Source organism: Mus musculus, chromosome X, assembly GCF_000001635.26.
Source record: "Mus musculus strain C57BL/6J chromosome X, GRCm38.p6 C57BL/6J".
Classification (NCBI taxonomy): Eukaryota; Metazoa; Chordata; class Mammalia; order Rodentia; family Muridae; genus Mus; species Mus musculus.
This window is the reverse complement of record NC_000086.7, coordinates 94305756-94449934: the sequence shown is the minus strand read 5'-3', so window position 1 is coordinate 94449934 and position 144179 is coordinate 94305756. Positions and strand designations below refer to the sequence as shown.

At 41.6% G+C, this 144179-nt stretch overlaps 2 protein-coding genes, 1 long non-coding RNA gene and 5 pseudogenes across 19 annotated transcripts; 4 read left to right on the top strand and 4 right to left on the bottom strand.

The window, feature by feature from the left end:
- Positions 1-2207: 2207 nt before the first annotated feature.
- Positions 2208-7203, bottom strand: Gm14827 (predicted gene 14827). Its single transcript, NR_045323.1, has 4 exons — positions 6802-7203; positions 6103-6181; positions 5350-5489; positions 2208-4675 (listed from the first exon to the last, which is right to left on the bottom strand). It is a non-coding gene; the product is annotated as a predicted gene 14827 (long non-coding RNA).
- Positions 6033-6781, top strand: Gm18919 (predicted gene, 18919; annotated as a pseudogene).
- Positions 26604-27779, top strand: Gm9003 (predicted pseudogene 9003; annotated as a pseudogene).
- Positions 32842-82925, bottom strand: Apoo (apolipoprotein O). Of its 8 annotated transcripts, none has more exons than NM_026673.4 (9): positions 82773-82825; positions 69902-70009; positions 67705-67824; positions 62216-62270; positions 59095-59190; positions 55655-55746; positions 51733-51813; positions 37410-37475; positions 32842-33093 (listed from the first exon to the last, which is right to left on the bottom strand). In NM_026673.4, the coding sequence occupies exons 1-8, from the start codon at positions 82779-82781 to the stop codon at positions 37440-37442; spliced, it is 597 nt and encodes a 198-aa protein (NP_080949.2). In that variant the 5' UTR covers positions 82782-82825; the 3' UTR covers positions 32842-33093; positions 37410-37439. The 8 variants fall into 8 exon arrangements, with proteins under 8 accessions (NP_080949.2, NP_001186266.1, NP_001186268.1 ...); NM_001199337.1 differs by having other exon boundaries at positions 82434-82781; NM_001199339.1 differs by having other exon boundaries at positions 82450-82781.
- Positions 82926-83025: 100 nt separating this feature from the next.
- Positions 83026-110032, top strand: Fam90a1b (family with sequence similarity 90, member A1B). Of its 10 annotated transcripts, NM_001362881.1 has the most exons (10): positions 83158-83304; positions 84192-84276; positions 85345-85480; positions 88190-88286; positions 90395-90489; positions 90845-90956; positions 101728-101859; positions 104984-105213; positions 108092-108248; positions 109865-110032. In NM_001362881.1, exons 3-10 carry the CDS (start codon positions 85365-85367, stop codon positions 110030-110032), a joined length of 1107 nt encoding a protein of 368 aa, NP_001349810.1. In that variant the 5' UTR covers positions 83158-83304; positions 84192-84276; positions 85345-85364. The 10 variants fall into 10 exon arrangements, with proteins under 10 accessions (XP_030107330.1, XP_030107327.1, XP_030107329.1 ...); XM_030251470.1 differs by lacking the exons at positions 85345-85480; positions 90395-90489; positions 101728-101859; ... (1 more) ...; positions 108092-108248; positions 109865-110032 and adding an exon at positions 92588-94887 and having other exon boundaries at positions 83026-83230; XM_030251467.1 differs by lacking the exons at positions 85345-85480; positions 90395-90489; positions 101728-101859; ... (1 more) ...; positions 108092-108248; positions 109865-110032 and adding an exon at positions 92588-94887 and having other exon boundaries at positions 83026-83230; positions 84079-84276.
- Positions 110033-118065: 8033 nt separating this feature from the next.
- Positions 118066-119013, bottom strand: Gm14825 (predicted gene 14825; annotated as a pseudogene).
- Gm14826 lies at positions 123267-132657 on the top strand (annotated as a pseudogene).
- Positions 132658-137147: 4490 nt separating this feature from the next.
- Positions 137148-138041, bottom strand: Gm5400 (annotated as a pseudogene).
- Positions 138042-144179: the final 6138 nt, after the last annotated feature.

The following is a 144179-nucleotide window of genomic DNA, read 5'->3' as shown; positions in this document are numbered from 1 at the left end:
GTCATATTGTTGGCGTTTCCGGTCATTTTCATGACAAAAACCTGTATGACAGCCTAGTTTCATCATTTTGCCCTGGGAGTCACGCTGCAATCCTCACCAGCAGAGAGTCATGAGGGACATGTGAGGTGTCTCTCCTCTCCTCTGTGACCTGGTCTCGAGACCCTATGCCCAAGCAAGGAGATAATCCTGTAAGGCTTTCACTTCCTGCCAACTCTTATCCTGTTGGGCTTTAAAGAAATGGACCCAGGGTAGGTTACTGCTAGATTTCCCCCTGTAGAAAGCACCACATTGGATTCAGTGTCCTCAGTCCTTATCGTCCTCACCTCAGGAAACAACTTTGACCTTTCTCTTCATGCTCCCTTTCAGAGACTGGTCAACATATGCGATGCTTGACAGCATGGTTTTGTCACAGGGCATAGCACAGAGAAGCTGGGCCAGGTCCCTGGTTTCTCTTCCCTTCCCTCCCATCACTCCCAGTGTGACTGGACATCCATTTATGCAGTTACATTGTCTTTCCCTGGTAGGCAACTGCTGACCACTTTGTTCTCCTGGCCTGGACAATCTTGCCTCCCAAAGCCCAAGAGACTCATCTTCATCCTAGTTGAGCCAGCTACATTCAAGGCTATGCCCTTCATGCAAGGGAACCAACCACACAAGGGTATGCCACCTTGCCGACCTCCGGGATCTCTGTGAGGCAACCCCATTCTGTATGTATAATGGATGTGTGTGTGTGTGTGTGTGTGTGTGTCCTTCATAGGCACTCCTGAGATTCCATGGGCCAGTGACTCTTTCATGTCTCATACCTACTGAGAGATTCCAGATCCAGGTTTCCTTGAGAGAAGATCCCATGGAGGCATGGCAGTTCAGGAGGGCAAAGCTTCCCTTGTCTGTGCTGCTCCTTAACCTCATGCCCTGACCCCAAACCTGTCTTAACACCGCCATACCCCCCCCCCCAAGAGTTCAAGCTACCTGTGTAACAGACCTCAGCAAAGAGTGGGAAGGGACCAGAGTGTTTCAAGTGTGCAACAGAAGCAGGAGGAAGCCATTGCTAAGGATTTATGTTCCCAGAGGCCAGGAACAAGCAGCAGTCCTCTGCTCACTGCAGGGAGTTTGGGCCTCTGGAGAGATTCCATTTTAAGTCATCCCAGGACCACAGCTTTCCTGCTGCTCCTTGAGAATTTCCATTTGCTCCCTCTGCTGAGGGGAAAAACGCCTCCAACATTTGACTCTATAGAAGAGGCCTCCTTTTTGTCTCTCTCAACAGGCCACCTACCCTCATCTTTGGCTAGCTCTGGGAAGGTGGACAGAGACAGAAACAGTGTGCATCCGGGACCAACATTATCCTCCAGTGAATAATGTCCTAATCTCAGTCGGCCAGTCTATGCCACCCTGATTAACCATTCTAGATCTCCTAGATTCAGACCTCGGTCCCTGCTGTCCATGCATCTCTGTCCTGGCTGAACTTTCATTGTAATGTGTCCTCACCCAGAAATGGGGCCTTTCAGCCTTTCTTTTCACGGCTGGATTTAAGGCACCAGCACACTTAGTTTCTCCACTCTCTTGACTCTAAAATTGTGATGTTTTCAAGCAAGCTGCTAACCTCGCTCCTTTAAATTCTCCTTCATGAGTGGCCCCTCCCATCAGTATGCAACTCTGCTTCACACCTTGTTTTAGGGAAGTCGCCCCTCTGCTGTCTGGTGTGTCTTAAATGTGCTGCCCTGTGTTACCAAGCTTCTCTGGTATGCTGAGCAGTTGTCACCGCTTCCTCCCCAGCACCGTTCACAGGTGTTGTCTTGCATCCCCTTCTGTGTTCCAAGCATCCTTCCCTTTATGGTCGAGAGGGCTTCCTTAAGTAGTACACCAAAACCCATCCTATGTCCTCTCATTAGCATCGAGCACACCAACCCCAGTGCTCTCGGGTCCCCCGAGTGCATCTTCTTCTGCTCTTGTTCCTCTGTGCTTCACAGGCACACACATCTAAGAAGTGGCTTTGTATTGTATTCTCACCTCCCCCTTTCTCACATTGTTCCTCTAGGAAATTTCTTTTCCCACCATGAATGTAAACAACCAGTACATCTACCACTGCCTGCATCAACTGGTCTGTTTAGTTACAAACCACTCAAGGGCAAGGGATTGTTCAGTTCCAACACCATCCTGTGCCAGGGAATATGTACTATTCAATTATTTTAGAAAACCAGTTGGGTATTACTGTTAAATGACGGACTCAGTTTTATTTTTGTGTGTATAACTCTTTGCCTGCCTGCCTGCATGCATGCATGTGCATTTCAAGAGTGCCTGTGGCATTGGCGGCCCGAAGAGGAAGTCAGATCCTTTGGAACTGGAGTTATAGATGGTTGTGAGCTGTGCTCACGTGGTACTGGGATCAGAACCTGGTCCAATGTCATAGAAGAGAGTGCTCTTAACCTCTGAGCCATGTCTCCAGCCCGATGCACCCACTTGTAAGCAGTCCACACAGGTTGCTAACGTCAGTGGGTCTGATGCACTTCACTTTCAAATACAAAGCAGACCTTACCCATTTCCAGGCCTCATGTACTCCCTTTGACTCTCACACAAATTCTCTCCCCCCCTACCTATTCCACCTCATCAGTCTCCCTCCTGTTTATGTGCACTCCATATCTTATGCCCCAGGAGAAATGTGTTTTGTTTACTCACGTCTGAGTCGTTTGGTTCTACTGTACTTGTCTGAATTATCTATATATTTCATTAAGTTTCTGTATGATGACTTGTGTAACAAGGTTTTTTGTTCACCCCTTTTGGATTTTGTCTCTTCACTCTGCCAATTTATTCCTGTTTATGGTGAAGGAAGTTGGTAATTCATGAGGACCCCACCTGACAAGTACGGAGACCATTTCCGGAGTTGTTGAACCTTTGAAGTGAAGGAAAATGAGATTTTGTAACGTGTGATTCATGTTAAAGAGTTGTCTATGAGCCCACGGCCTGGGGCGGAGAACAAAGCAGAACAGACAGGGCTGTTGTTAAGACGTTCCTAAGAACAGCTTGACTGTAAAAATGAAAAAATACAAGGACAAGCAGGGCTATCTTGTCTGGGTCAACCCCACCTGGCCGGAACCTCCCCTCTGTCTACTGCTCCTTGATGCCGGGTAAAGTCATACATCAACTGGTTGCTATGTGAACAAGATAAACCCCCAGCCCACAGGAACAAAGTCCCGATGCCCTTTTGCTGACATGTAATCTTTCTGTTAATGTTTGAATAAGCCAATAGTGTGTCTAGTGTGTTGCTATGCTGAATTCCACACCCCTAAGCTCCTCACCCCATAAAAACCCCTAGCTTTCAAGCCTTGTGATGGACATCCGTTATCTCCTGTGTGAGATGCATGTCGGTCCGGAGCTCAGTCTTTAAACTGCCTCATGTGATTACGGCAATGGATTCTCGTGTTTCTTTGGGTGCTCTCTCACTCCCGAGACTAGAGTGGGGGTCCCCGAAAGGGGGTCTTACAGAAGAAAACAAGAATCTTGTCTATCTGCTTCTCTTGAGAAATGATCCCTGCATTTTCCTGAGACCCTCAGCATTTCAGGTCTTACCTCCTTTTAGAACCAATTTTCTTCAGTCTAAAGTTAGGGGTCTGGTTTTAGCCTTCTGCATGTGTATATCCAGTTCTCCCCAGGACTATTTGTCAATGAGGATGGCTGCTCCTCTCCTATGTTCCTTTTTCTTATCTTGGTCAAACAGCCACAGAAGCCACCTATGTGCTCTCACATGTGGGCACCAGCTGCATAGTTCTACCTTTCTATGTTTGAATAGGAGTCAGTGTCTGTAGAAGTCATGGAGGGAGAAAGGAGCTTCCAGAGGAGGTCCAGAGGTGGGGGACTGTAAGACGCATGAGATGTGAACATGGACTTTCTAGGATACCGGGCATAGAAAGCCTTACAGAGGGATGGTGCTTGGGGTGATGGGGTTGTGGAAAGGGGTCAACCAAAACTCAGGACATAGCCAACAGCCATACAGAATCTTGCTAAATTCAGAGGGCAACTAAAAGATTTCTTTTCTTTTTTGTGATTATTACTACATCTGTTATCTAGTTCCTCTTCTACCCCAAAGACTCACATATACCCTTCCTTGCTCTCTTTCAAATAACCCCGTTCTTCATCAATTGTTATTTCCTCTACCAATGTATTCATGTACATGCATATAGATTTCTACATATAATCAGCTCAAGCTTCATGGTGTGACCTGGATGCGTGTTTCCAGGACTAGCCTCTGGTAGGAGATAAACAACTGTTGTGCTCCTTCCTGGGGAAGCCTATCTCTCTAGCTCTCAGCCCTCCTTAGTTTGCCCTTGTTCTTTGGAGATAAGGTTGAGGCCCTATGGGCTTTCCCTCTGCCCATATCTGGCATGTCTACTCTTCCTTGTCCAGCTCATGTTTGGGCAGTCGTGTTGCTGAGACTTTGCAGGTTGCTTCTGGCAGTCTTAGGAGACACAGCATTGCATCTCATTCCTTGATCCTCTAGTTCTTAGACTGCTTCTGACCCCTCTTCCAAAATATTCCCTGAGCCTTAGATGCAGCTGTGTTGGAGATCTCCATTGTGCCTGGGCTCGGCAACTCTGCAGTTCGAAGGCTTGTTGTTTTCTGGAATGATCTCTGTCTGTTGCCAAGAGAAAGAAAATCGATGAGGCAAGAGGATTACACTTATCTGTGGGCATAAGGACAGATATTTAGAGCATAGTTAGGTTACTGTGATGGTATAGTAAACTGGTCGTTGTACACTCTCCTCCAGGGTTTATGACCTCACTAGTCCTGGGCAGTCTGCTAGGGTTTCAGTACTACCCAGGATTTCTCTCCTGTTGAGCAGGTCTCAAGTCCAATTTGACAACAAAAATTTTGGATGGAGGCACGCTAAAGGAATGGATAATGCTGCCCCCCAAAGCCACAAGTTTTGAACCAAAAACCTCAGCACCAGTGGTAGGCCATCTCCTCTTGTGTTATTGGTTGGAGGCTCAGCAGACAAAGGATGATATTGCCACTGGCCTAGGACACTCTCTAGAACTAGATAGTAAGGTGCTGTTACTGAAGAAGCCACAGACTTGGGATTAGGCAAATAGATAAAGAAGATAGAAGTAAGCTGGGACCTTCCACTCTGCTGGCTGGTGCTCACATTGCTGGAAGGTGGCATGCAGGCAGGGAAAAGGCATCAGTGGTCCTCCCTAGCACTGGATTCTAAACACCTAAAAAACCACCCTAAAAGGCAAGATGCTTCCACTTGTGCAGTAAAGACATGATTGGTTTCGAAACAACCAATTATTTAGATGGGATTTATAGGATCCACTTAATGGATTTGAGGCTTGATCCATGGGAAGACTCACATACCTGGAATCTAGGGTCTGCACTCCTGTGATAAATCACCATGACCAAAGCTCTATCTTGTGGAAGAAAGGATTTACTTCTTTTTGGAGCTTGCAGGGAAGGTACCATCCAGGGAAGTCCGGGCAGGAAGCTGGAGACAGGAACTAAGTCAGAGGAAAGTCAAGAGTGCTGTTCACCTGTGTGCTCCTCATCGTCTGCCCTGCTTCTGTTCTTTTTTTTTTTTTCCACTAGCTACTGTCTTTTTAAGTCAGTTCATTGCTATTAATTTTCCTCTTTTTTTGTAACATTTTTTATTAGGTATTTTCCTCGTTTACGTTTCCAATGCTCCTCTTTTCTTTTATATTTGAGATTACTATATTTCTCCCTTCTCTTTCTCCCCTCCAAATCTTCCCATATACCTCAATTTGTTCTGTTTCAAATTTATGACCTGCTTTTTGTCAATGGCTCTTACTCAGACACACACACACAGACACACACACACTCACTCCCATCTGTATATAAAGTGCCCAAGGGGCCAACTATATAAAAGTATGTACTGTGGTAAACTTCTCTCACCATCCTCACCAAGACCACCATCATTGGCTTCTGATTCTATTCACCCAAACTGCATCTTACCACCTCAGAGCATGTGGTCTCTTCCTCTTAGCACTTTGACCAGTCATGCATCTCTTCACTGACTATTGACACTGAAAAAAATGCTGTCTTCTAGACATGCCATGGTGACCACATTCATGAACCGACAGAAGCTGTGTGTACCTTCCCAATACTGTGCAGACTCCGGGAAGGATGCTCCTCAGGGCCTGCCCCTTAAAGAAAAGCTACTGATAGCTGAGATCTGCAGGGAGAGGGAGAATCATTATTTTTTGTTTTGGATTTTTGTTTTTGTTGTTCTATTATCAAAAATAGATTTGTTTCATACAATATATTCTGGATTCTGCTTTCATCCCACCAACTCCCCCCAGGTCCTCCCCACCTCCCCTCCAGCAGCCACATTATGCTCGAGCTGTGACTGCTGGGACTTGAAGCAGAGGCAGAGCAATCTAATGTTTGTCCTCTTTTGCTAACCTAGATTAAACTACAAATTATTTCACCAATATTATTGCTTTCAGACTGGGAAACCTGTCAATATTTGGACTTGCTCATGTCCTGACACTTCTACCACATGCCCCGCCACCTTGACTGCCCCAGCCTCTCACTGATGTCTAGCACCTGGTTCTCACATTTCTCCCACCCTGCACTGTGTGACTAGCCGGGAGACTGCCACAGAACCCCATTGTCTGAATGGAGCAAGCGTGATTTAACCTGCATCCAAGGAAGAAGCTTCGAGACCACAAGCTGCCAATCTCGGTCAACGACATTCATAATCCAGTCTTTCAAGAATCAGGATAGCTGCCCCCAACAGGTTTTAGAGACATGAATATGCACAGGTACCAGGACCACCTTTCAGGGCTTTACCTTGGCTTGACTGATGCTCGTTAAATTGAAGCAAGATTGAAGAGTAAGTGACTTAGATGGTCTGCATGGCAGATTTCCATTAGACCCTCACTGCTATCTTTGAAATCAACAATTCTATGTGAAGAGATAATAAAATATATAAGCCAACCAGAGCAGTCAAAACACAATAGTCCTAAATAGATTCATAATCTCAGATAAATCTGAGGAAGATGCATACTAGTTTAAAATGGCAGTCTCTAGCATGCTAAACAGTGTGCCATCTCAGTAAACACACTGAGTACACTCCAGTCCTATACACTTTATGCCACTCTTCTCTGCAGCTGAGATTGATAAATATTCAATTTTTATAATTTCTTTGAATTCACTTTGCATACCGCTCACTGATCCTTCCCACAATCCTTCCCTCTCCCCTCCCCTCCCCTTCACCTCTGAGTGGGTGGGGGGGTCTCTGAGTATCCCCCCACCCTGGCACATCAAGTCTCTGCAGGGTTAGGCACTTCCTCTCCCACCAAGGCCAGACAAGGCAGCTCAGCTAAGACCATAGCCTACATACAGGCAACAGCTCTTGGGATAGTCCCTGCTCCAGTTGTTCAGGACCCACATGAAGACCAAGCTGCACATCTGCTACATATGTGTGGGGAGGCTTAGGTGCAGCCCGTGTATATTCTTCTCTGTGTATGGTTCAATCTCTGAGAGCCCTCAAAGGTCCAGGTTAGTTGACTCTGTTGGTCTTCCTGTGCAGTTCTTATCCCCTTCAGGTCCTCAGTCCTTCCTCCTATTCTTCATAAGAGTCCCCAAGCTCCATCCACTGTATGACTGTGGGTCTCTGCATCCCTATGAGTCAGCTGCTGGGTGGAGCTTCTCATAGGACAGCCATGCTTGACTCCTATCTGCAAGCATAACAGTATTATTAATAGTGTCAGAGATTGGTGCTTGTCTCAATCAGTTATTGAAGGGTCAGTTATTGGTTAGCCATTCCCTCAGTCTCTGTTCCATCCCCTGTCCCTGCATTTCTTGTAGACATGATAGATTTTGGGTTAAAAGTTTTGTTGGTGGGTTGGTGTCCCAATCACTCTGTAAGAGTTCCTGACTGGCTACAAAAGGCGGCTTCTTCAGGTTCCATATCCCCAATGCGGTGAGTTACACTAAGGTCACCATCATTGATACTTAGGGACCTCCTTATCCCAGGTCTCTGTTATGTCCTAGAGATGCCCCCTAGCTCCTCACCCCTGTCAGTTGCAGATTTCCATTCATTCTCATGGCCATTTCTCCTGTCCCTCCCCACACCTGATCCTGACCTCCCTGTTCCCCTCCCTATCCTCCTTCCTCCCAGTTCCCTCTCTCCATCTGCCTCTGATGACTATTTTATTACCCCTTTTAAGTGAGATTCAAGCTTCCTGGCTTGGGCCTTTCTTCATGTTTAGCGTCTTTACGTCTGTGGAATGCAGCACGGTACCTGTACTCTATGGTTTTGGGTCTGGCCTACCTCACTCAGGATGATATTCTCGAGTTCCATCCATTTGCCTGCAAAATTCATGATATCCTTGTTTTTAATATCTGAATAGTATTCCATTGTGTAGATCTACCACATTTTCTGTATCCATTCTTCAGTTGAGGGACATCTGGGTTGTTTCCAATTTCTGGCTATTATAAATAAAGTGGCTATAAATATAGTGGAGCATGTGTCCTTGTTATATGTTGGAGCATCTTTTGGGTATATGCCCAGGAGTGGTATAGCAAGGTCTTGAGTAGGTTTCCTATAGGGACCAATAATTGGACGAATAGAGTTACAAAAAAAGATATGAAGTTAGAAGCAGGCATGTTTGGGGGACAGGACTGAAGTTGGAGAGGGAAATTGGGGTTACATATAGTATGTATACTATGTACATACATTATATACACATATAAAATTCACATTAATTGTAAACACACTGATATATAAATGTATACACACACACACACACATAACACAGCACAAACTCCCTGGATGCTAAGGAACTATCTCTCAGTTTGATGCTATGTTACTCCAGGGTAGAACACATTAAAGGAATAAGGGCAGCTTCAGGTACAGAAGAAGACTTCTTTGACTTTGGTTTCATAATACCAAAAGAGTATCTGTTTGACACCACTGTATACCTGTTGCTAGACATTTAACTTTTCTTAATAACAGCACCAAAAGAAGTTAAACAGAAATGTTTATATTTCTGAATATATACAGACTATTACAGAAATGTATAATTTACTAATGAGTATCTTTAAGAATAACCTAAAATTGCTCTCACAAAGAATCTTCTAAAATGCTTTAGATTGTTATACCTCTATTGTTCCCGATTTGTCCCATGGAAGGTCAAATATTGCCTCTTTCTTCACCATTGCTGGTACAGCAGCAAAAGAAGTAGTGTGGAAAAGAAGGCTGAAAGCACATACAAAGTCATTCTCTTGTCCAAAGCTCATTTCAGCAATAATGTGGCACTTTCAACTGCCCGAAATTAGGTCATCAAAAGTATTTTTCTGGACACCTGCATCCCCACAGGGTCATGAATCAGCTCCCACATATGGGACAATTGCACAGCCCCACAAAGCCAAGCACTGACCTTGGCCTTCTTACCTGCCACATGCTGCTCACTGGCCAGTGACCATTTTATAATAAATCAAAGACACATCCTGGGTCACCTCAGACATATGGCCAGACTTCATTCAAGAACTATGACCCATCTCCAAATGACTAAGTCCATTCTGAAAAGGACAGCAGCAGTAAGCAGCTATTCACTGTAGCGCACAGCTACTTCCTGTAGGCACTATCTCCATTAGATATTCTAAGCCTTATACACATTGATGCGCATACCTTTCCTGTTTCCAACCTGCTCTTAAGAGACAGTCTAGATGCACACATGATCCCTGGGAAAGTGCAAAAGGATCTTGTCCAGGGCCGGCCAGTCCCTCCTAGGTACACGCTGGGATAGTCAGCATATGCAAACACTTCAGCAAACCTCTATGTTGCTGCCAGTGACTTGTTCTTAAGTACAAGGATTTGGCACAGAAGTATTCCATTGGCACAGAGATATTTTAGGTAAGAGGTTACAAATAAAGAAAACAGGTGAACAACCACACAGCTATTTGCACATCACTAAGGAAAAGTAAGGCAGCAAGAAATTGAGAATTGAAGAAAAGGTATGGATGGACAGAGGAAAAGAGAGGAGGGGAGGAGCCTGGAGGTATGGAAGGAAAGAAAAGAAGCAGTTTAATAATTGAAATTGCTTAAAATGTATTGTTCTGAATTCTGTTCCATTTTTCCTGCTTAGTTCCTTTTAAGTAAAGTTCAAGAGCATACAAAAAATTCATGTTTATAGATAACAATAACTATACAAGTATTAAAGGTATAGGCATATAAAGAAGGAACTATTTAACTCCAGGATAGAATTATCTCTGAAAGACCAAAAAGCAATGCAGGAGATGAGAGCCACGTCTATAATGCTTTTTTCTTTTCTATAATTTTTTTAAAGATCTAATATAATGACATAATTTCCTTCTCCTCATTCTAGACCTCTCATGTCTGCCCTAGCTCACTCTCTCTCAAATCCATGTCCTCTTTTTCTTTAATTATCATTCCTTAATATATAGACATATATGTATACACATATAAATATATAAAGACAATCTTCTGAATCTATTCAATGGTGTGTGTGTGCATGTGTGTGTGTGATTTTCCAGTGTTGATAACTTGTAGATAACCAATTTAAGGGCTCATCCCTGGGGGGAGATGAATTCTCCCTTTTCTAGCAGTTACTATCTGTAGTCATTACCTGTAGTTCTTTGTCTAGGGGTGGGGTCCCATGAGATTTCCTCCTTCAAAGTAAGCATGCCTATTGGTGTGACCACTATTCAAGTCCTTTTTGGCAAGCATATTTTTGAGGTTTAATGGTATAGCTTCCCTTTCACTTCTAGTAGACACAATCTTACAGTAAACTTACTGGTTCTCTGGCTCTTTAAATCTTTCCATCCTTCTATGATGTTCCATGAACTTGAGAGGTGGTTGGGCACCTTACATTCAGTTGTTCGCTGCATTTTGACTAGGTGCAGTTCTCTGAAATTGTCTGTTTTCTGCAAGAATACACTTCTTTGATGAGGAGTGAGAGCTATATTTATCTGTGGGTATAAGGACAAATATTTAGAAAGCAGTTAGGCTAATTACTGTTACAGGGACATGACATCAGTAGGTTCTCCTCACAAATCTGTGACCTCATTAGCCACATCAGCCATTGGCTGGGTTTATAGTGCAGGTATGCTTTCCCCACTGCTGAGCAGGCCTTAAGTCCAATTGGTTAGCACAGCAGTTGGTTAGCATCTTTACAGATATACCTTGCTAATGCTGGTCACTGTCTTGGTCATCAGCCTCACAGATTGGCAGGACTATTGATTGCTTCCCTCTTTTAGCCATCTGCACAGCACTCTCCATTACTACGAAAGCTAGTCCTCGGGGAAGAGGGTTTCAGGTCAGGTCCAGCTCAAACCCTCCAAGTCCTGGGTTTGAAGAGCAAGCGTCATCAACACTAGGAACTTATCTTCAACTTCTGGGGGCAAAGGCAAAAGCAATGGCCTATGTTGTCTCTGGCACATCTGACCAACAACAGAAAAGGAGGTTTCTCATGCTTGGTACTGGGGTTTTTGTTAGATAGTCTATGGCTCTTTGAGGAAGTGTACAACCTCATTGAAACTATACATATATATACAAAATACCTGCTAGAGAAGGTACTGCAGGTAGAATTCCAGAAACACTGCCCACTAGAATTTGGCCACAGTACCCTGTGCCACCCCTCAATGAGACTGATACCTCTAGATTCCGTTTCCTCTAAGCAGGAAGTAAGTAGAGCAGTCAGCACCTCCCTCCAACAGCAGTCAGTGTCTATCGCTGAGGCAGGTATGTCTTAGTCACTTTGCTCCAACTATATTGCTGTGAAGAGACAACATGACCAAGGCAACTCTTTTAAGAGAAAGCCTTTAATTAAGAATGTGTTTGTAGTTACAGAGGTTTAGTCTATTATCTCCATGGCAGCAAGCATGACAGCATTACAGGCAGGCACTGGAACAGTACCTGAGAGCTATATCCTGATATGTAGGCAGAAAGAGGAACACTGGGCCTGGTGTGGGTTTTTGAAACTTCAAAGCCCACCCCTAGTGACACATGGCCTACAATAAGGTTATATCTCCTAACTAATCCTTATAATCCTTTCAAATAGTGTCATTTGCTAGTGATTACACATTCAAATTTATGAGTCTATGGGGCCAGTCTTATTCAACCCATCACAGAGCATTAAGCATAGTTAGAGGGACATAGTTAAGGAAAGCAAAAGAAAGCTTTATGAAATGGCTGCTTTTTGTTCCCAGAAGACTCTGTGAAGAGAAATGGCAGGCAGGCACAGGGGCAGGTATATAGACAAAACAAGCATGGGAAAGAAGGAACCAACGGACCTATAAAGTATCCAAGTCCGCCTCTGTTTAATGGACTTTAAGCCTTAGGTTTTGCCCATCCTGACAGGATAAAGCTGTAAATTTTCCCTTATCTTCAAATTGGTCTTCTGTCTTTCCTAGTCACTCAATTCTTTGTTCATGCCAAGGAATAAATTAGCAATCTCCAAGACAGCTGCCAGACCTCCATTACAACAAAGATGCCAAAATCCCACAGAGGACAAAAGATAGCATCTTCAATGCTGGGAAAGCTAGATGTTGCCATATAGAATGAAATTAGAACTGTATATATCACCCTGGTCAAAGCCCTAAGTGAATCAAAGAACTCAATGTGAAATGCTGAAACCTATGGAAGAAATATTAGGGAGCATCCTACAAGAGATAGGAATAGGAAATGACTTTCAGAAAATCGTTTGTTTTGCCCAGAAATTAAGGCCAAAAATTGACAAGTGGAACCTCATAAAACTAAAGAGTTCCTATACGACTATGAAAACAACCAATTGGGTGAAGAAGAAACTCAAAGAGTAGGAGAGAATCTTGGTTAGCTATACAGTTGACAGAAGATTAATATCCAAAACATATGAAAAACTCAAAAATAGAGTCACGAAAACAACCAATTAAAAACAGAATTCTCAAAGTAGAAATTAAAAAAAAAGACTTTCAAATTTACAAACTGTTCATAATCGTAGCAATTAAGGAAATTCAAATTATAATAACTCTTAAGATTTCATCTTACAGCAGTCAGAGTGACTAAGATCAGCAGAACAACCAACAACAAATACTATCGAGGAAATTGAGAAAAGGGAACCCTCATTTACTGTTGGGAGGGGGCTGCAAAACTGGTGAAGCCACTCTAAAGATCAGTTTGAAGCATTCTCACAAGTCTAAAAATAAGTCTGCCACATTACACAAGTATAGCACTCCTTGGCATATGTCCAAAATTTTCAACATCCTATTCCACAAATGCTTGCTCAGCAATGCTCACCGCCATTCCATCCACAGTAGCTAGGAAACAGAGACATCCTCAATGTCCTTCAACTGATGAACAAATAATGAAAACATGGATACTATTCATTTCCGATTAAAAATTAAATTGTGGAATTTGCAGGTAAATGAAAGTATAAAATATTACACTCAGTAGTGTAACCCAAACCAGAAGGATACACACTGCATGTTCTCTGTCATCTGTGGTTCTTAGCTCCAAATCTTCAGATGTGAATATGTAACCTTGAGCAATTGCAGGAACCAAAAATGTTAAAAGGCACCAGGTGGTAGGGATGATTTCTAGAGGAAATGGAAAAAGAAGAAAATGGGAAAAACAAGGTGTGGAGTTTTGACTAGGAGGGAGGAGGAAGAACAGTATAGAATGAGGAGGGACAAATAACACCAAAGAATATTTGAAAAGGTAATAGTGAATCATGTTATATTTACCTAAATATACACACATATGATGGTTTCAATTGATACAGAAAAGATCTTTGACAAAAATCTAACACCAATCATGATAAAAACCCTGGAGAGACTAGGGTGGAGGGATCGTATCTCAACATAGTAAACTATTCACTGTGCTAAATGGATGAACACTGGAGCAATTCCCACTGAAATCAGGAACAAAACAGAGGTATCCATGAGCCCCACTCCAGTTCAACATAGTGCTTAAAGTACTAGCTAGAACATTAAGACAAGAGAAGTATAAACTGAGTTGAAAGATCTGTGGGTGGGTTGGTGTCTCTATTGCTCTACTGGGGTTCTTGCCCGGTTACAGGAGGTGGTCTTCATGTGGGTCCCGAAAAATTTGAGTGGGGGCTATGCCAAAAGCTGTTGCCTGTCCATGGGACATGTTCTTCTATCTTGGGCTGCCTTGTCTGGCCTCAGTGGGAGAGGATGCACCTAGCCCCACAGAGACTTGATGTGCCAGGGTAGGTGGGGGGATACACAGGGGGTCCCCACCTGCTCAGAGGAGAAGGGGAAAGAGGATGAGGGAAGGATTGTGTGGGAAGGTGACCAGGAGGGGGACAGTGAGCAGGATATAAAGTGAATAAGTAAAAACATAAAATTAAATTTTAAAAAAAGACAAGAAAAGGAAATGAAAATAAGTCAAAGTATCCCTATTTGCATATGATTTTTTTCTGTAAATGAAGGACCCTACAGACTCTGCCAGGACACTCTTAGAGCCGATAAATACTTTCAGCAAAGTGTCACATTACAACATCAACATACAAAATCAGTACCCTTGCTATATACCAAAGGTGAACACACTGACAAATAAATCAGGGACACACTCCCTTCATAATATCCTTAAACTTAAATAAATAAATAAATAAATAAATAATAAAATTCCATGAAATGAACCCAACCAACTGTGCTGATTTAAATGAGAAATATCCCTCATAGGCAGGCTTTGATATTTCAAATACTTGGTCCCCAGATGGTAATACTGTTTAGGGAGGTCGAAGAAGGAAGTATGTCCTTGTAGGAGGAAGTATATCACTGTGGGAAGGCATTGAAAATTTAAAGCCTTGCCCTATGTCCAATTTATTCTCTGTACTTATTGCTGATGGCTGAGGATGTGAGCTCTCAGCTTGCTGATCCAGCTGCTATGTCTGGTGCTGCTATGCCTGGTGCTGCTATGTCTGGTGCTGCTATGCCTGGTGCTGCTATGCCTGGTGCTGCTATGCCTGGTGCTGCTATGCCTGGTGCTGCTTGTTATGCCTCCCTGCCATGATGGACTTTTTAATCCCTTAGGAACCATAAATCTAAAATAAATTATTTCTTCCATAAAGTTCCTTTGGGCATAGTCTTTTATCACAGCCACAGAAAAATAACTAATATGCCAAGGAAATGAAAGACCTATAAAATAAAAACTTTAAAGCAGTGAAGAAATTAGACACCAGAAGATGAAGAGCCTGTGGATTAATGTGATTAATACTATAAAAAAAAGTCCATCCTATAGTGATCAAATAATTAGGCACATAGAGGTATATATCAAAGTATAAGTGTGGCAGCATTATGTTCAGGGTCATTTCAAAAACCATTAAGAATATCTACTCTTCTTGGTTTCTTCCATTTTCAAACATGCCAGAGGCTGGTCACTTCAGAGAACTATAGTACATATGAGTGTGGCCTGGCACGAGTGTGGTCCCTGAATCTCCAAGGGCTAACGAATGCTAAGTGGATGCTGCTAGAAATGCAATGCTTTCTAAGGCACAGTCCCTCTCTGTCTGAGTGTATCCACTTCAGAATTCCCACATACTCCTCTATCATCGGTCGGATGAAGCACTAGAGGCTTCCTAGTTACCATCTCCCCAACTCCAGCTTTAGGGATCTGAACCTGTTTCCCTTTCAATATGGCTAGGGAGAAGAAGGCATCTCCTGTCCCTCACTCAGGATTGGCTGACCTGTGATCAATTGCTGCTCACCTACTCTTCTATAACAGACTATGATTACAGCAAATACATGAATAAATACAAACAACTGTATGCTAAAAGACACATAAGCAGGCCATGGTGGTGTAGTACTCAGGAATTCAAGGCCAGCCTGGTCTACATAATGAGTTTCAGGCCAGCCAGAGATACATAATGTAACCATAAATTTAAAAAAGAACAGAAAAATATCTCATGTTAACAATCTCATTTAAAAATAAAGTTGAAATCACTATGCAATGTGAAATTCATTGTATTTAACATACACTTTTTTGAGACAGGGTTTCTCTGTGTAGCCCTGGCTGTCCTGGAACTCACTTTGTAGACCAGGCTGGCCTCGAACTCAGAAATCCGCCTGCCTCTGCCTCCCGAGTGCTGGGATTAAAGGCGTGCGCCACCACACCCGACTTTATGAACTTTTGTTTTCAAAGTATTTCAACCTTTTTACCCTAATGGAATAATAAATGGCATGAACTAAAGTTCTCAGAGAAAACGCCACATCTACTTTAAACATTCTATAAGGCTTTAGTCGGTTGGAATGCTGCAGGACCAAAGCCAAATTATCTTGGGCCATCATAACTCCTGAATATTCCCTAGCAGGGCCTCAGCAGTCTTGTGATTACTTGGTAAATCCCAAGGCTAGGAAGAGAGTCTGAGGCCTGGAGCAGAGCTCCCCCAGGCCTTCATTATAACCACTGTCAATGAAAGTAACAGTCTTACCTCAAAGTAATAAAAGATGGGATTTATTCTGGAGTCAAATATGAATTATCATGGCCCAGGAACACAGATTTAGAGCTCCCCAAAATACCATGTTTCAATGAGGCAAAAATTTCACAAATGTTTTATAGTGACAGAAAAAAAGAAGGCCATAAATCAAGACACTTCGAAATACGTCAGTGGGCACATCAGGCGGGCAGGTGAGAACCCTGCTGTAGGCCCTGGATGCCACCTGATGCTTTTAGTCCTTTGGTTGGTGGAAAACTTGAATTTTGTTAATGTATTTCCTAAATGTTTTATTTGTTAGTCAGGATGTTAAGTCTGACAGAGAGAGGGAAGAGAAAAAGCAATTTAATAGGCTAAAGGTCACCCAAGACAAACTGTAATTAGGCCCTCAAACTGCAACAGTCCAGTCGCTCCACATAATTGAAGCAAGCTGTTTGGCTTTTTGTTTGTTTGAGACAGGGTTTCTCTGTGTAGCCCTGGCTGTCCTAGAACTCACTCTGTAGACCAGGCTGTCCTCAAACTCACAGAGATCTGCCTGCTGCTGGGATTAAGGCAGGCACCACCACGCCCTACAAGGTTTTAAACAGTCAATAAGCCTTTGCAGACTCAACTTCTTTCCAAGAATTCTCACATCTGACCATCTAAGTGTACTTGAAAAGGGTCCTCAATTGTGGTTTTGCTACCATAAAAATTATGAAACTGTTACCACATTTAAACTTGGTGTTTTGGGTAACCTACATCTGTGTTCCAGAGCCAGCATCAGTCGTCTCCAAACTAAACTCTCTTCCCTTTGAGAGGAGAGTTATGTTTTTGTGGTGGTAGTAAACATCTCACTGAATATTACACAATGAATGGATGAACGAACAAAATATCACACAGTAAATATACTCAATATTAATTAAGTATACACCTCAAGAAAAAATAAATCGTGCCATTAAATGAAAGACTTGTTAGGAAATTTATAAGAGTCTATGGCTATGCTGGCTGGACACATTATCTGGATTCCAATGTTTCACAGTGATGTTAACTGACATCTATAAATCAAATAAAATATGGCCTCAATACTAAAGCATATATTTACATGCCAAGACAACTAAAGTAAGAGAACATTCAATAATGAGAAAATATTAGTTGGAGTTACCCAGAAACCACATACTGTGTTTTAGTAAAAGAACCCTGATAATATTACCCCATTGAAAATCCCATGGAATCTATAGCATTTGAGGAAGAAGAAAGAAAAAGAAAAATGAAAAACACCGACAAAAAGAAGAAAGAAGGGGGTGACAAAGCTGCGTCACATTTTTTTCCAAGTACAAAGGGCAGAGGAGAAACTGAGCAGCAGGCGAGAGAAAGGAGCAGCACTACCATCTACTGGTCAGAAAGCCTAAATTCAACCAGTGAACAAAAATTGATCTAGTTTTTTTTTCTGGCTCTTCACCAACCTAAAAAGGCAGGCCCTGGAAGTCAGGTGGGATAAAAAAGAGGGTTAGGGGGTGTCACATTATACAGAATTATATGCACTAAGTACATCAGCCCCAGAACCTGTCCGGCAAGACAGCCTTTAGTCCCACCCTCGGAGCCATAGCAACAGCAGCAGGAAGTCCAAAGCACATAGGAAATACATAAGGTAGTAAATCATTGGATTGGCAGGCTTTGAGCCTACACAATGATTCAAAATGAGGTTGCGAGCATTAGCCCTCACTCCAGGATCCTAACAACCTACCTCCTAGCATACTTAGATGAGCTGATGGCACGTTTCAGGAGCCCTCTGCTTTATCCATCCCAAAGTCTCCACACCTGTGAGGAGGCCCTGGGCAGCACAGAAGACAGCTTTCTTGTGCTGTCCAGTAGTGTCCAGTCGCCAGCATGTATCTGAGCAGGTCAGAACTTCTGCCCCTGACGAAGTTTTGCTTAGAAAAACAAGAGCTTACAATCCCCTGGCCTACACAATCTCTATGCTGTTCTCTGTGTTCAGTGCCCCAGAGAGCAAAGGACGATGGAAAACAGAAATCATGAAAATGAGTAAACTTAGCATTCCTTAGGCATACCAATCACCCCAAAATAACCTCTAAACTCCATTCTGTAGCCCTAACAAGCTCCAGCACCACCCTTTTTTACTTAACCAATGATTTGTAGAGAAACCCTTTAAAATTCTAATGTATTTTTGCTGGGTATAACACAACCTGGAACGCATGGAAGCAAGCATGGAGGTGCTTCATTGAAAACTAAGTTCCATAAACATTCTAGTTCTATTTCATGTTAGTAAGTTTTTAAATACATCTTTGCATGTGTTTATGTTTCATCGGTGTGTCTACACATAATATTTTTCCTATATGTAATTCCTACCTGTATGCTGCTTTGTTGCAGGACCCTTTGTACACATGTTTAAGGAAGATGGACTCTCCTGTTAAAATTAGGATTCCGAGGCTTGGAGGTAATCGTACCCATTACACCACTATCTGGCTAAGGATTGAATGTGTACTTCTGAAAACCAAAGCTTTGGGATGAAAGAAGACACCGGAGAGGAGTGAGGAGCAGGCCTTATATTGTGACCTGACAACGGTGCTCCTGAATGCTGTCTTTGTGTGATATTTTAAAGGTTAGTCAATCAATGCACACCAAGGAGGGATGAGGCCAGAGAACATCAGAGCTGAAGCAGGGTTAGAGTTCCCTTAGGAAGGAATAGAATAGGGCAAGCAACTGTGCTCATTTCCCAAGTTTTGAAACTGTGGTTGAAGATAATGGAAGGTTCTCACTGCCAGACTGGTCCTTTAAAATGTCTTTCTCTCATTACATTCCCTGGTGTGAGAGATTGCAAGGACTCTCACATATGATGCACATGTAACACCTTGAACCTATATCCCCAGTCACAAAGTACTCATTTTCAAAATCACAGTATCTTACATGAGACCTTACATATTTAAGCTAAACATACACACCTGTACTCCTGGCACTTCAGAGCTGGTGGCAGGAGGATTATGAATTCAAAATTATCCTCAGCTGTGTGGCTCAGCTGGCCTTAAACTCCCTGGAAAGTTCCTGATGTGGGGCGGGGAATCACTTTTGAAAGGCTGAATGGCTTGAACTTTATGATTATGGAGAGGTGAAATGTTATAAATCCATAGCCAAAATTATCTTAGTCCACTTAAACAGCATCTGTGCATCTGACCTAACATCCTTTCAACCAGCCTGGGCTACTTAGAAAGACAGCATACATGAGCATGAGCACACGTGCGCACACACACACATGCGTACACACGCACACGCACACGCACACACACACACACACATACATGTGCGCGCACAGACTTGAGTACTATACCTAGTACAAAAAAATCATGCTACACTCCCATCACCCATTTATGTACGTACCTTAATTTTTAAAATAAAATAAAATTATATCATTATATCATTCCCCTTTCCCTTCCCTCCCTCCAACCTCTCCCTAGCCCCTAGACCCCCCTTTCAGTTCATGGCCTTTCTTTCATTGTTGTTATTGTGTTTTGTGTTTGGGGATGATTATCCCATGGGCTTTTTAAGGTCTAAAGTGTCCACACAAAGCACAGTTCTCACCTCAAAGCAAATAAGAGATAATTTGCTCTTAAGCAAAATGTAAGCAACCATGGCCCAGGAAGACAGGACTCCGGGCACTCTGAATGCAACACTCTCCATAAACTTTTTCTAGTTACAGCACAAAACAAAGTTATAAATTGGAACATTTGTTAAATACTTTGGCAGAAACCACACATAGCAAAGCAGGGGAAGTCTTCACTGTATGTCTCTTAGCAGCTACTAGCAGCTGCCAGCATTTTGGAGGAAGCTCTGGCACAGAAGCACTCATGAGGAAGGAATGAGGGGCACTTTACAGAAACTTTAAAAGTGTTTCACAAGAGATTAAGTCACAGAGTCCAATGGATCCAGACAACAGTATTACAAGCATCATTATTTATCAACCTTTATCTAAATATTGTATTAGCTATAGATACTCATTTTAATAAGTGCTTTCAACCTGTACCTTTGCTGTTTTCAGCAAATGATTCACATGAATTACTCTGGGTTGGAAAAACTGCATATTTTAAGATTAGGGCTATACATTACTTAGGCTGTAAAAGCTGACTACATGGAAAACCCAAGGTGAGCAAGGCTGGTGGTTACACTGTTCCCTTAAAGGCAGGTTAAGCAAATGAGCAGAGTACACAGCAGGATAGCAGTCTTCTGTCTTAATGTGACCTCAGAGTTTATTCATTCTCTCTCTCTCTCTCTCTCTCTCTCTCTCTCTCACTCTCTCTCTCCCTCCCTCCCTCCTCCCCTCCCCCCTCTCCCCCTCCCACTCCCCCTCTCCCTCTCCAAAAGGAGAAAGTATTTGAAGATTAAACCCTCATATCTGGTATTCTAGCTGGCTTATGATTATTATTAATTTGCAAGTATTTGGAAAAATGAACTACAGATAGCCTAAACATTTACTACCTCCAAACTAATTTTATCTTGTGCACTTAATAAAGTCCTAGGTAATAAAATTTTCAAAAAACACAAACAGGCAGCCTGCTTTAGCAAAAATGGGAAACAATGTGTAAGAAATACTGATAGAAACCGGTAATTCATCGTAAAGAGCTTTTCAAAAACCTACATGAGTTAAATTAGGTGCTAAAATAAAAACTAAGATGTGTTTTATATCAAAATTAAGATAAACTCTAAAAGATCTCCCTACTCATCTCTTTCTCTGCCCCTGCTTCTTTATGTCATATATCTTAGAGGTCTTCTAGAGCAGCTTTTCCCCCTTTTAAGTCATGCTTACATTAAAGTGTCTTTATTATACAAACTAGTCCTAAAATTCCTGTCAACCTTAAAGCCAAAAATCTCTCTGAGTGGAGGTCCCTAGAGCTTAGGGGACCCCCTCAGGCTGTAAAAGATACACAAATGAAGCTAGTTTGTGTCCCCACCCCAAGATTCCTGGGGATTTATGCTGAGAGCCATCTTAATTGTTAGGGAGTTTTCTGTCTGTCATTTGCTGATGGGTCCTGCTAAACATGGGTTCTGTGTTCCTGGGCTTGTTTTTTTCTAACATGAAACTCAATAAATGTTTGAGTATCAAGAACATCAAAAAAAAAAAAAAAGAAAGAAAGAAAGACATTTCCTAGACCCATTCACAGTTTGCTAGATCCTATGTAGTAACACAGGGCTTTTCTGGGAAGTATCTTCATAAAACCTGATCCCCTGTTTAACTGGTCTAACAAAAATAAAGATATAAAGAGATATAATCTGGATATTAGGCTGTTGAAATATAGACCATAAAAATATGAAAACTTTCCCAGAAATCTCATGCTGGTTGAAGGACAGGGCACCAGCCAGAGAGGGAGCTTGTCTTAGGAAAGCCAATCAGTTCTAACAACTTGTCAGACCACCTTACGGGCTGAGACTAAAACCCAGGTAAGTGGGTGTGACCACACACTGCCCAGGACTGCTTAGATGTGCATATGCCTGAATCTATGTCTATTTAAACCTTGATATTACTTGAGGACCCTAAAGATAGACTTGAGTGATTTTCTGTGTCTTTGTCCCTCTTCCCTATCTGACTACATCGAATAAATCTCCCCTTTTTGTGTTCTACTTTTAGTTTGGCTCTTTTAATTGGCTTGAAGAAAAGTAACCAGGCCTGTCTTGGCACCAGTTGTGACCTCCAAATTCCATAACACCTCCACCTCCTAAGCCAATTTCTTTCCTCCGATAAAGCAGCCTGGTGCACAACTAAAAGAAGAAGAAAGAAAAAACAAAACAAAACAAAATGACAACAAAAACAACCCCAGCTAATTAGAGAAAAAGAAGAAAAGGAAGAGAGAAAATATTGCCAAGCTTTACTTATTAAATTTTTATTACTAAGCCTTTCTCATGTCATAAAGAAACAGAGATAAACTTTCTTTGTGGTGTCATATGTGTCTATAATAATTGCTTTTGTTGGGTTTTGGTTGTTTTCATGTGCTTCTCGTGTCAAACAAACTTAACAAACCATAGCCACTTCAGTTCTCTTTCAATTAATTTTTGTGGTGTGCTAAAAATATCTTTGGTGTCCCCAATTAAAATGCATATTCAGATTTACAAATTTAAATATTATGATCACATATTTAAAGTCGATAAATACATACTACCTTATAAATTTGGGTGGTAAAACATATTAAAATGATACCTTTGGCTATAGTAAATGTTTCATAAAACCTTAAAATGCTAATTGTTTATTTTAAACAACACTCATTAGAGAGCCATAAAGATTTTATGACGTTTATTAATGTTATATACATATATTTCGATAAGAACTTCCTTCAAAAACAGATTGTAAATATATAAATTTTTTCTGTTGTGTCGTGGGTAACATAAGAATCATGGTTTGTTTTCAAAAATCTTAACTACAAGGTGTTTTATTAAGGCTGAATTATATGTAAATTAATAAATATACATGTTTATTGAATATGTGTTATTTTCTTTTCACAATGGGGATTAAGAAATGTGATTTTGCCAGGCAGCACTTAGGAGGCAGAGGCAGGCATATTTCTGAGTTCGAGGCAAGCCAGGTCTACAGAGTGAGTTCCAGGACAGCCAGGGCTACACAAAGAAACACTGTCCCGAAAAAAAAAAAAAAAGCAAAAAAGGAAAAAAAGAAATGTGATTCTACCTGTCAGAATGGCTAACAAAAGTGACAGCTCACGATGGTGAGGATGTGGAGAAAGACAAACACTCCTCCATTGCTGGTGGGATTGCAAATTGGTACAACCACTTTGGAAATCAGTCTGGCAGTTCCTCAGAAAATTGAACATAGTTCTACCAGAAGATCCAGCAATACCACTCCTGGGCATATACCCAGAAGATGCTCCAACATGTAATCAGGACACATGCCTAGCTATGTTCATAGCAACCTTATTTATAATAGCCAGAAGCATTTACACAATGGAGTACTACTCAGCTGTTAAAAAAAATGACATCATGAAATTTGCAGGCAAATGGATGAACTGGGGAAAAATCATCCTGAATAAGGTATCCCAGACTCGGGGAGAGGGGCCGAAGGGGGAAAAAAAGGTATCCCAGACCCAGAAAGACAAATATAGTATATATTCATTTACATCTGGATATTAGCTGTTAAGTCAATGATAAGCAAGCTACAATATATAAAATCACAGGGTAGGTATAGAGTAAGAGACTAGAGGAAACATAGCTATCCCTGGAGAAGGGAAACAGGATAGTTATGGATGGATGGGTGAGGGCTGGAACTGAAGGATCAAGGAAGGGGGAGAGGGAATTGAGGAAGGGAATATGGGGAGAGACATAAATGAAGGGGCATTTGAGGAGTAGTATGAAAACCTATTACAGTAGAAACTTCTTAATATATACACATATGAAGGTGGTCTTAATGAAACTGCCAAATAATGGAGGAGACAGAGTCCCAACTGGCTATCTCGTCACCAAATGAAGCTTCTAGTACTAGGAATGAATTATAGCCAATTGAGTTGTTGGCCAAAGGAGTCCCGTAAGAATACCCAAACCACCCAGGCTGTTGTGAAGACAATAGGTTGTTCTCCACACACACTGATGGCAAGGCCCTATTGCCGAAGACAACATCCACACTACTTACTCAACACGGAGAGGTTGAGCTGGTGCCTACATAGAACCTTCCCCCCTTTGTTCTAGTGTCTTTGGTATGGGAAAGTACTTTGCAGGCTCCCAAAAGAGAAACAAACAGCAACCCATCCATAAATCCTTTGATTTATTTACAATGCTGTCCTGCCTGCAACCTATGCTAGGGCAATGGTGGCACGAAGCTTATGGGAGTAACCAACCAATATCTGATTTGACTTAAAGCCCACTCTATGGGATGGAACTTTTATCTGATACTACTAGGGTAACCAAAAACCGAATACTAGATAGCCCAGGGACTAGGTGAAAACCAAATAATACTTGTCTAAAAATCAGCTGGCACGGGGCCGGGGGGTGGGGGAGGTAGTAATAAAATGACTCCTAATGACATTCTGCTATGCTCATAGGTCAGTGCCTCATTCAGCCATCACTAGAGAAGCTCCTCCTGTAGCAGAAGGGAACAAGTACAGAGACCCCCAGCCAGATGTTATACAGAGAGAAAGACAGACAGAGACACGGAGAGACATAGAGAGACAGAGACAGGGAGAGAGACAGAGAGAGGCACCTTGGAACACTCAATGGGATGCCTCTATCAAATCCTTCACCTCAGAGCTCAAAAAATGATGGTTTGTACATCACTATGGGGTTTGGATAATAATTGAGGAACTGTGAGATGGCTCAGCAGGTAAAGGTACTTGTAGACAAGCCCGAGGAGGCAGAAAGAGCGTAAGAGCCAGAGAGGATGGAGGACACCAGGAGAAAAGGGCCCCTGAATCAACAAGACGAACCTTGCATGAACTCACAGAGACGAAAGCAGCATGCACAGGGCCCACATAGGTCTGCATCAGGCCTTCCTAGTCTACTGAACTCGACTTTTATGGGATTCCTAAGTGTGCACACGGTGGGTCTGATTTTTGTGCCTTCTTTTGGGCTCTTCTCCTTCTGTTTGTTTGTCTTCTCAAATTCCAGTGTGGTGGGTTTGTTTTATCTTATTATATTTTAATATTACCTCTTAGAAGCCTATTCTCTTCTAAGCAGAGACAGAAAAGGATTAGATCTGGACAGGTTAGAGGTGCTAAGGAACCAGGAGGAGGAGAGGGAGGGGACACTGTAATCAGGATACATTGTGTAAGAAAAGCATCCCTTCAATAAAATGGAAAAATAAAATAAAATAAAATAAGCTCTATTCATGTTTTCAGCAGGAACCGCGAGTACCAGACAGTAGAATGAGACAGAAGACTCATGTTCCAAGCAGCCTTCCCCTTCCCCTTCACCGTTCCTTCAACAGGGAACAAGCCTGGCAATCATCAGTGCTCTGGATGGAAGCAACTAACTATCTTGTAGACAAAACAAAGGAGAGCTGGGGACATGCACTGCCATAGCCTTTTAGCCTTTTGTCTGATTTCCCCCCCCTAACCCCCCATTTAAGATTTAAAAAAATTCCCTGTGGTATTTAACTCTTTGAAATCTTCATGCTTTCTATAGTCCCTGGAAAGTTGTTTTTACCCAAGGTTAGATTCATCTTGGAGTAATGGCACCATTTATATGTCTGATCTTCTCTGATCCTTACTAATGGAATTTCTCAGTTTCAAACTAAATTATACTAGTCTCTTGAGGGTACACGAATTTGTTTCTCCTCTATCAACTAGTACGAGATAATTAGTTTTGACTTTGTAAAACCTTATTTTGTTATCAGCACAGATGAATTAACAAGGGACAGGAAAAGAAAATGATAGCTCATACATACAGTGTAAAATAATTGAGGCCCTGTGAGGTGGCTCAGCAGGTGAAAGCACTGCTGATCAGTCTAATGAGCCAAGTTTAATACCCATGACACACATAATGGAAGAACTGCTCTCTGACATCCACGCATGAACTGGGATATGAACTCCCCCCAAAATAAACATAAAATAAGATTTGAAATAAAAAAAGAAGCTAAAGGTAAATTATAACCCACAGCACCCAACCCCGCCATGGTAGATGCAATTTCCACATCAGTGATGAGTTTTAGAGAACAGTCAGTTCTCCTAATGATTTTGTAAAAAGGCCTTACCCTGTCAGTATCACAGACAGCATGCTTATCTGTATGGAATACAGATGCACCTGTTGTGCTTTATAGGTGGTAATATAAATTAATGTAGCTATTATATAAAGAACTGAAAAGTTTCTTTATAATATGAATAACAGAACTAACCTATAATCTACTTCTGGGCATATATCAAAAAATAAATGCAGTCAATGTTGCAGATAAATATTTAATTCCCATGTTCATTGTAGCACTATCACAATGGCCAAGATACATGGATGAATGTATTTTTAAAAAGGTGTTCCAGGTTACCACAATAACCTGTGAATCTCCTTACAGCAATTCTTGGCTATTTCAGATATGTCCTATACAATACAGCTTTAAAAATATCCATGGGTATTACAATATATATGAACACGACATGATGAAAGATTTAAGAAAGATTGTTCATAAATACATTTGGATTTCTTGGAAGGCTGGAACATTTAGACCAAGTGTGAAAGCAGCAAGGATTGATGCATAGTCTCAAAAACCTTACTAGATCGGCAGTGTGGCAGGAAGCCTCTGCAAGTATGTCCAACATGTCATTGGAGCACAAGACTAAGTTATCCAAGAACCTGCTGTGCATGAAGTTCATGCAAAGGGGTCTGGACTCAGGAACCAAGAAACAACTAGAAAAGGAGGAGCGGAAGATGATCCGCGACAAGCACTGGTATCTGGATTTGCTGGAGTGGAAGGAGAAAGAGAGCGTCACCATAGACGAGCAGAGCTTCTCCTTGTGTGAAGATCTTCTCTATGGAAGGATGTCATTCAGAGGGTTTAATCCTGAAGTTGAGACGTTAATGCTTCCAATGAACTCTAAGAACTGAGCAGCGGCAGCAGAGGAAGACGAGATGGTAGAGGTCGATGGGTCCAATGAAGAAATGGCAAGAAGATATGTGACTTTGGTGGGAACAATTGGAAAAAAAAAGTTTGCCAAGAAAAGGGACTGAGCCAATTACAAAGAAGATGAAAATGTTAATATAAAAGCCTGGAGGCAGAGGCAGGCAGATCTCTGAGTTCAAGGCCAGCCTGGTCTACTAAGTGAGTTCCAGGACAACCAGGGCTATACAAAGAAACCCTGTCTGGAAAAACAAAACAAAACAAACAAACAAAAATAAAAAAATCCTAAGAAGGTGTTCTTAAAGCCCCAAGACTAAAAATGGATGCCTCTGATACAGGGGATGCCCGTGAGCACAGCATGGTCTGAACTCATCCTCCTGTCTTCTGTACTGGTTAAAGCACCGTTTCCTTCTAAAGAAATGCATAAGTTTGGAAATGTGCTGTTCTTGAGACAGGTGTATAATGGATGTTATACATCCTTTTTTATGGCATTCTTCAGGAGCTTCAAATATGTGGTACAGGCCACTCCCTAAATTTTTGACCTGATTCTGTGTGTATATACACACAGACAGGCCACATACACACCGTTCTCCAGTTACTGTCCAAGAATGACAATTGTAAACTAATTATTGCCCTTGTTTAACTGCCCTTATATTTATATTTTACTTTTTGGATCATGTCTAGCCAGTTCACTTTGGAGTCAAATATTTGAGAACTTTTCAGAAGTGATTTGTCAGGAACAGACACGGCTCTCAGGCTTTTGTCATGCTTAGTAGTGTGGGGTTTATGTATTTTAAACAGTCATCTGGGTCATTTTTCCAATGTTCTATAACAAACATGTTTTCATATAAAAAATTACTAGATCAACACAGGCTCGAGATGATATTGACTTAGAGCAAGATGATGTGATAGATTCGGATATGGGAGAATCAAAAACCATTCCTGGCACTTCACCATCAATGGAATGAAGTGAGCAGAAGAGAATATTTAAAGAGGACAAGGAACAAAGTCAAGGCGGTAAAGCGGGACAAAATGTTATTCTCCAGGTTTGCTACTTTCAGGATCTGACACAAAGGTTCACTTAACCTCTCTGTGCCTTGTGTCTTTAGATATACAACTTGGTTAATATTGCCAAGCTCACTATGGTATGTTTCAGATAGTTCTGAACGATATTACATGGAAAAATCAAGCTGAGCATAAGCAATCAATCAAGTTGGAGCTAACCAGCTGTTTCAAGCTCCTGCCCCTGTGACCTTCCTGCCATGATTGACTGTAACATAGAACTGTAAGCCGAGTAAACCCTTCCTCTGCTTTACTTAGCTGTTGTCAGGATATCTTCTCACAAAACAAAAATAAAACCAGGATCTATCTTTTGGGTAGAATGGAGAGATCAAGTCAGGCAGAAGTATTAAATGAAAGCATTCAATGATTGCTTCCAATTATCATGGTCAAAAGTATAAAAAATTTACATGACCGTGTGTGTGTGTGTGTGTGTGTGTGTTTGTGTGTGTGTGTGTGTTTTGCTGGAAATTTTGGAGGAAATTTCATGAAAATGAAAACATTTGATTTCTAGAGAGATGTCTCATAACCATCAGCCATCAAAGAACCAAGGTAGGAAAAAAAACTCCCAAAGAAATTGAGGAACTTATTAACCATGTACCAGCTTTTAGAAGTTATGGTGAGAGGGAAGAAATGAAGAAAGGACTGGATCAGAAATGGGACAAAAAGAAAGGAAGAAATGTAATACCAATAAACAATAGTGTGTAATATCTTACTACATAAAATATATTATGTATGGTTATGAATATACATACATAGTCTACATGTGATTTTATAACATAATTTACTAAGTACCAGATTTGTTTATAAGTAACTGCTCCCAATCATAACTGGCCAAAAAAGAAAAAAAAATCAATGAAAGAATTCCTAATGATGTTTCTGCTAGATTCATAGATTGGTGCCTTATCCAGTCATCATCAGAGAGACTTCCTATGGGAGCTGTTGGGAGCAAATGCAGAGACCCACAGCCAAACATTAGGCAAACAGCCCAGGCTAGAGGTCTCCATCAGGTTCCTCCCCTCAGAGCTCTGGGAATTATCAAAGAAGAAGGTGAGGAAGAACTGTAGAAGCCAGAGGCTTGGTCAAGGATACCAGGAGAACACAGCCCATGGAATCACCTAAGCAGGACTCACAGGGCTCACAGAGACTGAAGCAACAATCCGACCGAAGTGCTCTATATATATTATGCTCACAAAGCTTGGCGTTTTGTGGGACTCCTAACAGGGGGAGCAGGGGTTATCTCTGACTCTTACCTGCTCTTGGGCCCCTTTTCCTCCTACTAGGTTGCCTCCGCCCGGCCTTGATATGAGGGTTCGTGCCTAGAGAAGTTTAAACCTGGTCTTATTGTATCTTGTTGGCGTTCCTGAGAGACCTGCATTTGGGGGGACAGACAGAGGTGGGGGGTGGGGGATGATGGGAGATAGATGGATGGATAGCTCTGGGGGAGAAGGGAGGGGATAAACTGGGAAGAATGAAGGGAAGAGAAGCTGTGGTCATGAGAGAAAAATGCACCACCATGTGGCCATGCTTGGAAACTGCAGATATATGAACTATATAAGTGATGTAATCATATGCACTGGCATGTTACCTTGCTCAGGAATTGTACATGTGTGAATACCACATATGTGCTAATATGTACTAACATGTAACCACAGTTACAACTGCCTGCACATGAACACTCAGAAATATCCCAGCATATTCCCACCGTCCAGAACTGCACACAGCAGGCCAGGCATGGTGATATACATCTGTATTCCCAGCATTCAGAAGGCAGAAGGTGGCAGAAGTCTACCTCTGGTCTACAGAGAAAGTTCTCAGGATAGCCAGGACTACACGGAGAAACTGTCTCAAACAAAACAAACAAAAGGCAAAATAAAAAACCCAGAACAGCACACAAGTGAGCATGTGTATAAAAAACAATATATAACTGAGCTTGAGAACTACATGATTGCAAACATGTGCATATATATTGACATATGGCCATATATGGAAATGAACATAAGTAAACATACATATATCACAAACATGTGACTGTGCTGGAAAAGAACACACATATGAATTAGCATCCACATATGTATGCGCTGACGTGACCACATTCAGGAAATATATGTATGTAAACACATGAATATGTACCAACATGTGACCACACTTGTAATGTGCATACATGTAAGCATGTGCATATGTGTCAATATGTACCACACTGAGAACTGCATACAGGTGACTGTATTGTACATGCATGTGATTCTTCTGAGAATTTACTACTTGTAAACACACAAATTTGCACAGACATGTAACCATACTCAGAACTGCACATGTGGAAACATGAACATAAATGCCATGTGACCTCTCAGAAGTTACACACCTGCCAGCACATGCATATGTGTCAACATGTGATCTCTCTCAGAACTTACACACATGTTAAAATGTACATATGTGACAACATGTGACCAAATTTGGAATCTCCCTGTGTGTTAACATGAACATATGTGCAACATAACCAGGCTCAGAACTTACGCAGGCATCAAAATGTACATACATGATGACATGTGACCATACTTAGAGCTGAATACATGTAAACACACACATTTGCCAAGGCATGTGTCTTCACACATGTGAACATGGATGTCCTGACACATGATCTCCCTCATAAGTAATATACATCAATACACACATACGCACTGACATGTATTTATTTGCTCTTGGCACTTGCATCTGTGTAAAATTATGTGATCTATCCTGGTTGAGAGTTAACTTCCCTGCAGTACTACCAGGAAACATCCTATCTCCTCACAGAGAAGGTAAGTCTTCAAGCAACTTTTAGTAGTGTCTGAAAAGATAGCAGTGGAAAGCCAGACCTTAGAGTTACGAGATACTCAGGTGTCTAGTGGCAAACAATCAGCAAAGCATGCTGAGGTGTATGTAGATCAAGTCATCTCAGTGAAGAAACTCCTGGAATCTATTCAGCAGAGGTGACACAGGCAAGCAAAATGAAGAAAGCCTAAAATAACAAAAACATTGTTGTAATTTTGGCATAGCTTAAGTACTTGAAGACTATTTGTAATATATAGTCCAATAATACAATAGTACTTTGGCATAGAAGAAAACAAAAGGCTTCTAGGTAGCTAGGGAAATTCTTACAGAGTCAAATTTGCTCATGGTAACAATGCCAGAACTGTTCCTGTCACTTGGCTCTACTAAAAGTATTCAATACTGCCAGGCAGTGGTGGTGCATGCCTTTAATCCCAGCACTTGGGAGGAAGAGACAGGCGGATTTCTGAGTTCTAGGCCAGCCAGGTCTACAGAGTGAGTTCCGAAACAGCCAGGGCTACACAGAGAAACCCTGTCTCAAAAGATCAAAGAGTAAAAAAAAAATAAAAAAGATTCAATATTAATTAATTTAGTAAGAAATGTCTACTTGTGTGTTATTGTCTTTCCAATTGCTATCATATGTGGAAGGTCAACAATTAGGAAGTAAACTGACACTACAGTAATACAAAAGCATTAGTTTTGAAATCTGATTGACATTTGGAAATTATACATTCCTTTTCACATGCTGTATACTTGTCAACCTTCTGGGCTGCTGACAAGTCAAAGGAGGTTCTTACTTGTCACATTCACCCTGGAAATCCAGAGTTCCATGAGCTGGGCACTGAGGAACCACAAAAGAGGCAAGCTACAGACAGGAAACCAGTATACATAGCGGCACCATTCATTGCCCCACCAGACATGAACATTTCTCCCTGGCATTCAAGAACTGGAAGACCTATACAAACTAGGAGGCAATGACACAATAAAAGTCATTGCTACTAGTTTCTGAATGTGTTAGTGTCTTAGTTATTGTTCTATTGCTGTGAAGAGCTATTAAGACCAAGACAACCCTATACAAGAAAGCATTTAACTGGGGGCTGGCTTACAGGTTCAGGGGTTTAGTCCATTATCATCAAGGCGGGAAGCATGACAGTGTGCAGGTAGACACGGTGCTGGAGAAGGAGCTGAAACAGACGAGCATGGCACCAGAGCAGTAGTTAAGAGCTTTCCATCCTGATCCACAGTCAGAGAAAGCAAACAAGACAGCCTGCCATACGCTTTTGAAACCTCAAAGCCCACCCCCAGTGATACACCTCCTCCAACAAGGCCACACCTCTTACTCTTTCCCAAACAGTTCCATTAACTGGGGACCAAGCATTTAAACATATGACCAAATTGGGCCCCTCTCATTCAAACCACCACAGCTGAGTTTGTTCCTTCGTTGGTTTCTGAGGCATCATCTTTAAGCTCCTCTCCCCACTTCTGGGTTGTAGGGTCCAGTCTGCTGACTGCCAACTGCTGCTGCCCTAAAGAGCAAATACTGCCAGGGAAGAGCACACCAACTGGTTATCCAGTGCTGTAAAGTCAGCCCTGAAAACATATATACAAGTAACATAGCACAGAGTGAACAGGAGATACTGATTGCATGCATGCAATAACAACTGATGGCAAAAGAGGCCATACACGTAAAAAAGAGCAGGGAGAAGTATATATGAATGTTCCCAGGGAGGAAAGGGGAGCAAGAAATGGTGTAACTAAAATACGACCTTGAAAATAAGCAAGCAAACAAAAAGATCTCACAGTGAAGCAAATAAGATAAAAACTAACCCTTAAAAAATCAAAATATTGTCTTTAGCACACACACTCATGTGCGCACACATCCACCATACACTGCATATGTGTGCATGAAAATAGATACACACACATGAGAGAAATGAGCCTCTCACGATAACCATGTGTACACATAAACCATATGGATCAGCATTGCAGACGCTCACTTAAACTGTTACTCATCAGTAAAGAAAGCAGGCCAGCTTTGTTGGAATCTGGAGTTTAATTATGTACATAAATAGTGGTATAAGAATGAGGAGTTCTAAGGCTTGTACATTATTTCCATGTGAAAGATTGCAGATTAGTTGGCCTGTAATATGGCATCACCCAAAAGAGCAAAAAGGCTTAGTGTTGTTTTTCCTGAAGAAAGCCAGTTTACTATATCCAATACTGATTTCGCCATTTGTCTGTAGAAATACTGATTTACTGTCTGAAGTTTCCAATGTTTACCTATAACTAAAAGAAAGAAAGAAAAATATAAGTCAGCTGTACCCAGGAAAATAAAAATGACTCTAAAATTATGCATTTTGAAATTGATTTAAACTTAAATAGACAATATATTGTTTTAAAATTACCATTTCATTGCCATAGAGAGAACGAGCTAGCGAATACTGCAGATGCTGCAGATGAGTGAACCAAGACTAAGGATGTGTTCCATCCACAGCACATTCATACTTTTACCTGGCTGAGTACCCAAGCATACTGAGGTGGGTGGGTGATGCTAAGTGCATGCCTAATTGGTACAGCAAATACTATGCACCTCTTGTCCTCTGAAGACCAAGACATACTTCCATGTAGCAGCGGGAGGAAAATGTAATTACATCATCCTCAGACAGCTCGATGTCTTTCCTCACACCTCCCTTTATCTCATAACCTTCCTTCCAAGATTGAAACACGCAAACTCACACATCCAAGCCAAGCTTAATCTTCTCCAGATTGTCTTTTCCTTCATATTTGATGAATGTGCTCCACAACTGGAAGTTTATAAATATGTTTATGTGCTGGGAATTAAACCCAGGGTGTCATACATGTTAAGCAAGTTCTCTAGCACTGAGCATCTAGCCTTAGAAGCCAGTGGTTGACTATTCTCTTGATTTTTTAATACAAAATCAAAAATTCTTTTAAAAAAATCAAACAATTAGCTAATTGTTCTCTCTCAGTTTTTTAACCTTTTTTGCTTCTCTAAGAATTTAATAGATTTACTGTTTTGTTAAACACTGGAAGCAACCTATATCAACAAGGATTAAGTAAGCAATGATACACATCCAGGACTGATGGAAACAGAGGTAGAGATCCACAGCCAACCATTGGGCCGAACTCAGTAAATCCTGTGAAACAAAGGGAGGAAAGATTATAGGGGCCAGAAGAATCAAGGACACCACAAGAAAACCCACAGAATCAACAAACCTGAACACACAGGAGCCCACTGAAATTGAACCAAAAATCAGGGAGCCTGAATGGGTCTGACCTAGGCCTTCTGCATATATGTTATACCTATGTAGCTCTTTTCTGTGAGACTCCCAACAGTGGGTACCGTGTTTGGCTGATATCCCTGGGAGGTCTGCCCTTTTCTGAAAAGAAATGGCAGAGGCGTGGATGGGGAGAGGAGTTAGGGGGTAGGATCTGGGAGGAGAAGAGGGAGGGAAAACTGTACTTGGGATTTAACATATAAGAGAATAAATTAAAAATTAAAAAAAATAAGCCATGGTAAAAGTATAGACTAGGGACTAGCTACATAAACAAAGAAGGGGCAAAATAGATCTACAAGTACTAATAGAGAATATACGCAGGAAATTAAGCTGAAGAAACAACTTCATTCATTCATTTCTTCAAAACGCCTAAACAGTGCTGTCTATGAGGTGTTTTAACAAAACCTGGAGACTAAATCTGATCAAGCTTTACATCCAACTGTCAACTATACAGAAAATACAGAGAAGAAGGAACGAAGGAGACGCGGAGCTCACACTATCATGGATAAATTTAGATACCACAAGAACATGGCAAATTGAACACCCAAAACACCAAGTTCTTCAATGAATAAATGAAGAACAGGAAAATACTACATTTAAAAGACAATCAAGAGACTTACTCACTAAAATGTGAGAGACAATTTGAGTCCTGGTTCAGATAAACCAACTACAAAGTTACTACTGACAGGTCAGTGTGGCTATATCCCCAGCAATCAGGAAGCTGAGGCAGAAAGATCACAAGTCCAAGACCTGCATGGACCACATAGTAAGGCTGTGTCTCAAAAAACAATAAAGGTATTGCTGAGACAAACAGGAAAATCTATACACTATTATTAAAGGATATTAAGGAATTGTTAGTTTCTTTTGGTATGATGAAAAAATTATACATATTTCATGGAGTTTTCTTTGTACTTGTAAAATGATATAAAGAAAATTATCTCATTTTGTCAAAAAAAACCAAAGTATGCAAATGTGTACTATCTATTTAAATATATAGATACTAAAAAGTCTAATGTACCAAATGAGGAACAGAAACTATCTCTGGGAGAGGAATAGTGACCAGGCAAGTTTTTTAAATGTTTAGTTAGGGGTGGGGTATAGTCAAAGACAGAGTGCTTGTCTACCATGTGTAAAGTCCCAGGTTCCTTCCAAAACGATAGCTACAACCAGCATACCCTGTTTTTATTTTATTTGTGCATTGTATGTATGTATGTGTGTGTTCACACAGGTGTGAATGCAGAATGCAGGTGCACACGTGCCTGTTGGCCATAGGCTGACCTTGGCTAGCTTCCTGAATCTCTCTACCTTAATTTTGAGACACTCAGTGAACCTGGAGCTCACTGATTTGGCTAGATCAAGCAGCCCTAATTCTTTAAGAAGCTCTCCATCTCCTCCCCAGCGCTGGGATTCCAGGCACATGCCACCATACCTAACTTTTACATGGGTGCTAGGATCCAAATTCTGGTCCTCCTGCTTCAACTGGGCCATCTACCTAGCCCCCTATTGCTTTTATAATTAAAAACTGCACCTCCAATAAAGTTGTAAAAATTCAGGACTAAAAATCAAGGTTGTATATACAGTAAGTTGAAACCTGGTCTAGAATATCTCTCAACACTGAAATGAATATCTACTCTCTTTGTTAAGTCTTGCCCCTATAGAGAAATACAGACACATTCTATGTAAAGTCTCTAAAGGACCTGTATGGCTCTCTGGAAGTTCACTTTCTGGTCTCCCTTCTGTTGCTATATCCCCAGAAATGCTGATCCTGGGGTAGAGCCTGGACCCTTGCCTTTTAACAAGATCTTATTGTTAGTTATGAAATTATTTGTATACCATCAGAGAACTACTGACTTTGCATTAGTATAAATGTCAAAGTGGGACTGGATTTGCTCTCTGTGACCAGTCAACCAGAACTAGGACCACCCCAGGAGTCACAAGGAAATATCTTTTGCTTACTATAAGCAAAAGCTTACAAAAATATCAAAATTGTCCAAAGCCAGCTGCCCTGTGGGGTGTTTCCTAACAAAGGAGATGTAAAAGGGGTAATAGGAGGAGGATCCGAGGATTCTGCTGAAGGCCGGGGGTTGCACTGGACAGTCTCAAATTCCAAATGATATGACTCACTGGCTCTCTAAAAACATGGAGATAGTTGAGAAAGAAAAACCTCAAACTGAAGAGACTTGTGAACTTTAAATAGCACCTGTGATACACAATTGTAAGATAGGCTAGAGTTGTAGTTAACTGGTAGAATGCTTGCTGGGCACATGTGAAACCTTGGGTTCAATCCCCAATCACACACACACACACACACACACACACACACACACACACACACACTGTGTATAAAAGAAAACTCATATTCACTGCAGAAATATGAAAAAATATAAAGTTACAAATAAAAATACACATTTAGATGTTCTATTATACCTCCTGCATTAACAAAATATCATATTGCCTTCCTTCTCTTTTTAATAATGGTGGCTCTGAGCCTGTCCTCCTAGCTACTCAGAAGCTGAAGCTGAAAGATAGAAAATATAAGGCCAGTCTGAGCATCTTTACAAAAATGTATCTAGAAAATAAAAAGGGAAGTAAGGGCTGCAGGGATAGCTCGGAGTGGATAACGTGCTTGCCTAGCACGTATGAAGCCCTGGGTTCAATCCCAGTACTACACAAAAAGCAATTGGTACATGTTCCCATGCAATTATAATAATAACAATCCTCCTTATAAATATTAATCTTATAGATTTATAAATATATCACAACTAAACTACTTTCACACAGCTGAGTATCTAGGTTAATTTTTAATTCCATATAATTTGCTAATTATCAGGAAATCATAAGATCTTTTACATAACTTTAATATATATACAAAATAGTAGTATAATTAATGTTTTTGTACTTACCTGGTGTTTGGTAAATAAATATTAAGCAAACAGATGAAGAGTAATGGTACATTGAACATAAGACCAAAAAAAAAATTATATCGAGTTTCTAACCTGTCTGGTTCTAGCTTATCTAAAAAACCTGGTACTGGGGAGGGGTTAAAAAAAAAACAAAAACAAAAACAAAAAACCTGGTACTTTTCAGAAAGAAACACAGACAATTAAATAAGTCATGGCACATAGAGCCAGAAATTAAAAAAAATAAACATGAGCCTTATGTTTCCACATCAAGATGAAAATGTTCTAATTAGCCAATTAACAATAAATTATTTCAGCTAGCATTAACAATGCTGAAAATAACCAGAGTTTTGTTGTTGTTGTTGTTGTTGTTTTCGTCGTCGTCGGTTTTTTTATTCTTTACCTGATTGAAATGGGCAGAGCATGGAGTTTTCTATTTATTTCCAGGTGAATTCTTCACATTTCCTGGCTTGTAAAACAAAATTGAGAGCTTTAATACAAGTTGAAAAGAAATAGTGAAACATTGCAAAGTGCCTTCAGTACTTGGCAGAATAGAAACATGAAATATTATTTTCTTGGGAGATGGCCAAGCCATTTTATTGAGGTAGGGTGTCAAAGGAAGGCCTGGAAGATACCAAATTCTTAGCTGGGGTTGCAGTTAGAGATGTTAAAGGTGGTAAGAAAAGGGGATGACCCATTTCTCAGTAAGCTGAAAGGATTAGTCAGTTTCCTTCAGTGCCCTGTTGTGGAAAGTAACTTGGGCACAGGAGACAGAAAAAAAGCTACAGTAATTGTTCTATAGATTCAGCCAAACAGTTGATTCCATAAAAACAAAATCAAATCAATAGTAAAAAGATTTCTTAGTTCCTAGAAGTTAGATTTATTACTGCATGCCACTATCACTGCTATAGAGGGCTTGACAGACATTAGAAAGCTTCATGCATTATCCACAAGGGCAAAATCACTAAATGTACACTCTCAAAGAGGTTTAAATTGGACCACATAGATTCTGCCTGGCCATTCTTGGAGAACATATAACTAGGTCATGTCATCCAGGAGAAGAAGCATAAAAGCATTTCTAGTAAGGAAAATTCATGTGTCAAAGCTTTCCTTTCCTGTATGTTTTTAAGACTTAAATTCTGAAATTCTATTAAGATCTCCTTGGATATCAAAGATCAAAACTCATGAATTGGCAGTCCGAAGAACTCTAGGTTGCGGCTGGACAGACCATGAGATGCGCTTCTGTAGACCAGACTTAGTGCAGGGGTCCCTGATGGCTTCTCTCTCTATCATCAGCACTCATGGGTGAAGAGGGGATGAGAAAGCAAGGACATGTGACTGGCTGTCACTACTCAGCGTGGCTTCTAGACAACTATAAAGTGTATTGGAGTGGTTCAGAACTATTCTCTATGTATTTCTTTATTCCTATTATACCAGCATAATTAGCTCTTCCCTGTCTTATTCACAAGAGACTCCTAGTTTGGATGCTAATATAATTATATGGCACCCTATCTACATAGCACATCACTTTATGATGGACTTCTGGGGAACAAGACCATATATATATGCACTGCTCGAAGCCTGACTGATGGAACTCTACAAGACCTAGTGCTGCTCCTTTCCAGAAAGGTCAGTCCTCACCCCAGCCCTGCCCATGTGAACTCACACCTCACCACAACCCATTGGGCTTTTCTGCTGGTACTCAGGCTTGCCAAGCTGCTTTGTGAGACATCATTTTGGTAAAAATGTGCGTCTTGTCCTACAATAGCCAACCCCAATCTTTGCCTCGCAAAACACTCATTCATCCTTTTCTCAAGATTTTCTTTGTACCTTGCCCTTCAATTTAGGTTATATTAGAACCTTGGTTCACTTTCACTATTCCCACCTTCCTTCTGATTTGCATTATTTCCTTCATGTTTCAGTCTTTCACTAACCTTATGAGTCTCACAATCCTTATGAGCATATACTAGCTCTGGAACCTCCCACCACACAGCATTCAAAGGTTTGGTGAATAAACAAATTGAATAACGTAGAAATGAGGGATCTAGTGAGGACTAGGACCAAGCACTTGAGAGGTAGAAGGAGGAAGACTGTGTGCTTATGGTCAGTCTGGTCAACGTACACAGTCTCAAAAAAAGGAAGGTCGGGTGACTGATTCTTTAAAAAAAAACATAAAAAGAGGGTTATGAAAATAAGATAATTTTATGACTACTGGGTCTGCCATAAAAGCAATGTGGCTTCCTAACTAGATACATTTACATTTCAATTAACTTAATAATTGCCAAGTCTATCTAATGATAACCTTAGATATTCTGCTCTCTATACCTACCCATCTCTCAACCTCAATAATAAATAAGATACCAAATGTACAAGCTTTTCAAAACAATCATTCAGATGAAGAAAATAGGCAGACAAAGCATTCCATTGTACTGATTGAGAAAACCAGTTCTGTTGCCAAGAATGTGGCTGTATTTAGATACATATCACTTATAGCAAAACAAATCAGAACCAAAATCTCACTACAAAAATACTGGACCCACTCACTTACAACCACATTACAAATTAAGAGCTGTCTTGAGACAGCACCATGATCTCAAAGGAAACAACATTCTCACAGGTCAAAAAGCTGTTTGCATTTTTAGAGAAAGTTTAAGAAAAAAATAATAATTTTCCCCATAATCTAATTTAAATGCATATTTTCAACATATCCTAACCATGTCTATGAACACAAACAATTTGTTTGCACAACTGAAAACATTTTCGAAAAATCAATCCATTGGTTCCTAATTACTATGCACTGTTATGTAAAGGGGGGGGTTGCCAGTGTGATGGTTAATCTTTATTGTCAACTTAACTGGATTTGGAATCACCTAGGAGACACAGGTGTTTCCAGAGCAGTTTAACTGAGGAAGGAAGACCAACCCTGAGTGTGGGTAGCATCATCCCACGGTCATGGTCTCAGGTCCCAGACTAAAGCAGAAAGTGAGTGAACCACCAATATTTCCTGCTCTCTGCTTCCTGTTCTGTTGAGATGTGAGGAAATGAGAAGCTACAGCTGATAGCCATTTCCATCACCATGCCTTTCCAACCATGATGGACTACACCTTCAAGCCAGGACCCCAAATAAACCCTCTCCCCCTTAAGGTGCCCCTCATCAGGTACTTGATGACAGTAATAAGTAACTAATGCAGCCAGCAGCCAGCCAAACAGTGGAAGAATTGCATCCTCCTAAAATGTGAGCATCCTAGGTCTAGCCACAACTTACTGTGCAGGCATGAATTTGTAAGTTTGGCTCCCAAACGCCATATTTAAAAAAAATACAGGCATAGTGGCATGTGCTTGTTATCTCAGAAGTGGGAAGGTAGGTGGCTCAGAGGCCAGCCAGCCTAGCCTACTTGGAAAATCCCAGGCCCGTGAGAAACCCAGTCCCAAATTAAAATAAAAGAAGCCAGATGGACAGCACTAAAGGAATGGCATTGTATTCTGTTAGTGCTTGCGTGTGAATTATCTTGGATTGTGTGAATGGGCCCAGTTGAATTTGAAGAGTTAATAGAGACTAAGAAAGAGACAAAACAAGGGGGTCAGAAAGAAGAGGCTTAAAAAGAAGACCTGTGTTGCTGGCTTCAAAGACAAAGGAAAGGGTCAGCCTCACTTGCCCAGCAGCAAAACAGGCTTTGGTTTACGACAGCAGGAAGTAAATTCTGTCAACCTAAGTGAACATGAAACTCTGTTCAAGGGGCTCTGGAGAGGAATGCAGCCCTGCTGACGCCTTGATTTCCTGTTGTACTTCTGACCAAAGTACAGAAGATACTGTGCAGAGATAGTCTTCAGTTTGAGTGTACTTATTTGTTTCAGAGGCAATAGGAGACGATATTGTATTATAAACCTCAAAATCTGTTAAGAGCCAAGAGTATTACTTATCTAGCATGCATGCAGCCAGCATGACATAAGAGGACATATTTGTTAAGAGGGTAGGTCATTTAATGTTCCTACCATATAAAATTAAAAGGAATATAAGGACCACGTGTTAGCTTTTCCATGAAGCTAAAATCGTCCTGAATGTGTCATTTCTCTTATATAAGGCTATAAGAAATAACGGAACTAGGTAATGATGTTTCTTTATCTTAAGGTTGAAAAGCAGACCTTCAGAACTTATTCATCTTTTTTGAAACTTTCTACCATCAATTAGCAACTCCCCACTTCTCCCTCCTTCACCCCTGGCAACCACCATCAGTCAATCTTGGCTTCTATGAGATTGGTAACTCCATGTATCTCACATAAAGTGGAACCACACGGTATATGGGCTTCTATGACTGGCAAATCCTTTAAGAGCACATAAGTTACTCTCAACTTAGCTTCGGTTTGGAGAGCGGAGAAATCTAGAATGGAGGCAGAGAATAAGCAATGTGTACTCAGGGTGGTGGCTGCTATTCCCCTTGGTTCTCCTGCTGAGCCAGCAACGGCCAGACTCAAAACTAAAGCTCGGCTTGACAAGTTCTGCTCTGCTCAGTTTTCATGTTGAGAAAAGCTTGTGTTTCTGTGCTTTTCTGACCTCTAAATAATAATTCTTTTTGGCCTATAACACTCAGTTGAAAGTAACTTGTTGCAGATTTTAAAAACCTATGAAAAGCAAAACTGATATTTACTGGGAAGATGGTTGTATTTAGCAAATTATAAGGGACTCTAGAAGAGAGAGTAGTAGTCACACATATGATCCCAAAAGTGGGAAGCTGAGCCACAAAAGCAATCACGTGTTCCAGGCCAGCCAGATTAGAAAGTAAGACCATGTTTAAGATCTATCTGCCTGATACTTGAAATTAGCCTCTACCTGTGATCCTCAGAGCTGAGGCTGGGATTATTTTGAAAAGGTTTCAGATTAACAATAAAATACCCACACTACCCACACGCTTACTAAATTTCTAAAATAAAACAATTATAGAGAAGATCAATAAGTCAACTATGTAAAGAATTTCTGGTCATCAACAAAAGACAACAGCCACACTTGTTGGTGCACATCTTTAATCCCAGCATGCCTAAGAATGAAGCAGAAGATCCTAACTTCAAAGATACCCTGGACTGCCCAGCAAGACTACACACACACACACACACACACACACACACACACACACACACAAATAGACCTATGTGCCCACACAGAGCTTATCAAAGGATCAAATATGAAACAAACCAAGAAGCCTTTGAATTAGCTTGTCCTTCTGCAGGCACTACAAAGAACTGCTAACTATGTATGCAATCAGCAAAATACCTGATAAAAATGCCATTGGCCAGGCCAGGCAGTGGTGGCGCACGCCTGTAATCCCAGCACTTGGGAGGCAGAGGCAGGTGGATTTCTGAGTTTGAGGCCAGCCTGGTTTCTACAGAGTGAGTTCCAGGGCAGCCAGGACTGCACAGAGAAACCCTGTCTCAAAAAAACAAAAAAACAAAAAAAAAATGCCATTAGTCAAATGCACCAGACTATATAAAAATAACAAAACATAAAAAGACAAAAAAAAGGGCTTATAAATTAAGAATCTTAAGATGGGGAGAAAAAAGAGGTAGTTAGAAGTAAAAAAAAAAAATGACATGACTGTACACATCTTTAATGCTCGTACTCAGAAGGTAGAGGCAGGCAGACCTCTGAGTTCAAGGACAGTCTGGTCAATATAGTGAAATCCAGGCCTGCCAGGGTTACATAGCAAGACCTTGGAGAGAAAGAGAGAGAAGGAGAGACAGACAGACAGACAGACAGACAGACAGACAGACCAACAGACAGACCAACAGACAGGACAGGACAGGTAGATACACACACATAAACACACAGATGGGGCAGGCTTAAGCACTAAGGTGATAAAATCATAAAGAAAGGTAGGCAGGCATCATGGCTCCTACCATGATGAGACTGAGGTAGGTAGGTCACCAAAAATTAGGGCCACCTGAGTTATATACAGTAAGACCGTCTCAAAAACAAAATGAGAAAGGAATTACAATAAAATCCAGGATAGCAGCTGCTTTTAAAGAGGTGGACAGGGCAGTACCTCAGATCAGCTACAGGGAGGGTTAAGCTGGTGATTCTATTTTTCATCTTAGATCATGATTTATAAGTGTTTACTTTTTAATAATTCACTTAGCTATAAAAAAGGTTCTTAGATGGTTGTAAAAGGTTAAAAGTTGTTTAGTAGGGGAAACTAGAGAAACCTGAGTGTGGGATATGTATTAGATATTATCACTGTCAACAATGAAAGAGCTTTCCTGGGTGATATTATCATTGATATTCATATATAAATGAACCTCCTTGCTCCTTGGGAATACATACTGAATTATATATGATGTATGGAAAGTATAATGAAGAGCTAGAACTTTCAAACGGTTCCATAAAAGAATATGTGTGTGTATGTGTGTGTGCGTGCATGTGTATGAACAAAATGCATGTATTAAAAGATGGTAAGACAACATAGCAGATGCTAATCAGTAAACCTAAGTGTACAGCGCCAATTTTGCTTCTACTCTATAGTTTTAAAACATTTCTAGCCAGGCAGTGGTGGCACACGCCTTTAATCCCAGTACTCAGGAGGCAGAGGCAGGTGGATTTCTGAGTTTGAGACCAGCCTGGTCCACAGAGTGAGTTCCAGGACAGCCAGGGCTACACAGAGAAACCCTGTCTCAAAAAACTAAAAAAAAAAACTAAAAAAAAAAAAAAAAAAAAAAACAACAACAACAACAAAAAACCCAAAACTTTTCTAACTGGGTATGGTAGCTCATGCCTTTAATCCCAGCATTTGAGATATAAAGAGAGGCAGGTGGATCTTCATGAGTTTGAGGTCAGCCGGTTCTATAGAGCAAATTACTGGACAATCAGAGTTACATAAAAAAAAAAAAACCCTGATTCAAAAAAAAAAAAAAAAACCTTTTTCCTTCTTGCTAACCGAATCTAAGAACACATCAAAACAATCATCCATCCTGACCAAGTAGGTTTCATCCCAGGGATGCAGAGATGGTTCAATATACGGAAATCCACCAACGTAATCCAGTATATAGACAAACTCAAAGACAAAAACCACATGATCATCTCATTAGATGCTGAGAAAGCATTTGACAAAATCCAACACCCATTCATTATAGAAGTCTTGGAAAGATCAGGAATTTAAGGCCCATACCTAAACATGATAAAAGCAATCTACAGCAAACCGGTAGCCAACATCAAAGTAAATGGTGAGAAGCTGGAAGCAATCCCACTAAAATCAGGGACTAGACAAGGCTGTCCACTCTCTCCCTACCTATTCAACATTGTACTTGAAGTCCTAGCCAGAGCAATTCGACAACAAAAGGAGATCAAGGGGATACAAATTGGAAAGGAAGAAGTCAAAATATCACTTTTTGCAGATGATATGATAGTATATATAAGTGACCCTAAAAATTCCACCAGAGAACTCCTAAGCCTGATAAACAGCTTCAATGAAGTAGCTGGATATAAAATTAACTCAAACAAGTCAATGGCCTTTCTGTACACAAAGGATAAACAGGCTGAGAAAGAAATTAGGGAAACAACACCCTTCTCAATAGTCACAAATAATATAAAATACCTTGGCATGACTCTAAATAAGGAAGTGAAAGATCTGTATGATAAGAACTTCAAGTCTCTGAAGAAAAAAATTAAAGAAGATCTCAGAAGATGAAAAGATCTCCCATGCTCATGGATTGGCAGGATCAATATAGGAAAAATGGCTATTTTGCCAAAAGCAATCTACAGATTCAATGCAATCCCCATCAAAATTCCAACTCAATTCTTCAACGAATTAGAAAGGGCAATCGGCAGATTCATCTGGAATAACAAAAAACCTAGGATAGCAAAAACTCTTCTCAGGATAAAAGAACCTCTGGTGGAATCACCATGCCTGACCTAAAGCTGTACTACAGAGCAATTGTGATAAAAACTGCATGGTACTGGTACAGCGACAGACAAGTAGACCAATGGAACAGAATTGAAGACCCAGAGATGAACCCACACACCTATGGTCACTTGATCTTTGAAAAGGGAGCTAAAACTATCCAGTGGAAAAGAGAGAGCATTTTCAACAAATGGTGCTGGCACAACTAGCAGTTATCATGTAGAAGAATACAAATTGATCCATTCCTATCTCCTTGTAATAAGGTCAAATCGAAGTAGATTAAGGAACTCCACATCAAACCAGAGACACTGAAACTTATAGAGGAGAAAGTAGGGAAAAGCCTCGAAGATATGGGTACAGGGAAAAAATTCCTGAATAGAACAGCAATGGCTTGTGCTGTATGATCGAGAATCAATAAATGGGACCTCATAAAATTGCAAAGCTTCTGCAAGGCAAAAGACACCGTCAATAAGACAAAAAGACCACCAACAGATTGGGAAAGGATCTTTACCTATCCCAAATCGGATAGGGGACTAAGATCCAGTATATATAAAGAACTCAAGAAGGTGGACTCCAGAAAATCAAATAACCCCATTAAAAAATGGGGCTTAGAGCTGAACAAAAAATTCTCACCTGAGGAATACCGACGGAATGGCAGAGAAGCACCTGAAAAAATGTTCAACATCCTTAATCATCAGGGAAATGCAAATCAAAACAACCTAGGGATTCAATCTCACACCAGTCAGAATGGCTAAGATCAAAAATTCAGGTGACAGCAGATGCTGGTGAGGATGTGGAGAAAGAGGAACACTCCTCCATTGTTGGTGGGATTGCAAGCTTGTACAACCACTCTGGAAATCAGTCTGGCGGTTCCTCAGAAAATTGGACATAGTACTACCAGAGGATCCCGCAATACCTCTCCTGGGCATATATCCAGAAGATGTCCCAACCGGTAAGAAGGACACATGCTCCACTATGTTCATAGCAGCTTTATTTATAATAGCCAGAAGCTGGAAAGAATCCAGATGCCCCTCAACAGAGGAATGGAGACAGAAAATGTGGTACACTTACACAATGGAGTACTACTCAGCTATTAAAAAGAATGAATTTATGAAATTCCTAGGCAAATGGATGGAACTGGAGGGCATCATCCTGAGTGAGGTAACCCAATCACAAAGGAACTCACACAATATGTACTCACTGATAAGTGGATATTAGCCCAGAAACTTAGGATACCCAAGATATAAGATACAATTTGCTAAACACATGAAACACAAGAAGAACGAAGACAAAAGTGTGGACACTTTGCCCCTTCTTAGAATTGGGAACAAAACACCCATGGAAGGAGTTACAGAGGCAAAGTTTGGAGCTGTGACGAAAGGATGGATTATCTAGAAACTGCCATATCCAAGGATCCATCCCATAATTGTGGGAAGCCACATGTGCCGTTGCAGGGTGGCACTGGCTACCGCTGGCCACCTAGCATACATAGGCAGTAAAGTTTTTTTTTGCCAAGATGAGGTTTTGAGAATTAACCAATCAGATGAGAGACAAGTTAACCAATCAGATGTGAGACATGCAAATGAGGTGGTAAGCATAACTTATGCATAACCAATCCGGGTGTGAGACTCGCCTCTCCTAGGCCTATATAAGCAACACCAGTTCTGTCCTTGGGGTCTCTTCGCCTCTGCAATCAAGCTCTCCCAATAAACGTGTGCAGAAGGATCCTTTTGCAGCATCATTCTTGCTGGTGAGTCCGGCGCGCGCAAGACATAATCAGCTTCCAAATGCTGACACCATTGCACACAGTAGCAAGATTTTGCTGAAAGGACCCAGATAGAGCTGTCTCTTGTGAGACTATGCCGGGGCCTAGCAAACACAGAAGTGGATGCTCACAGTCAGCTATTGGATGGATCACAGGGCCCGCAATGGAGGAGCTAGAGAAAGTACCCAAGGAGCTAAAGGGATCTGCAACCCTACAGGTGGAACAACATTATGAACTAACCAGTACCCCGGAGCTCTTGACTCAAGCTGCATATGTATCAAAAGATGGCCTAGTCGGCCATCACTGGAAAGAGAGGCCCATTGGACTTGCAAACTTTATATGCCCCAGTACAGGGGAATGCCAGGGCCAAAAAGGGGGAGTGGGTGGGTAGGGGAGTGGGGGTGGGTTATGGGGGACTTTTGGGATAGCATTGGAAATGTAAATGAGGAAAATACCTAATAAAAAATTTTTAAAAAAACTTTTCCAAAAAATAGACATTGGTAAATTATTTTTCTCTCCTATCTGGAGTTTAAGGTCAGCCTGGTCTACAAAGCAAGTAAAACAAACAAACAAATACAAATACAAACAAAACACTGCTCACAGCTGTGTGCTCTATGAGTATGCTGGAAAGTACCCAATTAGTCACCAATGGAAGTATTTTCCCATAGAAAAATTAGTCTGCAGACATTATAATAAATAAGGTACTGTCTTACATTGTTTATAATCATACTATTAAAGGAATAAAACAATAAAAATAGTAAGATTCAATTGAGATAGTTTATGTGTTTATATATGTGGTATATTTATAAACCAAGATAAAAGGAAATTAGGCAAGCTGAACTGGGTGAGGGGCCCACACTCTTAATTCTAGCATGCAAGAGACTGAGGAGGAGGTCCAGGAGTGCAAAGTCACCCTCAGCTGCACAGGAAGTTCAATCAGGACAATGTGAAAGCATGGCTAAAATCAACAAACAAAAAAATATGCAAAATCAACCATAGAGTTTTACAATATAGACATACATAGTTAAACATTTTTAAAGAAAAAGAAGATGATTTAAAACAACCCCATTTCGGTTAGTGGTTTCCTCTGAGAAATATGCATGGCAGTGGTAATGTCCTAGCTCTGGAAGTGGGTAGCTGATTCAAACATGTGTAGCTACTGTTGGGTTTAAAACTGTATACGCATATCATATATTCTTTTGTAGAAAAAAGAAACACAAACCAGGTTGTGATGGCAGTATTTCTGAACACAGCTATCTTTACATCTTAGATAGCTCATTTTAGCTTAAGCAAATAACTTTTCTTTAAGTGGCCAATGACAAGGACCAAGTAAAACACACCTTTATCCTAATAACTACTAGAGGGCAAAATGCAAACTTCTAAAGTCAATTCCTAAAAGGGAGATGGGATGTGGCAGAGCAGCAAACTGCCACAGACTTGTTTTAGGTACTTGGAAGTACTACCATTACAAGAAAAATACAGCTAAGAATTGAGCCACTGCTGGACAGGGCAGCAAACACCTGTAATCAGAGCTACTAGACAGACTGAGGCACAAGAGTGGTGTTTGAGGTGCCAGGCTCTCCTACATGGAAAGATTGTCTCAAACAAAACAAAACAAACCTTGGATATCTTTTGCACCATTGTAATTTGTGTATGTGTATGTGCAAATGTGCACAGTGTACGTATACGTGTGTATGTCTGTGTGACTCTGTGTGTGTGCACGCACACGCGCATATGTGTGTACATGTGTAGGCCAGTACCATTTTGCTCATTTTTGAAGATGGGGTCTTTCACTGGCCTGGAGCTCTCCTATTAAGCTAAGCTGGTTGCCTAGTGAGCCCCAGGGATCCACATATCTCCATCTTGTTCCACAGTGTTGTGATTACAAGGGAATGTCAGCATGCCCAGCTCTTTTAAATGTGAGTTCTGGGGACCAAACTCAGGTCTTTTACTGAGTTATCTCTCCAGCCTACATTTAAACATAATGCAGTCTGTTTTAAACATAATGCCCATTAATCTCTTTGATTATATACAACCAAAAATATGCACCATATCTATCATTAGAGTACAAAAATCCAAAGAAGAAGACACTTAACTAAGACTAGTTATTATACTTAACTTGAAAACTTCCAGCCAGGCAGTGGTGGCGCACGCCTTTTATCCCAGCACTGGGGATGCAGAGGCAGGTGGATTTCTGAGTTTGAGGCCAGCCTGGTCTACAGAGTGAGTTCCAGGACAGCCAGGGCTACACAGAGAAACCCTGTCTCGAAAAACCAAAACAACAAAACTAACTTGTAAATAAGTAAAAGGCAAGTCTCCTTTTATGAAGTGTCCCCTGGTTCCCTTAAAAAAGCCAGGCTCTCTTGCTTTTATCTGTGCCTTTCTTCTGGCATTTACGATTTATTTTATTTTGTGTTTCAGTTATATACTTCATCCCCCTTTACTATATCATGAGTTATCTGATATATATTTTTTAAAGATTTATTTTTCATATGTAAGTACACTGTAGCTGTCTTCCGACACACCAGAAGAGGGAGTCAGATCTCGTTAGGGATGGTTGTGAGCCACCATGTGGTTGCTGGGATTTGAACTCAGGACCTTCAGAAGAGCAGTTGGGTGCTCTTACCTGCTGAGCCATCGCACCAGCCCTATCTGATATATATTTAATTATTTGATATTCAATGAAAAGATATACTCAGCTTCAGGGCCCCCAAAGAGTCCTGTTCCAACATGGCTTAATTCTTTGCTCTCAATTAAAAAACAATGAATGGAGCTAAGGTAAGAGCTGCTCCAGCCGAGAACTCAGATTCCATTCCCAGCACCCACACGGAGGCTCACAGCTGACTGTGACTCTAGGGGATCCAACACCCTCTTCTGGCTTCCCTGGTCACCAGGCATGCATGTGGCGCACACATACATGCAGGCAAAACACTCATACTCATATAAAATAGTAGTAGTAGTAGTAGTAGTAGTAGTAAATTAAAAGAAATCCTCTGCTGTATGATTAGTGTGCACAACGAAAATAAACAAATAAAAAAAAATAAGAAAGGAAGTCCCTCTAGAAGTAGGTAATCAATTTAGAGTTAAACCATATTTTTTCTGTTTTCCATTTACTCTCAACTGTAAATAGCCTTAAACCAGGCTGCCCTTCTACTTGGTTATAATTAGTATTTGATGAAATAGCTAATAAAAATGTACCTGTAGTTAAGAAAAATCAAAAGACCTCTGAAAACCATGAAAGCCAACAAGGTGCTGGAGGAGGGAGCAGTCATAACATGCCATCAGCAAAGAGACGCTTTGTTACCAAGTAATTTGTAAGGTCTAAGTCTGCCTGAGCTAAGATGGTCTCCTACTATCCGCACCTAAACCTTGAGGTAAACATCTAACGTACTCAGCATCAATTTTGTATCCTCTTGTTGAGAACAGCCATCAGGAGAAGTATGCTCGCTGGGTAAATACATGGAGGGACACTATGGAGTCCCCATTAACTTTGAAGAAGGTAGAGATATAACAGACAAAACAGAAACGGAAACCCATAATGAACTACTTAGTGAATTTTTATTCTTTGTGTATGGGTATTTCCCTACATGTATGTCTGTTTACCACTTACATGCTTGGCACTCACAGAGGCCACAAGAGGGATCTGGAGCACCTGCAGTTGGAGTCACAGAGAGGTATGAACTATCACGTGAGAACTGACTCTACATCCAGTGCTCTCTACCACTGAGCCATCTCTGTAGCCCCAAGTAATGAGCTACCTAGAAATCTTTACCACCTGACTCCAAAAAGACGTGCAAAAAATCTTTGGATAAATTTAAATGACTGAGATTTTATCATATTTTTTTTCTTCCTGGGTTCCTGTTACCACAAAATGTTGGTCTGTTTAATGTGTTCCAAGCAGTCCTGCATTGAGATAAATTCTCTGAACAGCCAGACAAAGGTGTTTCCCAGTGACACCAACCTTTGCTCTGGTCAGTGTGCACATCTACAGACATCACAGCGACCCATGACTCACGCAGGCTCCTACAAGATCCTCCTCTAAAGGTAGGATGCCCTCGTCTGTAGCTACACCACAGCCTAATGAGTAGTAGATACTAACTTGGTCTCATTTTTCATGATTCTTTCTAGAGACATGTAGGTTTTTTTTTTCTGACATTTTAATTCCTTTCCCATATAAAGTCTTGGCATATGCTGTTAAAGGAGTTTTTTAAACAAGTAAAAAAGGCTTCCAAAGAAATTGTCAGAAGTGAAAATAAAACCAGGTTTACTTTTTTAAAAGGACTGCCAGGTGACATGTGACACAGATGCAGAATTTCCCTCTTACGAGTTAGTTCAGCCAGCCCTGGTGGTCCACACGTTATCAGGGCACTTGTGATGCTGAGGCCGGCGGGTAAGGGGAGAGGGGCTGCTGTGAGTTGTGAGACTAAAGGCTAGGTTGGGGTTTTGTTTGTTTGGAGGCCAGAAGAGGCAGATTTCCTCAAAATGGAGTGACAGGCAGTTGTTAAGCCACCACGTGGGTACTAGCAATCTAACCCAGGTCTTTTAACCACTGAGCCATCCCTCCAGCCCCAAGTAAGTTTGTTTAGTCACATTTATTTACATGGGTTTGTACATTACAAGAACGCACATATCAGAGTGTATGTGGAAGTTAGAGGAAAACTTGTGGAAATCAGTTTTCTCTTTCCACCATGTGGGTTCATAGGACCAAACTCAAGTCATCAGACTTGGAAGGAGACACATCTCTACCCACTGAGCTATCTCACTGACCTTGAATCCATTTACAGTCCAACTTTTAGATAATACAGTATACTCTGAGGAAACTATATATAGAACAGAAAAGAAATTGCAGTCTAAGGCTATATTGAGATGCCTTTTTTTGGTCACCATTTTTTAACCTATTGTTAATAACCAAATACTCAGATATTCTACTGTTCTTCCAAAAAGGACAGTAGAAACTAAAAGCCAACAGAAGAAACAATTGAAGGAATAGGGTGATTTAAGTATTTTACAAAACCTTAGAAGAACCATGTATTTCAATTTAAACCAAAAAGAACAAAATGAAAAATGCTTCTCACCTTCTGAAAATTTTGCTTCCACAAATCTTCTATAACTATGTACCCTCGTAATCCCCAGTCATATAACTTCTCCCCAGTGATCTGGAAACACAAACAGAAAAGATTGAGAAATGATCCATTTGTGAATGATAAAAAAGAGAATTTCTTTGCTCCCATTTCCAAAAGTACTGCATTTGACTGCTGTGGGGAAGGGAGTGTGGTGTGTGTGTGTGTGTGGTGTGTGTGTGTGTGTGTGTGTGTGTGTGTGTGTAACTACTACAGAAAATCTTGGGACACATCCCTTAAACCTGCATAATATGCTTGGAGTATAGTTCAGTGGTAGAGCACTTGCCTAGGAAACATCTTGGCTTCAGTCTCTAGTACCACAAAAGAAAAAGCAATGGGAGTCTGGAGGCTCACATCTCTAATGTCAGCACATCTCTAATGTCAGCACTCAGGAGGCTGAGGCGGGCAGACTGCTACAAACTCAAGGCCAACATGAACAGTGAAATTCTGTCTCAAAAAGCAAAGAACTGTATAACATAAACGTTTAAAAAAATGAAAATTGAAAAGAAAAAAAATGAAAAACCAAAGAAAGGAAAAAGAATAAGAAAAAGTGTGGTTACATATAATTTTCTCTTAAGATGACTGGCTATAAATTATGTGTATGTCTTTTATTACTGATGCTAATGATCAAACCTGGGGCATTATGCATGTTACTAATACTTATATCCCAGCTCCCAAAAGGTTGTAATTTCTAAGCTAAACGTAGGACCACTGATGATATGAGGAATTCCTAAAATCACAAGGAAGAAGAAACATCTACCTAACCCACCTACTGCCCAGCCTGGTACATTACAACTAACCAAGTCAAGCTAAAATGAAAATCATAAAATATGTGAACACAATCAAGATGTTTCCAATTTTCCCAGGCACAAACATAATGAAGCTTTTAATTATCATAGGGATTTTGTAGGTAGCATGATCTATATCATATTTCTAACATCCCATGAGGTCCTGGCCTCAGAGGGGTTATGACCTTAAGATGTGTTTGCCCATCTTTGGCTAGCTAGCTTGAATTACTGGTGTGTGTGTGTGTGTGTGTGTGTGTGTCTGCCTGTCTCTCTGTGTGTGTGTGTGTGTGTGTCTGCCTGCCTCTGTGTGTGTGTGTGTGTGTGTGTGTGTGTGTGTGCGCACATGTTTCCTGCCTGCATGTATGTACTGCACCACAGATGTGCTTGGTGCCTGTGGAGGTCTGAAGAGGTTATAAGAGGGCATCTGGTCATCTGGGACTGGAATTACAAACAGTTGTGAATTGCCATGTGGGTTTCTGGAAATCAAACCTACCAAAAACTCCAGAAAACAAAACAAAACAACAACAACAAAAAACAAACACAAAAACAAAAACAAAAACCAAGTACTCTTAACCATTGAACCATCTCTCCAAATACCTGGAATTTTTTTCCCAAGTATTGAGTCTTCAAATAAAAAATGCTTCTAGCAATTTGCATTCATTGGTTCTATGTATAACAAAGAATACTGATTGTTCTACACCATAATAATACTTCAAAATAGTTTTAATATGGTATGTATGTGTATAAGTATATAAATATATGTGTGTGCTCATGTTGTGTTCTCGTGTACATTTCTATGTCTGTAATGTGCATGCAACGACACATGGAGGCCAGGAAAGGGCCTGAGATCTCTTGGACTGGAGTTACAGGTGCTGTGACCTTCCTGGGGTGGGTGCTTCTTCTGGATGAGAAAAAACAGCTCTTTACCACAAGGCCATCTCTCCAGTCCCAAGTTTTTAAAGTAGTTCTCATTCTCTTCCTAATTTTTACAATTGATCATTGTATAGTGGCGTTTTTAGGAAACACTTTCACATGAGTTATCCCCATCCCACAGAATAGTAAGGACATGAAGACTGCAAGGGTTCAAAGGCCAAATGATTTGTCTGTAGCCCCAGCGCTTGTGAAAAGAGTGATCTCTGTAACACACTGATTTCTGCCAGCCATATTCCTCAGTTATTCCTACTGCTCTCAAAATATCTGATATGCTAAGAGTCTTGGGCTCCTTGTTAGATATGTTAAGCATTTACCACATATGATACTGCTATTCTTGGCATCTCACATTTCTGAGAGGAAAATGTTTTCTATCACTATGAGGATATTTTCTTTCTTTTCCTTTTTGTGGTTTGGGCATGGAACTTCTACACATGCTTAACAACTGTTCGACCACTGAGCTACTACTTCCCCTGACCCAATAGACCCAACTTGGGTACGTTCTTTTTAGCTATAGACTCTGAACAGAACAGAACTTAAGTGGCTAAGTGGTCCATCCAAGCTTGAGGTTTCTAAGAAAGAAGTAAAACTGTAAAAATGGAACTCAACGACAAAATACAAGATGAGAAAATCTCTTTGGAAGCTAGGGCTCTTCTGGCTTGGTTTTCTGGTAATAAGATATGCATGCCATGATTTTTTTTAAAGAAAATAAAATTTTAAAAGAGAAAAATATATACAAACACAAAATGTATCATTTTAACCGTTTCAGGAGTATAATTAAGTGGCATAAAGTGTCCTTACTGTTCAACCATCACCACTCTCCACCTCGAGATCTTTTCATTCACCTTGGTGGTGAATACAGAAGATGTTTTGCAACAAATGCTGAAGCCAGAGGGTAAAAAAGTGTCACTCTATGAGGACAACCATGACTGCTTCACAACCAGCAGTCAGGACCTGCTCACCAATACTTGTCAAACTTTAAGAGACTAAAATGCTGTTCATTGTTTTCTTTTATTGAGCAAGGCAGTCACTTACTCTTCCTGAAACAAGAGACTACCTGCCTCCAGGACTGTTACAAACAATCTCAAGCTATGAGGTTTTTGCTGGTTCTCATAACCAAAAACATCAATTTCCCACTGCTGAGACCACTAGGGTCCCACCTACAACTGAAGCCCAGTCTGGAAATTGGGACTTCTGTCATGAAGAATCCAAGGGGTCCAGTGATGGGTTAGTCTGGCTCACAGCCCTCAGAGCTTGATTCTGATGGCTACACTGCTGTCTCTTCCTAGGACAGCATCTCCATATGATATGGAAGTTCTGGCAAGTGGGTCCCCATGCCCCTGAAGTGTTAAGAACCTCAAATCCTAAAGCTCATCTTCCCCTTACCAGTTTTCCCAGTGATTTTATATGTACAGTATCACTGACTCCAGACCAGCATCTAAAGCTTATATTCTCAAATATCTTGACATTTGAATCACCTGGAAGCCCTGCTATAACTCACATGGCAAGTCCACATGCTTACACTGCCTGATTCAGTTACTGTGGAGTGAGGCCTGAGAATTTGCGTCTCTGACAAGTTCCCAGGAGATGCTGATGCTATCAATCTTAAGGCATGTTTGGAAACCCTATGGTCTATCTGACCCAAGTTATCAGCCAACTGTGATCCATCTACTTGTATGAAATGCCCTAATTGTAATTGGCTCAATTTAGTTTAAAAACCTCCAGTCTAGCATGGGAACTGATGGGGGCCCAACAGAGAAACATCACTCGAGAGACAATCTGCGCGGACCCCATGTGGCCGCCCACACGGATGCCCACCCAGATGACAAGCCTGCACTGCCGGCCACAGTTCAGCTCCAGAGGATCCGAAAGCAGAGAAGAGAGAGTCGTGGATCACCTGAAGCGTTGCCACTGAGCCAGGCTACGCCAGCCAGGCGGGAAGGTTAGTGAAGAGTGAGAGTGTGTGTGAACGGGTGCAGGCCATTTTACTATTTATTTGCGTATTTCTGTTTATGAATAAATAAAAAGCTGTTAGAACCTTTCTACCGAGTTCGGGGATTTACTTTCCACCTCTGTCACTAACCTCGATTCCCAACAATTTGTGACACTATCACTCACACAAAAATGAAGAATAGCCTTGCTTCCTGGGTCTGACTCACCTGGGCAATGGTGATGGCTTGTTGTGGGTAATAGACAGAGGCACCTAATCCCATGAAAAAAGGAGGATACACCAGCTTCTTTATTTTTGAACCTAATCAATAAAAAATAGTACATACCATCAGATGATTTGATATTCTTTCTCTCACAATTTACTTTATACTAAAAGTATACATTATCCCTAAATTGAGATATTACTTAATAGTACATAGAACAAAATGAATTGCTATTTCTTTACAGCTTTGCAATATAATTCATATATTTCACCCACTTAAAGTACAAAATACGACTTTTTGTGTGTTCACAAAGCTGTGCAACCATCATCCCAATCAATTCCCCTAGTCTCAAAAGAAACCCCCATCATTTAGGGTAAAGCATGCTTAGCATGCACACGGCCCTAAAATCCCCAGCAATGAGGAAGGAAGGAAGAGAGGGAGGGAGGGAGGGAGGCAGGGAGGGAGGGAGGGGCCCTGCCAGCACCATCCTCCATCCCTACCAACAAACACATAAGGCTAAGGGAAACCTATTTTTGATCTCTAACGGATTTGCCTACTCTGGTGATTTTATATACATAGAATCATATAAAGTATTATTCTTTGTGACTAACTTCCTTCACTCAACAAATATTTCAATACAGCCACTATTAATTAATGAAAGCATTGTAGCCTAAGCTGGCCTACAGGTATATATCCCCTTTACTTTTTTTATGTGTTTTATTTGTTTGTGTTGCTTTTTGTTTTGTTTTGTTCTGTTTTTTACTTTGTTTTGCTTTTGGAGGTAAACTCACTATGTAGCCCAGACTAGTCTTAAACTTGTGACTTTTCTGTCTCTGCTTCCTGTGTGGTACAACTCATATTTTTTAAAGCAAACTGACCACCTTCCTATTCAAATACAAATGACAATTGCTGCTTTCCTTCCCTTACTGAGATTTCATTAAAACAGCAGTAAGAGAATACAATACAGATCAGAAATGCCATAAGAAAGAGAAAAAGTGCAGAGGCGTCACTGGCAGATAAGAAGTCATCCAGGCCAAGGATGTGGGTCAATGGTGAATTACTGCTTAGCTTAACTAAGCCCTGGGTTTCATTCCCAGCACCACAAAAAAAGTGTCAACTGTTAAAGGAATACAGCACAGTTACTTGCCTGACACGTATGAGGTCCCAGGTTGTTCCCCAGCACCACACATGTCACACACACACACACACACACACACACACACACACACAGTCACACCAGTTAGTGCCTAAGAGTAAAGACCTCCTCCATATAGTCTGCTCCCATCTGGCTTAACCTAACCTAGAATCTGCCTACCTATAAAGAGCCTGCCTATAAAGCCACATTTATACACTGAGTTCTTACTGGCATTTCAATTGCCTCATTCTGAAACATAACTTGACAACCAAGGATCAGCAGGCATTGGAGGACAGCCTGCGATATGAAAGTAACATCCAGAGAACAAGACCTCATGGAAATGACCAAAGAAAAACATTCATAAAGAATGAAATAAAGCAAGCAAGGAAACATAAGACACACTATTGTCACTTAGAAAGAACTCATTATTAACTAAGGAGAAAGCAAATCCTCATAGAAAAAGCAGAGCTAAAGAAGAAATAGACTGACTGTGCACTCTGCCGTCTGCAATGACAGATGCTAGTTTGGATGAAAAAGAACTCCAAGCTATCCAAACTGCCAGAATGAAGAACAGACATAAAAGGTCTTGGAAAGTCTCTCACACATACGGTTTGTAAAAAGCAATGTAAGCATGTAGTTCAACAACATGGCTGAATGTGGCAAGGAGAAGGTGACATAAAAGCCCAGGAAATGGAGCTCAATATTGAGTACAAAAGTCCATGACAACAATTGGGTTAGTCTTAGAGCAGGTTACAGGCTGGGACTGGGAGGAGAGTGGACTCCATCCAATAAACAGTCTGGAGAAACGAAGTGAAAACCAACTAGGAAAGTGTGCAGGAGTTTATTCCTCAGGTGGACAAAAGCCATCACCTGGGCAGTGTCCCCTCCTGACTCTAAAATAACACCTAAGGCACAAAGAGGGAAGAGTTCAAAAATTAGAGCCATCGGTATAAACTATGGTCTCTTTTATGGTGGTCAGATTACAAGGTTCTTTGCTGGGATATTTCTAGTTTGAATTTTGTTTGTTCTGTTTGAGAAACTTTCAATCTGTAAGCCAGGCTGTCCTGGAACTCACTATGTGGCCCAGATTGGTCTTAAGACAATCTTCTTGTGCCTCTTGGATGCTGGAATTATCGCACTAAGCTTCTAATCACAGTTTTTACAATATCTGCATTTTATCCCCATAAATCTTTATTTTACAATGAGTAAAACTACAACTAGATCATAAAAACAATCTCCTCAGGGTGAAGCAAAGACAACCTTGCTGTGTCGCCCAGGCTGAATTTAAACTTGCTTTGTATCCCAGACAGGCCTGGAACTCACAATCCTGCTTTACCTTGAGTGACGAGATACACACCACCATCAACTGAGACAATATGATTCTTTGCAATACATTATTATTTTCTGATATAACAGTAGAATAAAGTAATATTTCCTGGTGCTTAGGCTTGAGCCCAGGGCCTCAAGCATAAAAGCATTTTGTCACTGAGCTATGTACCCCAGCCCTACAGTCATATTCAGAGATACTAGGTACTGTAAATGTTACGCATTTCTAAAGTATTCATATCCTCACTAAGTGAAGGGGTGACAGGTGAAGAAGTTAGTTAATATGCGAGGAAAGCACTGTCCTGCTTGCTGTGATTGTGCTGAGCCTGAGCATAACAAGGCTTTTGTTTTATTTGAGTTTTGGGGTTTGGTTTTTGTTGTTATATTGTTGTTGTTTTGGGGTTTTTTTTGTTGTTGGTTTGGTGGGTGGTTGGTTTGCTTTGCTTTCTTTTTCTTTCTTTTGTGTTTGTTTGTTTGTTTTGTGGGCTTTTTTATTTTTTTGTTTCTCTAAGTAACAGACCTCTGGCTGTCCTGAACTCACTTTGTAGACCAGGCTGGCCTCAAACTCAGAGATCCACCTGCCGCTGCCTCCAACTCTGCCTCTGCCTCTGCCTCCACCTCTGGAATGCTGGGAATAAAGGCATGTGCCAACATACCTGGCAACAGTGGAACATTTACAGTTTGTCAGGTGTGAAAGACTTTGAACAGAACTTTACTCTTTCTGTACCATAGAGCAATATTTGAACAAGTAAATGTGCTTATTAAGTAGAACTAATTTCTTTTTCTTACCAAGAATATAAATTTCTATGTATGTTTAAAGTCAAATGTAACTGGATAAAGACACACATGAATCATTATGTTAAGAAGTCCACATTCAGGAACCAACTTATTAAAAAGCTATTAAATATGGATAAAGAGCCACACATATATCCCATCTCTCCCATATAAACTGACTCTGGGGGGAACCCTAAAAAATTGCACCTACCTCTAGCAAAAAGGAGTCCAACAAAACCAGCAAAACCAATAACACCGAGTCTTGGGAAAAATCCAGGAGGCGCATTTTGAAGATAGTTATAGTTGTCTACGATGGAATAAGATTGGGAAATAACTCCATAAACTGTTCATTAAAACCAAAAGCAAAAGTCTCATACATAACTAGAACATGCACTACCAAATGTTCCCCGACCATGCATCCTTTGCTTCCTGTTAGTACGTATTTGTTTTGTTTTGTTTTAAGTCTACTTTCATTTAGTATAAAGCAAACCCATGATCATCCTGCCTCACTTCCCATGTGCTGGGATTACGGGTGTGCATCACCAAACCTAGCTCACACTTTTTAAAGACAACCTTGCTGTGTGGCCCAGGCTGAATTTAAACTTTCTTTGTATCCCAGACAGACCTGGAACTCACAATCCTGCTTTACCGTGAGTGATGAGATACACACCACCATCAACTGTGACAGTATGATTCTTTGCAATACATTCTTTCAGGAACCAAACACATTCAAATCAGAAAACCAAGTGTCTTTGCCATCTGAACTCATTATTTGAACTAAAGAACAATATGTTTGGATAATGAAGGAAAACTGCAGCATAAATTTGTGCTGGCTAGGGTTTTGTCAACTTGACACAAGCAGGGTCGTCTGGGAAGAGGAACATCAACTGAGTAATTGCCTCCATCAGACTTGCTTGTAGGCAGGTCTTGAGAGCATTTTCTTGATTAATGCTGATTATGTGGGAGGGCTCATGCCATTTGGGGGTAGAGCCACCTGTGGGAGTGTGGTCCTGAGTGCTAGACCTAGAATGAGAGACCTAGGAACACTCAGTCCTAACTGGGATGCCCATATCAAATCCCCCATCTCAGGGCTCAGGGAACCCCATCAAAGGGAGGCAGAAAGAACATAAGAGCCAGAGGAGACAGAGAACTCCAAGAAAGCAAGACCCTCTAAATCAACATCAACTAAGTTCATATGAACTCTCAGAGACTGAGGCAGCAAGCACAGGGCCTACAAGGGGCTGCACCAGGTCCTCTGCATAGATATTATGGCTTCCAATTCGTGGTTTTAAAGATATTTCTGAGGGCAAAAACAAGTAGGTCTCTGATTCTTGTGCCTTCACTTGGGCTTTTCCTTCTGTTGGCTTCTCTTGTCAATTTCCAATGTGTTAGTTTTTGTTTTATCTTAATATTAATTATTTAATATTAATTATTTAATATTATCCTGTTTGTTTTCTAATGACAAGCATAAAGGGATGAGAAGGGATCTGGATGAGAAGGGAGGTGGGGAGGAACTGGGAGAAATAGAGGGAGGGAAAACTGTAATCAGGGTATATTATGTGAAAAAAAATCTATCTTCAACAAAGGAAAAAAATAAAATAAAATTGCATTAGTGTTAGAAAAAGAAAAAGAAAGGAACTCAGGCTGAGCAAGCTACGGGGAGCAAGTGAGAAAGGAGCACTCCTCCATGGCCTCTGCTTCAGTTGCTACCCTAACTTCCCTCCAGGGTAGCTTGTAAACTGTTAAGCTGGGATGAACCCTTTCCTCCCCAAGTTGCTTTGGTCATGGCGTTTTATCACAACTATAAAAAGCAAAGTAGAACAAGATTGATGCTAGAAGTAAATAGCCACTCTTGCTGGTCATAGAATTTAATAATTTAAAAATAAATACAACAGTGAGCCTACTCAGGAAGTAAATAATACAACACATGACCTTATTTGCCATGCCTACGCATGTCTTAAGACTTGGATTTGCATGCTCTCTCCTTTCCTCTCCTGTCTATGGAAGCAGTCTCACAGCAGACTGGAGCCTCCTCAGGCACTGAGTGCCTCCTCAGGAACGCTCATCCTAAGTCATCCGCATAGACACTGCCTCCTTCTCTAAGGTGCCATCAGAAGTCAGTCTCGGTACCACCCCTGCTATCTCACCCTAAGCATTTGATCCTTCATGCCTGTGTTTTCTGTCCCCCACACACAATATATGTTCTCTCACGGTTGATTGCTTAGACTTATATGTTACCTTCTCTTGGTGATAACAGTAGATACTTATCCAACAGATCTTTGTTAAGACCACCACCAGGTACAATGACACATACCTATGAAGTTGTCACGGTGAAACCCATTACTTTGCATGCTAACCTTAAAAATTAATAATTAAAAAAGAATACTGCCAAGAGTTGTTTAATACCAGATGAAGTAATAAATGACTTGAAGCTAGGTCATGACTTCATTCTCTCTCAACTTAGCCTTAGCCTTCCCTATGTTTAAAATGCTTCCTGGAAAAGCCTGAGTCCTGTCTCTAAACACTGATCACATTGAGCCAGCTATGTGTTGGTTATACAGCTTTTCCAGGAAGACCAGCTGAATTCCTTCCTGCATCTAGATTTTATGCACTTTTTTTAAAAAGTTGTTATTGTTGTTGTTGTTGTTTTAGACTACACAGAGATCTCTCTATGTAGTTCTGGCTGCCCTGGATCTCACTGTGTAGAAAATGGGCCCTTGAACTAGCAGAGATCCATTATTGTCATCTCCCTCCTCGTTGATAGAAGTAAAGGCATGTGCCACCATACCTGGCCTGTGCAATATCCATTAACGCCAGCTCACAAATTAGTATGACTCACAAAATCCAGTGAGGAGTAAGCAAGCTCTAGTGCACTGTAATTTTGTTGTTGTTGTTGTTTGGATTTTAGCACTGGACCTCACAGATGCAAAGGAAACAGTCTGCTACTGGGAGTTATTTGACATGTTTGACTTTTTCTTCCTGAGTTACACAGAGTCACTACAAAGACTTAAGAAGATGCGTCCCATTCTGCTACTGGGAACTTACATCCCCAGCCCTGGAGTTGGTTTTTTTTGGTTTTGTTTTTTTTTTAATTCTAAGGTACAAGTACTTGTTAGCCCAACAATGCTAATAATATTGAAGAGATTCATGAAATAAGACTCTTCTGAAACCTATTTCAAACACAGATCATCTTCCAGAAAACATCTAGATAGCTCTAGATTTGTCCATATGATGTCAAAGACTCTGATTTCCAGAGCCAATTTCCTAAAAACTTAGTACAATAGTTCAATAGGATGAAATAACCGATTATGCCTAATTAAAACTCAACTTACCTACTCCCCACTGGACAAAGTGATCCACCTTGGGTTTAGTATGGGAGTATATTTCCTACAAAGATAAAAAGAAATAGAATGAGTAGGGCTTACTGAATAAATTATCATTATTAACATCTTTTGGTGCTGGGGATGGATCTAGAGCAACAAACACTACCATTAAGCTATACCTCTAGCTATTAAAGTTTTTAAACAAAGGGATCTACATTCAGTTTTATTGCTTTTTTCCTCCTTTTCAAGGTCCCTTTCACTACAGTAAGCTGTACATCAGAATGCTTTACTACTGCCACAGGAAGCAAAGAGTCCAAGTAGAATGGGGTTTTGAAAACCTAATCTTCTCACTTTTGAGACTGAAGGAAATAAGAAAATCAACGAGTTGGAGAAATAGCTGAGTGATTAAGAGTACACATTATTCTTGCAGAGGAAAGAGTTCAATTCCCAACACCTATGTCAAGTAGCTTATAGCTACCTGTAAGTCAAACTCCAGGAGGATGCAATCCCTCTGTTCCTCACAGGCACCTGAAGTCAGGTAAATAAATCCAAAAGGCGACAGAAAATTGATAGTCTTGATAATCAGAGATGGTCCTTCCCCCCATGAGCAATGCTGGCACCCCAAATCCCAAAGGTCATGTAGGCTGCCAAAACCCCAGCATAGATACTCTACTAGGCCTGAAAACTTTGGTCATAAGAACCCCAGGCTACTCAGGCCAGAAGACTAGAAAGAAAACAGAAATCAAGAGGAAAAAAAATCTAAATATCTATGCAACAAAGACAAACTCAGAAACCAGTTCCTAAACTTATAATTATCCCAACCCCAGATGACTGGAGGCCAGGGTAAGAACACAGCAGGAGCCAGGGAAATATGACACCAGCCCAGCTATCCTACTACAACATCCCTCACAATAGCCACAGATAATATATATGTTGGTGTAACTCTAAACAAGCAAGTGAAAGTCCTGTATGACAAGAACTTAAAATCTTTGAAGAAAGGAACTGGAAAAGGTATCAGAAGATGGAAAGATCTCCCTCGGATTGGTAGAATTAACATAGTGAAAATAGCTATCTTACCAAAAACAATCTACAGATTCAATGCAATCTCCATCCAAATTCCAACACAATTCTTTCAGATTTTCAAAGAACAATACTCAACTTCATATGAAAAACAAAAACGCCAGAATAACTAAAATAATCCTGTACAATACAAGAGCTTCCAGAGTATCATCATCCCTGATCTCAAGCTCTACTACAGACCTACAGTAATCAAAACCACATGGTATTGGCATAAAAGCAGACAGAGCGATCAATCCAACCCAATCAAATGAAAGACCAGCATATAAATTCACACACTCAGGGACACCTCATTCTTGATAGAGAAGCCAAAAATATACAATGGAAAAAGGAAAGCATCTTCAACAAATGGTGCTGATCTAACTAGATGCAAGTATGTAGAAGAATGCCAATAGATCTATATTTATCTGCCCAAAACTCAAATCCAAGTGGATCAAAGACCTCAACATAAAACTGGATACACTAAATCTAATAGAACAGAAGATGAAGAATCGCCTTGAATGCATTGGCACAAGAAATAACTCCTTGAACAGAACACTAATAGTGCAGGCACTAGGATCAACAATTAATTAATGGGACTTCATGAAATTCAAAGCTTCAATAAGGCAAAGGACACTGCCAATAGGACAAATCAGCAGCCTGTTACAGAATGGGAAAAGATTTTCACCAACTCCATATCTGACAGAGGGCTAATATCCAAGATATATAAAGAACTCAAGAAACTAGACATAAAAAAAAACCCAAAATATCCAATTAAAATATGGGTTACAGATCTAAACAGAGAATTTTCAATGGAGGAATCTCAAATAGCCAAGAAAGACTTAATGAAATGTTCAACAACCTTAGTCATCAGAGAAATGCAAATAAAAAGGACCCTGAGATTCCACCTCACACCAGTCAGAATGGCTAAGATCAAAAAGTCAAGCAACAGCAGATGCTGGCAAGGATGTGGAGCAAGGGGAACACTCCTCCATTGCTGGCGGGAATGAAAACTTGTACAACCACTTTGAAAATCAACATGGTGGTTTCTCAGAAAATTGGGAATTGATCTACCTCATCCCACTTCTAGCATATCCTCAAAGAACACTCCATCCCACCACAAAGGGCATTTGCTCAACTACGTTCATATCAGCTTTACTCCTAGTAGCCAGAAACTGGAAACAGCCTGGATGCCCGTCAACCAAAGATCAAATAAAGAAAATGTGGTACATTCAAACAATGGAGTATTACTTAGCCACTGAAAAAATAATAACATGAAATTGCAGGTAAATGGATGGAATTAGAAATAAAAATCATCCTAAGTGAGGTAACTCAGACCCAGAAAGACAAACATGGAATGTACTCACTTCTAAGTGGATAGTAGCTGTAAAGCAAAGGATAACCATGCTGTAATCCACAGACTCAGAGAGGCTAAGTAGCTAGGAGGGCTACATGAATCTCCCTGGGAAGGGAAAATAGAATAGTTTTTGCAGTGGGCTGGAGGTGGGTGAGGACAGGAATAGCAGAGGGGCGGGAAGAGAGGGGTGGGAGAGATAAGTGGAATCAGGGGCATCTCTGGGATGAGGTACAAACCTAGTACAATGGAACTCCCAGGAAACCATGAGGATGACCCTCTAGCTAAGACTCCTATCAATGGGGAATATGGAGCCTAACCTATAACCAAGCAAGACTTCCAATGGAGGAACTGGCCTGCCTACAAGATGTGCTGTAGTAAAGGTGGGGTAAGAAACTGTGGGAGTGGCCAACCAATTACTGGTCTAGCTTCAGACCCATGCCACAAGAAGGAGCCCATTCCTGACACTGCCTGGAGGGCCAGGAACCAGAAGGCTGGATAGCCGGGACCTAGGATAGAACCAAACACTGGCATTAAAAAAAGTCAATGAAATGATTCCTAATGATATTCTAGTATACATATAAATTGGAGCATAGCATAACTGTCTTCTGAGAGGCTTCTAGAAAGAGATGGAAAGACCCGCAGCCAAACATTAGGCAAAAGTTGGGGAAAGTGGGGGGAGGAAGGATTGAAGGAGCTAGAGGGGTCAAGGACACCACAAGAAAACCCACAGAATCCACTAACCTGGGCTCATAGGGGCTCACAGAGACTGAACTGAAAACCAGGGAGCCTGCATGGGACTGACCTAGACCCTCTGCATATATGTTATAGCTGTGTAGCTTCGTGTTCTTGGGGACTCTTAACAATGGGAGCGGGGGCTGTCTCTGACTCTTTTCCCTGCCTTTGGGACCCTTCTCTCCTTATCCAGCCTTGATATGAGAGAAAGTACCTAATCTTATTCTAATTTGTTATGCCATACTCAGTTGCTATCCCTGGGAGGCCTGTCCTTTTCCGAAGAGAAACAGAGGAGGCATGGATAGGCGGTGGGAAGGGGTGGTGAGGAGAGGAGGGTGAGGAACTGCAGTCAGATTGTAGTATATGAGAGAATCTATAAACATTTTTTAAAAGAGAAGGCTTGTGGTGGAATCATGAAGCTTAGTGTTCAGACGCCTTTTTTTCTCTGAGACAGCATCTCCTTATATATTCAGGCAGGCTGCAACCATGCAGCTTCAATACCTTTAGTGCTGGGGTCACAGGCATATGCCACCACGACCAGCTGACAAAAATACTGTCTTACAGAACAAGCAGGCTGGGGTGCAGCTCACTGGTAAGGTGTGTCTAGTAGAATGTGCTTAGACCATTGATAGAGTTAATATGCTTTTTTCCTTCCTCAATTGGTAAACAGAAAAAAGTTCAACAACAGCATAATTAATGAAATTTAAATTTTTACAAAAAGTCTTGGATGAAAATTGAATTTGCAGATCTTAATTAAAATAAACCTGGATCCTCTTATATACATTAACATATTATTTTCCTTCCTTTTCCTTCCTTTTCAAAATCATGAGCAAGTACAGTGAATATGTACTAAAGCCTACAAAAGCATTCTATAGACTGCAAAATTTGGTTTCAGATATTTAAAATCAGAATACTTTCGGTTGCTTAACAACAAGTGTCTGGAACCTAAAACATGCACGATGACAGAAGTCAAGCTGTACCTGTAGTAGTCACTGGAGTGGAAAGTTCAATACTCAAACATGTAATTCTACCCTACTACGTATGGCATCTACTTTCCTATTACAGTACCCAAATACTCTATAGTCATGCCTGGGATTTTTGGTTGGTTGGTTTTGCTTGCTGTGTTTCTCTATATAGCCTAAGTGTCTTGGAACTATGTACACCAGGTCAGCAGAGGCCTCCAGAGTGCTGGGATTAAAGGTATGCCCCACCACACCTAGGTAGTCTCACCTGCATGCGTATCCATGATCTGAAATGTATAGGAACACATGTTTGTTAGGTTTCAGAGGGCTTGGGGTTTTGGTTTTGGTTTTTTGGTTTGTTTTTGGTTTTTGGTTTTTGTTTTTTTGTATTTTTAGCATGGATGTCCCTAGTATGAAAATCCAAATCCAAAATACTCTCAAATCAGTGATGCTCAGACTGTAGAGATGTGTAGTTTTTAGAGGGAGAGAAAAATCTCATTTTTCTGTATGTGTGTCCATGATAAGCATGTACAGGTATGTGTTATATACAGGTGTGTGGTGCCTGTGTGTGACAGCAAGTTTGGGTGCAGATATTCACCTTTGGGTGTCATTTCTCAGGAGCCATACTGTTTATTAAGATGGAATCTCTCACAAAGACCTGGGTCTTGCTGATCAGGCTAAGCTAGGCGAGTGAACTCCAAAAATCTACCAATCTCTGCTACCCCAATGCTGCAAGTCTATGCCAAGATGCATACCTTTTTTGGGTGCTAAGGACTAAACGCAGGTCCTCACGGAACAACTGAGTTATCGCCCCAGCAATAACAGCACAATTTTGATATACATGCTTATGTTTTATTCATTTCCTCCCATTGGTGTCACATGTTTACCCTGATATACACAATGGCTTTTTAATACCAACCAACAAGGTAAGGTAATTCTTAGCCCTCTGCTCTCTGGGCAATGTGCCACAGCTCTTCTGATGAGAGCTAACTTCCCCTCACTGCTGCAGAGTGCCAGGCTTGATTGCACTTGCTCTCCGGGTAGCATTAAGGGACATTTAGAAATTAGGCAGGCTTATCTTTGGATCCTTATTACACCTTTTTCTAAAAACATGAACTCAGGGCTGGGCATGATGGCTTACATCTGTTAACTCCAGCACCTGTGCTAGTCAATGAAGCAGGAAGATTGTCAGTCAGTCTGAGGACAGTCTGGGCTATGTAGTGAATTCCATGCCAACTCTACAGAGTGAGGTCCTACGAAGGAAGCGAGAGAGAAGCGAAGGAGAGAGGGGGAAGGGAGGAAAGAAGGGAGAAAGGAAAGAAACAAACAATAAAAAATGAAAAATTACAGCCAATATAGAATTTCCATTATTAACTCTTAAGTAGATGTACCTGACAGAAACTTGTATATGGCTCACAATGATGTCGGAGTTGTGAGATGTTTTCTTCAAGTTGAGTCCTTGGCTCCTCCACATATTTAGATTGACCCTCAGGAACTGAGTAGAGTGAAAGCTACACATATTAAAACAAAAAGAAAAGCATATACCATGAGATCATGTAACATAGGAGCAGTTTTGTAGGTTAATACGTCTATAATAATTTATAAATTACAGTTACCCTAAGGGCTGCAACCTCTAACTTTACTTCAGATGGCCTTTGTACCTTACTTCCTCAATAAAGACAAAGACAAGAGGGCAGGACTGCAAGGCGCTCTGTCTTCTCCCTACCTACTCTACCATTTTGTCTTGGTAGTGTGGGGTATTAAACCTATGCAAGGCAAGCCCTCTATCAGTCTACAGGAGTGATATTTTACCTTAAACTTAAAGTGGAAAAAATTCTGCTATTCTAATGAGTGAAAGGAGGAGTTTGGTGGGGGGTTACATTTTCGGGGAGGGTATGTGTCATGGTGCACATGTGGCAGTCTGAGGACAACTTACAAGAGTCAGTTTTCTCCTGCCATATGGGTCCTAGGGATCAAACTAAGTCATCAGGCTTGGCAGCAAGTGCCTTTATCCACTGAGCCATTTTACCAGCTCATAGGTTTTGTTTTGCATTTGGTTGGTGGTGGTGAGGTTTTTTTAAGAAAAAAAAAGGCTGAGAGAACTGAAGAATAACTGGTTATATGGCAAATATCAGGCTGCTACTGATCAAAGCAGGTGAGCAAACTCATTGCCCACCTAGAAAAGAGCCTTCTCAGTAGCCACCATTAGCCACCTCTTCCCCGTTAACAGTACTAAGGCCTGAGAGGAGAGGAAAGAGAAGCTAACTAACTAGCTTTATAGAACACTATTCAAGTAATCTCGCCTGGCCACCAGGGACTTCAGTACATCCCTTTATTCCAAGGTAACAGACATGGACCAAAGTAGAAATTCCAAATAGTTACTGGGAAATACAGACAATAAAGAATATAAACAATGCAGAGAAGATATCTTATTTATTTCGTTGATCTAGTATGTACTAAATATTTAGTTAAGCATCTCTAATTTTGCCAAGAACCAGAAAGAATCTAAGCCTTTAAATTCTTTGAAAGAAAAAAAAGTGAATATTTTGGATCAGCAGTCCAGAATCAGGCAGGCCACGCCAAAAAGTGAGTTGTACAGAGACCCACAACTGGACAATGTATAAAGAGTGAGAGCTTTTGGAACAGTCAACCCTAAATGGGATGTCTTCACCAAACCCCTCCCCTCAGGGCTAAGGGGGCTACACAGAAGAGGAGCACTGTAAGACCCAGAGAGAGTGGAGGACTCCAAGAAAATCGTGTCCTCCAGACCCAACAGGACTGAAGCACATATGAACTCAGCATACACAGGGCCTGTATGGGTTTAAGCTAGACAGAGCCTCAGTGCTCAGAAAAGGAATTAGACACAGGCTCCTGTCCCTAATCAAGATGCTATCTCCAAATGACATCCTCTTGCAAAGGAAAAACTAGTTCTCACCAATGAAGTCTCACTGAGTGTATTAAACACACTTAGGAGCAGGCCTCGTGCCCAGCAGTAGGTGGTCAATACAAACGTACTCAATGGTAATTCTGTAGACTTTCTGTCTCATACTGATTGCTTTGGTTTTTTTGTCTTACTAATCTTCTGTTTGTATATTATGTTTTCAGATTTTGTTTTGAGAGAGACAGACACACACACACACACACACACACAGTGTTTCTCATGGTTTTTCTTTTTCTTATGGTTTGGGATTTTTCTTTGCCTATTTGTTTTCTAGAGAGATACAGACAGAAGTATGGAATTGGGGAGACAGAAAGGATCTGGGAGGAGTTGGGGGAAGGAAAATCATGATCAGAATATATTGCATAAAAATAATAGAAAATAAGTACTTACTAGGAAAAGTGATTTGTGCTTTCTAGCAATTTCCCACGGAGAAAACAAACTATCAGAAAATGTATAGGTAGGTCTTCTTTTTAAATATTTTCTAAGTGTGCCAAGGAAATACATTACTATTCAGTATCTCAAAGAGTAAAAAAAATAAAACTACAAGTCTTATCATCTTGATATATAATTTATAAAAACTCTCCCTAACTAAGTCAGATGTTTATAGTGTACCATTTAGTATCTTCATCACCTCATGAGATCATTACCTCATCGATCTTCATGTAACTTTTGTGAGGCGAGTCCTTTTTGGGTGCTGCATAGACTCTGAAGGTGAGCAGGCTCAGGCTGGCTGGCCCCACAGATCTCTGAATTACCTGGAATACGAAGGTAGTTGTCAATCTTTTCTCCATTCGACAAATCAGGTACATACTATATAAGCAGGCCCATAACCTCAGCCACTCACAGGAAGAAAAGCTTACTTTGAAGTAAATGCATTTTTGAAATTCTGGGGATATCAAAACATAAGCATGTATTGTGGAAGAGTTCAAACTTCAAGACTTTCTCTTAATTTTCCAAAGACAAAAGTAACAAAGCTTTCAATTGAAAAATTAAAAGACACAGCTAAACAAATTGGTACCAATTTATATATGATATATATCTCTGAAAACTGTCTGTGAGTATTCAGCCAGCCTGGTCTACAGAATGAGTTCCAGGACAGCCAGGGCTGCTACTTAGTGGCTCAAGAAACAAAATGAAGCCCCAAGGTCATCTTAGGCACTGCCCTCAATCCTTTTGGTCACTACGCTCTGGTAATTGTGTCTATTAAATGATCTCACTTCTCCACACTCTTCTTTATCCCCTACTTTACCCCTTTATTCCTTGCACCCTCATTTTTTTCCCAGATGGTTTCTAACAGCATCCTAATTGGTTGCCTAGCCCACTATAGATTCAAAACACCACATGAGAAACAATGATCTATCTAAACTACAACCCTGATTAGATTCGTCCTTTTCTTACTTGAGGTCCCCCTGCCCCCGCCAGGACTTTTCCATAAACCAAAGATCTACTATAACCTGCTACAACCACTTTCTCTAACCTCATCTGGCCACCAAACACGGACTTTCTGGTGTTCTCTCATGCGGTTTTCCAGCTGCCTGGGTTTACGTTCACTGATTCCTATGGCCGTTTTGTCTTTTCCCACCGGACTGCCTTTTGTACAGCAGAGAGGACTGGTGCTTTTACTTTACATTTTAATCTATGTATTTATGCCCATCAAGCTCTCCCTAGCAGGTTAAAACCCCTCTCAGAATGAAGTGTGTCTTACTCCTATCTCTACTGCTGCAGCTGTGCCTGACACAACAGAAATGTTTGCCGACTGCTCATGCATGGCCTGTTATAATGAGACAGCGGGAATAGAGGAGAGAACGGTGAAGGATGCTGTTTTATCTCAGGGAGCCACACTTCAGAATCATAGAAATCATAGTACAAAGATTTGCAAAAACTGTAATACAAACCACTAAGCCACTTGGTAACACAAATCCTTACTCCAAGAATTCAGCTGCTTAAAATTCCAGAGTAAGAATTCCAATATATCAGAGATTTTAAATATAGCTAATTAAGATCTAAACTGAGGCAGAATTCTTGAGTACAAGGTCAGCTATAAGCTATAGAGTGAGATCAAGGCCAGCCTAGGCCTCATAGCCAGGCCCTGTCTCAAACAAAATCCAAAAAGACTCAGGCAATCTATGGACTAATTCTTCAGCTCAGGCCACAAGAGTGGAGTCCTGGGAGTTAGCCAAGATAATAACCCTGGCAAGGTCATAAAAACACGCAGATCACAGAAACTAAACTGTCCTTGCGGCTCTGCACATTAAAGAGTACTGCCCAGAATTCTGCAGCTTCGGAACCACACACTTTCCCAGTAAAATTGCTTTAAAAACAAACGGAAAATTCAAGTTAAAGTGCTTCCAAATCCCCAAGTCCCTGACAACTCGCCTTCTAACTCCATGGAGTGAGTATCCAGCAGGTAATCTCTTCTGTTTTTAAAGTAGAAGGCCTATACTGGCTGGTTTTATGTCAACTTGACACAGCCTACAGTCATTTGAGAAATGGGACCCTCAACTAAGAAAATGTCTCCATAAAATCAGGCTGCAGATAAGCTTACAGGGCATTTTCTTAATTGGTGATTATTGTGGGAGGGCCCAGCCTATTGTGGGTAGTACCACCCCTGGGCTCTATAAGAAAGCACAGAGTAAGCTATGGAGAGCAAGCCAGTAAGCAGCACTCCTCCATAGCCTCTGTATCAGCTCCTGCCTCCAGGTTCCTGCCCTGTTTGAGTTCCTGTCCTGACTTCTTCAATGATGAACAGTGATGTGGCCTAACAAATCAATCCTCCCCCATAACAATAATAACCCTAAGACAAGACCTTTTATTTATTCTTCCAGAAGTAGCTACCTTTCATCTTACTAGACTTTCCATTTAAATGATGTAGCTCTTTCCTTTCCAATAAAAGACCTTTTGCGTGCCTAGAAACACAAGAGGGTTCAGAATCACCAGAGAACTGTTTTAAAAGCATACATTCCAGCACCTTCTCCTAAAGAGTCTGACTTGGTAAATCTAAAGAAACCCAAGAACTTATTCTACCCTCAGCCAAGTTTCAAAAATCACTATTCCACAAGATGTTTAGGGAACAGATACTGAACATAAGCTAGTATGAATAGTCGAGTTCACTTATTTTTAAGAACATCTTAAAGACACTGGAATGAAAATTGTTCAAAAAAATAAACAGCAGCATGACTAATTTATACTCCAGAATAGCCTCACTTAATCAAGGGACACTAACTCTCCTCTTCCTTCTCCCCCTTTTCTAGGGGAGGGGTACTAGGAATTAAACACAGAGGCTCTTACATGTTGGGTAACTGCTCTATACCATTTGAGCTACGTATCAGCCCTGACACTCCACTTTCAGTGCTCAACCTTAACCATCTATTTACCTTCTAGCTCCCTCCATGAACTATAAAGATTTGGGGGGGGGGGAGTGTTAACAGGTGCTTGTGAGCCACCTGCTTGTGGGTTCTGGGAACCAAATTCTGATCTTCTGAAAGAAAAGGGTGCTTCTAACTGCAGAGCCTCTCTCCAGCACTTTTTCTTTTCTTTCTTTCTTCTTCGCTCTTCTCTTTTCTTTTTAACAATTTCTGGAGTTTTGTTTTATGGTGGTGGTGGTACTGAGACTAGAACCCAGGCCCTCAGTCATGCTAGGCAAGCCCTCTACCACTAAAGCTACAACCTAGACTACAACTTTACTTTTTGAAGCAGGGTCTTATATAGCCCAGCCTGGCTTGGACTTGGTAGTTACCAGAGATGACCCTAAACTTCTGATGCTCATCGCCACCTCCTAGTGTTGGAGTTACATGTGAGGACCACCATGTTCAGTTATGTGAACCAAGGGCTTTGTACATAAGAGGCAAAACATTCTACCAACTGAATTATATTCCCAGTGCCTAAATTTATTTTAAAATAAACAGTAATCGCACACGCACACACGTGCACGTGTGTGTGTGTATGTGTATATATATATTTTATTTAGCAAAGTCACCCAACAGTATAAAGTTTAGTCAGTGTTGTTGGGAATGGCCTCTGTAAAGAGCAATAACAACAACAACAACAAAATCCAAAGGTTTAAAACATGAAGATAACTTTTTGAACACACCACAATCTTTGTAGCTATATCCACAGAGGATATATGGGATCCCATTTAACAGCTGCTACATTTACAATATATTAAAAATAGTTTCAATCGAGTCCTTTTTAATTAAGGTCAGATAGAATTTCAACTATAACCAAATCAAAGTAATTGACTGCAAAAGTTATGTGAGCAAATCTATAATGCTTTATTTTTAGTTTTCAAGTGTCTCCTTAGCTGGCCCAATGGGCTTTGAGCTCTCCACGCCCTCCCTCCATACCCTGGGGACTGAGATTATGAATGTGTACCACCATCCCTGGCTCTACTGTTTTAATTACTGCACTCTAGCTATCAGGTAGCTGTCATATAGCTTGTGCATTAAAATGCACAGCTCTTTCCAAAGTCATATAAAACTTTTTTTTTTTTTTTTTGGTTTTTTCGAGACAGGGTTTCTCTGTGTAGTCCTGGCTGTCCTGTAACTCACTCTGTAGACCAGGCTGGCCTCGAACTCAGAAATCCACCTGCCCCTGCCTCCCAAGTGCTGGGATTAAAGGTGTGCGCTACCATGCCCAGCCATATAAAATCATTTTAAGGCCCTGTGAAATGTTACTGAATTTTTTAAAGTAAATGTCATTCACAATTAGATATTCCTATACTTACTTACAAAAAGAGATATAGCCACATTTCCCCAAAAAATGTTCAACTGATTCTGTGATCATTTGTGTTTTCTCCCATAGTTTCCATTCTGGAAGCATTTATTCACTTGAAATAGACTACTCCTCCACTAAGAGTGTAATGTGGTAGTGTTACACACCGGGCATACTTCAAGACCCTGAATTCCATCTTTAGCACCACACACACTAAAAGTATTTCCTTTTGATTCCTCAGTTGTTTAAGAGGTAAAAATCTAAAATGAAGGAGCTAAAGACATGGCTCCATGGCTAAGAGCATTGGCTGTTCTTCCAGAGAAGCCAAGTTTCACTCCTAGTACCGACGTGGCAGCTTACAATTGTCTGTAACTACATTTTCAGGGGATCTAATGGCCTCTATGGGCACCAGGCATGCACATAGTACATAGACATGCAAGCAGGTAAAACACTCATGTGAAATAGGTTTTTTAAAAAGTCTATGAAAACTGACCACAGTTTCAAAGTTATGCTTGTTCTAAACAACTAACATAAAACCAAAAGATATGTGCAATTTTTATGGTAAAACAAACTGATGAAAACAACCAATAATTTGGTCCAAATAACCCTACATTGGTGTCCATAAGAACATATTACTAATAATTTCAGTGGCTATGAGCACTTGCTGCTCTTGTAGAGGACCTGGGTTCAGTTTCTAGCACCATATGGTGGCTCACAACCATCTGTATGTAATTCCAGTCCCAAGGGATTCACACCCTCTTCTGACCTCCACAAGCACTAAGTACCCACATGGTGCACCCACATACATGCAAGCAAAACACTCATACACATAAAATAAATAAATCTAAAAAAATTTGTTTTAAGAGTTCAAGAACAAAACATCAAAAAAAAAAAAAAAAAAAAAAAAAGGTCCAAGACAGCAGAAGCAGACACCTACAGTGAACTGGCAAAGAAAAGCAAAGAAGTATTCGGGAAAAGAGACCTCTCAGATCATTGTCAGTGCCTGAATCCTTCCCAGAAACCTGACTGCAAGGTGAGCAGGATCACCACCACTGAAGATGTTAAGCACCTTGCTCAAAAGCTGACTCAGGGAGTTATAAATAAGGAGCTGAAGTGCCGTAGGAACGCCGAGGATCTGGAGCGCAATGAGAATGTGAAACATAAAACCAAGGAGTACATCAAGTACATGCAGAAGTTCAGGCTTGTTTACAAACCTAGAGAGGACACTGAACTAGAGTGACATCAGGCCAGAGTGGATGGAGTACAAGCAAGCGAGTGGAGCGGAAAGGATGAATCCTGTAGCTTCTGCCCTACCCCATGGCCAGGGCTGGGCTACTGATGCGATGACCCACCATCCTGAGCAGTTCAAACTTGCAAGTGTCAGCTGTAAGCTGCAAAAGTGAGCTCTGTCTCCAAATGGCCCCTAGTTGTAAGCTACTGGGGTAACAGCTACAGACCATCAGAGGCAGTAACCTAGGGAAGACCTTGGCTACAGGACCCCATTCTCAAAACTGGGTCTCCCGCTTGGCAGTGCTGACAGTGCACAAACGCATGCGCACCCTCCCCCCCCAAGATCCTTTACCCTGACAAAACTTATTATATTTCAATGCATATGTGAATATATTGAAAATAATTTGTTTGTTTTTCCTCAGTTTTTGTTTGTTGTTAGCATCTATGTGCTGGACTCATGGAAAGACTTTGTAAGGATAGTATAAATTCTCCTGCAAGGGTTAACTTATTATGTAAATATTCCAAAGCAGCTAGAGACATGAGCTCCGGGGTACTGGGTAGTTCATATTGTTGTTCCACCTACAGGGTTGCAGATCTCTTTAGCTCCTTGGGTACTTTCTCTAGCTCCTCCATTGGGGGCCGTGTGACCCATCCAATAGCTGACTGTGAGCATCCACTTCTGTGTTTGCTAGGCCCTGGCATAGTCTCACAAGAGACAGCTATATCAGGGTCCTTTCAGCAAAATCTTGCTGGCGTATGCAATAGTGTCTGCGTTTGGAAGCTGATTATGGGATGAATACCCTTGGTCTTGCAAACTTTATATGCCTCAGTACAGGGGAACACCAGGGCCAAGAAGTGGGAGTGGGTGGGTAGGGGAGTGGGGTGGGTATGGGGGACTTTTGGGATAGCATTGGAAATGTAAATGAAGAAAATACCTAATTAAAAAAATCAACTGAAAAAAGAACTATTCCAAAGCAGGCTGCCTTGTGCTATGTCGATCGGCTTGATTTACTGCTTAAGATCACTTTACTTTATCCAATTTTTACTGAACTTTTTATGTACACAATAAAATCAATTAAAGAACTTGGGGAAAAAAGAGTTCAAGAACAGTCATGGCTATGCAGCAAGTTTGAAGAGCAAGTTTGAAGATAGCCTGAGTTATTTCACTGAGACCCTGCCTAAACAAACAAATGAGCAAACAAAACCAAAAAAAGAAAAAAAGAAAAAGAGAAGAAAAACTACCTTCTGCTACTGCAAACAGAATTTATGAGCTTTTGATCCTGTAGTTTGTACCAAAGCAGCTGATATTTCCTAGCTCTTCTGTATCTACTATAATCTTAAAATATAAGCAAAAACTGAGGCTTGAAAAAATTATTAATATATTTTCCTCACAGAAAAACATTTTATCTTCTGGGTGGGGTGGGGGTACAAATGTCACTACAAAATTAGGCCAATAAAGCCGAGAAAATATATTTCGTCTAGAATTGCTTTCTTTTTTAACTGTAAAAATAGCTATCTAATTGTGTCAACTATACATAGAAAAGTAACAAACCTGTGTGATAAACAGGAACGAAACCCCCTGGCCAAAGTGGTGCGACTGTTGTTCATTCAGGCAGGTCCTGAGTCACTTGGAATGCACGTGACACATAACTAACCAGGTTCCAAATATATTTTGAACTTCCTCATCCAGTTAGAAATTGATTACTGAATACCCAAAACTCCAGAAAGGCTTCCCTCTCTGCCTGCCTCCTCTACCCTCTCTGAATAGTGTCATAGATGCTGCTCCGTCATTTAGAAGGTAAGGTAAGAAGAAGAAGGGAAAGTTGTAGGTGAATAGTCCTTTACTTCAAGTCTTGCTCCCAAATGAACCTGCATAACTAAAACTATACACTACTTAACAGGAAGCACTATGTTATCAATGTAAAACCTTCCTAGACCTAGGTTTCATCTCCCAAATAGGGCATCTACACAGAACTCCAAACCCTCAGGAGAACTTCCTTCAGCCTCATCCGAGCTATGTCTATGATTTATGTGCTTTAAAGAAACCTATGAATATTTTCAAGCAAAAATCATATCTAAGATTCAATTAGTTGATGACAATTTGGATTTATGGTGAAAATCTTTGTTTAAAGAGGAATAAAGACAAGATAAAATAGTATTGGGGCTTTCCATAGCAACCTTAACAGAGCTCTGACCAGATCCTAAAGATGAGCTCAGAAGCAGGACTTTCTAGGCGGCGTCAGTTCCCAATGCAGTTTATGAGAGTTGCCAGAGCCCTGCGTTACTCTTTGCTTACTTATCCAACTAATCTATGTCATAAGACGATACACGAAGCAGCCCCTCCAATGTGAAAAGAGATTCATTTCAGCCAGCACAGAATACAAGCTGCTATTTCACAAGGAGTGACATTTGTGGAATATGAGAAAGAGATCTATTGTTATTTCCATTAAAAGTGTTCAATATGAATATACATATCTGAATTACAATCCACTGAGTATGTATGCTTCCCAATTAAAACAATGAACAAGAATTTCTGAATCTCTCTAGCACCCACAGAGGGTTCCTCATCTTCACAAAACCAAGGCCAATAAAAAATTCTTAAGTGGGAACTAGTATTAGCTCCGAATAAAAATATACTACATGGCATGAAAACATCTCAAAGGAAATCTGAAGGCAGGTAACTAGTTCAAATAAGTTTTAAAGGAAATTCACTCAACATATAAGTACACTATAGTGCATAGTAGTACCATAAAAATACAGCGTAATTCTCACTTCAAGGCTTTTGGCATACTGAAAACTATAATAAACTAACATAAACTAGGGGGAAACTTAGCAAAAGTTCTAAAATACATCTTCTCTAAGATCTATTTTGATTATTACTGTAGATAGGAGAATGTGAGTTTCCCTCTGTGGTAACATGGAGCTGTTCAAGGTCCTAACATTGAACACAAGTCTCTAATGACTTTTTGTGACACAGGGTCTCTCTACACAGCCCTGGCTGTCCTGGAATTCACCATGCTGACCAAGCTGGCCTCTAACAGAGATCTGCCTGCCTCTGCCTCCTGGGTACTGGGATAAAAGATGTGCACCACCATGCCAGCTCCTCCACCGCCTTTGTGTGAGCATTTTCTTTATCATTTAGAAAACCCATTCAACCTTGTCTGGTTAACATCAAAGGTCAGAGCAAACATGTATCCACTGCTGGTCTTCTATGTTTGTTCTCAAAGTTGTGTGAATGTTCCACACACTGGACTTAGATTCTTTAGAGATTCTAATGTCATAGGTCTAGAGTCCCTCCTGCCAGTCATAAAAATGTCCACTAAGCTTCACAGATGACTCAAACCTGCAACCTAAGTTGAGAGCCATTCTATTATAATGTACTTGTTACATTTGTACCAATAGCCACTATAAGACTTAAATCAAAATTTTACAATTACCTACAAGTATTGAAAACCTAGAGCTCACCGGACTCCATCTAACTAATAAACTTGGGGGCTGGAAAGATGACTTAGCAATAAACAGTGCTTGATGCTCTCCTACAGGACCCAAGCTCAGTTGCTGGTTCCCAGCACCTATGTCAAGCAGCCAACAACTACCTCTAAATCCAGCTCTAAGGGACCCAGAGGCCTCTTCTGGCCTCCAAGGTACCAGCACACACATGGCATTCACTATGACATACATATAAATGAAACATAAAATAAAATTAATTTCTAAAGTAAAACTGAACTATGTGAAAGGCCCTCCAACTATATCTTAAATGACCATGGTAGCTGGCTAGATTTGGGAACTCCTTCCAGATAAGAACTCAGTCATTGTAATTGTATTCCACAGAACATTAACTATGCCCAGGCCATAGCCAGACAGTGATAAAATCTATGAAGTAAATAAAATCTAGCATCACACATGGAGAATATATGTATTCAATATTGAAACTTCCTGCTACAACATAAAGAAAAACTGTTTTCAACAACAGAATCCAAATTCTGGCACACTTTTCAAATGTGATTTTTTAAAAATCCACTAATATTCCCTACTGCCTTGAATGTGAATAGCCAATTCAAAACAGTGGTCACAGAGCTGGAGAAATGGCTCAATGGTTAGGAGTATATATTATTCTTACAGAGGACCTCAGTCCAATTCGCAGCACGCACAACAGTCAGCTCACAAATATCTGAAATTCCAGCTTTAGGGAGCCAACATTTCTTTGACCTCATTGGACACATACATAAACACACGTAAATAAATAATACAATTCTTAAAGGAACACAATGGTCAGATATGCCCTCAATAAGCTACATACATTGTACTTCCCTGTCAACACCTATACTATCAACTTCCTTTCCTTCTAGTTCTCATCTCCCTAAGCTGGCAATTCCCAAAGATGGACCAGTCCTATCATTTGTTCTGTCCCCTCCAAGCAGAGACCTGTGATAGCAAAACTCTCAGCAAAACTTTTGCAAAGCATTTTTGCTCCTGGTTTGTACCTCTTCCAAATCCTACCCATTCATAAATCCATTGACCTCAAAAAACCAGGGTACATTCACTAAGGATCTTACTAAATAAATTCTTAAACATTCAAAGTGTGATGACCAGCAGCATCAATGACATGGAGATGCTAAAAAAAATTTTTTAAAAAAGAAAGAAAAAAAGAAAAGAAAGAGAGAAAAAGAAAAAGAAAAAGAAAAAGAAAAAGAAAAAGAAAAAGAAAAAGGAAAAGAAAAAGGAAAATCTGAGGTCCTATCCCAGTCTAGATTTTAAGAAGAGTCATATGCACATTCAAGTTTAATGGGCTGTGGCTCTCAACTGCTAATACCTGGTATCATTCTTCCTATTCTCAAATAAAATTTGTCATTCACTGACACATTATTTGAGTTATATATAATATATATCTATTTTTATATATAATAGTGGAAGGCACTGTGTACACTACCAGAGGAGAAAGATAAATACCACTACCAGAGGAGAAAGATAAATACCAACCTGGCTACAAACCCTGTGATCTATAATGGTGACATGCCTGCAAGACAAGCTGGTGCAATAGCAGCACAAAAGTTGTGGGAGTCACCAACCAATATTTAATTAGAACTAAGGCCCATACCGTGAGGTGGAACCCATACCTGACACTGCCCAGCTGCCCAAAAACCTGAGACTTGATAGCCCCATGGATCTAGCAGAAATCCAAATACTACTGTTCTGCTAAAGAATGTAGCAATAAAATGACTCCCAATGACATTCTGCTATACTCATAGATCAGTGTCTTGCTCAACCATCATCAAAGAAGCTTCGCCCTACAGCAGATGGATGGGAACACATATAGACACCCACAACTGGACAATATGCAGAAAGTGACAGATCTTGGACCAGTCAGTCCTAAATGGGATGTCTCCATGAAAACCCTCCCCTCAGGGCTCGGAGAACCCTGTAGAAGAGGAGGAGGAAAGTCTGTAAGGACCAACAGGAATGGGGACCTCAGGGAAACAGGGCCTTCTAAGCAAAGCATGATAGACACACATGTGAACTCACAGAGACTATGGCATCATGCATAGGCCTGCAAGGGTCTGCACCAGATAGGGGCCCGGTGTTGGCAGAAGTGGACCCAAGTTCCATTCCCAGCACCCACATGGTATCTAACAAACATTTGTAACTCTAGGTCCAGGGGATCATATTCCATCTTCTGGCCTCTGTAGGTACCAGGCAAGTATGTAGTACACAGACATATATGCAGGCAAAACACTAATACACATAAAAAATAAAACAGATGTTCAACACAACTAAAGACACAAAGAACCCCTGGAATTTCCAAAACATCCTCAAAGTGGGTAGTACCAGTCAGTGAGAACCATTGTTTTACAATCGCATTTTTTATCTGAGTCATAAAGCTATGCTAATCTTTCATGTCCATCAATAAATTAAATGTATCAGGATCATGAAAGATTTTCAAAGAGCCAAAGTCAGTGCACACTTGCACAAACTTATCTGAACATACCCGACATGGGCATTGTTGGCTGCAGATCCAGTTTCCATTACACCTTTTCATGAAGCCATTCCTTTTCCCTGTGCTTACGCAGTGGTCCTGTTAGCCTAAGCTAACCAGAGACTAGCATTCCCTGGCAACTGCAATGAGGCTAGTGACAGACACCTGACCCATACTGGTCCAATCAGACCTGAAGAAAAAACATACTCCAAGCTTGGGAGTTTTATCCTCTCCTCTTCCCCTAGTGAATAAGAAAGTACTGTTATGTCAGTCATCTTGAAACCATAAGGAAGACCAACAATGCCATAGTAAATGCCATAGTAAACCCTGATGGCATTGCTGAGCCAACAAATCTATGAGTTCAGTGTCCATCCTTCCTCTGCATTTAGTGACATAATTCCCCTCAGTATTTAACAGTTAGACTTTATTACCCTAATTTCACAATGGGGGGGGGGGGGAACAGGCAGTTAAGTGGAGTTAAGTGACATGTCCATTATCATATAGCTAGTAACTGACAATACCACAGCACTGGAAGGCAGAAGCCATGGTCTCATTTTGCAGCCCTTACTATTGTGCCTCAAACACCCACCGCAGCTGCAAGAAACTTTGAAATGAGGAGCACAAGTCTGAAATTTCATTAGCACCATTCTGTAAATATTGTGTTTCTTGAGACTTGATTTTGTAGATTTCTGGCTGCCTGTGGCTATTTTTTAAGACAGAAACTTTATGTAACACTGGTTGTCCTGGAAATCGCTACGTAAACCAGGCTATCCTCGAACTCATCTTCATGAATTTATCCACTGCCTCTGCCTCCTGAGTGCTGGGATTAAAGGTGTGCACAGCCTGTGGGGTTTTTTTAATGACAAAATATATTTGCCGTTTAAGAAAGAATAATTTATGCTAAAATACAGGTTTTTGAAAGTCTTCACTGTAAATGTCCATCTTATGGAGGACAGTTCGAAAAAACTGTAAGAGGGGAGAAGAGTCGACTTCATACTAATGCTCACTGGGCAGTAAAGCTCCAGCTACATACACACACACACACACACACACACACACACACACACAGAGAGAGAGAGGGGGGGAGGGGGAGGGAGGGGGAGGGAGGGGAAGGGAGGGAGAGAGGGGGGGATGAGGGGGAGAGAGAGAGAGACCCCCCCGCCCCGCCCCAAGCCAGCATCCCCGACATCCTCCGAAGCTGACCCTCCCCCACCCACGGGCCAGGTTCTGAAACTTGATCCTGCCAAGCAACCAAAGCCACAAACCCTGCAGCGCCCAGACCTGGCTTCATCCTCCCCACAACCCCAAAAGGGCATTAGCCGAGGAGGTGGGCACGATAGAGGCGTTTTAACTTTTCAAAGTGTTTCATTCGCGAGAGAGCTCAAAGGGCCGATCCCACCAATCTAGGGTTTCACTCCACAACCTCACAGGTGCTGGTACCGAGTGCTGAATGAACCGCCGCCAAGCCAGAATTTAGCCCGGAGGTGAAAAAGGCCTCAGGAGGAACCGAGTCTGGTCCCCAAAAAGACGCCCGGGAGCGTGGGGAGGGCTCCTGGAGGCTGAGAGGGGACAATGACAGCTGTGACCCGGCTCCACATTCTCACCTTGAACATGTCGCTGGCAGCCGCGGCTCCGGCAGGGTCACCCCTCCCTTGGCCCCTCCCACTATAAAAAAGGCAACTACGGTGGCCGGGTTAGATCCTGATTCCCTTGACCACGAGCGAGCACGAGATGATGCTGTGACGCCAGCTTAACCCGCCAAAAGCTCGGCCTGCGCCGCTAGGTGGCGTGTCGCGTTGCTTAGCAACCGAGAGGCGCGCGCGGGAACCTAACAAATTCAAACCCCGCCTCCTAGACAGTCCTGCCTCCTTGCAGGCTGTTGCTAGGCGGCAAAAGGCTGCAGGTCCGTGTGGGCGGCCGCACGCTGTGGTGAGAAGAAGGCGGTTCTCTGGCTCCCTGCCGCGCCGGGGACTGGCTTTCGCCTCCACTGCCAGGCTCCGGCTGCGAGGGTTGAGAATCCTGCACGCTGAGGCAGCCAGGCGGTGGCGCCCGACGGACGAGGGTAAACTGCACCAGTCTCTTAGGGAGAAGCAGCGGATCGACCCGACCTTGGGGCATCGATTTACCTCATAAAAGGTTTTTCCCTTAAAGAATTTACCTTGCGCTGAACGGTCCTTAAGTTTTACGTTTAAACTAAATGTAACATGTCGCTTACTTGTGAAAAAATGACCGGTACCGGTGTTTTTCTTTTTAAAGTACTAAAGTGTAAATCTGACAATCAAATATTGGTCCCATTTAATACTTGTAGACGTAAAATGGCAGTATTTGGCTATTTGCGAGAAAAACTGGCGTTGTCGCTGGTTTAATAATTTCATTTTTTCCACCCAAGTCTATGGGCACAATTGTCACGGCCGAGCGTCCAAGGCTGTGAAAAATCTAAGGCTAGGATTCAACTCCAGGTAGGCTGCCTCTTGAAATCTCAGCGCTAGCCTCAGGGAACACTAGCGGGTCCGATAAAGACGGCGTATTTCATATTTCGTTTCTGTCCTAATTCGACAGAAAATGGAAGAAGCCCTGTGGGCGGGCGTCCTGGAGATGCGGAGATTTTTTCAGTGTAAGGTCACTTGTCCTTTTACCCAGAGACTGATTGGGACACACCTGTCCTTAAGGAAATTAGGGGGGTTTTTATTCGCTGAGGGAGAGAGAGAGAGAGAGAGAGAGAGAGAGAGAGAGAGAGAGAGAGAGAGAGAGAGAGAGAGAGAGAGAGAGAGAAGGAAAAGGCGCGCCGCGCGTCTGGGACAAGCTGGAGCGCTTCGGTAAGAAGTTAGGTTTGTCGTAGTATGTAGTATCGGAGCTTTAGTTCAGTGATTTGTGGTCAAAGTTTTTTGGTTTTTTTTTTTTTTTTTAAAGCGGGACTTTGCGGTGTTCGAAAGTTTCAGGGAGGAGAAAGCCCTAGAGCTCAGCCTACTGCCGGACCAACTTCCAAATGTTACGAGCGGCTTTTTTTTCCCCCTTCTCAACAGAATTGTGTGTTCCGAGCCATCTCCATCTCCAGACCCTGAGGAGAAATACTGAATAGACTCGGAAGGCTCTGTCTGCATCAGTAAGGTAACATCTTAGAAGTGGGAAGCATGGTGATGATAAGTTACAGCCAAAGCGCTTGCTTAATGCCAGGAGTTGCGGGGGTATGTGAACTAGGAAAAGAAGGAAATGACAATTTCACCTTCACTAAACTCTAACTGAACTTTAGCATTTAAGTACGGTGTAGGCAACAAACCTTAGTATTAGCAGTACTTGCGAGTGTCGCCAATAGAAAGCAGGTATTTTCAAACCATTTACAGTCACAGCAGCTAACTAAAAATATCACTTATGCTCATTACTACAAAAGTACAATCGTTATTAAATTTTTATTTTATGCATAAAGAAGACACGTGTTACTGAAATTTCCTTTTAAAAGGTATTTTGAAGATATGAGTAAGAATTTGGGGAGCTTCATCCAGACGGGAATGTAATACTTAAAAGAGTAAAAACTTTTTGGTAGAATCAGTAATCTCTTACGTACTGATCAAAACACCAAAGGGGGACGGAACCACGGAGAGGTTAAGCAATTTGATTAGTCTCACAAGTGTTCAGTAAAAAATGGACCAAAAAAAAATCTTTAGAAAATGTGTAAAATTCTCCACTCAGAAAAATATCCCCTGCCAGTAAGGAGTTTGTGAGGAAAATGACCAATCCTGAATTATTGCTCCAAAAAGCTAACTTCAAGAGCCAGGTGTGGTGGTGATCATCTGTAATCCCAGTGTACATGGGGTGTTGGGGCAGGAGGTTTAGCTTCAAGCTACTGTCTGCTACAGATTGAATTTGAGACCAGCCTAAGCTACGTGGGACCCTGTGTCCCAAAAAGACAAGTTAACTTCAGTGCTACAGTGACTAGAAGGAGAAAGATGGGCAAAAGGGAGACGGATTAGGAGGTTATGGAGAGGTCCAGTCTTTCTGACATAGCATGTGGTATTTCAGTATGGAAAGGGTACAAACTGGACACAACACTAAAAGCACACTGCTTTCTTCTTAAAGGGATTCAAAACTTTACACAACAATCATAGGACATTTGAGTCTAGTCCAAATATAAGAACGTGAGGATTATAACCTTAAAAGCTTAATGTTATGTGTGTTCAGATTATTTCTTTGTAGGGAAAATGGAAAAGTCCTCAAATACAACAGGTTCTGGTGGTCCAAAATCAGATAGTCAGCTCCCAGAAAAGCTCCGCAGGACATTCTCTGCTCGTGCTGCAAAGATAAAGGCAAGAAAAGCGTAAGAAGCCATCCTTTTGCCTTCTGTTGTAATTCCACAACTAGACAAATAACGAACTTACCCACCTTCTTTGTTTATTTGTTTGTTTTGGTTTTTTTGTGTTGTTTGTGTGTTTGTTTTCTTAATGTGTAAATTAAAATTGAGGGGTTTTTTCTTTTTTTCTTATTTATTTACTTCCCAAACGCTACCTCCCCCTCCTGGTCCCCCCATCCCAGAGCCCCTTCTCCCATTCCCCCTCCCCTTCTCCTCTGAGAGGGTGGGCCCCACCCAGGGTTTCTCTCCACCCTGGAGCATCAAGTCTCTGCAGGGTTAGGCTCACTCTCTCCCACTGAGGCTGGATCAAGGCAGCCCTCAGTCTCTGAGAGGCCTGAGGGTACAGGCATCTTAACTCTGTTGGTCTTCCTGTGGAATTCCTATCCCCCTTCAGGGCCTTTAAACCTTCACCCAACTCACCCACAAGAATCCCTGACCTCTGTCTGTTTCGGTCAGCTGCTCTCAGAAGACAGTTATGCTAAGTTCCTGTCGATCCATAAGCATGCTTTCCCAAATTTTGGTATTTTTTTAATTACCTTTGAGTTGAATATTATGACCTTAGAATTTTGTAACTTATTAAAGCATGTTAACACATCTACTTGCTAATACTACAACCTTCTTAAGCAGTTTTATTATTACACATTATAAGTGAGAAAGAAGGGCTGGAGAAATGGCTTGGTGATTAGGAGCTACTTCCTAAGGACCACAGTTCTGTTTTCAGGACCCGTGTTAGGTGGTTCACAACCTCCTGATTCCAGCTCCACAGGATGCAGCACTCCTGGCCTCTGCGGGAACCCGCACTCATACACACATACCCATATGCAGGCACACACATACACATAATTAGAATATTTTTTAAATATGTTTTTAAAAGCAACTGAGAAGTTACGTGACTTACAGAAAGGTAAACCAGATAATAAGTCCCTATCAGCTAAAATTCAAAAGGTTTACTCCTGAAGTTTGGGGGATTTGAGGGGTGTTGTTGTTTGATTGTTTGTTTGTTTGTTGTTTTTGTTTTGTTTTTGAGACAGAGTGTCTCTTTTTGTGTCCCTGGCCAGCCTGGAACTGACAGAGATTTGCTTGCCTCCGTTTTAGGTACCGGGACTAAAGGCATGCACCACAATGCCTTTTCTAATTTTTTAATGTGTGTATGTTATATATGCATGTGACAACTTTGGATGTCATCTTCAGGAATGCCATTCAACTTCTTTGAGACAAACAAGCTCTCTCATTGGCCTAGAGTTTGCCAGTTAGGCTAGGCTGGCCAGCAAGCTCCAAGCATCCTTCCGCCTCTACCTCCCTAGCACTGGAATTGCAAGTACATGCCACCATGCCAGGCATTTTTATGTGAGCTCTAGAAATCAAACTCAAGTCCTCATGCTTGCATGCTAAGCTTTTGCCAACTAAGCTATTTCCCAGCTTGCTCACCTTATTTTTTCGAGGAAGGATTCTTCATTGGACTGGAATTCACTAAACGGGTTGTCTGACTTGCCTAGGAGCCTCAGGGATCCACATGCCTCCACTTCCCAAGTGCTAGGATTACGAATATTTTTGAACACATCTTTTTATATGGGTTCAGGCTGTCAAACTCGGGTTCTCATTCTTTACCCACAAAGCTATTTTATCAGCCCCATAATTTTTTGAAGATTTATTTATTTTATGTATATGAGTACACTGTAGCTGTCTTCAGACACACCAAAAAAGGACATTGGATCCCATTACAGATGGTTGTGAGCCACCATGTAGTTGCTGGGAATTGAACTCCGGACCTCTGGATGAGTAATCAGTGCTCTTAACCTCTGAGCCATCTCTCCAACCCCCCAACCCCCATAAATGTTTTTAGAAAGTAGAATTTCCTTCTCACACCTTCTATTTATTCACATTCTCTCTTTCTCCCTCCCTTTCCCTTCTGTCTTCCCTCTTCCTCCTAAGTAGTAAGAATTAAATCCCAGGATCTCTGACTAAGGAGATTCTTAGTAGAGTTGTTATATATATGTACAAAATCTTTGGTTCAATTCCCATCACCACATAAAACCAGGTATGGTAGAGTCCCAGCACTAAGAAGTTAGAAGCAGCAGGATCAGACATTTAAGGTCATCCTCAGCTGCATATTCAGCTCTTTAAAGCCAGCAGAGGTTACATGAGACACTGTCTCAGAGGCAGAAGGCAGGAGAGGGGAGAGACGGAGAAGGAGTGAGGAACAGGGGGGGGATGAAGTGGAGATAAGTGAGAATGAAGTGGGTGAGTGTGTGTGTGTGTGTGTGTGTGTGTGTGTGTGTGTGTGTGTGTCTTACACAGACCAGGACCACATTCCCTCAGCCCAAAGTCACTGTGTAGTCAAGCTGGTCTTAAACTCTTGATCCTCCTGCCTCTGCATGCTTAAGTGCAGGGATTATATAAGAATGTGCCACCAAGCCAGGCTTCAATTAATTATGGATCTTGATAAACTTTTAGGTGTTTTTGTTTTCATCTCAAGGGAAATATTACTTATTCCATATCCTCATTCTGATTAGAGACCACAAAGGACCAGTTCCAATTACTCCACGCGAGTGTTCCTCATTAGGTCAATCTTAGTAATGGGGAAGTGTGAGAGGATGTAAAAAACGAGAGTTGTCTAGGATTTCAGGAAAATAAAAACTACTTCATAAATAACTAATCTCTTTTTCCTCTTAAAAGTAATAGAGAGACTTCAGCAGCAAAAATACAGAGAGCCTGGTACATTTATGTGGACAAATCATTGTTTAAACTCCTAAAACACACAGTTTGTGCAGCGGTATGTATTTTTTTTCCTCTGACAGAAGTTACTCCTTAATTAGTTAAAAGGCCAGTTAATTAAAGATAAAACAGATAACCCTCTTTATCTCTGACTTGGATATAATAATATTATATGTTATATAAAGTTCTAAAGTTGCTTATTTTTGTAATCTCAAATGAATATTTCTGGTCTTTTTATTTTTATATTTATTTGTATATACTTTATTTGTATGGATGTTTTGCCTTCGTGTGTATCTCTGCTCCATGGCATACAATGCCTGTGGAGACCAGAAGAGGGAATTAGATCCCCTGGAACTGGAGCGAGAGGCAGTTGCAATGTGGGCACTAGGAATCCCACCTGGGTCCTCTGGAAGATCAGTCAGTACGATGGACTGCTGAGCCATCTCTCCAGCCCTGCCTTCTGGGTTTATTTTTAATGTGAATGAGTAATAACTATTTTTCTGAAATTAGTGCACTGTTGTATTTCCATTTTTGAATTTGTGTCCTTATTTGAACATAGGAGATAGTGATCTTCTACCAAAAAAAAAAAAACCCTCTAGATTAAGAACTGGAGGTTTAGCTCAGTGGCAGAATGTGTATTCAACACGTGTTTGATCTGGGTTTGATCGCCAATACTACAAAAAAAAAATCCTTGAAATTAAAAATGCACTTTGCTTTTACCCAGTAGTTTCACTTATTTTAAGGGTTTATTAATTTACTATGTGTATTTGTATGAGCCTGAGTGAATTTATGTGCACCATATGTGTACAAGAGCCTGCAGAAGGAAAAAGAGAATATAAGATCCCCTAGAACTGAAGTTACAAGCAATTGTGAGCCACCATGTGGATGCTGGGAAGCAAACTAAGGTCCTCTGCCAAAGGTGGACATGCTCTTAACCACTGAGCATCTCTCCAGCCCGGCAGTTTCCTTCTAAGAGTGCATTCTAGAGTACAATTCCATTGTAGCCTTGATTCATAAACACAAGTAAATGTCTCTGTCTTTATGCGTAAATCTTGCAATATTAACAATATTCCACAATAGAAAGACAACCAAGAGAGCTTGTTAGTGAAAAGGGCAAGTCAGAACAGTACAAGGAATATAATCCTATTTGAATACAAACAATAAACAGATGCCTATCCTCTTTCCCCACCAAAACCAAAATAAAACAGAAACCCCTCTGGTATGAGAATAGTCACGTTAGAGGAATTTTAGCAGTCCTGAATAAGTCCGAGCAATATATCTACTTTTTAAACTGTCTTACCCACAGACCTATTTGTGTTATCATACAAAACTCAGTTTTAATTATCATGTTACTGCTTTCCTCAGAATTCTAGGCTCTTAGTAAACAAATGAAGTTAATTAGTTATTTTTTATATCTTTGTTCGATGCTTCAAATTAATACTTCACATTAAAATGCTTAATCTTATTAAAATCCCATCATTGTATATGTTATGGAATTATCACTGGCATAAAATTGAATAGGGTCATTTAAGGAAAAGAATGGAAATTTTAGTCAAACAGATCTAAGTTTGAGACCTAGCTCTTCCTCATTTATAAAATGAGAGTGATACTATTCTAATTGTGTTGTCATTATGATTAAATGAGTGTATATATATATATATATATATATATACATATACATATATGTGTGTATATATGATACCACCATACTACATGATAAATAATATGTGTTTAAAAGCTAGTCACTTAATACCATTATTATCCCTGTATTCATTCAACATTAAACACTTGCTAAGTTTCTTGTCTGTTTAGGTACTGTATTAAATACTAGGGATATAATAAAGAATAAAGATATTGTCTGTAACTTCATGGTGCTTATAATTCAGTTGGAGACACAGAAAAGTTTATATATAAAGACAATAGACTGTGGGAAAGTATTGTCATAGGGAAAAAACAGTGCATGTGATCTCAAAAGGGATAGATACTCAAATTTGGAGAACCATGAGTTAAAATAACTGACTCAATCCTGCATGATGACAATTAGAGGAGTGGGGGTAGAAATACTCCTGTGCAGACCCCTGAGACCACTGTCCTGTTCACTCTGCTCCCACTCTTATCATCAGTCAGTGACCTCTGAGCAGTTTACAGTGCCATCGTTTATTGCAGGAATATTGTGTGGCACATGAACTACTGAAGAAAGTAAGCCCCACAGAGGCTGCACTTTTGAAAGATCCTAGCATGAAGTGTAAAGTCAGATTCAGGTAATATGGCTATGCTAATTTATTTCACAGGAGAAATAATAGAATGATTTTTTAATCCTGACTATTTCTCAGGACAAATTTCAAAGGGAAGTGTTTTACAACACTTGTAATATAAAAAGGCTAAGTTCCCATAAAGTATCACCCCCATCTTGTTCATAAGTATGAGCATAGTTGTGACTTTCACCTTTGGATCCATTTCTTTGCTAGATTTTTATATGTTCTTTATATGCCCTGTATTTGAAAAATGCATGTAGGTAATACAGTTGAATTAAGTGCAACTGTATTGCGTACACGAGGAAGAAGCAATGGGGTACCCCAGTTGATACTGCATAACTTTTTTTTATCTTTATTTCAGATTCAGTGGTGAAACATTTCCACCTTGCATCGTGTTTAAAATTTTTCTAAAAAGTGATAGCCGTGGCTTTACGTATTTCAGCGGGAAAAATTTACTAAAGCCGTCAAGTAAGGTGATGCCTCATGACGTGTGTTTTCTATTATTATTGCTTCTTGACATCTATGTAATACCTAAATTGCATGCCAAGTATATAGGCAACATTATTTTGCCATTAGTCAGCCCACCGAACAGGTAACTGTTTCCTAAGCACCATGCTTCAAAGTGTCTCCACTAAAATAAATTTGAAGTTTATTACTTATATAAAGCTACACGCACATACGCACACACACACAAAATCTATCAGTTTTCTTTGCGTTAAAATTTTAAGTTCTGCAGAATGTTGGGTGCAATTTCATTTGTTTCAATGGAATTTTGTTTTTCCTTTGATTCCATAGTGGACCTAGAAAATATGTGCTGGATATTGGTACTGAAAAAGGTACTTTTAAGTTGAGTGTGGTGGCACAACTCTGCAATCCTCATACTTTGGCAGGAAGCGTCATTGCTTGAGGCCAGCCTATGCTACATAGTAGAGCCCTTTCTGAAAGAAAGAAGAGCTGGGGAGGAGGAAGAGAACTTTCAAAATAGTTCTTTTGGATGGGAGTTCTCATAGTATCTTAACAGTTCGGGAATTCTCGCCAGAACTGTGTCTGGCCTATGAGTCACCTGGGGAGCTTGTCACACTGCTGCCTCTACTTTTAACAGCAAAGGTCTACAAAAGAGCTTTTAATCCTTCGGCCCTTGCTCTGAGTATAAGAGAGTTTAAAAGGTGGATATAGTCATTTTAGCCATTAATAGAGATATTATTCTAGGCTGCTTGTGTAACTTTGTGGTAGGACATTTCCTTAGAATATATTATGCCATACATTCAATCCCAAGCAATGCAAAAGAAAAGAAAAAAAACCTTTGAGAGATATGTTACACAAAAAGCATGGCCTACCTGAAATCACAAGTGTGTTCTAGAGAGAAGACTGCACAGGCCGGCAACTTCTGATTTGATTCGGCAAGTGCAGCATTTAGTCTCTTAGAAAAGTAACTGACAGGGCTGCTTTGCTTTTTGTTTTCAAGCAATATCAGGGGAAAAAAACCCTCCACAAATGTAGCAAATGGACTACAGGTTCTCATTATGTATTATGGTATGGTGTTTCAAAAACATTAATATTTATCTATTATAAAAATTGGAATCCGATGGTGAAGTATATATTGGTTTATTGAAACAGGGTTTCTCTGTGTAGCTCTAGCTGTCCTGTAACTTGCTCTTTAGACCAGGCTGGCCTCTCAGAGATCTGCCTGCTTCTGGCTCCTGAGTGCTGGGATTAAAGGTGTGTACTGCCATGCTCGGCTTGAGAAGTATATTTTCATCTTCCTCTTGAGGGATAAATTAATATCATTATCATATTCATTTTCAGAATAAGCTGAGGTTGGTTCTATAAGATACCATCTATTGCTTCTATTCTAAAGTTATATAGTCAGGCTTTTCCAGGAACTGAGATTCTCCTGGGTTAGTTCCACCATCCCTAATGTGCTTAGGCTTTAAGAAGTTCAGAAGGAAGAAGTCACTAGAAAACACTATTTATACATTAAAATTCATTAAAACATTGCAAAATAACTTCATTCTTTTTTTGTTTATTTATGAAGTAACTGTTAGAGGGGGGAGAAAATAGCCCAGTAATATAAAAAAGAAAATGTGACTTCCCTTTTCTCCAGCATCCTGAAAGCTTCATCACTTGTCTTGCTGGGTCTCCATCATCCACGTCTCTGAGAACCTGCTAACAAACAAGAGGAAGACAACTGGATCTTAGGAAATCCCAATTCAACACATAGATCCTTTTATGGACACTTCGTCTGACAAAAACATGGAAAGTCAGAGTGCAGAGAACCAGAAAGAGCCAGCTGCTCAGAGACGCCCCCCACCAGAAGAGAATCCCAGGGTGAAATGCAGAGACTGTGGGGCCTTTGGGCACACTGTAAGAAGCAGAAAGTGTCCTATCAAGTGTTGGGATGGGGCCAAGGCACCATTACCCTTGGGAGTAAAGAAGGAAAAGGAGAACCGGGACCCAAAGAAGAAGCCGCAGAATCCCCAGAGTCCTGAGCCAGAGACTGAAGCAGAGAGAGAAGAGAGAGAAAGACTAGAGAAGAGGAAGAAGGCTCTCGTGCTCAGATTTCCCAAGAAACCCCCAGAGAAGAAGCCACCGAGTTGGAAGGACACGACACATTCTGGTGACTATCTGAGGCGCCCGAGCAGACCAGCATTCATCTGTATAAACAGGAAATTATTCCTGAGCGATACTCAGGATAGTATGCAAGCAGACGAGAAATCTGATGGCCAGCCGTACCATACAGCACCTTCTACAGAAGACACTGATATTATCTTTCCTCTTGAGGAAGAAAAATGTCAGACCTGGGATGTCCTTAGCGAGCCAAAAACAGCATCTGGGCACAGTGATGAAGACCCAGCTGTCGGTGAGAATCCAACAGACCAAAGCATAGAGTATTGCTTCTATCCGGTTCCAGAGGATACCTTCCAAGTGCAGGAAATGGACTGCATGCTTAACATGCAGTCAGAAGACCAGCACACTGATGAAGACAAACATTCCCACCTGTATTCTGCAGCACATACAGATAGCCAGGATGCTCAAGATGCTGAACTCAGCTTCAAGGTAACCGGTGAAGTCCATACCCAGGTTATCCAAAATTCTACAAAGAGATTTCGACTAAGCTTCTACCAAACTCCCAAGAAGAGCACCAAAAGGCCTATGTTGGATGCTTCCCATCCTGTGCCATGTTGTAGTACCAGCAGTGTTGAACCAACAGGATTACCTGAAGGGGCCAATGTTGAACAGCAGCCTCCACACAACACAGCTCTCCTGAATTTCACTCAGCCTTACACTGAGTTCCATCATCCACTGGCTAGCCACGTTCCAGTGCAACCCCTCCGAATGGTCTTCACTAGACTGAAAAATGACTGCTGGAGCTCCAAGATCTTGGAAACTTCCTCGTACTATATTTCTAAGAAGAAAATAACTCCTGGTAAGATTTCGCTCTTCCTGAAGAGGTCTGGGGGACCGTCTTCCTGGGTCCCTCGTAAGTAACATTGCAACCTCCTCCCTCCTTTGAGGAGAGTAAAAGAGAAGACCACTTGAAAAGAGAGACTGCCTCAGGGGGACTTGTGGAAGCCGGTTGTGTAGAGGGGAGGAGAGCAGAGAAAGCTGACTGGGCCAGTTGAACCAGGTCCTTTGCACAGTGAGGCCTGGGAACAGGCAAGATACTATCTATCAGGTAGATGCTTACTATTCAGATCACACAAACTAGCCTCCAACGGAGCTTACGGGAGGGAAACAGTAAGGAGTTTTACATGACATGAAGTCTGAGAATTCTAGTTGGCATGTACGTGTGCTTGCTTACTCGCACCTTAGTAGAAAACAGGCCTTTATCTGCTTGGCAGTCGAATACCTGCACTGGTGGAAAGTCTGAATGATCTCTGCGACCTACATCTTCACAGAAGGTCGCTCTTGTGGGTAAAAGCCATAGTGAAGAAAGTTCTTTTGCACTTACAGATGTTCTTCTTTAATGAACTTTAAATACGTTTAAAAAATGTTTCAGTGTTGATAAAGTTCTATAAACTATGCCAAAGAAAAAAGAAAATGTACCTTATGCCTTTTCTAATGTGACACAGCTGTCACTCTCATGAAGTAACCAGCCCTAACAGTTCCTGCTGTTGCCTTCATTCGCCCTGTGGAATGAGATTTTATAATTCTTTTGTTCTTATTAAGATGTTATCACACCATTCAGCCTTTTTCAGTGGACACTACAATGTTCTTTTAATGAACAGAACATACTCAACTTGAAGAGAACAGTTTGGACTGCCCTTGTCCCTTTCATTCCTTTTCAAAACATATGTGACTAATATGTAAATTTATAGTTGAAAGAAAACTTGAAATGGTGGTGGGATTTTTCTCCTTTTGAGTTTACGTTTTTAATCTTTGAATAAAAGTTTATTCGGCAAACTGGTCTGTTTACTTATTTTTTCTGTTTGTTTCTTTTCTTTTGGTCTGTTTGTTTGGGACGGTCTCTCTGTGCAGCCGTGACTGTTCTGGATCTCACAAAGTAGACTAGGCTGGCCTTGAACTCCCAGAGACGCCTGCCTCTCCCTCCAGAGCTCTGGGACTAAAGGCATCCACCACTACACCTAACCCTTCTTGAACTTCTGATTGCCCTGCCTCCACCCCCAAAGCGTTAAGATTACAGGTGTGCGGACACATGTGGTTTATGGGGATCAAACTCAGGGCTTCATGTACACTGGGTAAGCGCTGTACCAACTGAGCTGCATTCCTAGCCTTAAGTCTGCTTCTATTATTTTATTATGCATATGGGTGGTTTTGTCTGCATGTATGTCTGTATGCCACAAGTGTGTCTGGTGCTGGAGTCAGTCAGAGGAAGGTGTCAGGTCCCCTGGAACTGGAATTAGAAATGGGGGCGAGTCATTGTGTGAATGCTGGGAACAGAACACTCTGTAAGAGAAGTCAGCGCTCTTAACTGCTGAGCCAACTTTCCAGCCCCTCAATTGTTTCTTTATAGAAGAAGGTCAGTTTTAGTTTGTTCAGATGCTTAGTCTAACTTTACTTATCTTTGAAAATATTCTAATGTGTGTGGAATGGATGGTTGTTCCCGCATACCTGTACACCACGTGCATGCCTTCCTGGTAACTGGGGAGGCCAGAAGAGGGCATGGATCCCCTGGAACTGGAATTGCAGACAACCATCGTGAGTTACCAGGTGGGTGATGGGAATTGAACTCGGGTCTCCTAGAGGAGCAGCCCAGTGCTCATAACTGCTGAGCCCGCTCTCCAGCTTCTCTAATTCTGTGTATAAAGAAGGAGGAATTTAGCTCATTTGCTCCATCATCCCCCTCCATATTTTCATTTCTTGTTGCAATTCCTTATCATTTTCCAGCTCTCATGAATTCACAAAAACAAAAACCAAAGCAAGTGAAAGGAAAGGATAAAACAGAAAGTTAGACAATTTTTATTACCCAATTTCAAGACTTTAAAGCTACAGGAATTAAAGCATTATAATGGTGGCATAAAGACAGATGTAGAATCCACTAGGAAAAAAAGAGAAACACATCTATATATAACCAATATTTCCTCCAAAGGTGCCAACGCAGGTCAAATGGTTCTAGAGTAGTGGTTCTCAGCCTTCCTAATGCTGTGACCCTTTAATATAGTTCCTCATGTGGTGACCTCCAACCATAAGATTATTTCCCACTGCTACTTCATAAGTGTCATTTTGCTACTCTTATGGACTGTAATGTTCTGGTGGTCTTAAGTGACACCTGTGAAATGGTCATTCAAACCCCAAAGGGATCATGACCTACAAGTTGAGTACTGTTGTTTTAGTGCAATAGAATAATGATGGGGGGGACGGTGAGTGATCTCATTTCATTTCCCACTTTGACAATCTTTTCTCAGCATTGATACTTTACAAGAGAATTGTTGTTATTGTTGGTCCACCGGAAAATTGACTAAAGTCTTGCTACCCAAAGCGTGTGCAGCCTGCACATTGGCATCCACTGGACCATTTAATAATTCAGAACCTAGAGACTGAAGAGATGGCTGAGCAGTCAAAAGTGTGTACTACTCTTGTAGAGGACACACGTTTGGTTCTCAGCACCCTATCAGGTGGCTCACAAACACGTGTAACTCCAGCTTCAGGGGAGCTTGTGTCCTCTCTGGCCTCCTCAGGCACCTGCAATGCATGTGCACACATGTACACACAAGAATATAAGTAAGTATTTTTTTAAAGAAAGACAAAAGCCATGGTCCTACTTCAGACCTCCTAGCCCTGTATCTACCTTTTAGCAACTCCTCAGGTGATCCCTGACACCACATCATTTGTAAGGGCTTCCCTATAAAGCCTCCTACTCTGGCCTGGAGCACCGCTGGGTAACTGACACTTTTTTTTTTCATGTCTGACTTTAATGTGCCTGCATGATAATGATGTTTAAAGGAGACATATCTCACATAAGTTATTACACTTACAGGCTACAAAAGGATCCCGTAGTTCCAACTGACAAGCCTGAACTGTTAACATCCAGCAATTGTTATTTTATATTGAAAACTTCCTATCCCTTTAAACTTCATTCATATAAGAAAAACAATAGCTACCCTTGTTGTTTAATTATTCTGTCTCTCCCTCTCCCCTTCCTCTCCCCCTCTCCTCTCTTCTCTCTCTGTCTCCCCACTCCCCCCTCTTGTTTTTCCCCCTCTCTGTCTCAAGTCTCATATATACTAGGCTAGCCTTAAACTCTTTATGCAGCTGGTCTTGGGCTTGTGGTGTACACCACCATATCTGATTTGTACAGTAAGTTCTGGGGATCAAATCCAGGGCTTCCTGCACACTAGGCAAGCACTCTGTCACCTTGCTATGCTGTCAGTCCTACTTAATCACTTTGTGATGGGGGAGTACAAAAGCTGTGGGTTGAATTTCTCATTCATCCGTATCTTGATTTTTGAAACAGGATCTCTCTGAACCTGGAGTTCACCAATTTACCTAATCAGGCTAGCCAGTGAGATCCAGGGATCTGTCCATCTCAGTCTCACAGAACTGGGATTTCAGATGTATGCTACTACAATGCCCAGTTCCTACGTGGGTACTGACGATCAGAACACAGGTCCTCACGTGTATGCAGCAAGCACCTTACCAACTGAGCCATCTCTTCAGCCCCTCTGGCCCTACTCAATCAACTATAATCTTGGATGTGCATTATTTCACATAATTCCTGTAAAACTATTCTGTATATGAAAGCAGAAAGTAAACTAATGGGGAAGTAGGATGGGGATCATTGAGAGTAGAAGTAGCATGTCTAGATATGCTCTAATGCCTAATAATGGAAAAATAAAATCACACATTAAAAAATAAAAAACCAAGTAACTAGCTTAAAACCTTACAACTAGAGAGTAAAGGAACTAAGGCCAAAGTCCATGTTCTTAACCACTCCTGAGGTCAGGGACAACACTCACTGCACATGGCCCTTCCTCTTCACTATGATGAGAAATAGTATTCCCACTTTGTCTGTGAATTTGAAGGGACTTGGAGACACGTAAGTGAGAGTTGAATGCTCATCTATTTCTGCCATACTGCGTACATTTTCAAGGCTGAAGCAATCCCAGCAGTTATTGGACTTTTAATTTATTCTGTATCTGCACATACAGATACAGAATAAGTGAATTCCAAACCAAGTGTAAAGGCACCACTTCTTGCTACTTCCATAAGTGGGAGTTTCCAGCAAGAATGAGCAACTGGACTATGTGAGGCAGATATCTGACAAAGAACTATTAGGCAGCACTCATTTTTCCCCCAAACACCCCTATGTTTGTTTGAATGAAAATGTTCCCAATAAGCTTGCATATTTGAACACTTGGTCCATGATTCACAGTTGCTATTGGAGATATGGTCTCTTAGCTTCTTGCTCTGGCCACCTGCTGCTGTCTCTGCCCTCCTATTATGGACTCACCTTCAGGAGCTGTAAGCCAGAATAAACTCTTCCATAAGTTGCTTTTGGTCATGATTTCATAGCAATAGGAAAGTTACTAATAGAGCCTCTCAAAAACAAGCAGAGGGTTTGTCCTATGCTTCTAGGCGTGGTTTTCTTTGGCCACAGGACTAGAGTAGAACCAATACAACGGAGGCAATATATGAATAGGAAAACTGAGTGTAGGAGAGATCGGTAGTAGTGGCTGAGTGGGGCATTGGAAGGAAGGAACTGATAATAAATACCTTTCTAGGTAATCTGAGCTAAGGTAAAATAGAATTATCCCCACAGAAATACCTACATGGTCTAATACTTCTTCAGGGTGTAATGATTTGTTTTTACCTTAGGTATGGCTGAGCTGGCTCAAAACCCACTGGACATTGTAACAAAGTATAAAAGAGAGATGCATCATTGTCTGCCCCGCCACTCAGGGAGGCATGACTTGGGAGTTTGGACTGCCGCTTACCCCACACTGGAGTTGGGCGCTTTGGGAAGCCTCAGGGACACCGCTCCAGGGGTGGGGGAGCGAGTCTGAGGTCCCAGGACAGCCGGATCTGGCTTGGGAGGACCTCGGGGCCTACTGGGAGGCTGGGGCCATCTGGTTCTCAGGCTCTTGGATACCCAGGCACCGCAGGCTGAAGATTGGAGTGCCCCCCTCCCCGCTGCAGGCTGAATCTAGACGGGGCAGAAGGGAAAAGGGGGAGAGCTCTGGCTGAGTCTAGCAGGAATAGAGTCCTTGGTTTGTTTGGCAGGTGGCTGGCTTGGCTTGGTAGAGGCCATGGCTGGGAGTGCTGAGAGGCCTCCTGTGGGAGATTAGAATGGCTCTTCAGGCAAAGACCTGTTCCATTGCTCCCCACGGAGGATCCCGATGAAAAGAGACAGTCCATGGTTTTAAGGCACTTATTGTCATAGTGGAGGGTGATGATGCGTAAAACTGTACCCTCTTTTCTCAGGATGGGCCTGAGGTTAAATACCTTTTGCAGGGAAGAGTGTCTGGGAAGGGGAGTTTATTGGCTAAGCCCTTCAGACTTAGGTGCCTCATTAAAAATGGAGATCTGTCTTGAGGCTATGTGACCTGTGGTCAAGTCCTCTACGTGTGGAGGGGCTTGGGGCGTTGCCCTTACATGACTGATGGCCACAGATCTATGGAGGACTGCGGCCTTGTGTCAGGAGCTTAGTGTCTGGGAACCAGGCTGTTCCTCAGGGTCACTGGGGTTTCCAGCCTTAGCTCAACCAGGAACCAGGCTGCCTTTCATGGTACTACAAATGTCATCTTTTCTTCAGGTGCATAATGAGCAAAGAAACTGGTGAAATAAAAAGTAAAAAGAATCCACCCTTGGGAAAGCTAATATTTTCATTAAACTGTTCACTTCGGTGCATTAATAATAAAATATGACCACTAAAATATTTTCTTCCTATTTCATTTTCCATGGACATCACCAAAGCTTTGGAATTCAAGTCAAAATTTAAAAGGACTATTCTAGATAATAAAAAGGGAAATTAGAGAAGAAAATATGTGAAAGCAAGCTATTGTGTTGTGTTTTTTTTAAAAAAAAAAGATAACAGGGGCTCTGGGTTTTGATCCTGCCCAGGGAATCTGTTATGGCCTCCTCAGTGTTAACACGGTTTCTGCACTTTGGCAAATAGCACCTTCTAAGGTACACAGGGAAAGGACTGATCTGAAATAGAAAGAGATTTGAATTTTCTGCTTTGCCAGTCTCCCTCCACATAAGCAGACCCTTTGTGTCCTGAAGCACAGGTCCAGATTATAAATAGGTGTTAGGCAATTCAGCACAGCTGTTATCAGAAGGATAGATATATGTGGGAGGAGTCAGTATGATGAGAGCCAAGACAAAGAATTTAAGCCTCTGTTTTCTGTGATTTTTCTCTCACTGGTCTCACAGACACTTTCTTTGAATGTAAACTGTTGACAGTTTAGAAAGAAGGGGAAATCCGTTATTTGTTTTTCTTTGGCTACTGAAAATGAAGTCTAAAGGAAAGGAAAGTGTAAGTGACTGGACACACTTCCATTTGGAAGCCATGGGTTAATGAACAGAAAAGAGTGTGGGTTCCAGAGATCTTTTATTTCTGGTTCCTAGGGCACCCTCTTTAATCACCAGGTAAGTTTTCACTGACAGCACAAATGAGTGTATGGTGTTCTTTTTGTTTTTAAAAAGAAAAAAATTAACCAAAATCTTGGGGCTGGAGAGATAGCCATCTCAATAGCAATTGAGAGCACTGACTGCTCTTCCAACAGACCCAGGGTCAATTCCCAGCACCCACATGGTGGCTCACAGCCATCTATAATTCCAGTTCCAGGGGACCTGACACCATCACACAGACATATATGCAGCCAAAACACTAATGCACATAAAATAGAAATAAATACATTTTTAAAATATCTTTAAAAGATGCTCCAGGCTTGAGAGAAAGCTTAGTAGTTCAGAGCACACACTGTTGTGGGAAGGACTCTAGTTCGGTTCTCAGCACCTACATCAGGCAGCTTGTGATTGACTGGAACACCGACTCCAGGAGACTTGACACCCTCCTCTGGCCTCCTTGGTCACATGCACAAAGTCACATATATATACCCATGATCAAATGTAAAAATATTTTTAAGATTAAAAAAATTGTGTTGTACTAATATATTGCCTGCATGTGTGTATGTGCACCACATGTGTGCAGTGCCCACAGAGATCAGAGGAGGGCTTCAGATTCCCCTGCAACTGGAGTAACAGATGGTTACAAGCGGTCATGTGAAGGTTCTTTTTATTTTAAAAAATAAAAAAAAAAGCTATGGTAATCTCAACTATACCTGTAGTTATATTTTAAAACTACACATCAATAGCTATGGGAACAAGTATCAAATGGTTTAAAAATCCATGCATAAACCAGACACAGAGGTCCATGCTTATAATCCCAGCACTTAAAAGGTAGAAGCAAGAAGGCAAGAAATTTAAGCTCATCTTTAACTTCACAGCAAGTTCAAGGCCAGCCTGGGTTACATGAGACTCTGTCTCAAAATAAATCCATATACAGCTGAGCATGGTGGCTCATGCCCCCAACATTTAGAGCTGAGCTAGGACTAGCTCACTACTAAGTTTCTGGCCAATCTGGGGTACAGAGTGACACCTTAACTCCTTCCCCTACATTCCCAAAAACAGCTATATGATTTCCTTTTTGTAATGTAGCCTTTCTATTAATAGCAAGATAATAAAAGACAGGAACAATTTTTGCTACATTTGTCAGAAAATATACAAAATATGTGCCGATGCTTAACAATATATTATTTTTTAAATCTACTTTCTTTATAGGCAGTGGCTGATGCTTATAAGATAATGGGGGAAAGGAAATTTTATCAACAAATTATGCAAGATGAATATATTTTCCAGAAGTTCAAAATAGCTGATCATATGGATGTTGTCACAGTGCAAGATTACATGCAAGTAAGGAGTTTATATATAAATGTTGAAAATTCAAACAAAAAGTTTTCCTGACCTCCAACGAAATAGAATCATACTTTTAAAAATCGTGATTAAAATACACACAACATAAATTTTAACATTTGGGGGTCTAGAGAGATGGCTCAAAGATCAAGAGTGTTTGCTGTGGTTCCAGATGATCCGAGTTCAGATCTCAGCACCTAAATCAAGCAGTTCACAACCACCTGTAACACTAGCCTCAAAGGATCCAATGCCCTCTTCTGGCCTGCGAAGGTACAGCACACACACACACACACACACAGTCTCTCTCTAAATGAACAAAATGTATTTTTTAAGCTAATAAGTGAAAAACTACCTCTGGTTTCAGGAGAAAGAAAGAATTAGAAAGCATTAAGTGCTCTGTTCAAAGGCTCTTGATAGTCCAGGGGAAATGGTGGTTGTTCAGTTTAAGGCTATGTGTCTACAAATGCAAGGACAGTGGGCCTGGGTGACAGGGAGAGAAGCTGAAGGAATCTGTCTGGCATGATTCTGAAATTTCTGGTTTGCATAGCTGGACAGAGCAATACTGAACTGGGGAATTTATGCTCCATACCCAAGTAGTAGTAGTAGTAGTAGTAATAAAAATAATAATAGTAAATGCTTCTGAAATACTACAGTTTTTCTCCTAACAATCCATAGAGGCAATCAATGAAGAAATGAAAGTTGTCAATAATCTGATTCCTAATGTAATAATAATATATGTGCCTGTAGCCTCTTCATTTGGGTAACTCACTTTGACATATGACATAGTGCCGTATTATTATTATTATTATTATTATTATTATTTCTTTCTCCTGCAACCAGAGGTAGTTTTTCAACACTGGATCTTGAACCCAGGCATGATAGGCAAGCACTCAACCCCTAAGCTATGTCCCTAGCCACATACAAAGCAAACTGAATAATCGGTGGAGAAAATTGGTTGGCACATTAAAAACAGCTGGATATGCTGGCATTTAATGTAAACTCAGCATTCAGAAAGTTGAAGCAAAGAGGATTTCAAATTTGAGGCCAGCCTTGGTTACACAGTGAGCTTCTAAGCAGCCCTGAGTTACACAGCAAGATCCAGTCTCAAAGCCTAAATAAAGGCAAATATTAAAAGCTCGCTTATAATAGAAATGAAAAACATTTAGTACAGTATTATTTAAAATATTTAGAAACACTGAGAGTGAAAGTTTTATTTCTTTGTAAAAACTAGTCAACCGGGAAGCCACTAAAAACCAACGCGTTGGATACTTTAGTGGGGGAAGCATCTGTATGTGAATCTCAGCAAAGCTGTGAGTACAGCAGATGCGCAAGTGTGGCTTGATCTACACTTGTGTTCAATACCTAGCAGAGTCAAAACAAAGAAAATCCACGGGGAACAAAAGCAAAATCAAGAATGATATGAGACCTCTTTGATAGCTCAGACCTATATATAATCTTAGATGTTTGGGAAGGTGAGAGGGGTCAGTTCAAAGGATCCAAGTTCAAAGCTTGCTGAGGTACAGAATAATTGCAAGGCCAACCTAGGAAACTTAGCAGGACTATATCAAACTAAAAAACAAACTTTAAAGGTTGAAGGGTAGAGCACTATCCTAAAATGCACAAGACCCTGAGTTCCACCCTCAGGTTACCAACTACCAGAAGAGCACTTGGAAGAATATTTGCCGTCTGTTCTCCTGTAAGTAGCAATAGAGACCAACTGTCTTGCAGCATTTTCAACAGCTCTCACACCCCTAAGTTTGAATCAGTTGCTGACATTTCAGTCTTCATGTTTGATATGATGCGGAATATGTTAGACTTCTCACAATGTGAAGACTTTTCTGCCAGTGTCACTTCATTCTTCTTGTCACAGCCACTTATGTTAGTAAGTTCACCTTCACCATGTCCCTCTAGCTACACAGTTGTAGTCTCTTGAACAGTGGCAGCTTTTCATGGCCCGGTAGTGTTTCCGCTACAACTCACTTCACATTGAGTTCTGATTTCGCTTCCAGCGGTTCCACATTTGGTACTTTTGCTGGCCAAGGATGTATTTAAAAAAAAAAGACTTATTTTTATTTTAGTCATGTGCATGGGGTAAGATTGTATGCACATGTGCAAAGGTGTCCACAGAGACCAGAAGATGGCATTGGATCCCCTGGACCTGGAGTTCTGGGTGGTTGTAAACCAACTGCCATAAGTGTGATGAACCTAGCTCAGGTGTTCTGCAAGAGCAGAATGTATTCTTAACTGCTGAGCCATCTCTCCCGCCCCTGGTCGCCTCTTTTGAGTATCATTTTAAAAATATGTCACATGGGTTCATCATTGTGAGACAAAGGCACACAACTACATATCTGCTGTCTGTATGTGAACTCATTAAGGGATTCACAGTGACCAAGCACCGACAGATTTTTATAGACAGGACATGACTTGTCATTAAATATGACTACCCACGTGTCACTAATGTAGTAGACTATGAATTGAAGATCTAGCTGCAGAGTCTGTGCTTTAGTCAAAGGCTTGCAGTTATACTGTGAGAACTGGAATTGTCTTGTCTCTTGTTGAGAGACTGGTACTACTCAACACGATGGTGGCAACCAACATTCTGCCTCACAGAATGGGGTAAGTGTGCATGCTTGTATGTGTGCATTCGAGTGCACATGGAAGTTTGAGAGTATGTAGTAGACCCTAAAGTCCTCCTGCCTAGCACTGTAGCACCTCATTCCCTATCCGTACCTCTCCAACACACATTTATAACATTAAATTGGATATACAAACTGTGGGTGTATTTAAATTGCTTACTTGATATTTTAAATTGGAAAAAAAGTAAAGTAAGATTGCAAAAAAAAATTACAAATAAATATGATGAAGTTCTCCTCTTAGCACCAGAGAAGAACTCATCATTTGTAAAATAGCATTGCCAGTGTTTATGCTTAGATAAACAGTTAGTGAGTGTGGTGTTGTGTGAACTGAAACTGCGCTGGCCTGGGTCCTGCCTTCGAGTAAGGGAGTTAAGATGAACTCAGGTAACAGAAAGGTCTGGTTGGAATGAAAGTCATGGGAGAGAGCTGTTGATAGAGTTTGGAGGTGAACACCAATGACTGATCACTGTGCATTTTTTTCCATATAGTTCTGCAGTCTTACAGATGAGACCCCTGCATCTTCTGGTGGCAAGAATAACTACTGGCGAAGACTAAATCTTAGTAACATTCCCAGGACAATGATGATGTATGACATAGTTGATTACGCAGAGTCTGGAGTAATCTCAGACCGTTTACAAAAAGAAAAGAAGTATTTGTTGCAGAAACCACGAACAGAAGAGATGCGTTTGCACCAGCTAGATATTGTTTCTAAAGTTAGGTAAAAGACCATTTTTCTTGAGGTTACAACCCTAAAAGCATTCTGATACATAGTCCACTAAAGGTGATCATAAGGCATATGGGAAAACGTAAACTTGGGAAGATTGTCCCAAACATATGCCACTTTGTAAGTAAAATACTAACAAAAAGGTACCGAGGTGATCATTTGTACCACCAGACTGGCACCACAGGGTGACAAGAGGCTGCCCTGACACTTGTAAAAACAGTAGAGTAGTAAAGGGTACCGGCTGGCCACTCTTTAACTCGAGTAGGTGGTAGACACAAAGATAGAAGAGAAGCCTCAGGCCAGCATGGCCGCCTATCAAGAGGCAATGCAGCCTGGCAAGAAGTAAGAGACATCCGAACTCAGAAAGTGGTGGACACAGCAGAGTGTGCCTCTCTGGGGAGAGGGGTCTTCGTGTAACTGTTAATATTTTTGTTTTCATAAATACAGCCAAAAGGGTTTCTCTTTCCTCCCAGTCAGTGCAGGGCTGAAGGCTTTCTCCTTCCCATTAAAAGCCGTTAATCATGCACTCACTTGCCTGGTCCCTGTTGCTTAGAATCAATTGCATATAAATTATGGTGGCACTCTTTTCTTCTTTACCAGTAGCAAGCAAACCAATTTGTATTTTGAAAAGCCATGTCGTGTTAGGATCTGAAATGACAGGAACAGAATGTGATTGTTCCAATTAGACTCCTTTTACATTCCATTACTAAGACTCACCCAGCACATCTTATCTACAAATGAAGCTGGCTTTCTTAAGAAAAAGAAAGTGGTGGACTTGTTGGTAATATATTTCCACACATATGCTTGCAGTGAGAAATATTCCTTTAGGCGGCAAAGAAGACACTGGCAAACATACTGACAAGTCTCAGGAGTGGGGATGAAAGGTGCTGACTCAGCAACATAATTTAACTCCTTTAGTTAGTTAGTTAGTTAGTTAGTTAGTTAGTTAGTTAGTTAGTTTTTTGAGACAGGGTTTCTCTGTATAGCTCTGGCTGCCCTGGAACTCACTTTGTAGACCAGGCTGGCCTCGAACTCAGAAATCCGCCTGCCTCTGCCTCCCGAGTGCTGGGATTAAAGGCGTGCGCCACCACACCCGGCTTAACTCCTTTATTTTACAGTCAAGATATTCACTTCCCAAACAGATTCTGGTCCAAGACACAGCCTGTCATCATGAAATAGATTTTCTCTAATTCATACATATGAGCATTGAGTATAGAACTTAACCCTATTACCACCAAGGTCAAATAAGTGATATCATTTTCCTCACTTCCGTATATAACCTTAAGTTGCCTGCTATTTGGATTCATGCTACTGGTTATCCAAGAATGAGTTATTTAGGACCCAACCAGCTAACTAATTTTTAAATCAACTGAAGAAGGAAAGTATTTTCATAATACCATGTTTAGTTAAGTCCCTAGTCTGGGATCTCCCAGAAGGAAACCAGGAATTGAGTTGGAGCGCTTTATTTGGGAGGTGATTCCAGGACCCACTGAGGTGTAGGGCAGTGAAATAGAAAGGTAGGCAACCCAGACTGTGTATTAGCAAGCCAGTTACCACTGGAGCTACCTGGAGCTTTGTCCTCCCTGAGAATTTTAGAGCCAGTGTAGAGCATGCAACTCAAGAGTTATCCCACTGGATACACTAATACCCAGCAGCCACTGGCTAAGTGTTGGTGATCAGGGGTAGTATTCTCAGATGCTTTTAACCTTCTCTGCACATGGAATCTTGTTCTGAAAGAGAGTTCTAAGGATGGATGAATGATACAGATGCTGGCAGTTAGATATTGGACTGATCTGTCCTGTGATAGTAAAGCCGAGGGGACTACGGCATGCATGATACGAGCTATATCAGATCCTAACACTGATTTAATAACATAGCTTTCACTAGACTAAAGAGAGGGCTCAGTGGACAAAGTGATGATTCCAGAAGCATGAGAATTAGAGTTCAGGTCCCCAGAACCCATGTAAAAAGCCAGGAAGGTGAGCCAGGCAGTGGTGGCACAAGTCTTGAATCCCAGGACTCAGGACTCAGAGACAGGCAGATTCCTGTGAGTCCAAGGCCAGCCTGATCTGCACAGTTAGGTTCTAGGACATACAGGGTTATGTAGAGACCTTTTCTCAAAAAGTTGAAAAAAGATTTTTAAAGAAGCTTGCTTTCTCAACTGTTATGAAATGTAAATTCAGGTGTTAGTTATGGTGTTAAAAAATATGCTGGACACCAAATCCAGACACTATTGCAGATTTCAAGAAACGTTTGCTGACAGGAGCCTGATATAGCTGTCCCCTGAGAGGCTCTGCCAGTGCCTGACCAATACAGATGTAGATGCTCGCAGCCATCCATCGGACTGAGCACAAGGACCCCAATGGAGGAGTTAGGGGAAGGACTGAAGGAGCTGGAGGGCCCTTATCTGGCATCAATGGGAGGAAAGGCCCTTGGTCCTGTGAAGGCTTGATGCCCTACTGTAGAGGAATGCTAGGGTGGTGAGGTGGGAGTGGGTAGGTGGGTGGGGGAGCACCCTCATAGAAGCAGGGGTGTTGGGATAGGGGGTTTACAGAGGGGAAACCGGGAAAGGAGATAACATTTGAAATGTAAACAAATAAGATAACAAAAAAACAAAATCATGCTGGAGGCTTGCCTCTGTGAGGTTGAGGCCAGCCTAGGCAACATAGTGAGATCCTGTCTCAAAAAAAATTTTCAAGCGGCCACTCCACAGTGTTGTCCAGGAAGGCTGGAACATGTCAGTAAAAACTGGCATTCAGTGCTGCTCTACATACTATGTGTGCTAGACAATTCATTACAGTTTACAATTTGCCTCATGTTTAAATCTTATTTTGTGGGGTTCTTTTCTGTCTCCAACACAAATGTCTTGTAGGTATCCAACCATTACAACAATCCGTCCCTTTTACCAGCCCTGGGAACAGAAAAGGGAAATGAAGCATCTGGGGCGTCGATCCAAGAAGGCACAAAAGAGGGTTGAAAAAATGAAAAAAGCCTATAAGGAAAGTAAAGAAGAGAAGGCTTCCTCCCAGGTAACTACAAGTTTGACAAGCAGTGAATTTTCCTTCGTTATTATCGACAGTTTTCAAAACTGCCTAGAAGGGTTTTTTTTCTTTTGCACAAGGAAATACAAGTTCAAAGGTGAAACACTTTTGGCATACTATATCTAAATAGTATGAAGCTAATTTCAGTCTACTAACATCCATCTTTTTATTATCATCATCATCATCATCATCATCATCATCATTATTGTTGTTGTTGTTAATTATGTTTTTACACAGGGTTTCACTATATATCCCTCAGTCTGGCTTTGAATTCACAGAGATCCACCTGCCTCTACCTCCTGAGTGCTGGGATTAAAAATGTGTGCCACCACCACACCCAGCTACATTTTGGGTTCTTAAGCATCCAGGATGGTAGCACACACTTTCTAGTATTAAGAAGGCAGACGCAAGAAGATCATAAGTTCCAGGCAAGCTGGATTATATTATTAAGCTCAAAGTCAACCTGAGTTGCATAGCAAAACCTTGTGTCAAAAGGGGGTGGGGGAGAAGAAGGTGGCCTGAAGAAATGGCTGAGTGTTCAGGACCGCTGGCCTCTTCTCAAGGACTCTGAGTCAATTCCTGTACCCACACTGTGGCTCCCAGCTAGCTTTGACTCCAGTCCCAGGGGATCTGACATCCTATTCTGGCCACTAAGGTCACTGCATGCACATGGTGCACAGACATACATGCAGACCAAACAGCCATAAACATAAAATTAAAATGAAGGTTAAAACTTTTTTAAAGAATAGAATTCTTACACAGTATGGGTAGATACTCTATTAAGAAACTGCTGTTAGGCTTCCACATCAGCACATCTGGCAGGGGCGGGGCGGCTTGTTCCACATGTTCAACCCACCACACCTCTGCTAATCCTTTTCTCAGAATGATAGCCAGCTGGTGTGTGTGCACTCAAAACTAAAGCAGAACCTCACTCAGCTATATTCCTACTTGAGACGAGGTCTTTACTGGGTTACTCAAGGTGGCTTCTCCTAGGCTCAAGTGATAGTCTTGCTTCAGCATCCCGAGTAGCTAGAGCTATGAACTTCTAGTTAACCACAGAAAGTTATGCTATGTAAAATCTGTCTCTGTACTTCCACATTTTAGGGATATTTATAATGAACATGTTTTGATACACTACTTTGTAATTTTAAAATATTCTGCTGGGCTGCGGAGATTCTCAGCAAGAACAGGCACTTGTTGACAAACCTTATGACCTGAGTTTGATCCCAGACACTGTAGACATAGAGAACCAACTCCCAAAAAGTTTGTTTCTGACCATCACACTTCTGCCATGGTACTTACATATTTTCACACACACACACACACAGAGAGAGAGAGAGAGAGACAGACAGACAGACAGACAGACAGACAGACAGAGACAGAGAGAGAGAGACAGAGAGACAGAGAGACAGAGAGACAGAGAGACAGAGAGACAGACAAAGAGACAGAGAGAGAAGATAAATCACACAGTAGATAAATATATTAAAAATATTCTTAATTCTGCTATAAATTTTTGGAGGGTGAAGCTAAGTAAAAATAGAAAATAAAAATACAAAGTAGTAAAAGCCAAGTATGAGACGCTCTACATTTGTAACTCCATCTAGGAACCACCAGCAAGCAGAACACAAATAAAGAAGAAGGTCATCTTCTACACTCCATCTTTTGAAATTTTGAAAGTTGAAGAACTGATAGACACCGACCTGGAAAGTGAAGAAAGAGAATTATTCGCCTGGTATCAAGACCTCTATGTTAAACATTCTTCGTTATTTTGAAATACTAATTGACCAAGAGCAAAAGTTGTTTGACAGTATTGTTGTCTGTCTATAAATAAAGAGCAATCAGCTACAAAGAAGTCTTTGGTATACTTTCTTAATCAGTTGCATGATGCATTTGTGAGCTCTTTTGCATTACTGTAGGTGGGAATGGTTTTTAACCTGACTTGATTACTTCCGTTAGATGCCCTGGAACTAGTAATGTACAGTTTTGTTCAAGAGAGGAGAAGAAAATTAATCCCAAAGCATTTGATTCAAAAAAAAATTGACCAGGTCATGCTTAGCATGAATGTTTGAATTCACAGGGTGAAGGGCTAGTCTTTTTTTTTTTTTTTCCTTTTTTCTGGATATTTTCTTTATTTCCATTTCAAATGTTCTCCCCTTTCCAGGTCTCCCCCCGCCCCCGAAACTCCCTGTCCCATCCCCCTCCCCCTGCCTCTATGAGGGTGCTCACCCACCCACCTACCCACTCCTGCCTTCTCACCCTGGCATTCCCCTACACTGGGGCATCAAACCCTTCACAAGCCCAAGGACCTCTCCTCCCACTGGTGTCCAACAAGGCCATCCTCTGTCACATATGCGGCCGGAGCCATGGGTCCATTCATGTGTACTCTTTGGTTGATGGCCCAGTCCCTGGGAGCTCTGGGGGATCTGGCCGGTTGACACTGCTGCTCCCCCCATGGGGCTGCAAACCCCCTCAGCTCCTTCAGTGCCTTCTCCATCTCCTCCATCAGGGACCTCCAGCTCAGTCCAATGGTTGGCTGCGAGCATCCATCTCTGTATTTGTCAGGCTCTGGCAAAGCCTCTCAGGAGACAGCCATATAGGGCTTCTTTCTGTCAACAAGCATCCACAATAGCTTCTAGGTTTGGTGACTGTATATGGGATGGATCCCCAGGTGGGGCAGTCTCTGGCTGGCCTTTCCTTCAGTCTCTGCTCCACACTTTGTCTCCATATTTCCTCCTGTGAGTATTTTGTTCACCCTTCTAAGAAGCACTGAAGCATCCATCCACAGTTTAGTTGGCCTCCATTATCTTTGCTTAGCTGTGTGTTCGTTTTACGTAATGGCTTTGGAACAACCTATTCTGAATTACAATAAAATGATAATAGAGCTGCTGTGACAGTTGACACGACGGTAGTGTTCCTAATCAGTATTTCACACTCTAAACACCTAGATCAGAATAGAGCATCTGCTTTGGACATTTTTCAAATATAAACACTATTTTGAGTAATATTTCTCCATTTCACTTTGAATTGACAAATTCACCTTCCTGATAAGAGCAAATTTTTTATTTCTTTTGGGATCCAAGCTACTGACTCGTATCAAACATTACCAGAGACTATGAGGGCTAAACAAAATGTAGTTATTTATTGAACTTTTAAAATGGAAATTTTTATTTTGCTTAGGATTTAAAATACACTGGTTGGGCTAGAGAGATGGCTCAGCCGTTAAAAGTTAGGCTCCCAACCAAAAATATAAAATACACCGGTTGATTGTTAAGCTACTCAGGCGTGACACAGATTGTTAGGGTCCAAAAATCCAAAAGGACCCAAGCGGTCACAAGAGTCCAGCAAAGCAAGATCTTTATTTGATTTAGGCAACAAAAACTGACCAGTCAGGGACAACAGCACAGACTCTGGAGCTGACCGCGTCTTCAAACATTCGTCTTGGCAAGTACTTAAGCAAATGACAAAAATGCATTGTATTCGGGCTGCTACTGATTGGTCAGGGCTGCAGAGCAGATGAGAGAGCTGAACTGTAACCCCAAGCGAGAATGGTACAGAGTTTTTGCGCTTCAAAACCAAAAATACCTGTGCCAAGTTATCCCACCAATCAGGACTTAGGGACAGGGGACATCCTTAGGAACATGTCTTTGTGGTACACATATCCTGTTCCCATTGGTTGGATTATTCAACTGTAGTGGGGGTGACTAGCATTCATGTCTTTTTCTGCCAAAGCAGGGTGTCAGTTGTTCTTTTTAGCAGAATGAAACTTCTTTGTGTGTGTATGTACTACATTTCTTTATCCATTTATCGGCATCTAGACAGGTTCTTTAGCACAGCTATTGTGAATAGAAGTATGACAAAACATGGCTATACATGTATCACTAGTGTATATTGACATTAATATTTTGAGTTATACCTAGAAGTGGTATACTTGGATCATATGCAAGCTCTACATTTAGTTTTATGGGAGCCCTCCATAATGGTTTCCAGAGTGGCTGACTTTACATTTCCACCAACAGTGTAGAAGGGTTCTTTTTCCCTCACATCTTCACATACTTAAGTTTTTTTTTTTTTGTTTTGTTTTCTTTAAAAAAATGTGTCTTCCATTTATTGTGAGAACTGGAGTCTTTTAAACTCTCTCTCTCTCTCTCTCTCTCTCTCTCTCTCTCTCTCTCTCTCTGTGTGTGTGTGTGTGTGTGTGTGTGTGTGTGTGTGTGTGTCACACATTTGCCATGGTGGGAGGTTAGAGGACACCTTTTAGGCATCAGTTTTCTTGTTTCACCATAGGTTCTAGAGATTAAATTTATGTCAAGCTTGCATAAATAAGTATTTTTAACCTCTGAGCCATCTCACTAGCCCTGTTTTTATTTGTTTGTTTGTTTGTTTTCTTTACATAGCTATTCTGACTAGAGTCTGATACAATATCAATGGAGTTTTCCTTTATATTTCCCCAATATTGCTCATACATTTTTTCAAGTGGTTGTAACCATAGGCAACATACTTTTAAACTTCCACTTAATATTTGATGGGCATAGTGGTACACACCTTTAATCCCAGCATTCAGGAGGCAGAGGTAGGTGGATTTCTGTGAGTTTGAGAACACCCTGGTTTAATAATGATAGCCAACATAGCCAGAACTACAAAGAGAGATCTCTCAAAAATACTTTAGTTCATGCAGAGAATAATTTTAATGGTTACATGATAGCTTGTTAGATAAAATACTAATTGGCTTAGACATACCAAAATAATTCAATTTTGGGGGGAAGACAGGATTCCATTAGGCAACCCTGGCTGTCTCAGTTAGGGTTTTACTGCTGTGAACAGACACCATGACCAAGGCAAGTCTTATAAGGACAACATTTAATTGGGGCTGGCTTACAGGTTCAGAGGTTCAGTCCATTATCATCAAAGCGAGAACATGGCAGCATCGAGGCAGGCATGGTACAGGAGGAGCTGAGAGTTCTACATCTTCATCTGAAGGCTGCTAGCAGAATACTGGCTTCCAGACAGATAGGATGAGGGTCTTAAAGCCCATGCCCACAGTGACACACCTACTCCAACAAGGCCACACCTCCTAATAGTGCCACTCCCTGGCATATACAAACTATCACACAGGCTATAATAGAACTAGCCCACTCTAGCCTCAAACACATGATCTCATGATCTTCCCGGGTCAGCCCCTCCATATGCTGGGATTACAGCAAATGAGAAGACGAAGAGCAACAACAGCAACAGGAGGAAGAGGAGGGGAGGAGGAGGAGGAAGAGGAGGAAGAAGAAGAGAAAGAGGAATTAATACCAAATCCCCTTTCCACTAGTAGCAGATGAATTGTGATCATATATCTCAATCTACCAGAGGGAGCGCTGAACCCACAGGTACCTCCATCTTCCATTTCTAGGCTCTAGAACTAACACAGTATCTATTCTGGTTTGTTTTGTGTTTTGCTTTGCTTTGCTTTGCTTTGTTGAGGGGTTGTTTTGGTTCCTGTTGTTGTTGCTGCTGTTGCTGATGTTACAATTGTTGTTGTTCTTTATATTTGAGATAAGGTCTCTCACTGGTTACCCCAGGCTGGCCTGGAACTCACAATCCTCCTGGCTCAGCTTCCTGGTGCCGGTATTTTACACAGGCACAAGCATGCTTGGCTCCTTTCTGTTATTCTAAACCACTTAGTTTGGAGTACTCAGTACATCCTTGTTGGGGAACTAATATAACCATCCTGAGTCAAACAACTTTGGCCCTCCTGCCTGTGAGCACAAGGATAGACTTTTTGCCTGCAGAGAGCACAATAAAGGTTTTCTGGGCTGGAAAACAAGGTACCACTAAAGTGAGGTGATAATATCAGAGGAGGATTAAGCTCATGCTCACTCACTGAACATTAAAACAACCCTCTGCTCTGATCAGACTTTCATGCTTCTGGTAGTTAGAATTACACCCTCTAGGAAATTCAGAAGAGACTTTTCTGGAAAGTCTGACCAAGAAGAAAAAGACTTCAAAATACTGGGCAAAGATAGTCCTTGTAGTGGTTTGAATATGTTTAGCCCAGGGTGTGGCTTTGGTGTAGGTATGTCACTGTGGGAGTGGCCTTTAAGACCCTCATCCTAGCTGCCTGGAAGCCAGTATTATTCTAGCAGCCTTCAGATGAAGATGTAGCACTCTCAGCTCCTCCTGCACCATGCCTGCCTGCATGCTGCTATGCTCCCACCTTGATGATAATGGACTGAACCTCTGAACCTGTAAGCCAGCCCCAATTAAATGTTGTCCTTATAAGACTTGCCTTGGTCATGATGTCTGTTCACAACAGTAAATCCCTAACTAGTCCTACAACTAATGGCTCAACTAGCCAGTGAAGACACAGCAGCTAGGTCTACTCTACACAGAGCCTCTGGTCTGGTTTCTAGTATCTGGTTCTTAAATAATAGCTATCCTGAGCTACATGCAGCGTATGGGCATGAAACCTGTCTGTAAACAGCAGGAATAACAATGAAACAGAGTGAGAGGAACAGTGAAGAGAATAGATAGACCATCTGAATCCAAAGCCTTTTAGAAAAATATAACCAATGAGAGATAAGAAAAAGACTGCATTGTAACAGAAGAGCATTGTGATTAAGAACATACATATGAGTCAGCACTTTGGATTTAAAGGATTAAAAAGTTAAAGAAATCTACCAAAGCTAGGTGGTGGTGGCACAGGACTTTAATCCCAGCACTGGGGAGGCAAAGGCAGGCAGATTTCTCTAAGTTCAAGACCAGCCTGGTCTACACAGAGAGAGTTCCAAGAAAGCCAAGACACAAAGAAACCCTGCCTTGAAAAACAAAACAAAAAGGAGGAGGAGGAGGAGGAGGAGGAGCAAGAGGAGGAGCAGCAGGAGGAGGAAAAACAACTCTACCAAGGGCAGCTGATGAGATAGCTCAGTGGGTGGAGGTGCCTGCTGTCTGATGTCTGATGACTTGAGTTCAAATCCCAGGATCCACATGGTAGAATTCCCATGAGTTGTCTTTTCATTTCCATACATGAGCTGTGGTGTGCAACATCAACATACATCAAACTTTTTTTTAGTGTAAAAAAATTTCACAATTTTAAAATAAGAAAGAACTCCATAAGGAGCCATAGAAAGTGCAAAATTTCTAGTGACACAATGGTGGCTCAAACCTGTCATCCTCGCACTTGGAAGGCTGAGGCAGGAGGATTGCAAATTTGAATTCAATGTAAGCTACCAAGTAAGACTTGGATTTTTAAAAGAACAATCAGAAAGTTTCTTATAGTATTTTAGAGTGCTACAAACAAAAAAAAAACACATTTCCAGAAAGGAGAAAAGAATCCCACACGAAGACTCGGGGTCAGCCTTCTCCCCTGCAACACTGCAAATTACAAGACAGCAAAATGATATCTTTAAAATCCAATGAAGACAATTTACCTTGATTTCCAAAGCAAGCCAGATCCTCACTTGAGGGAAGATAGAATAAGATTTTTTTTCCCAGCTGTTTAAGATTAGAGCATTTTACTCCCATTTGCTTTTCTCAAGCAATCTTAGAGCACCTGCTTTTACCAACATCACAGCACAAGAAAGATGAACTTGGGATCCAAAGAACAGGGTGTAAAAGAGAGGTGAAAGAAATACCTAAGATAATGAAAGAAATCTCAGAATAGGAGCCATGGAACAGACATGAAAAAAATAAATCAAAATGGGCCAATCAGATGGCTCTGTCAACATCTAAGGAAGATAAAAGTCATAAACCTAAGGAGTCTAAACTTTGAAAAGTTTCCTTAACCACTGAGCCATCTCTGTAGATCTCTATACATCTTATTTCAAACCCGTTATTTTAGAGATGACTCAGTGGTTACAAGCACTGCTCTTCTGGAGGACCTGAGCTCAATTCCCAGGATCCACATGGCAGCTCAAAAATATCTGTAATGTCAGTTGGGAGAGATGGTCTCACACCATCTTCTAACTGCTGAAAGCACTATACACATGTGATAGATAGACATGCAAGCAGGCAAAACACTTATACACGTAAATATAAAAATAAAGAACTATAAGCTGGGCATGACGCTGTGTGCCTTTTATCCCAACACTTGGAAAGTTTCATACTTGCCCTCCATGGTCACAAGTCCTGTCTACTAAGGGCCTGAGCAATGCTGCTGTTACGTTAGGTTTTCTTACTGGCCCGGCTCCTCCTGTGCTCATGTTCCATCCTCCACTTCTCTCCAAAGCATGCTTCATCTCAGAGCATCAGACAAGAGCAGAACTGAATGTCCAAAGGTCACCCCTAAGGCAAGAGCAGGCTAGTGGAGAAGATGCCTCAAAAATTACCAGTGCGTCAGAAGAACCTTGACTGACCAGTTCAGCCACCACCTGCCTTCTCCTCACCTCTCCTAAGATTGAACCTCCTGACTCCTTTTACATCAATAGCCCCTTGCTTTCTTGTGTCATCACCTAAACATGCAGCCACAAACATGGTACTTTCACCTCGTTTTCATCTAGAGGTTCCTTGCCTACCTCTTTTTAAAATCATGCGTTTGTTTGATTATTTGTTTATGTATTGGGTTTTTCAAGACAGGATTTCGCTGTGTAGCCCTGGGTGGCCTGAAACTCACTATGTAGAACAGGCTAGCCTTGAACTCAGATCCACTTGCCTCTGACTTTACCTCTGCCTCCCAAGTGCTGGGATCGAAGGTACATACACACCACCATGCCCAGCTTTTAAAAAATTTTTTATTTTATGTATATGAATGTTTTGTCTCCATTTATATATGTACAAAACTTGTATGTAGTGCCTGTGGAAGTCATGAAAGGGATTCAGTTCCCTGGAACTGGGGTTACAGGCAATTGTGAAGAGCAAATGCTCTTAACCACTAAGCCCTGTCGTCGTCGTCTTCTTCTCCTCCTCCTCCTCCTCTTCCTCCTTCTTTTTCTTTCTTTTTTAGAAACTTCTAAAAAGTTTGTTTGAAATTAGGCTACCTTTCCCTTAGGCTGCACATTAGTTCCTCAAAGACAGATAGATAGGTCTGCAGTGATAGTAGCAAGTCAGCATGATTCAGCTCGAGGTCCACGGGAATAGGTGAGGACTGACCCTGCAGAAGTGATCCACTAAACCACCCTGGTATAATAGGAGCTTACCTGAGTTCTCACTCCCCATAGCTTCTGTTTCCCTTGGAAAGGTTGGAAGTCCAATGGCCTTTAAACCATTGCTTTTACCATGATTGAGAGGAGGTGGCAGGCAGGAAGGTACCCCCAAAACCATGATACATCCACTTTTGTTCCCAGCACCCCCCAGGAATGGTCTCACGTGAGAACAATAGTTTTAAGTTCACAGCAAAAGCTGCCATCGGGGCTCCAGCTGTCTAGCACATGAGAGATGATGTGACATGGTGTCCAGAGCTGAGGCCACGCAGCTTGTATTTAAAGAAACAGATGTGGGCGAGGAAAGAGGCCAAAGCAGAGACTATATACCTTAAATTGGTGCATGTGAGGCCCACACTATCAAGTGTACCCACTTTGCTGTAAGCAGCAGCACCCCATTCACCAATGTCAACAGCAGAGCACAGACTTGGACCAGTTCCTACATAAATCACTATGTTAAAAACGAATTATGCCTCCCTCCTTTCATATCCCGGACTCCACAGACTCGGTGTCCAGATCCTCCCTCAAGCATTTAACTGTCTCCCTGGCCTTTGAGATCTCTCAACTCTACAGAACCAAAGCAGAACACAAAACCTCTTTACTGGTTGGTGGCTGGACACAACAGCAGAGACAGCCCATGGCTAAACCTGTTTCTGACAGTTCTGGTTCAGAGCAGTGGATTCTCATCCCCAACACTGTAGAGGTAGACCATCCAGGGTAACGAGACACAATATATAGCAGGGGGCCAGCAACACCTTTCTGGGTAACAAGACCAGTGAAAACGATCCCATATATCCTGCTCTACTCAAAGGGCAGTATGTACAGGAAGAGGGGAGAGCCAGCCAGGTCATCCCATTCAGTGATGGGCATCCCAGTTCATCTCATTCAATCAGAAGATCAAACTGCTCAGCAGCTTCAAATTCAGCATCCACGGCCACAGCCCAATTATCCAGCTCTGACTTCGAGATCTCAGGAGCCTTCTTCTTTCATTTCTCTTTCACAACTTGGGGAGAGATCCCAGGGAGTGTTCTATCCAGAACCAAGTGCTTCTCAGGTACCTTTGGGGGCTCAATTAACTTTGAACACATAACAGGTGAGACTCCAGGCAAGTTGTCAGGTCCCTCAAAGCCCAAGATAGATCTGCGGCCAGGGGTGGAGGTTGAGGCACAACCGAGGCTCTATAGCTCTCTGTATGACCACCTGACTTTCTGAGACATTTCCAAGTCTCTGGTGTCCAGCTCCGCTTCTCCAGACTCGACATTCTAAGTGTACAGCACGGGGTGCTGGAGGGAGTACCAGGGACACTCCAAATCTTGAAGAGGTCCTCTTCAGGTCCTTAGTGGAGGGTTGTTTTCTTTTTCCAAAAGAAAAGAGATCCTAGGATTCCTGCGAAATGTGTGGACATCTGGGACCTCTACTGCATGAGCTACGATCTTCAAGATGATGGCCTTTCTGACTGGAGTCGCTCAAGTTGTCCTCAGCCAGGTTTCAGGAAACTTGTTCAGTAGATTTGAGCCAGATTTCTGCTTGGACAACTTTGAAGGCTTAGTAAGTTCGGTCCTAGGCCCAGACTGCTGGGCGGCCACTTGGATCTTGTTCACCATTTTGACACATCTAAGGTTGGGCTCAGTCTCTTGTGCCAACCAGCAAGTTTGTTACTTCAAACATTCAGATTGCCTGCCCTGCTAATGAGAAAGCGAGCCTTTTTTTTAAATTTTTTATTAGGTATTTTCCTCATTTACATTTCCAATGCTATCCCAAAAGTCCCCCATACCCTCCCCCCCACTCCACTACCCACCCACTCCCCTTTTTTGGCCCTGGCTTTCCCCTGTACTGGGGCATATAAAGTTTGCACGACCAATGGGCCTCTCTTTCCACTGATGGCCGGCTAGGCCATCTTCTGATACATATGCAGCTAGAGACATGAGCTCTGGGGTACTAGTTAGTTCATATTGTTGTTCCACCTATAGAGTTGCAGATCCCTTTAGCTCCTTGGATACTTTCTCTAGCTCCTCCATTGGGGGCCCTGTGATCCATCCAATAGCTGACTGTGAGCATCCACTTCTGTGTGTGCCAGGCCCTGGCCTAGTCTCACAAGAGACAACTATATCAGGGTCTTTCAGCAAAATCTTGCTAGTGTATGCAATGGTGTCAGCGTTTGGAAGCTGATTATGGGATGGATCCCTGGATATGGCAGTCTCTAGATGGTCCATCCTTTTGTCTCAGCTCCAAACTTTGTCTCTGTAACTCCTTCCATGGGTGTTTTGTTCCCAATTCTAAGAAGGGGCAAAGTGTCCACACTTTGGTCTTCGTTCTTCTTGAGTTTCATGTGCTTTGTATCTTGTATCTTAGGTATTCTAAGTTTCTGGGCTAATATCCACTTATCAGTGAGTACATATCATATGAATTCTTTTGTGGTTGGGTTACCTCACTCAGGATGATGCCCTCCAGGTCAATCCATTTGCCTAGGAATTTCATAAATTCATTTTTTAATAGCTGAGTAGTACTCCATTGTGTAAATGTACCACATTTTCTGTATCCATTCCTCTGTTGAGGGGCATCTGGGTTCTTTCCAGCTTCTGGCTATTATAAATAAGGCTGCTATGAACATAGTGGAGCATGTGTCTTTCTTACCAGTTGGAACATCTTCTGGATATATGCCCAGGAGTGGTATTGCGGGACCCTCCGGTAGTACTTTGTCCAATTTTCTGAGGAACCGCCAGACTGATTTCCAGAGTGGTTGTACAAGCTTGCAATCCCACCAACAATGGAGGAGTGTTCCTCTTTCTCCACATCCTCGCCAGCATCTGCTGTCACCTGAATTTTTGATCTTAGCCATTCTGACTGGTGTGAGATGGAATCTCAGGGCTGTTTTGATTTGCATTTTCCTGATGATTAAGGATGCTGAACATTTTTTCAGGTGTTTCTCAGCCATTCGGTAATCCTCAGGTGAGAATTCTTTGTTTAGCTCTGAGCCCCATTTTTTAATGGGGTTATCTGATTTTCTGGAGTCCACCTTCTTCAGTTCTTTTTATATATTAGATATTAGTCCCCTATCTGATTTAGGATAGTAAAGATCCTTTCCCAATCTGTTGGTGACCTTTTTGTCTTATTGACGGTGTCCTTTGCCTTACAGAAGCTTTGCAATTTTATGAGGTCCCATTCTTTTTAATTTTTGTTTTTTCAGTTTTCTGTTCTGATGTTTTTATTTTGATTTTTGTTGTTGTATTGTTTGGGGTTTTGTTTATTTGTTTGTTTTCAAGACAGGGTTTCTCTGTGTAACAGCCCTGCTACCCTGGAACTCTCTGTAAACCAGGCTGGCCTCAAACTCACAGAGATCCACCTGCCTCTGCCTCCAGAGTGTGCCACCACTGCCTGGCTTATTTGTTTTGCTTATGTGTATGAGTGTTTTGCTTGCAAGTTATGCCTGTCCAACGTGTGTGTACAGTACCTGCAAAAGTCAGAAGAGGGCATTGGATGCCCAGGAACTGGAATTAGAGTTGTTAGATGCCATGTGGGAACTTGGCACCAAATCTGTAAGAATAGCAAGTGCTCTTTACCAATGGCCATCTCTCCAGCCCTGCCTGTCTACCACTTTTTCATCCTTACACAATTTGTTGCTTTAGCTGACAGAATCTTCCAGGATCTGGCATGAGGGGATTGAGACACGGTATCTCTACATAGCCCTGGTTGCCCTGGAACTGGCTCTGTAGACCCAGCTGGCCTCAAACTCACAGAGATCTACCTGCCTCTGCCTCCCCAGTGCTGGGATCAAAGGCAAGCACCACCACCACACCCTGCTAGGATCTGGATTTTTTTTTTATTGAATATCCACCAAGTAGCTAAAATTGTTATTAGAAAAACAACCTAAAAACTAATTCAGCAAATATATATTCAATGTGTATTATATATTTGAATGTGTAATAATTTTAAAACTGTTTTCATCATTTCAAGCAACTTGACACACCCTTCTTGGTGGTGTTCATGTTTTAGCATTAGCCTGGTCTCTATATTAATGAGTTTACTATTACTGTGACAAAATGCCAGAATTGGTCAACCTGTAAGAAGGAAATAGTTATTTTGGTAGAGTTTTCAGGCCAGGGATTTTTGGCACTGTCCTTTCAGGCCTTGGAGACACAGTGCACTATGGCAGGACTGTGTGACAGAAAAGGCCTGTTCAGCTCATGGCGGTTGGAAAAGAAAGTAAAACAGGAAGGGGCCAGGGTCCCAATATCCCTCCTTTGATAACCTGCCCCAGGTCCCACCTCTGAATTGGTCCACTACTGTTCAATAGTGTAACCAGCTGGGGATTAAACCTTTAACATACTTCCAAGCCAACAGTCTCCAGTTCAGAAGACAGCTCTAAAAATGGTTGGCCTAGCCAGGTGGAGTCCACACCTGTATGCTCAGAACTTAGGAGGCCAAAGTTGGAGGGCCGCTCTGAAGTTGAGGCCAGCCTACGTTACTAAGTGAGTTCCAGGATATCATAGGCTACAGAATGAGTCTATTTCAAAAAGAGACAAAAGAAAAGAAAAAAAAAAGGAAAGAAAGGGGAATTAGGTTGTTTTACATGTCCTTTCATTTAAAACTAGCTTATGGCTTATTTTCAAATCAAACTAGTAACTATAATATAGTAAGTTTATAAAATTAGCCAGGCTTTAGTAACAGAATTTTTTTCAACTCTACTATTAAATTTTTGTCTAGAAGCACATGAGAGGTCCAGTATCTTTGGCCAGGAAAGGTGCAGAACAAGCTAATATGGCCCAACATCTAAAACTGATCCTAGTCTATAAATTTACACTATTATATTCAACTATGATTCATAGAAATGACATTAAGCTTAAAATATTCAAGTGTGCTGTTTTTTAAAGTTCTCGAAGAGTAAATCATTTCCTTCTGTATTTTTGGAAAAGTGAATATTCATTTCTCCCTGGTGATATTAAATTATGACAATTTTTGGCATTCAAATTAACCTGTCAAATTACATCTTCCCCAATTCTCTATCATTTGCAGATATGAGAAGCTTCTGAAAATGACAATAAAAAGACATGATGGTTATGGGCCACAATTAAAAAAAATATGCTGCTCCTTCATGGAAATCTTTAAAGACTCAAAACATGTTTTGGATCAATAACTATGACAGATTTCTATAAATAAGATTTCAGTGTTAAAAGATGTTGGATCAGCATTTCCGGAAATCTATGACTAATGCTGTTATACTATCTGTCTGAAGAGTTTTACTGTGACGTCATCTCTTCAGAAATTTTAAATATTAATCCATAGGTTATTTTAAGCATGCTGTTGTTTTTTATTTTCTGATTCAGGATACTTTGTCTCTTTGTACAAATAAATGAACATAACTCTTTTACCCTGCTAGAATGAATAAGGTCAGAGGGCAGTATTTAGATTTGCATCCATTTCAGCCAAATTAAAATTTCTTTATGCAAAGACAGTACCTTACCAGTCTCTCTTTCCCTTCCCAAACTATGAATGAAAGTACAACATCAAAGGGATTGTTTTTGAGACCTGCCTCTCCCTTTTGCCCAGGCTGCCCTCCTACTCTCAGACTCCAGCCTGCCTCCTGTCCCATTCTCCAGCGTGGCCAAGACTTGAGCCACGTGCCCACTGTGCCTGGCAGGAACATTATTTCCGACAAAAATTCTGGGTCATTTATGTGGAATACATTTCCATAGTTCAAGTAATTTTGCAACAAATTAAATCATGGTATTCATGTTTCTCTTCTAATATCATGCAAATATTTCTGTGGAAGCTAATTTCTCTCCCTTCCAACCATACTGTAGCAGACATTATAGAGAGACTGCCTGGATCTCCTGGCTTTTACCCAGCTTCTAACTTGCCAATCCCTAGGCATCTTTGTTTATGGCAGATGCCCGTGGGCAAAACAGGTAGGGAATCAACTCCACTCTTGAGTTGCTCTCCCTCAGAGGCTGAGAGAAGTGGGTTGGAGATATCCCAGCTCCTTCTGCCTTGTGCATTTTTATTGATGGGTCTCAGAATTTTCCAGCCAAGTTGAGTTTGAGGCCCCCACAGTGGTCACGGCTTTAACACACCCCCTTTGTTGGCTCCCTTGCTTCGTCTTCCTCCTTAGTGATTTACTCACTTTCCGGAGGTAGATTTCGGTTTGGTTTTGGTTTGATTGTTTTTTAACCTTCTCAGTGGCTGCAGACGTGCCTGTACTTTGACTTGTGCCAGCCTGAGGCTCACCAACCTGCAGGGCTCGGCTTTGTTCTCTCCTCTCCACTTGAATTTGTCATTTCCGGGACTTACATTGCAGAGAACAGAACAAATGTCAATTTTGTTAGGAAATGGCTTTCTGGCTACTCCTGGATCTGTCTTTTTTTTTTTTTTTTTTTTTTGTACTCTTTGTCAAAAGACAGTCATTTTATTCCTCAGCTAATCCCTCAAGATAAACAAATCTACAATTGGTTCTGGTAACCTGGAGAGAAAAAAAAAATGGGTCTCTGGAGTCGCTATAGTCAAACACAAGTTCCAGTCAGTGATTTCAAGGGTGTCATTCGGCTTTAAAATTCAGTGAATTTTATCCAAAACTCCACAGAAACTATCCTATAAATTGAAGAGGAAGGAATTTTTCTCAACTCATTTTACAAAGACAATGTCACCCTAATAGCAAAAGCAGACAAAGGCTATTCAACTGGAAAAGGTTACAAGTCAAATTCTGAAATATCCAAAACGAACTGTATGCACCACAGTCAATTGGAGGTATCCTTCAGAAGGTGTTCGATATTCAGAAATCAACCGGGGCTGGCTCGGCAGTTTAACAGCACTTGATGCTCTTATAAGGGGCCTGGTTTAGATTCCCAGCACCCACATGGCAGCTCACAGTCACCTATAACTCCAGTTCCAGGGTAATCTGTCACCCTCGAGCCCCTGACACAAAGTACACATACAGACAAGCACTCTAAACATGCACATAAAATAATTTTTTAATCTAAAAAATTGAACAACCAATGCAATCTTTTAACCATATTAATAATAGGCTGAAGTAATTGATTCAAAAAATGAGAAGAAAGAAAATTATTAATAATAAAAAGGCCCACAATGCCATTTAGAATTACTGTTTAAGCCAGGTGTGGTAACAGATCTCTGTGAGTTCAAGGACAGCCTGCTCTACATAGAGAGTTTCAGACAAACCAAGGCTGCATAGTGAGACCCCTGTCTCAAAAATTATGTTTCAAAAATACCTAGGAATAAATCTAACAAGACATATATAAGCTCTGTATATTGGAATTTTTAGACTGCTGACGAAAAGAATCTAGTTTAGAAATGCCAGATTCAGTACCCAGGTAAACCCTGCCCAGATTGATACACAGGTTTGACACAAGTCCTATCAGATCTGGCAGGACTTTTTTGGTAGATGCAAGCTCACTCATTTTTTTAAAATCGTATTTAAGCTTTTTTTAGAGTCCAGACTTTATCCCCCTCCCGGTTCACTCTCTGACTGTTCCACATCCCATACCTCCCCCCCTGCCCCCGTTACCCAATCTCCACATGGATGTCCCTACCCCCACCCCACCCCACCTGACCTCTAAACTCCCTGGGGCCTCCAGTCTCTTTAGGGTTAGGTGCATCATCTCTGAATGAACACAGACCCAGAAGTCTTCTACTGTATGTGTGTTGGGGGCCTCATATCATCTGGTGTACGCTGCTTGGTTGGTGGCCCAGTGTCTGAGAGATCTCGAGGGTCCAAGTTAATTGAGACTGTTGGCCCTCCTACAGGGTCGCCCTCCTCATCAGCTTCTTCAAGCTCATTCTAAAAGTTATGTGCAGAAGACAAAAGAACTAGAATGTTGAAAACAATTTTAGAAAAAGAGGAATTAGTTAGGAGTAGTGAAGGGAATATCGACGTAAGACATAGCTACAGAAATCTAGGCAGCATGAAACCAGCAGAAGAAGAAACATAGATCAATGGAGTGACGCAGTCTGTAAATAGACCAAATAATTTTTAATGAAAATAATTTTTAAAAAGGTGCAAAGGCAACTCAATGGAGAAAGAATAGTCTTTCCGACAAATGTCACTTAATTGATTAGCCAGCTATAAGCAAAATAAAAACACAAAAATTTAACCTGAATAGTATACAGGAAAGAAATTAAAAATAGATCGTGAATTTTAATACATAAACTTAAAATTTTTTTTGAGACAGGGTTTCTCTATATGCCCTGGCTGTAGACCAGGCTGGCCTAGAGCTCAGAAATCCGCCTGCCTCTGCCTCCCAAGTGCTGGGACTAAAGGCATGTGTCACCATGCCCTGCCCAAACCTAAAACTTTTAAAGGAAAGTTTAAGAAAAGAATCATCAGTAACTGGAATTATAGTGGTTTCTTTAGACAAGACACCAAAAAGACAATCCATAGAAATTAATAATTAGACTTTAGAATAATTATCTTTTGTACAATGAAAGACCTTGCTGGAAGAATGGAAATACAAGCTACATACTAGGTGAAAATATTTGCAAATAATATGCCCTACTGTGACAGGTCCCCAGACCTTAGTAGGCCCCAGACTTTAGCACAACTGACTTCATGATGGAAGTACCACTCAAGCCGTAAAATTCAACACATAGACAGCACCACCTGCCAAAACTAAAACAAAGGCCTAATCCATCAAAGTCCATGTTGTGGGAAAGTCTCTAAATGGACTGACCTTGCTTTTTGGCTTCTGTAGTTCTGTTTCTGGCTAACTCTTCTTGTTAGCTAACATATGTCAACCTTTTTGCTTAGACGCTGAGAAAGGCCTTGTGATCCCAAGCACCCAGAGTAGTCACTGACCAGCTAATAAAGACTTTCTGTTGGCTTAACAACAAGAGCAGTCTTCTCTGGTAGATACCTCACAACTCTACAGAGGACATGTTTCCTGAATATGTAAAAGAAGGAAAGGGGAGAGGGGAGGAAGAGAAACAAGGGGAAAGGGAGCAGAGGGAGCAAGGAGGCCGAGAAGATCACTGTTCACCCAACAAGTGCAAAATAAAAAATAAAAATAAAATAAAAAACGATAATAGGACCAAATGCTTGTGTGTGCTACAATCCAAATAACCACAGAGGTCAAGAACCTAGTAAGGGGAGAATATCCCAAAGGGTAAATAAAATAGTGTTATGGAAAGATGAAGGACAAACTAAACTAGAAGGATTAAATTACAATGGGGATGGAAGAGTGGGGTAAGAAGGAATATATATGGGGAGGGACAGCTAAGACTAAAGGTCGTTTGAAGAACCATATGGGAACCAACTGTTGAAGAAGCTTCTGAAAATATGTACGTACATGAAAGAAATTTAAATGGAATCTCCATGAAGGGGACAGTGCTCCAACTAGACATCTTATGCCACCAAATTCAACCTCTGATGCCCAAAATGGGTTATATCCTACTGAGTCATTGGCCAAAGGGGCTCTAAGATCCCCCAAATATCACAGGCTTTTGCCAAGACTACTAGTTACCCTCCATAACCAGATGGTAAGGCTCCATTCCTGAAAACACTAAAGGAACACAACAATAAAATGGCTTCTGGTAACATGTTGTTATACCCATAGATGAGTCCTCACTCAACCCTTATCAGAAAAGCTTCTCCTTACAGCAGACGGGAAGTAACACAGAGATCCATAATTGGACAATGTGCAATGGTTGAGCCTTTGGAACACTCAGTCCTAAATGGGGTATCTTCCTAACCCCTCCCCTCAAGGCCCAGAGGTCTAAGCAGAAGAGAAGGCTGAAAGACAGGAAGAATCAGAGGTAGTGGTGACTCCAAGGAAACGGTCTTTCGGGGACAGCGAGACTGATACACAGGAACTCACTGAAACTGTAGCAACACAAAGAGAGCCCGCACAGGTCCCAGCCAGACAAGGTCCCAGCACTGAGAGGGGGAAGTGGACATGTGCTCCCACCTCTAACCAAGAAGTTATTTGTGATTGATACCTGCTGGCAAAGGGAGTGTCACTGGTCATATAAGCCACACTCCAGGGCAGGCCCCATGACTAGGAGTAGGTGGCCAACACAAAGCAAATTTCATGGGTTTTTTTTTTTGAGAGGAGTTGCTCTTGCTTATTTCTTTATTACTTTTTTTTGTCTCAATGGACTTTTTTGTTTATTTTGATTCTTGATTTTTGTGTGTGTGTGGGGGGGGGGGGTAATATCTGTTTTTGTTTTGAGAGAAAGAGAGAAGAGGGGAGAGGGGAAGAGAGAGAGAAAGAACATGAAGTTGGGTGGATACGTAGGTAGGAAGGATCTGAGAGGAGTTGAAGGAGGGAAAACATGATCAAAATATATTGTATGAAAAAAATCTCAGAGCTTGGAGAGAGAGTTCAGTGGTTAAGAGCATTTGCTACCTTTGTAGTGGACTGCGGTTTGATTCCCAGCACCCACACGGTAGCTCAAAACCACCTGCAACTGTAACTCCGGCTTCAGGGGATCCAACACCCTCTTCTGGCCTCCTATGGCACTTATACATATAGCATACACACACACACACACACACACGCACAGGCACATACACACATACACACACACATGCACACACACAAATAAATAATTTTAAGGAAAAGAATAATCTTAATAAATAAAATTATCTTAATAAATAAAATAATATCAAATGCTAGTAAGGATGTGGAGGAATTATGTCACTTCATAAATTAGTAGTAGAAATGTAAAGTGATCTAGCCACTCTGGAAAACAGTTAAAATTAAACCTGCATTAACCATGTGATTGAATATACCTGCTTTTAAACATTTATCCTGAAGAAACCTTGGTCCAGAAAAACCCTGTGTATGAATGCTCACAGCAGCTTAACTCCCCAAAGCAAAACGCTAAACACATCCTAAACCCATCTCGGTGGGTGAATGGTTAGACAAACTTCTGTATAGCTGTAGAATAGAATCGTATTTTGAAAGCAACAGAAATGAATTATTGATATTTTACCAACAACTTGCATGGACCTCAAGCTCATTATTCACAGGGAAAAAAGTTAACCTCAAAAGGTTATACACTGTATGATTCCATCCGTATAATATGCTCGGAATAACAAAACGGTAGAGAAGAAGAACAAATTAGTGGTTGCCAGGCAACAAGAACAGGAGGCCAGGAAGGAAACTACATGCAAATGCAAAATTCTGAGATAGTATTCCTTAGTGACTAAGGAACAAGTCTGAGTCTTGATTGTGATGATCAGTACATAAATCTACACATATGATAAAATGAGCCCTCAAACCTGCACAGACAAATGCAACATAAAAACGGTGAATATTAAACCAAGTGTGGTGGCACACGTTTATAATCCCTGCACTGTGGAGATGGAAGCAGGAGAATCAGGAATTGAAAACAAGCCTTGGCTGTTACATAGCGAGTTTAAGGCCTGCCAGGGCTACGTGAAACCGTATTTCAAGAAAACAATGTAAACCAATAGTGAAAACTGAATATCTATAAGACAGTGAACAATAATTAACTGATTACAATAATTTTCAATTTCCTGGTAGTTTGTATTATATACAGTGCCACCATTGGAGGAAGCTGGACACAGAGCACATAGGGTGACTTGTAATGTTTTTGACACTTCCTGCAAGATTTCTTCCAAAGGAAAGAAAATTTTAATTCTAAATTTGTTATCCTAGTGTGTGAGAGAGAAAGCAGAAAAGCTCTTTAATTATTATTAGAGAAAGAATCTTTAGGTCATACTTAGAAGTGCCATAAGTGCTTCAAATATAATAAACATATTAGGTGAGGGATGTAGCTCAGTGGTACACAGCACTTGCCTAGCATGAGTAAGATTCTGGTTTCTATTCCCAGCAAAGAAAATATATATATATATATATATATATATATATATATATATATATATATATATATATATATGAGTGTAATATTATAATAATAATATATGTTATATACATACATGTGTATATATTATATACCCACACATATACACAAAGTAGAACAGTAAACACATTGATGTGCATAGATTTCTGTTAGATGTAAATTACCCATCACTATAAAAACCTTAAATAAACAGGCAAGAGCTTGAGAGCATTGGAGTGGAAATGCTCTGACAGGACAGTTTCTGACTTCCCTTAGCCCTGTGTTTCAATTTAATCTTCTGTCTTTGTTTTGCTACTGCTGAGGGTACATAAAAGTTCATGAATTATACATTATATGATGATAAAATATTGCTCTTAGTCTTATTAAATGTTTGCTGTTTTGTATTCTATTTGTCTATTATAAAAAAATTCCATAATGCTTTCTTTTCCCCGAATCTGCTTAGTATAGCTTCCCAATTTTTATTTGTAATCTTTGCTTGTTTTTACGTGTGTCTTCTTCTCCTTTATTTCTTCCTTTTGAGACTTGCACTCATGTAGTCCAAGCTGACCTCAAACTCACTACCTGGCCACAGATGACCTTGTACTCCTGACCCTGCCTCCACTTTCTAAGTGCTGGGAACACAGGCATGTGCCACCATATCTAGTCTTTTATGTGTGTCCTCAATAGAGAACAAACAGCTGTGTGTTTTCCCAAATGAAAATCTTCCATTGTTTGAGGAATGAACAGTGTTCCCTGGTGGCACACCTAAAATCCCAGCACTCGGGAAGCTGAGGCAGGAAGCCAGAAGTCTACATGAGACTTCATCTTATAAGATGCAAAAGAAGAAATAAGAAATGTTACACATTTTTAAATCTTTTTTAAATTTTCTCTCTCTCTCTCTCTCTCTCTCTCTCTCTCTCTCTCTCTCTGTGTGTGTGTGTGTGTGTGTGTGTGTGTGTGTGTGTGTCACTGTGTGCATGCCCTGTGAGCTGCCCAACATGGGTTCTGGGAAACTGAGAGAGTAGCAAGCACCTTTAACCAATGAGCCGTCTCTCCAGCCCAGAGAAAGTGTACCCACTTGTTTTATTGTGACAACTTACTCTGGTTTGTTTCTCGGTGGTCTGTGTCTCATGCAGTCATGACACTTCTTTTCCTTTCCATTCTTTGACCTTTGCTAGGATGGCCCAGTTTGTGCTGGGCTTTACTTTTTTGTCATCTAGTAATTTATAAGATGTATCCACTACTTTCATCCTAGTATTATTTTTGCTTAATTTGCTCAGTTTCTAATCTTTATTTCAATATTTGGAAGTGTACAATTGCCAGGACCAGCCTGTGCACAGAGCCTTGAGATGCCTCCGCCTCACCTAAAGCAAGTGCAGAAGACCCCAGCTCTGGGTGGAGGCGGGTAGCCTCCATACTCGCTCCCGGGCTGGAGGAGATCCGGTGCCCCTCTGCGGGTAGGGGCAGTCCTGGACTGTCTCACGGGACAAGAGCTGCAGCCTCTGCCGCCGTCCCAATTCTAGAAGAAGCTTAGCTTGCCCTAGAAGAGGTTCTTGAAGGTGTTTACTGGATTGTGCAGTTATCACCCGTTCGTGGAACAGTTGACAAGGCAGGCTTCCATTTTACAAACAAGTTCATTTTCAGCGATGTGTCCCGACTCGGGCATTTAGAGGTCAGTTCTGTCCACAGATTCCCCACTGCTGTTTTATCGTCACAGCTGAGGTGCCTCCTTTGATTCTTCCCACAAATTGAAAGCTTCCAGCTTTAGGGACCAAGGTTTGCCCTTCCCTCCTCTCAAATAATAATCAGATGCAAGTATGAATGAACATATCACTGTGTGAAAAAGTGAAGATTCCAAGCTTCCGGAGGAGGAAACGTGAATTCTGTGATCTTGGTGGTCAATTTGATTGGATTTGGAGTCAAGTAGAAGGGAAACTGTTGGACACTCCTGTGAGGGATTTTCTTGATCAGCTTATTTGAAGTGCGAAAACCCACTGCGCAGTGTGCTCAGGTGGCAACCCGTACAAAAGGGAAACTGAAGCTGGAAACTCGGCTTTTGCCTGTTTGCCTTGGCTTGCTGATAAGTATCCTCCTGTTCCTGCCACAAAGGAGTTCCTTTGATGACATTAGAATCATCGCCTTCCAGCTGCCAACTCAGACTGAAGACCAACAGCTCTCTAGGAACCCTCTGGGCCTTCAGCACCGCCTTGAGACTGCCTAGACGCGTCCTTGCGAGCAGCTGCCACCATTGGTCAGCCCAGACCATATTGAGTAGCCTTCGTGGCTGTTCCACATCATTCACAGGAGACTTCCTATCTGCTGCCTCCAGATCCTGAGGACTGGGAGAAACAGGGCATCCCTGACTTTGTCTATGGCCAGGAGGATCTCGTTGGCTAGGAAATTCAGTGGCCAAGGAATTCACGTAGTGCCGTGGACACACTACCACTACCCCACTTTGACTCTGCAGTCTGCTTTGCACTGAGGCAGCAGCTGGAACTGGGCCTGTTTCGATACCGCCTAGAAGATCTGCAGACCCAAATCCTCCCTGGTTCCGTGGGGTTTGTAGCTCAGCCGCATATAGAGCAAGGGATACAGAGGAGGCGCCCTCAGAATATCAAAAGTGTGAGGCAGGAGTTTGGCCCGGAACAGTTTCACTTCAATAAAATCCGACCTAGAGAAGTCCTTTTCCCTTGTGTAAAGGGAGCTTAATGGCCCAGCTGCTCCAAAGCAAGAGGACGTCCTTGTAGTGATCAATGTCAGCTCCCTGGAGTCATGTGCTGCTGGTGCCTGCACCTGCTCATGGGCTTCCCCAACGGCTGCTGCCTGGAGTGCTACGGGTGGGGCTAGAAGCTGTCCTACTGAGCTTGACCCAGGCTTCCAGGTTGGCTTCAACAGCCTGGGAGGTCTGGCCTCTGCGAACCATCTTTACCTGGCCCACCCACTGCCTGTGGAGGGAGCGCCAAGCACACCCCTTGACCCATCTGCTGCAGGCCCTGCCGGCTCCTGGCTTTCTCTTTTACACGAGTGGGCCAGGACCTGATTTGGGAGCGTTAATTAGCAGGGTATGCGGAGCTACTGACTACCTGAGTGACTGTGAGATTGTTCATAACTTATTTGTGACCCGGGAGCTCCACCCGGGCAGGCATCATGGACCTCAGACCTCAGTGGGATCCGAGTCATTCTATGGGCCCGGAAGTCCAGCTTTGGAATAAAGGAAAGTGGGGCATTTAGTGTTGTTACCCTGGGGCTTCTCTGAGAGGTGAGAGGCAACAGAAACACTCATGAGAACACATTTGCTCTGTGAGCTGGCCGGCCACCTCCCTGTCAAAACATCGCAGGACTTCAGCAGCTTGACAGAGGCAGCTGCAGTGGCCCTCATTCAGGACTGTCTGCTGCCCCAAACTCAGGCAGGTGAGGTACAGGCAGCGCTGGTGGGCCTGATGGCCCAGGAAGAGCTGTGATCCTTCAGGAGTGTTTCTTTGCTGACTGATTCGAGGCCTTTTTCCCAAAGGTTCAGTCCATTTGTGCATTTCATGTCATGACTGTCTTCCCACCTCCCCACATAAGGACTGCAGAGAGAGCAACTGAACGAATGTGTTCTCATAAGTGTTTCTGCTGCCTCTCACCTCTCTTTTTAGAGAAGCCCCAGGGTAACAGGTCTACCAGGAAGGGCCAGATCCGACCATTTCAGAGGGAAGAGCGCTTGATGTCAAGTAAGTCTGTTGACTGGAGTTCAACCTCCAGAACCCATAGGCTGTCTTCTGACTTTCACATGTGCACCATGAGACATACACACACCGGCACACACAAGTAAATGTAGCTCAAAACAAAGTTTGTAAAAGAGTAAATGTAAAAAGAAAAAAGTGTACAATTTAGGGCTGTGCAAGTGGTGGTCCACGCCTTTAATCCCCGCACAGAGAAGGCAGAGGCAGGACAGCCTGGTCTACAGAGCAAGTTCTAGGACAGCCAGGGCTACACAGAGAAATCCTGCTCCCCTCCCCAAACTATACTATTTTAGTTATGAAACTTAAAAACTATCTACATTTCTCTCCTGGGCCCATTAAGGCATGTGTCACATGCACTCATGTGTCTAATGTTTTGTTGAAGTTTGCTGATGTTTGTACAAAACAAAGCCCTTTGCTTTGCTAGATAGGAATGTCCAGTAGCCCCCAGGAAACACTCCTTAAAGATACTATCTTTTTGGAAAAACACCTCTGGGGCCAGCAAGATGACTCAGTGGAGCAAGGCATCTGCCACCAAGTCTGAGAATGGGAGTTGAATCTCCAGGACCCACGTAGCAGGAGGGGACTGACTCTGTCAGAAGTCCCCTGACCACCATGTGCATGCCACGTCATACACATCCACACACAACCACACATGTCAAAAAAATGAAAACTTAATAAGTTTTTTTAATTAAAAAATAAAATCACCTTTGTAGTCTTGTCAAAAACAAATCAAAGGACTGCTTCCATGCAGGTCTCTCCCGCCCTCCCTGTTCCAGTCGGTGGATCACTTGGTTCTATAGTCACTGCAGAGACACTCGAAGAGCACACCAAGAAGGTTGCTAGAACCAGTACATGGGTTTAGTCAAGGTCACAGGATATGAGATCAATACATAAAAACCCATTGTATTTGTATACAACAGCAACAAAACATTGGAAATTAAAATTTAAAACTATAAAGTTTGTGATAGCACTAGAAATATCAAATCCTTAGTCATAATTCTTACAAAGAATGTACAAGGTCTGTTTGAAATTTTCTACAAAAAGCCTTCCTGGGGTTGAGGCTCCTGGCAATCTTTTCATGAATTTGGAGAAATATGACATTTTCTTTATTACTACCTTACAAAATGGCTCAAAACCTAGTGGCCTGTCACACTCATACGTATTACCTCACAAATCCTGTGGTTCAGGAATCTGGGTAGAGTTCAGGGCCTCCTACCTCAGGATCCTTAGCTCACAAGGTTGCAATCAAGTCGTCAGCCAGAGCTGAGGTAACGATCTGCTGGGAATGTCCACAGTCATAAGAGTTGTCTGCGTGATTAACCTCACCAGCAGTTAAGAACACTTGCTGTCTGGCAGAGGATCGAAGTTTAGTTCCCAGCCTCACTATCGGGCAGCTCACTTCCTGCCTGTGACTCTGGCTCCAGAGGTTCTGATGGCTCTAAGGATACCCACACACCCATCCGTGGTGTAGATTTGGAGAGATCCCAGTTTGCTTTTCTATTGTCTATAATAATCACCACGATCAGAACCAACTTGGGAGGAAAGGGTTTATTTCAGTTTACAGTTTCACATATACTCCATCACTGAGGGGAGCCAGGCCAGGAACTCAAGTAGTGCAGGAACCTGGAGGCAGGAACTACACAGGAAAAGCCATGGAGGGGTGCTGCTGCTTACTGGCTTCATCCCCATGGCTTGCCTTTTCATACTTCCTGGGGGAGGGAGTGCGGGGGGGGGGCACCACACCCACAGACAGACAGACACACACACACAGGCAGACACACAGACAGGCAGACAGACACACAGGCAGGCAGACAGACACACACACACACACACACACACACACACACACACACACACACACACGGCTGGGCCTCCACCTCAATGAAAATGGCCTCAAGGGCTTGCCTCCGTGACAATCAGATGGAGTCATTTTCTCAATTGAGGTTCTCTCTCCCAAGGTGACTCCAGCTTCTGTCATGTTGAAAAATGAACAAACAAAAAGCAAACAAACAAAACGCTAAGCAGCCCAGCAGCTAAGAAGACAAAATTTGGGATAGCATGTGAAATGTAAATGAAGAAAATATCTAAGGAAAAAAAAAAAGAAGAAGACAAAATGTTCTTTCAGAGGACCTGAGTTCTAGTCCTAGATTCTCGGTAACCCCATGGCAGCTCACAGCTATCTGTAATTCCAGCTTCAAAGGATCTCATGCCGTCTTTTGGCCTTCTCAGGCATCAGGCATGTAGTGATATACAAACATACATTCAGGCAAAACACCCCATGTAAAATAAAATAAAAATAAACAAACGAAATATATATATTTAAAGATACCGTTCCCTGCTAATTGTGGCTGGAGGACTCTCCACAGCTCCCTTGGCCTCTCTAGAACTGCTCACAACACGGCTACTAACGCACTCGGGAGTGTGAGAGGGAGTGCCCAGCAGAAACATGGCCTCTTAGGAAGCCCATCTAGGAGGTGATACTTCCCCAGACTTGCTTCTTGCCTCTTCTGTTTACTGCAAGTGCATATCTCCCTCCAGTGTACCCTTCAAGAGAGGGGTTATGAGGGGAACGCCAGGGCCATAAAAGGGGAGTGGGTGGGTAGGGGAGAGGGGGTGGGTGGCTATGGGGGACTTTTGGTATAGCATTGCAAATGTAAATGAGCGAAATACCTAATAAAAAATGGAAAAAAAAAAAGAGAGGGGTTATGTAAATGCCCAGAAGGCAAGGCTCACTGGAGACCCTCTTTTAGGCTATCTGTCACCAAGATATCCACAGCAAGGCTTCAGTTTAGGAAGCAGGTTGTATTTACTCTGGCCATCTTTGATGTTTTTCATTGAAGTTTTATGGTGCTGAGCCTCCAGACCTTGTAAGAATAATTCTTTGTAAGAATTATGACTAAGGGTTTGGAATTTCTAGTGCTATTGCAAATGTTACCATTTTAAAATTCAATTTCCAATGTTTTGTTGCCATTGTATACAAATACAAATGGGTTTTTATGTATTGATCTCATATCCTGTGACCTTGATTAAATCCATGTACTGGTTCTAGCAAACCTTTTTTGTGGCCTCCTCGAGTGTCTCTGCAGTGACTGTCTATAAAAATGGGTTGCTTTCTTCTTTCAGATTATATATCTTTTCATTTTCTAGCAAGGACTTTCTGTGCTGGCTATTAATCACTATTCCTTCTTGCATTCCAGAGGCTTTTATCCTTCTGGGCTATGTTTTGGAAGGCTCTTTTAGAGACTAAATTGGTAGGCTGCTTGCTATGTAAGTACGAGGATCCAATTTGTATCCTTGGTACCCACAGAAAAAAAAGCCAAGGTGACCCCAGATCTGGGGAAACAAAAACAGGAGGCTCCTGATTCGTTGAGTTTCAGGCTCATCAAGAGAACCTGTCTCATAAACTAAGGTGAGAAACCATTTAGGGAAATACCTGACATTTGCCTCTGGCCTGTACATGCACGTGTGCCCTTGAAAACACACACACACACACACACACACACACACACACACACACACACACACACTAATTCATTAAATAAGTGTGGACCAAAGTTTTTTTAATGATATCTGTTTGTGACTGAAAATATCTTTATCACTACATCATTCATAAAGGTTTACTTAGTGGGTATAAAAGACTACGCAGACAGTTTGTGCTTTTATTGCTTCGGGGATACTGTTTCACTGTCTTCCAGCTGTCAATATCATTGAAGGTCTTCTACTTGTCTTTGAAGTCCTGAAGTTTTATCACTCTGAGTATAAAATAAGTTGTTGTTGTTGTTGTTTGGGTGTTTGTTTGTTTGTTTTTTCACAAAAGCAGTTTTTATTTGAGGCAAGAAGTCTGATCCATAGCATTACAGTTCTAAGCACTCAGACTTAAGTGTTAGTGGCATGACTTGGGCTTTAAATCTTGCTTCTCTTTGGTTGGAAAGGGTACTCATGTTAAAGTCCTCCGGGTGGGTAAGAAGAAAGACCAAGGAAGGCTTGAAGAAAAACCTCGGCTACTGGTACTGCCCTCCAGATTCTATGTCAAATTAATTCTCACCATCTGGTTTGCAAGGTGCCACCCAGTTCAGAGGGACACATGGCACAGGACACTTGCAAGGGCAGACGAGGCAGACAGAACAGGTGCAAGCCGCTTGAGGAAGAGCGGGGATCCGTCTGCCGCAGCTTCAGACTTCTGCGTGGAAGGGGTAATCCTTGGGTTTGGCACAGCTCATCCAGGTTCACACCCTCCAGTTCCTGTTGTAGCTGAGTAGAGTGGTCATGTCCTCACTGCTCAGCTCAGAGTCAAAGACCTTAAAGTTTTCAGCAATGCACACTGGTGTCACAGACTTGGGGATCACTACCAAGTTCCTCTGAATGGAGAACCGGATCAGCACCTGGGCTGTAGTTCTATTGTACTTGGCTGCAATTGCTTTGATCCTGGGATCCTCCAGGAGAGATGGGACTTCAGGCTTGGCCCAGGGCCTGTCAGGAGAACCAAGGGAACTATATGTTGTCACCACGATGCCTTTGCAGTGGCAGTACTCAATCAGCTTCTCCTGAGTTAGGCATGGGTGGCACTCGATCTGGCTCACCGCCGACATATATTTTAAGCCAGGTTTGTTCAAGATCCTCTCAATCTGAAGAAGGTTGAAGTTGGAGACACCAATTGCTTTTACCAAACCTTCATCCACTAGTTGTTCCATAGCCGTCCAATGTCCACAAAATCGGTGTCACTAGGAATCACATTTCCTGATGCATCCAGTGGGAAATAGTCAGGCCCAGGCTAGAAGCCTGTGGGCCAGTGAGTAAGGCAGAGATCCAGGTAGTCCAGCTGCAGGTCACTCAGTGTCTTCTGGCAGGCTCCTTTCACCATGCTCTTGTTGTGGAACGTGCACCACAGCTTGCTGATGAGAAGATCCTGGCGCTTCACCATCTGCTCCTTGAGCTTCTCCTGGAGGGTCACTCCCACCTCCTTCTCATTCTGGTACACCTGGGCACAGTCAATGTGGCCAGTACCCCCTGTCAATAGCAACCTTCAAGGCCTCAGTCACCTGGCCAAGAGGGGACTTCCAGGTGCCCAGGCCCAGGGTGGGTATCTTGGTGCCATTGTTGAGTTCCAGATGGTTGGCCATGAACGTTACACACCTGGAGTGGCAAATGTGCCATGAATTGGTTTTATTTATCATACTTTTGACTTCTTTGGTTTCTGCATATGAAGACTAGTGTATTGGACTGGCTAGATGGCTCAGCAGATAACGGTGCTTGCACCAAGCCGGACAACCTAAGTTCTGTCTCCAAGCACTTGCATGCTATAAAGAAAGAATAAACTTCATGAAATTGTTTTCTGGCACATGTTGACTGTGTGTGCATACATACACACACAACGAGTAATAAATACACATAAAATAAAGACTAGGGCCTTTCATAATTTCTGAAACTATTTCTTTAGCATTGCCATCTCATCTGTGTTGTCCCTGGATTTCTCACTCTGTGTTCATTTGTCTTAACCTCTCATTTACATTTTCTATCATTCTGTCCTTTGTCTCTGTTGATATATATTTTTAAAACTATCTTCTAATTCTTCAAATCTTTCCATTTGGTGTTATTGCAAGCTTATAATTTATATAGCATTACTGTGAGTTTCTAATTAAAGTTATACTCCGTATTGTTTAAATATTTTAATTAAAGACTTGTTTTTATTCAGTATGTGTATGCATGTGTATGCACATGTGTCTTGTAGGTAGTACCCTCAGCTCTAGAAGAGTGCACCAGATCCCTGGAACTAGAGTTTATAGGTACGTGCTATTATGTGGTGTTTGTCTCTCTGTGCCTAGCTTATTTCACTTGACAAAATGGCCTCCATATCCAACCATGTCAAATATAGCATGTTACCTTTTCCCGTTCATTATTCAAATAGTCAAGGTGCATATGGTAGAAAAAAAAAGGACCTCTAGGTTCCTTCCATTTACTGCCCATTGTGGATAATACTACAATAATCACAATAATGCAGGTGTGTCTTCAGCGTACCTGTTTCATTTCCTTAGATACACACTCAGAAGTGAGACTATGACATCATATGGTAGTTAATTCTTGAGGCCCCATACTGTGTTCCATCACAGCTGTGGAAAGTTGCATTATCTTCTCCAGTTTCCCCAGCACTTTTGATATTCTACATAGGGTGAGATAATAACTAGTGTTTGTTTTTTGTTGTTTTTGTTGAGTTTTCTTTTTCTGATGATTTTTTTGGAAAAAAAATCGTCTCATGTACCCCAAGATAGTCTTGAACTCATTTTGTAGTCAATAATGACCCCCTTCCTTCCAGACCCTTTGCCACCACCTCCAAGACTGGAATTGGAGTTAACTTCATGGTCATTCTTTGAAGTCAATAGGATATCTCCAAAGACTTTGTTCACTGTCTGTGAGTTTTCTGTGGGCGTTGGGGTAAGGTTGACCCAGAGACTGAGGTTTCCATCTGGGAGAGAGCAGATGCGTGAATTTCCTTTGTCATGGGCTTCCATTAGTTGAGCTTTCCAGGGATGTGTTTTATGTTTCCTGCCTTCTTGTGTGATGGAAGGGGAGCTCTCTTTTGTACCCTTGAGTTACTATGAGAGCTCTTCGACTGCATCCAAAACCCCAATTAATACAAATGCTGGTTAACAGGGGGAGGGAGAAGAGTTTTATTTATTTAGTGACTATGGGGAGCATCATAAGTATAAAATCTGAAGCAATGAACAAAAGAAAGAAATGACGGGAGAGATGCAAGTCTTGAGTAGGGTACTACATTCTAGGGACGTTACTAACAGACATATAAGCTGAGTTGCAGAGATGGTAGAACATAAAGTTTGGTGGTACATGCTTGTAATCCCAACATTCAGAAAGTGGAGTCAGAAAGATCAGGAGTTCAAAACCAGGTTAAGCTACATAGTTACTTTCAGACCAGCCTGGTCTACATGAGATCCTGTCTCAGAATCCAAAAAAAAATGAAGCTGGGAGATAGATGTCTCTGTAGGTGAAGATGCTTGCAGCTAAGCCTGACGACCTGAGTAAGATTCCCAAGACCTCCACGGTAGAAGAAGAAAACTGACTCCCAGGGGCTATCCTCTGACCTCGACAAGAGTGTCATGGCATATACATGTCCCTTCCTGCACATATGCACTTACACACAACAAAATAAATTAATGCAATAAAGTGTAAATTTAAAAGATTTCTTTGAAGAGTTTGTTAAGTCACGTTCATTAAAACTGCTGTGACCAAGGCTCTTTTCCAGCCTTGATACCAAGGGTATTTGTCTCATAAGAAAGTCTGTGGCTTGTTTCATACTGGGAAATATGGCCTTACTCGTGGTTGTGGATCTTCAAGTAGTTTCAGCTTCCAATGATCAGCATGACAAGGTGGCATATTTTGGTGTATTTTGAGATGATGAGTTAGCAACTCCTTCACAAGGGAAAGTCTCCAGCTTGACCTTACACATTGCCGACTGTTTCCTGTCCCTTACAACATGGCTCTAGGCTGCAGTGTAAGTATGGTCTCTAGCTCCTAATGCGTGCTTTCTGGTCATGTGTGTTCTGCCAGAAGTTCCCTTCCTTTTTCTCTTCTTTCTTTTTTTAACTTTGTTTTTAATTGTATTTATTAATTTTGTTTTATGAGTGAGTGGTTTTGCCTTAGTATATGCCTGTATTGTGTGTATTCTGTGTGCCTGTGAAGGTCAGAAGTGGGCGTTAGATACCCTGGCACTGGCGTTATGGATGGTTGTGAACCACCATGCAGTACTGGGTGCTGGGAATCAAACTTCAGTCTTCTGCAAAAGCAACAAGTGCTCCTAACACCTAAATCACCTGTCCAGCTTTTCCTTCCTTGTTCTCTACTACCCTCCCTATTAAACACTCAGACTTTTTGACATTACATATGTTCTAAGCTACAAGGGCTTTCTTCAAAAATATAGGCCCAGGCTGTTCAGTGGTCAAGAGCACTGGCTGTTCTTCCAGAGGTCCCAAGCACCCACATGGTAGCTAATAACCATCTATACTCTCTTCTGTCTTGTAGGCAAACATGCAGGCAGAATACTGTATACTAAATAAATAAATAAATAAATGCCCCACTGTTGCATCTTACTTTTCTGGAATTTCTTCTGTGTTGTGTATCTTAAGACCTGTATTAGAAAGCACCTCGGATAATGCCTTTAAACTACTGTTGTGTCATTTAGCCATTGTGGTGGTTTGAGTAGGTTTGACCCTCACAGGTTCATGTGTTTGAATATGCTTGGCCCATAGGAAATGGCACTATTAAAGATGTGGGTTTGTTGGAGGAGATGTGTTACTGTGATAGTGGGCTTTGAGGTCTCATTTTATGCTCAGATTCTACCTAGTATGGGAAAAAAACCCTCTTCCTGGCTGCCTATGGAAGACAGTCTCCTCCTGGGTACCTTCAGAACAAGATGTAAAATTCTCAGCTCCTTCTCAGCACCATGTCTGCCTGCATGCTACCATGCTTCCCACCATGATGATAATGAACTGAACTTCTAAAACTGTAGCCCAGCCCTAATTAAATGTTGTCCTTTACAGTTAGTTGCCTTGGTCATGGCATCTTCTTACAGCAATGAAAACCCAAACTACGGCAGCCATGCGTTTTTAACATATTTTAATAAATAAGTGTGTCAGTTGTGTTGCATGGAGTCCCTCAGGAAACAGACACTGAGATGAAGATTTGTGGACAAGAAATCCATCAGGAAGCACAATGGAAAGGAATGTCTCTGGGAAGAGAATCCCAGGATGAAGTAACAGGGGTTTGGTGGGGAGTGTGGGTAATTGTGTAGCCAAGTCATTAGATCTCCAGTTCTGGAGCTTGCAAGGCCCTGCATCATGGTCCCAAATTGAAGGAGAAGTCTGGTTCTACATATTCCTGTGTAAGATGTCATGGGTTGTCCTGAGAAGAGATTGGGGGAACACTAGGCAGGGCTACTGACTACAGCCAAATGTGATTCCAGAGCTGACTGACAGTGTCTGAGAGGTTTAAAGTGCTATCTGAGTAGCACATCACAAAATCTACTACGGATCCTTTGGGCTCCAAACAATAAAAATACCATTGAGCTGTAGTTTATATTTCCTCATTTAATGTAAAATCCACCGCAAAAGATGGCTGGCATCAAAGGCATCTGTCCTGGATCGGGTGACATGGCTCAATGGGTGAAAGCACTTTCCATAACTTTGATCTAAGTTTGATCCCTGGAATCCATATGATGGGAGAAGAGATGCAACCCTTGTCCTAGCAAGCTCTCTTCTGACTCTCATACATGCACACATGTGTGCACATTCACACACACAAAATAAATAAATTTTATGTGTTTGTGTGTTTTACCTGCCTGTATGTCTGTATAGCACGTGTATACCTAGTGCCTTAGGAGGCCAGAAGAGGACATCGGATCCCCTGGAACTGGAGTTACAGATGGTTGTAAGCTGCCATGTGGGTGCTGGGATTCAAACTCAGGTTCTCTGGGAGAATTGTTAGTACTCTTAACCACTGAGTCATTCCTTCAGTTCCATTAAAGTAATTTTAAAAAGAAAGAAAAAAAGAGGGCTAGAGAGATAACTTAGCCATTAAAGGCTGGATTCACAACACAAAATAACGTGGTCCCCCCACCACTACCCCCTCTTTTTCTCCTATCAAGAAAACAAAAATTGCTTTCTCTGGCTAGGGAGATGACTCAATATATAATCCCTCCACTCTAGATGGAGAAAAGAGAAAACTGACTCCAGTAAACTGTCCTCTGGCCTTCACGCATACATGTATGTTCACGTATATGTGCAGACACACAAGGAAATAAAGCTAATAAAAATAATAAGCAAGCTGCTGGCTGTCCCCTGACCTGCATCATCTGACCCACAGCCCTGTCTGCCTTTGTGGGGCCACAGAAGTCTAGGTTACTTCCCTCCCCTACCAATCTCCTGCCTGCAGGGTCCACCTGAGGCACAGTCAACACAGATGAGCTGCGTCCCCTGACCTCCATCTTCTGGCCCACAGCTCTTCCTGCCTTCCCCCAGGAGATCTGAAGGGCCCCGGGGACATTCAGGTCCAGCTGGGACCCAGCCAGCAGAAAGGACCAGCATGCTTTTCCCTGAACTCCATTGTCAGGCCCATGGCTCTGCCTGCCTCACAGAGAAGTCCTGCATGTATCAGAAACATCCAGCCAACACCAGGGACAACCAGATGGCTAAATGCCAGCATAAGAACACAATCAACAAGAGGCAAGACACCACCACAGCCCAACTATCCTATATAGCAAGCCCTGGATAGCCTAATACAGCTGAAGCTCTAGAAGATGATCTAAATTCCAATCTTGTAAAGATGGTAGAGGCTTTTAAAGAGGAAATAAATAAATCCCTTAAAGAAATACAGGAAAGTACAATCAAACAGGTAAAGGAAAAGAGTAAAATTGTCCAAGAATAGAAACTGGAAATAGAAGCAATAAAGAAAACACAAACTGGGGGAATCCTGGGGATGGAAAACCTAGGGAAGAGAACAGGAACTACAGACACGAGCATCGCCAACAGAATACAGGAGATGGAAAAGAGAATCTCAGATGTAGAACATATGATTGAAGGAATTGATAAATGAGTCAAAGAAAATGTTAAATCTAAAAAGTTTCTGACATAAAACATTCAAGAAATCTGGGACACTATGAAAATCCCAAAGACCTTGGATTGGGGAGGCTCCCAGGCTTAATGTGGGTGGCCTTAGCTGAAATGTCCAACAGTAGGTATATGGAACCTGAAGAGACTACCTCCAGTAGCCAGACAGGATCCCTGGGGAAGGAATGGGATCACCAACCCACCTACAAAATTTTCAGCCCAAAATTGCTCTTGTCTGAAAGAAATGAAGGGACAAAAATGGAGCAGAGAATGAAGGAAAGGCTGTCCAGTGACCAGCCCAACTTGGGGTCCATCCCATGGGCAGGTACCAATCCCTGACCCTATTACTGATGGATGCTATGTTGTGTGGGACCATGAAAGGCAGCATGTTTTCTGGTCAAGCAAGGTTTAAAGCCCAGAGACCCAGCAGGTATTCCTGCAAGGTACAGAAGACTGTTTGCCAGGCTCCCGACACAAGGCCCTAGCTCTCCATATTTCTGTGGCCATCAGTCACGTAGGGCAACGCCCCAAGCCCCTGATATTCTGTCTGGACTCCACCCCCACAGTTACCTGGCAACAGCCAAGTAGGCCTGGCCCACTATAAAAGGGGCTGCTTGTCTCCTCCCTCTAACTCTCTTACTCTTG

Bases quoted from the DNA above. Each gene is read 5' to 3' on its own strand.
- Apoo (XM_011247666.2), bottom strand. The intron at 59,191-62,215 runs GTAAGTTGAGTT...ATTCCATCGTAG, and splicing joins CTTTGTCCAGTGGGGAGTAG to ACAACTATAACTATCTTCAA. The intron at 55,747-59,094 runs GTAGGTGCAATT...TTTATTGATTAG, and splicing joins TGGACTCCTTTTTGCTAGAG to GTTCAAAAATAAAGAAGCTG.
- Fam90a1b (XM_030251470.1), top strand. From the start codon at position 92,713: ATGGACACTTCGTCTGACAAAAACATGGAAAGTCAGAGTGCAGAGAAC.